The 144179-nt window shown below is 40.0% G+C and overlaps 1 protein-coding gene across 5 annotated transcripts; it reads left to right on the plus strand.

The window, feature by feature from the left end:
• The first annotated feature begins 468 nt into the window (after positions 1-468).
• On the plus strand, positions 469-82958 carry LPIN1 (lipin 1). 5 transcript variants are annotated; one of them, XM_088052718.1, is made up of 22 exons: positions 486-623; positions 7340-7480; positions 21137-21193; positions 41366-41566; positions 42840-42935; positions 44139-44476; positions 44833-44952; positions 51208-51337; positions 53244-53553; positions 54990-55083; positions 56431-56618; positions 57505-57598; positions 59903-59972; positions 62753-62845; positions 64162-64235; positions 66231-66375; positions 69714-69862; positions 71414-71500; positions 74310-74462; positions 76309-76423; positions 78451-78554; positions 79415-82958. In XM_088052718.1, the coding sequence occupies exons 3-22, from the start codon at positions 21146-21148 to the stop codon at positions 79572-79574; spliced, it is 2769 nt and encodes a 922-aa protein (XP_087908844.1). In that variant the 5' UTR covers positions 486-623; positions 7340-7480; positions 21137-21145; the 3' UTR covers positions 79575-82958. The 5 variants fall into 5 exon arrangements, with proteins under 5 accessions (XP_014106894.1, XP_087908844.1, XP_014106896.1 ...); XM_014251421.2 differs by having other exon boundaries at positions 7340-7395; XM_014251419.2 differs by lacking the exon at positions 7340-7480 and having other exon boundaries at positions 469-623.
• Positions 82959-144179: the final 61221 nt, after the last annotated feature.

Below are 144179 nucleotides of genomic sequence, written 5' to 3' on the forward strand. Positions count from 1 at the left end.
AGAGTAACAGGAAAGCTGTGCAGCCTTCTCACTCTTATAGTTAGGTTGTGGAGTTGTGCAGAAAGGCAGAAAGGCAGAATTAGATTTTGGCATTAAGAGCTTGTCTTGAAAAAAAAATAAACTATTAAAATCCATACAAAATATGACTAATAATGGTAATAAAATGTTGGCATTAAAAATCCTTGTATTCTGTTCCTGGAATTTATACCTCAGTAAACTGTACGACCATAAAATCTTATATGAACATTAGGATACCGACTGGAAGTGAATTTGTGTTTTTCAGGCTCTAATTTTCACTGAACCTTTTGACCGAACCAGAGAACTTGAGGAGTCAGTTGCAAGGAAAGTGTGCTCTGGTTTACTGAGCTCAGGTTTCTCTGCTTGCTCTGACTCTGCTTCCAAGAACTTCGGCAGGTAAAATTAGCAAGAACATGATCGCTGCGAAATTATATTCTCAGGAGCTTTGTTGTCTACAGCTAAAATCTGAAGGCAGTGTTTTTGTATATGGCAGAAACCAACAGTGGCTTTAGTGGTGTATGTGAAGAACAGGGAAAAACTAGCAGCTCAGGATGTCTGAGGAGGAAGATCATCCAGAGACCCCCATTGGCTCCCCTTGGTCTTGGGTAAGAAACTGTGCCCTACAGTGGCATAAATAACACTTAAAGCTTTAGAAAAATGTAACAAGCTGTGCTGTGTGACCCTCAATAGTATTGAGTATCAGCAGCATTTTCAGTCTGCTGTTGAAGTCTTTGTTTCATCGATGGTTTGGTTGTCTCTTCTAGTTCAGCCTGTGGACTTTTAAAAAATAATTGAATGGGAAAAACGTTTTGCTTCTCCTGTGTATGCCAGGTTCTACAAGGAAACCTGACCGATCCTGTACTGCCTGCTTTGCTGTCTTACTGGATGTGCAAAGCTACACTGTTGAAAGGTAGCTTTTAGGGATAATAGAGGGAAAAGGATGTAAAGAACAGTGTGTCAACATTTGCTCTGGAGGTATGCATTAAAAAGCCAGTGAAAAACAGAAATGTCCTGCTATTTTTTCTCAGTAAGACTGAAGCTGCCTTAATGAAATAAAATCTGCACTGATGCACCCCTAATAGTGGCTGCATGGTCCTGTGTTTAAGGTCTAGGCTGATGCCTAATGCTGCTGGAGAGGATGTGGGTCAGTACAGGTTTTGTGCAGAAAGGTAGAGGATGAATTCCTTTTGAAGGGACTTTGGGTAGAAATAGGAACAGCTCTGCCTGGCAATTTGCTAAGTTTCAGGAAAAGGATGGGTTATAACCAAGGCTTTTAATTACTTTTTAAAAAGCATTAAAGTGGTTAAAAAACAATATATGTTTGAAATTAATAGATATGGTTTTCATATCTTTTTATAGATTCATGCATCTATGATTTTTCAGGGAATGACAATATTTGAAATGGTTTCTAAATGTGGTCAGGCATGAATGTGTGTGATATGTCAAGAACTGATATATCCTGCAGGTATCCAAGGAATTATCTGAGACTTTTGCTTTTTGAAGGTAGAATGTATAGAATAAATTAATTTAGCTGATGATAGGAACATGGATTTAAAGTAGTCTCATCTTTGGAGGAACATGCAGGGAGGGTGAAAATAAGCACCAGTTGTTCTCACTATCAGGACACAGGTTTCCTGGCATTTGTGCATTGGTAGATGTCTGTTTTTGACAGAGCAGAAGATAGTTCATAGGTGTTTATCTCTAAGTTAAACAAAGGCATCAACTTTCTATTTCCACTGAAAATTCCCTACATATTGAGCAGAATGGAGGCTGGGTGGGGAGACATGGGACTGATGAGTTCACTGATAGTTGGAGCACTAAGGAACATCAAGACTATGTTCAATATAAACTAAACCAAGAAGAAACAAAGAAGTCAGGGATTTTATTTTTTTCTTTAAACATCAAATGCCATTGAGCACCTGCCTTTCACCTTTATTAAAAATTAAGATATCCTACACAATATTTTAACTATTGCATTTTTATGATATGCACTTCAGTTTTAGTTTCCTTCTAGGAATTTCTTTCATATATAAGTCTCTAAATTGCCAAGGAAAGTCATGGATCCCACTGCTCCTTTGAACAATCTGCTTTGCAGTGAATGTGTAAATTTCATTACAAGTAAAATAACAGTGTTATTCAGCATATAAAGAATATCAGATTTCTGATAGAAATAGATGTGCTAAATATCATTTGAAACTGTTGCTATGGGCCTTTAAGAGCTGCTGACTTTGGGCTTCTGCTGAGGACATCAGAAAAGAAGAAACACTTACCTCTATAGATTTACTGAAGTGGTTCTGCCTATCACTATGTTGTAGAGTACAGAAAAAATTTTGGTCCTTGGAAAGGATGACAGAATACATATATTTGAGAACATTAAAATCTCATCTCAGAGAGCTCCTTAATAAAAAGATTCCCTAGGTGTGCAAATAAAAACATATGAGCCACAAGCTTTGAAATGCAGCATGTGATTAAAAACTTATATGCTTTCAGAAGCAAAAATTTGTTTTTGTAAGCATTGACTTCAAACTTCCTCTGATTTATCGTGATGTTGCAAGAGGACCAAACAAATATGGCGTCATACAGACATTTGCTTTCCATAGGGTTATGAATGAGATTGTACACTTATGTCTTTTCCAGAGGAGGAATAAATAAAAATAACAATAAATTAAGCATCTCTGAGAGAAGCTGATACAACATGTGGGGATGATGGTCAAAACTGGGCCTGTCAAAACACAGCAGACATCCAGGAGAACTGTGCAAATTCCTGCATCAACTACAACTTCCCATAGTGCCCTAGGCAAAATTCAGGTTTTATTTGCTAGTGTTTCAAATTATTAGGTAGCTGTGCCCTAAGATCTCTGCTCGAGACCTTCAGGTTCAGAATTTCTACAACTTTCACCTGTACCACAAGGAGCATCTGTAAAAATACTCCCTGAGCCACTTGCACTGGGTACTCAAATTAAACAGGCACACTTGAAAGTTGTAACCTTCATTTTCCGCCTACACAAATAATTTTTAGGTTCATTTAACCTGAATCTTTTATTGTGTTTTGAGATGCTTTGGGAGAAGCCGTCCAGAAATGCAACACCTTGCTGCAGTTGTCGTCTGCTGCCAGTGCTGCTGCTGCAGCTGATGCTGCCGTGGCAGAGGGACTGGTTGGCTCCTCAGGGCCAATTTCCATCATTTTCTTCCCCATCCCAGGCCAAACCACTGGACATGACAAAGCACTGTCATTCCTCTGGGGCTGCAGGCAGTCCTGGATTCACCACATTCCAGAGGGGGTAGCAATGTAAGTACTTACAGCAATGTAAGTAACATGGATTTCTTTGGAGATCTAGGAACTCCTGCATGTTTCTCACCGTGAGACTTTTGCTGCCCTGAGCAGCTGTCCTGGGTGAGTCAGGAGAGCAGGGAGGGCCAGGGCTGCTCTCACACCACCAGGGCTGTGCAGGCTCGGAGCCTGAGGCAGAGCCCTCTCGCCCCGGGGCTGCAGTCCTGCACCCTGCAGCAGGGACAGCACCTCTGCAGGCAGGGCTGTGCCCAGCTGTCCCTGCCCATGGCAGCGCTCTGAGATCTGTGACCGACCCATGCCACGGGCCTTTGCCGGAGGAGGATCTCGCCGTGGGGCCTGATTCCCCCCTGCTTTCTGACCTGCGGCTGATCTGTATCACTTCGGACACAGGGATCAACTACTGCGCTGGGCATAGGGGCCACGGTGTCGGCTGTCCTTCTGTTTTATTTTGGTGGCCTTTTTGCAGCCATCTCCTGAGCAGACTCCAGACTTTTCAGGGGCAGGAGCGTCTTTCCCCCACAGCGGCCTTACCCTGCCGTGCCCGGCAGGTTGGCGGCAGCAGCCAGGGGAGCAGGAGCTGCCTCATTGCAGCTTCTTGCTCCCATTTTGGAGGTCTGACCCTTCAGAGAGTGGAGGATGTATTTTTGCAAGGGTAGATAAGTCTCAAGGGTATTCACTGCAGATCTGCTTTCCTCCAGCATCAAGCACGTGTGCTGCCTTCCCACCTCCTGAAAAACAAACAGTAAGCTGAACCCTGACCCTTTCCTGTGGTTCACTTTTTGGGGAGCTGAGTGCAGGCCAAGTCCTTTTGCATTTTATTTAGGGCAGGTTGCGGGAGGTCAGTGATCATTCTGTATCTGGAGATCATGTCTCAGAGAGCCTGCCCTGTCTTAATATAGATCTGAAAGTTCAGCTTGGTCCACGGGGGTGAAAGGGCCATGAGTAGCTGTCAGCTGCTTCACCCCTTAGCTTCTGTCACCTGCACTGCTTTGCACCATAACCTTAATTTACATGATGAGTAATGCTGTAATTACATTTATTTATTTATCATATGTTCCCATAAATACAAGCAGAGTTTCAACCTCTCTGTTTCTGCCTCTCCTACTCTTTGAGGTGGCCTGTGACAACTCAGCCTCAGCCGGAGTAGGAGTTTGCACCTTGTGAAGGCCACAGTCCAAGGACTGGTCAGCCCAAGGCTGAGCTTCAGCAGCTCCAATTGAGCAGCTAAACAAAACCTGCTGAGGTCTAGGCTGCAAGTGTAAAACACTCTGAAAAGGGGAGCAGATAAGAAAAACCCGATCCAGACAGAAAGCACAAACATATCTCAAAGAACCAGAGCTGTCTTAAAACCTGAGATTTTTGAAACCAGTGATACATATTAGTTTCCTGCCACCGGTTTTCAGATGTCTGCATTTAAAACCTTATCAAGCTGTTACCAGTCATGGCAAAGGTTAAAACTCTTTTCAGTTTAAAGTTCCCTGTCTCTGGGAGGTAAGAAAAAGCTTCCTGAAAAGCAGCATTAGTCTGACACTTCCATTGCATCTTCCCAAAGAGCTTCTGTTCCAAATCAATGAGCAGATAAGGGCTGGGCTGTCATCAGCTGAGCATTTCCCACTGACATTACCCAGGGAGCCGTGAGGCCTTGGATGCCACAAACAGGGTGTGCACATAAAAAAAGGACCATGGTTTTGGCACCTCAGAATGTTTCCCCTCTGTTTTTAATGTGCACAGGCTGGGGAGATCTTTGAAAAGCCTGCATGACAAAAATGGTCCAGAAAATACAGAACTGTCTTCTACTTTGCTTGAAATTATATATTTGGGATGGGGAATATGTTAAGGAAATGGGATCAAGTGAGCTTGGGGATCTCCTTGCTTTTACAGAGCCAGAAATAATTTAGAAATTGCAAATGGAGCTACATATGGTGAAGGCTAGAGTCAGGTGTGAGAGTGAGCATGGGAGCAGAAAGCAAAGCCATGCTTGCCTGTGGAGCAAAGGAGCAATGAGGAATGTTTTACTCAAAGCCTCCTGCATGGCCATCCTATCAGGACACACTGCCTCACACTGCCCCACGCTCCCTGGTCAGATGCACTGTGCATTAAAATGCCACCTGGGATTGCAGTTCCTGGAATGAGAAACTGAAGTGACCCCAAGACCATACTCTGAATCAGTTTTCTCTCTTTGGTACCAGTAGCCACATTCATAGGAAAATCAGCCACTAATTTTATGAGAAATTACCAGTAATATCATATATATTAGTGCAGAGAGAAAAACAAATTCCTGAAACTGTTTCCCCTTTAATCTGTGATCATTATTGTCCCAAATGGAGCTGGTAGTTATTGCTGTAACTTCACCACCATCCCTGAGTTCTTTACACCTGTGCTGCTGCCTGCCACTGCTGTACTAGGATGGTTTCCCTACAAAGCTTAGAGCAAAGGAGAGCCTTCACTCAGCTTTGCAGAGCCTCTTTATGTTCTGTCCTGTAGGGATGAATTTTGTGGGCTTCAGTGTGGGTTTTGTTCAGGTTCAGCTTCCCGTGACCCTGCCACGGTGCTCAGGGGTAGGAGGCAAAAGACTGTTTATCCCTCAGTAGTACCAATTAGAAGTTACAGCTCTTTAAATCTTCAACAAGTACCAAGCTGTGATTTTTATCTTTACAGTCCCTCAGGAAGCTCGTCATCAAAACCACAGACCACAGCACAAAAAGGCAATAATTTACTCAAACACAGCAGATGCTATATTACAGGCAGTGTTACCAGGCAATGGAGGCATGCCCTCTCACAGTAAATTCTTCATCTCCTATTCAGAAAAGCCAAGAAGAAAATAACTGATGGAGGCATTTATGTGTTTTCCATTTTTTCTTGCCCTCTTTTCCTATTTTCACTTCTGGCTTCTGAATTTCACAAAAGCCTCGGTCTGATGTAGTTATGCTGGTTTTGTGGCTTTGCAGAGAAATGCTCTGCTATAATGAATGAGCAAACTGCACTTTGCCCTATAGAAATGGGGAACAAGGAATTGCATGGCTGCTCCCAAGCAAGGGAGACCAGGAAGCAGCCCCCCTTCATGAAGGCCTAAGTCAACGAGGGAAAAAAACGCAAAAGGACAGACTGGACACTGACAGCTGGTCTAATAAATCTCTTTTTTATTCAGGCCCACTCTCCTTCTGAAGTGAACTGTATCAATCATCTAAGGAAGACTGCTGAGAGGATTAAGTTTGCAGGATTAGTCTAGAAATTAATCCAGCACACAGAGAATTGCTACTTTTCTTTGCTCCTTCTTTACTCCTTCAGTAAACTTGGAGCCTTTCCTTCAGGAACTTGTAGCCTTTGAACCAAGTGGCAGATATCTGATCCGTGGATCAGGTGAATAGTTTTAGCATATTCTTCTTTTCAGTGAAGAGCTAGCAATGTGTCTGCATAATAACACAGACAAAAAATATGGTCTTTTTCATTATAAACCAATCTATAATTGTTGTTTCAATTAATTGATTCATTAATGTTATGTGTTCCAGGGCAAAACAGTCGCATTGCGAAAATATGTAATAAGGAAAAAAAAAGTTAGTGAGAATAGATGTTTCATAAAGGTTATTTGCAAGAATTTCCTCAAGCTCTTCTGGGCTACAAAATATCTTATAATGAAATAAATGTTTAACAGTAAATTTACATTAAAAACTGGCAAGCCCTAGTTCTGTTCCCTCCTGCTTTTGCAGGTTGTATTGCTGCCAAAAGGCCTTTAAAGTGAGGGATTTTTAAATCAAAAGTGCCCTCCAGTGGTCCCACATATTATTTTTGGCTGACACCTGATATTTATCTTCCCTTTCTTAGAAACGAGGCCATATGATATTTAACAGCTTGTAGCAAGTAAAACCAATTAAACTGGATGTACCTTTTAAAAAAAAGGTCAGTTAATCTGGATGTATCCTTATATTGAGATATTTTGTTTACCTGATAACCTGCGGGTACCTATAACCTTGCTAACCTGCTAACAGTTTGAAAGCTTTTATTCACTTTTATTTTTTTTTTTAATCTCAGGAGTGTTTTTTCCTGCATTGTGCTGGGGTATTCTCTCTGCTCACCGTCTCCATGAGGTACAGCTTTCACTCTATCACCATCCATATTGCAATCTGCTACAGGACAGAGGTGACCTTTTAAAAGCAAACAATATATCATCAGGCAAGTCAAGGGTAATTTTTACTTACACAAGCAATTAGGAATTCAGCATAGCTTTGCTAATAAAATCATTAATTTTCCTTTAAAATCTGGAAATTATGATGGATTACCTATCTTTTTCTAAGTATTTTATGATCCCATGGAATCATTATTTCTTGGATATTTTAAGTCAGAGAAGGATCACAGATAAATTGAGGCTTTGTGGGATTTCCATCTCAGTAAATAGCTCTGAAAAATCCCTAGAGTTCAAGGATTTTCTTTCATTATAGTTTTCTGAGCCACTCCACTCTGACAGTTTTGCTTAGAGGTTTTTATGAGTCAAAAGCATCTGAGGGGAAGCATTCCTTTGGACAGACACTGGAAATTCAATGGAAATATACTCTTTAATAATTAAATAACTTTCAATAAATGTTTTATTTGAAAACTCTTTTAACAAACCACAGTTTCCATAATCTGTTGTTGCATTATTAAAAAAACCTCAAAAATCCAGATTAAACCTGTAGAAGACTTTTCCCAAAGAGTATTTATATGCCCTCCATCTTTATTTCTTTAGCTAAATTGGATTCACTGCATGAGTCCTGGTGCTTTTGTAAGGTCAGTGGAAATGCAATAGTTATTGCAAGTGAGCTAAATTAAAGCTTACAGATATGACCTTTGATAAAAAAAGTTTGGGTGCTCCTAAATCCCTTCTCCTGGAAATTTAATGTTGTTTGTGCAATAGAGGCCAAAACTTGAATATAAGTCAAGGAAGACTTGACTCTCAGCTAATACTGAGAAATGATCTGTGGCTCTTGTCCTGGTCAGCCAGCGCTGGCCTGAGACAGGATGACACAGCTATTTTCCCTCACACTGCTGGATGAGTTTCAATAACCCTCTGCAACTTTCTCAGCTGCTCCATCTGTTGAAAGGGGATTATATTAATAACACCTTTTGCAATATATTGTGACATCCATCAGGCTGTGCTGTGTGGGAGCAGGGTAATGCAGAAAATAAACAGATTACAAACACAATAAAACTTTTTTCCTCTTCTATGTGAAAAGTAACACTAAGTGATTGGAATTTAAATGAAAGATGTTAGCTCTATTTTTCATCAAATTCTGCTCCTGCTTCCCTCCAGCAGCTGTATTAGACTTGTAAAGGACAAGCCCATGAAGATGGGCACAGACCACAGCAATACTTTTGTAGATAACCCATGCTAGAAAGTTCATGTTTTCCTCAAACTTAATACACTTTCTCTCTTTTTTCCCCCTAGGAGAGCAGGTTGTGGATAGTCAGACCCTAATGGTATAACTGAGTACAAGAAATTTCCTTTAACTCTTATTTATTTGACTAATTCACTAATTTTATCTTCTTCCTCCCTTGATAAGTGCTGCAAAAATCTCATTAGATCAGGAAATAGTACAGAAAAGAGAGCTCTGCCAGGACCTGTGAAACAAAAAGAAGATGGATGGTAGAAGGAATGGCATTTTATCTTGGCATAACTCTGTGACAGACAAAAAGGTGGTTTATTAATAGTGGTTTGGCAGACATACTATACCAGCGCTTCATGACTGCAAGAAGACCAAAGCAGGCGTCTTATTTCCTGCAGGCAGCCTGTGCCTGAGGGGTGGCAGGTTTTTGCAGCAGGAGTGGCAATGGTTAAGTTTCCTCAGTTTTCTTGACAGCTCTGTGCAGCTAGATAGGAGAAGGAAGTTTCTGCAATGGATGCGGAACTATGAAAATGTTCTGGACTGAGAATTAGCCCAGTGCTTACTGTAGGATCCAGATATTTGTCTTTTGCTTGGGCTGGGAACTTTACTTGTAGCCTGTGAGCAGGAAAGGACAAGAAAGCAGGACAGCCTGTGGGGATGGATCCTGGTTTGGCAGAAAGGCTGGGAACAGATGGGGGTCAATGGCAAGAGTGAAGCAGAGATGGAGGGTGAGGGTCAACAGATCCAGAGGCATGGGGACACCAGCTGATGGGGAAAAGGTTTCCCTTCCACACAGCACCCATGTAAGCTGTAGGCAAGAACTGGGCTGCTTCCAGCCCAGCAATGCTTTTCCTTAGCTTTTGGCAGGAGCTGGAAGGAGCCTTTGCCCTCCACTGAGGAGGGCTGCCAAACACCAGGGGTGTCAGAGTCTAGCTCTTCCTCATATGGCATCTGGGGAAGAAACCTCAATCTCAGCCACTCCAGGGATTTCGAGAGGTTCCCTGAGGTTCCCACTTCCCGTTTTCCTGTGGATTCATTTGATCTGCGCCCACACTGGAGAAAAAAAAAGGGAACAAAATAGGATACTGCAGGTTTGTTTCCTCACTTCAGTGGAAAGATAGGTTTTGTTTGAATCCACTGAAGGATTTATTTCTACAGTCCAAAGGCAACAATCCTGTTGGAGTAACTTAGTCCTTGGAATTGTCTTTATTTCTCCACTCACTGCAGAGGGAAGTGTGAGCTCACTTAGGCTTCCTCTAGGGTTTGGGAAGATGCTACTCACTAGGAATCTGCACAACATTTACACTTGGAAGAAGCAGTTCCTCACTTTAACTGGCTTGTCTCAATTCACAGCTATCGAACAGTGGTCTTAATTGCTTGGCAACACCAGTAATTTATTTTCTGCTTTGTAAATCCTCAGACAAGCATTCCTGAAACCAGGCTGGAACACACATACTTCCTGACTACTTGCTGGCCTTGTGGTAACTGCAGCATGTTCCTGACCCTACATGTCAAACAAGCCCTTTAGCTCATCCTAGGCAGCCTACATTAATGATGACTTGTTCCTTATTATATTAATAAAGTTGGTGGCAAGTAGCAGAGAGCAAATGAATGCCTAGACTTTTGAATGATAAGATTTGGGAAAATTTCACATAAGTTAATGAGAATTTCACAGAAGAGGCATCCTGTCACAGCCTTTTCATTTTGTCCCTGTACTGTATGTGACAAAGTGAGCCCCAATTAAAGCTGCAAAGCACTGCTGAAGTCCAATAAACAGCAGTATACAATGTGATTCTTTGTGCATCTTCTTTTTCTTTATAAACCGTAGTTTAAGTTGATACTTGATAAACTCTGGCATAATTTAATGCTGCAACAAAGGAAGTTCTTTTGACTGCTAAACTGATTTTCAGTGTGTATTTGCACTTGTTTTCAATTTTTCATTGACTATGAGACCTTTGCTGAAGAGAAGCTGACCTTCATGGAAGTGGGATGCTCTAGGTGAGATACTAAAGCAGATTTATCCTGTGGGGGAAAAGGACGGAACATTTAATGGGAAAAGAATAGCAGGTAGTTATGAAAATGATCTTTCCAAGATGGGTCAGAGGTACATTTAGAGAAAAAAGTTTGTATTTAAATGCTCTATGTCATGCCATGCTAAGTAAACTTAAACGGATTATGCTCTAACAGTGCAACACTCTGTGGATTAGAAAGGGAATCCAGGTGTAACCATCTTTCTTATGAATATTTAAGGTAAAAGGGGCAGCTCCAGGATCTAATCCCACTTAAAAAAAGGTGGTGTTGAAGTTAAGGGAACTACTCTCTCACATTAAAGTCAGAGAGGTACATCTGGGCTGAATATAGTAGGATTCTTACATTAAATATCTTTCAATTTGATACCATGGAGACTCATTTCAATTCAGCGCTATCTCACAAACACAAGCACTAACAATCCAGCCCAGAGAAAGGATATCTTTCTATTCAACTGATGCCACATAATGAAGACTGTGGCCTGGGTGAAAAAGGCTCTGAAAAGGTAAAATCTTGTGTTGGCACCTCAAGTGAAATAAGAACAGCGGGACTTATGTGCTTGCCCTCTGCAGGAATCCCTTCACAGAGGAGTAATTACATTACAGGCATTGCATAAAGAAATGAAAACAAGGAAATATGCAGGAGCCTGCTACAGTGAACAGATTATTTCTTGCCACCATCTTTCTTTTTGCTGACTACTTAATCTAAGTTAGTTTAAAAATTAATCCCACCAGTCTGGAATATCAGGAGGTGTTAATTTCTCACAGAACAGTTAGAAATCCTTCATCCATTGAAGTCAGGAGTACCTTTAAAGTCCAAACTAGTTGATAAAAGATTTTTCACAACATGGAGCTTTGAATGTTCCCTTGATTTTATTTCTGGGAAAATCATTTCGGTGTAGGTAACAGAAACAGCACTTGGGATCCTCCACTGACACAGGTGGATCTTTGATGGCCTTGGCTGTGTTGCTGGATGCTCGGGGGAGGTTTGGAGGTGAAGGTCTTGTAACCTCTCTCTCCATATTGTTCTTAAACAATAAATGCAAAAACCACAGTCCAAAGCATTCCTGAGGGCAGCTGGTTGTGCTCTATCAATCCAGCGCTGCTTCACCACCAGCCTAGCTGCAGTGGCATCTTCAGGAGTGTAAAACAAACACTTGGGGTTGCTCAACTCTTGAGTCAGACAGCCCTCTGTGGAGTGTCCACTGATGACAAACTTCATTCTCTACAGCCAGGGATCTGTAAATCTTCACCCACAGCACTGCCCTGCCTGGAGAAAAACTATATGACATTTAGCAAAGAGACTGATGGCTGCCAGGCCACTGAGCCTTGTTTAGGCAAAATACTGAAGAAAGTAGGAGAAGCAGAGAACTTCTGAAAGTGTGATATTGCAACATGGTAAAATAATTTCAAAACCAATGCAGTTATTTTAGTATTAATTAAAGGCCAGTTAAGCCCAAGGCAATATTAACATTTAAAAATATTTATAAATACTTTTAAATCTTTCTGCGTGAACATATACTAAATGTGTACCACAGAAAAAATGTTCCTGGCCCACTGCATTCTGAGATGCTTCTTTCCAAGAATTTTATTCAAAGACTTCCTCCTGTTCAGCACATGCTGTTTTTCTTCTAGTCAGTAATGTTGCAGCTTATATTGATTGGATTTTATGACTGCCTTTTCCTAGAAATAGTCCTGAACAATGTGTAGCATTAGCGAGAAAAACAAATCACTTGCAATGAAGAGGCACACTCCCCTCCTCCTTATTTTCTGCCTTTCTGGACAAGAGCCAGTAGGGAGCTGCTTCCAAAGTCTATTTATGAACATGTGTTTACTTTTGCATACACGCAGTCTTTACTCCATGTGAGCCCTGTGTATTGACCCAATGTAGTCAGAAACTGTGAAAACTGAGAAATTCACTTTCATAACAGTAGTCTGAGTTGATAATGTTTCTCTGTTTTATATTAAAAAAAACAGAAGCAGAGTGAGGTTAGCTGGGTTGTGCAGCAGAGCACAGACAGCCTGCAATAGTGCCGGCTGGAATGGAAGTTTCCAAACTTCCTGACCTACCCCTCAGATGTAGGATTGTTTTTCCTCTTCTGTTGTTCCACTGCAGAAATCTGATCTTGGGACACAAGGTCTCTGTTCATATCACAAACATACCTATTTTCCACAAAATGACATAAATGTCTTAAAAAGCTGTGGCTAGCAAATCCCTTAAAAATTCCCCAAAACTACACACAATACAATTTTTTCTGCTGTAAGGAAGGTGCATGTGAGGCTTTAAGATTTGAATGCTTGAAGGGTTTCAAAGAACAGCAAACCTACTTTTATTTTTTTTTTTTTCCTATATGGACAAAGTGGAAAAAAACCCATGTATATTTTAATTCACTCACACTTTAATGAAGGCTAGTTATGGCTCTATCAAGCCTGTCATGAAGCCATACATTAAAACCTGTTGTGCTCATCACTGTTGGTGCCCTTGATGACTCTGGACAGTGACTTATGTGCAAGTACTTGCATATCAATACTGACTTGAAGGAGCTTACCTCTGTGGCAAAATTTAATATTCTTTAAATAAATTGCATTCTGATGGGAGGCTTTCCACAAATCAATGGACAGGGGGATGGGAAGCATCACTGGCAGCCTAAAATAGCTATGATACCCGTAGGGAAGACCTCTGAGTAAGCCAACAAGTAAACAAAGTAAATAAATGGAGAGAATAAAAAGCCCAGCTAGGTTTTGGAGGTCCGCCCCAGATATGGCCATTACCTCCCACTTGCCATGACCTTTATGCCTCTATGGAGGCAGCTGCCATAGGCAAATGGACAAAGGGTTCAATTCATAATGTGAAAGTCTCATGCAGCTTTTCAGTGTACAGCACCAAGTATTTTGCTGTCATCTTCCTAACCCCATCCCCACTCCTAAAATTCATGCCTAAATTTGCACAGAAAATAAATTGGATTAGGGAAATGTCCCTTTCTGAAGGCTCCCCACAAGCTTCTATAAGCTATTTGTACAAGGTATTTGTATGTGACCAATGGCAAAGTTTGCTAGCAGGCAAAAACACAGTCTGATCCTGGTATTATTTGAGGAGCAGGCGCAGCACAGCAGCAGTACCAGCTTTGCTCTGTGTACTGCTGGATGCTGGAGAGCCTGGGGATCCAGTGTGTGGCACAAACCCAGTTTCTCAAGTCTTTAAGCAAGCCTGCAGCCAGTTCAGCTCTGCTGCTGTACCTGCTTGATCAGAATCCCTCTGAACTAAATCAAGAACTTCTTAATAGTTCCTTCCTTTTTTCTCTTTGGAGAGTCCTCTGTTTACATGGCTGAGCACGTATCTTGTGTCTCAGATGGAACTTCAGTGGGCCAGATCAGTTTTGTTTGCTCTGTATCATGAAAAGCCAAAATTTACAGATTTTTCATGGTTGCAGATCCTACATTCGGCCAGATCTAGCTCTGAGCTCTTTTGCCTTGTTCTTAACAATGAGGGTCTGGCTGACCCAAAGCCTCATCAAGCCTAAGCTGATCGGCCGTGTCAGTACTGCAGTCGTGAAGCTCAACCCACCAGCTTTCTGCCCCTGGCTGTGAGGAGGAGCAGCCATTTTCACCCTTCTCTGGTGAAGGGCATGTACTGCCCTCTTCCATGGTCTGGGGAAAGCTGTGGGTAGGAGCTGCCATGTCCACGGCAGATGGAGAAGTTGCTCAGGGACGCCTCTGGGTCTGGAAAGGCTGATGCCATGAGGGAGGGTGGGGTGAGAGCGTCAGGTGATGTGGATACATCACCTCATGAAACACCTTTTGGTAGCCTGGGGTGGTTCCTAAGAGAAACATTCCCAGGTGCAGTGTTAACTGCAGCTGGTGTGGTGGTGGGGCCACCACCTCTGCCAATGGTGGTGGCAGCCAAACATGCCCTGCCCTGCTGAACAGTCTGTGGGAGATGACAAAATAGCCTTTATCAGCATGTGTTGCAAGACGTTAGATAAACAGCTGATAATTCTCTCTGTGAGAGATTAGGGTGAGGTTAAGAAAAGGGAGGAGCTCAGAAGGAAGAATCCAGACCTGGAATGAGGCTCTTTCAGGGTGTATTTCAAAGACCAGAGCCCCCTGTGTTAACCCAGTCCTGGGACATAATTCAGTGAGGTTTCTGGCTAAATGAACACCTTCACAGTGTCTTTCCTTCAGTCCTTAATTCTATCTTTATTTCAAACTCACTTCAAAGTGTGGTGAGCAAATGAACATGCCTGAGCCCAGCTGCAGTTTGCAGCAGCTCCAGGACAGAAATGCCATGGATATTCTCACTTTTTTTACAAAGCATTCAGCTTACATCTGGATTTCAAAATCATTTAGGAACTTGATGTAGTACACTGGGAGATGAGCTCATTGAGAGCAGCCCTGCAGAGAAGGACTTAGGGGTTGTGGTGGATGACGAACTCAACAGGAACTGCTAATGTGCACCCTCAGCCCAGAAAGCCAAATGAATCCTGGGCTCCATCAAAAGGTGCTCTGGTGAGACCCTGCCTGAGTGCTGCATACAGATCTGGGGTCGTCAGTGCGGGAACATGGACCTGTTGGACCAAGTCTAGAGGAGGGACACAAAAATGCTGGAACACCTCTCCTATGAAAACAGGCTGAGAGAGTTGAGATTGTTCATCCTGGAGAAGAGGAGGTTCTGAGGAGACCTTAGATTTGCCCTCCAGTACTTGGACTGCAAAAAAAGAGGGAGAACAACTTTTTACATGAGCAGGAAGTGATCAGATAAGGGGGAACAGTTTTAAACTAAAAGTGGAGAGTTTTATATTATATTTTAGGAAAAAAAAAATCTGTATTGTGAGGAGTGAGGCACTGGTACAGGCTCCTAAAGAAGTTGTGGATGCTCGATCCTTAGAAGCATACAAGGCCAGGTTGGATGGAAATTTGGGCAACCTGGTGTAGTGTGTGGCATCCCTCCCCATGGTGGTGGCAAGTTAAAATTAGTTGGTCCTTAAGGTCCCTTCCAAACTAAGCCATTCTATGATAACAATGCAAGTATCCATATTTTCAGCAAGGAAGGGGCAGGCTCATGCTGCAAGAGCTGCACTGGCACCCATGCTGTCTCCAGAGAAATAGAGGCTTGAGGGCTGGGCAAGCAAGCAGACTCCAAACTGCTGTGATCTTCCCACCCTACCCCTGTTCCTCTGTCTCCATGTGATGCCTTGGGACCCTGGAGCTACCAGAGTGCTTGAGCATAATGGCTTCTTTGACTTTGAGCCAGGTTTGAGTGAGGTGATAAAGCAGAACTGATTCGTTCTTGTGCTTTTTCTGTTTCATATGATAAAACTTGACTCTGTCTTTTATGTTGCAAAGTACTTAAACTGTTCTGTGGTCATATCCGTGGGCAGCAGCTCCCATATTGCCTTCTACAGACCAGTGGCTTTATTTTGGTAGCCTTCTTATAAAACATAAATATAGACAAGTTGGTTTTTTTTTTTTTTGTTTGGAGTGTTAGAAAATCAAGCCCTTTAACTAGGAACTCATTACTGAAGTTTCTGACAGAACTCTTGCTAGTTAAATTTTTTTCCATGTTATTTACTGATGTCCCAAGCTTTGTCTGACTAGTTACAACCTCCCCAGGAAAATTAAAGTTGTCAGTCAAACTTGACTTATTTGAGAAGCTAGGAAATGGTTTTCTTACTTTAGGTCACTTAGAAAGGTAATGTGGTCATGTGGCAATGGGATTGTCCAATCCTACCTTGAAAGTGGCCCTCCTTCCTCTTTCTTGCTTAAAATTACTCTGTAGTGGAGATAGCATCTCCTCACAAATGGTACCTACTCTGGTTCTCTGTGAAGAAACAGACCAGCTGCTTTGCACTAGGCACGCACACTACAGGGAAAATACAACTCACTGGGCATCAGATGCTCCTCAAGGGAAGTAATAGGATGTTTCTATCTGGTATTAGCAGAAATGAAGCACTCAGTGTGTACTTAACTACATTTAGAGGCATGATTACTGTAGGAACTTGATTTAAATTACTTGAGTAATTCACAAATGAATAACTTTGTTTACAACACCTGTTGCATCAGTGTGATGAGCTAAACACCAATCAGGTGATATTGTGAGACTGAGTCAGAAGTTTGAGACAGAAGAGCTGTTTAGGTCACCCTACCCATCCCTTGGCCACTCTGCTGTGCTTCCCTATAACTTGTTTCTGCAGTATTTTTTTAAAATTCAAAGCATTTAATGAAACAGGGTTTTCATCACCAGTTTCTGAATTTTTTCCCACTGTGAGATTTCCTTGTTAGGAAAGAACTCCTGAAAATGGACTGTCATTCTGCCATGTCACTTTATCACAGACTAACAGAATACAAGGCTGGAAGAGACTCAGAAATCACCTGGCCCATGTCTATGCCTAGAGGCAAATTCAACTATAATTAAAACATTTATGTCAAATGTGTGTTCAGCCTGCTCTGAGAGATCTCAGCCTCTTCTGGCAAGCCATACCAGGTGCTCCTACTATTATAAAGTTTTCCTAATGCCTAAATATTTCCTGTTTCATTTCATGCTCACTGCATTTCCATATCTCTCCAAAGGGGGAATGTATTACAGTTATTACTACTATTTTTTGCTTGCAATATTTTTATAATAAGATACATTTTCCCTCTAAGCAAGAGTATGAAATATAGACTATTCTGTTCTTCTGCAGATATCAGGCCATATCTGTTATCCCTGAGTCTTCTGTTTTACTTCACCTTCTGTCAGCTAAAAGAAATATCTTAATTCCATGTATAGTTGGGAAAAGTACAGTTTGGCTTAATGCTTACGGACTGGGCAATATAGGGTCATAAAAACTCTCTTTAGAGGCCAAAAGGCAAAATTTTCTTTGCACCAATAATTAAAGTTTTCTTATAAATATTATTCAATTTCACTTGACAGTTTAGGAGTATATTATTTATTTTAGACATCAGGAAAACTGTTCAATAATGCTTATGATATACCCACACTCCTGGAAGGAAAAAAGCTCAGATAGCTCCAGAGGAGCTCTGGATCTCTTGGCTACACTGGTGGTAGAATACTAAACAGTGACAGTGCCCATTCTCTGCCTTTGTGCAACCTGGTGTGATCCAGTCACCTCCTGCCATTAAGCTCCATCAGCACTCAAAACAAGTTGGCCTCCTTGAGAGGCCTGCTGGAAATGCTCTGTGCTCATTCCCAAGCTGGGAGCTGCCAGCTGGCTGTGGAAGCGCCAAGCCCAACCACAAGTGCTGTTTTTCCAGCATCAAGGGACAGGCCAGAGTGTCCCAGTGCCTCTGCCTGTGCCTCGATTCTGATTGTCTTGTACAGGAATAGCACTTGTGTCCTATTTCACTAGCTTAAGCACAAGGTCATCTTTTCCCCACATTAGCTTGCTCTCTAAGGTCAGCAGGGTGCCTGCTGAGGCTGGCACATCTAAAGGAAAGATTTAATGCATTGTGTCTGCTTTAAAATCATTTTTACTTATGTCAGTTTACATTTCCAAGCTTACTAAATAGGAAAGGCAGTCAGATGATATACAAAAGTCCCTCAAAAAATGGACAAAATATAATTCATTAAATACTAAATTTTTCCATTAATTGCAGGTCTGAATGAAAACTCCTTAGGGCTGTTTTTCAAATGTGAGCAGGAACAGAGATTAGACAACTCAAAAGATCAAATACTTCACTGCAAGAAAACAATTAACTGTACTTTCAAAATGTTGGCAGGGATCCTGTAGAGTCGCGTGGTTGTTGCACCCATACACAAAGAATGTTTTACAGGACTGTCTGTGATCACTGTTTTTCAGAGGAACTGAATGCACAGGCAGCAGCACTTTTTTAAAATTACCATCTCTGTTGCAACACACTGTTGACTTTTCTGCCAGTGAAACATGCTGTTTTCCTGTGGCAGTTCCTATTATGGTGTTATGGAGATTTATTTTTTGGATCATGGAATTTTGATTGTTTTTAAGAAAGAAAGAAAAAGAAAGAATGTATGCTTGTAGCCCTGAAAGCCAACTGTGTCCTGGGCTGCATCAAAAGCAGCGTTTTTGATGGTGAGGGAGGTGATTCTGCCCCTCTGCTCTGCTCTCCTGAGACCTCACATCAAGTGCTGCACCCAGCTCTGAGGCCTTCAGCACAGGAAAGATGTGGAACTGCTGGAGCAAGTGCAGAGGAAGGCACAAAGGTGACCAGAGGGCTGAAGCACCTGTCCTTTGCAGACAGGCTGAGAGAATTGGGGTTGTTCAGCTTGGAGAAGAGAAGGCTCTGGGAAGACCTTATGGCACCTTCCAGTACCAAAAGAGCAACAAGAGAGCTGGAGAGGGACTTTTAATGAGGGCTTGTAGGATAAGGGTGAACATCTTTTAACTGTTCTAAAAGAAGGTAGGCTTAGATTAGCTATTAGGAAGAAATTCTTTACTGTGGGGATGGTGAGGCATTGGAACAGGTTGGCCTGAGAAGTTGTGGGTGCTTCATCCCTGGAAGAGTTCAAGGCCAGAGTGGATGGGGCTTTGAGCACATTAGTCTCATTAAAGGTGCACCTGCCCATGGCAGGGGGGTTGGAACCAGATGGTCTTTCAGGTTCCTTCCAATCCAAACTACTCTATGATACCTCTTAAATATAAGCAGGCACGTGCAACAGGAAAAGGCAATTATACTGAATTCAGTATTTGCATACATCATGCATCTGTATTTCAATTATTAATCTAACCTGCAAGAGTATTACTGATCATTTAATTATTGGTGTAACAGTGCCAGTATTTTTATTCTGCTTCTGAGAAAAAAAAAAGATAGACCACTTGTTAAAACAATGGCCCATGTGGAAAGAGGTGTTTCCTCATTCAGGTGCTAGAATTCCTTTGTAATGCAGAGTAAGTAATTTAATATTTCAATTTCTTAATTTGATAAATGAAACTTATAATATCTTCTGGTCTATAAGGTTGTTGAGAGACTTGGTAAACTCTGTTTAAACACTGTGGTGCAATCCTTAGTGGAATGTTCCAAGTGCAATATTGTTGTGAACAGAGAAGGCCTATGTGCCAGACCTCTCTGTCTTCCTGATTGTGTCACCTCAAACTTACTTGTCACATCCCCAACATGAAATGATATTCTAATTATACATGTACCAGAGTGTGTGAGTGTAATTAACAGTGTAATCAACAGTAATGGAACCCTTAAGAACTGGACCTACCAGAACTAGGTGAATTTGTTTCTGTAGTGTTTGTTTTGCTATTTCGGATTACTCCCTATTTGTAATGGTTTCATGGTCTTTATTCAAATGGAAGAAAGTTCAGAAAAAGGATCATTTCATGCCTTTTCTATTTTCTCAGTAGGATTCCACAGAGTATTCTGGTTGTCATATAACTTGAGAATGATAGAGAGCAGAATGTTTGGTTTTTTTCCTGGTGAGCATTTGTTCTTTGAAATACGTTGAGATTTGAATATGAGGGAATATGGTTGTTTTGAGAACACACCACCAGGAAATCTGACCATAGCTTTTCTAGGCAAGAAAGGGAAATCTTTCAAATTGTTTGTTCACATCATCATCATTATCACCATCATCATCAATCTTTATTAATCCTGTAGAGTTGGTCCTTTCAGTATGAAATTTCACTATGGAATAAGAAGTATTAAAAAATGCAATTCAGAATTTCTCTTCAATAACTTTTCCTTTTATTTATATGTGTCCCTTCATCTCAAACAACACTGAAAACTTACCCTACTTAGTGGGGGTATTAATTAATGTCAATATGTCTTGCAACTGTGGCTTCTTTAAAAATGAAATCACCATTCACTCCTACTTCTGTGCGTTCTTAAAGAGGCTGTCACATTAATTGTCACCTCAGCTGTGGTCTATGTCTCTGGAAGTACAGTCACTCTGCCGAGGCTCCTGTGCTGCCTGTCTGCAGAGGAATTACTCATGGAATATGCTCATGCCTCTGCTATGCAGACCCTGTGCACCAGGTTGCTTCAAAGGGGCTGAAGTGTGTTCTTCTTGTTCTACAGAACTGCTTTTCCTGTCCTACTGGGTACTAGAGGTCTTCCTGTACCGTGAACACATCTAGGGATGATGCCATATGAGAAGATCTTTGGCATCCCCATCCTGCAAAAGAATAAACAGAGACTGTTGTGGTCTATTTTTCTTCAGAGCTCACAGAATTTGCTGGTTTCCAAGTTCTCTCCAGCTGATGATACTTATCCTACTAGCAGGGGACTAAATCCTTCTGCAAAACCCCTAAAAACTGAGGTGGTGGAAAGAGAGAATTGAGAATGTTTCCCAGTCCAGATAAAAAGTGAGGATGACACAAAGGTCATGTGGCTTACAAATCCACATCTTAGGAGAGGTATTCACGGAAGCTGGGTTCAAGGACCATGATTGAGGCCTGTATATATTAACTTCTGTGTATGGTTAATTAACTACATTATTTTTCATTATGTTTTGTTTCTTTCAGATTCCATTGATGAAAGATCCTGGTTGGATTCGAAATGTCTGGACACGCAATCTAAATGTAGGAATTTAATTGTTCATTTGCTTTTTAATTTCAGTGCCTTAGAGCAGGCCCAGCTTGAAGTCCAGTGGTCTTTGGTAAATCAGGATGAGGAGTGGTTAATTCTTGCCCACTTCCTGGTACCCAGTGCAGAGTGTCCAAGTGTCACTCTTTCGACACTGTGTTACTGTGTGTCACCACTAAAATGTGATATTATTATTCCTGTGAAAGGCTGGGTGGCTCTGTGAAACTGGTGGCCTTCATATGTGGCCACTACTAGCAGGATAAGGATGCAAACAACAATAAAATTTGGCAATTTGGCACTTGACTGTGGCACTTGACTGGGACAGTAAGCACAGTGTGAATAAACCTGTGGCAAATGTGAGATGCAAGACATGTCCAAGCCAGGGAAAAAATGCAAGACATCCCTGCTGCTGCTCTCCTAGAAGGCAGAGAGCACATCCGTGAGGTGGTGGTCCTGGGACACAACCATGGATTGACAGAACCACTCAGGAGAAGGAATGAGAGGGGGAGAACAGAGCTTCTCATACCACTTATAGAACTGCCACTGCTGAATGATTGGCGGAGGAGACAAAAGAGGCAGATCCAGGGAAAAACCTGATGCTTGTCTAAGTGACTCGGGACTCTGTTCCTCAGAGTGACCTACTCTTACAGTGATGGTGGGGCAGAATATTTAGAGGCTGATTTGACTGAAATCACAGGTAAGTACACAGCATTTCTACCCAACACCAAGCAGAGCTGTGCAATCACGTCCGCTTAGCTGAGCTGTTGGAGCCACTGTCCAGCTCTGCGTAGGCTTCACAGGTGTATTATCCTGGGTGGAGTGGGATGTTAGCATAACTACACTGCTGTCTCATGTAAATCCCACTCTGGGGGTTCCAGACAAGCTGCACAGTGCAGTGTAGGATATTCTCTATGGTTTCCAGAGGAACCTCCCTGGTCCAGGAGCCTGTGGAGACTTGCTTGTAGTTTGTGGGAGCTGGCTGGCAGAGCCTGTCAGCCTCTCAGTTGGGTCTGGCAGATGTAGGAAGGTATGTCAGCTTCAACAAATTGAGGGTCTAACCTTCATGCTGAGCTTGATATTAGAATGTCACATAAACTGGACACCTAGATAAGCTGAACAGGCAGTGTGAAATGAGGAAGGGGTTGGTTGCTGTTGGCAGGGGTTGCGTTTGGACATGCAATTCAGTAGCTGTGCTTTGCAGACAGAAAAGTATCTGGGAATTCAAAATGCCAGTAAAATAAATAGGGAAGGAACTCCAATTAGGAAAGGACAGCATAAAATGTGAAAACTAAACATATGTGAAGCAATACTACAGATGTGATCTTTTCATTGGAAACTTTGGGAACATTCAGGTCTGCATTCAGGTGAAATTCTGAAATTTACAATGACATCTGCTGGGTAACCAAAACATGCCATGTGAACTTGTGATGTAACTTTGAGAATGGAGGATAATACATACTTACAATAAGATTATACTTTAAGAAGGATCAGGTTATGGGTTATTTGGGCAAAATTTTTATTTTTTAAAAATGGATCAGTACTATGATTTTTGTCTTAAATTTCTCACAAAATAACACAGAAATACATGATGAAGAAAAGGAGGAAGAATTTTGTAATGTGGATGTGCTACATTTAAAATCTGCTCTACAGAAAGAAGATTGTGGGAAACTAGCTAACCACTAATAATAAAAGAAAATCTTAGAGACTGTTCAAATAAAAGAGGTGTTTGCACTAAGCTGTGCCAATATCTGCAGAGAGAAGTTAGCAGTATGAGACAGAAAGTGAAAAAAACATATCAGGCTGAATGTGCCACAGGAAGCAGAATTACACAGAACAAATAACATCTGACCTGGACAAGGTAGATAAGCAATAAGCATGATCCCAACCCCACGCAAGCAACATGAAAAACACACAGGGTGAATGAACTGGGCTGTCATCCAGGGCTGCAGGGGAGTGACATCTGATACCACTGGGATGACTGCACTGGGAGGCTTTTTGTTAGTGCCCGAATTGCAGTGTGGGGGTTGGAATGGGGAAAACGGTGTCTGAAGAGTTCACATCAGAAGCAGACATGTACCTTGACATGACTCTGAACTACCTGTGGGTATGACTTTGTTTTTTATTCTATTAAATAGGATTATTTTCTTTGTTTTCTGACCAGTCCTTTTTCTCTTCTTGTACTATGGCAGAGCTTGATACAAAACATTTCTTTCCTGTTCCTAGTCTTGCTTTAAAAAAGAAAATCTTCACCTGTTTGAAACAACGAGCAAATCCGTTGCTTGTGTAATACAGAGTTCATTGCACTAAAAGGGATTATATTGCTCTGTGTGAACTGAGCACCAGGCCTGATACTTTCAGACTCTAAACTCACTGGAATGGGAATTCTCTTTGTGCATGATACAACCAATACAATGTGGCTGACGTGTGAGTAATACTAAAACAAGCTGATGTTGTGGGCAGAAGCTGCTGGCTTTGAGAGTCTGTGCACGGTATGTAGATTTTTCTGAAGCAGATATGGAATGAGGGTAGAAGCAATGAGGCAAAGTACCTGATGAATTCTCACATTTGCATAATGGAATATGGAAAGAATACAAGCCACCAGGACAAAGGCTTTCTGTTTCAGGATGTGCTGGACCTAATGAAATGGATTTTCCTAATTTCATCAAAGTATATTATTTCCATAGATTTACACAAAGTGCTTGTTTTAACACACACTTCTTCTATATTTATGGAACAAGGATAAATTATTTTCACAGTATGTTAATTTTGGAAGGCATTTATTTTCTCAAAACAGCTTTGAAACATAATGTTTTTAAACAATTCTTTCATGTATGCACAAGTGCTGGTAAGCTTTCTTCAAACAGTGAACAGGAATATATGGAGACAGAATTGGCCCATTAATGTAAAGGCAGGATCTAAAGATCTACATGTAGAGCAGGCAGGGCTGATAATACATTAATTTAGAGTATCTTAACACTGGACTAACTAAAATTATTTCAGCCTTCTCAGTTCAACATTGAATTACATTTCCTTCTTATGGGTCACTGCCTCCTGAGAGCCATTCAAACAATTCATACTTTGTGACCAGATTACACAGTCATAATAAACCCCCCTTTAAGATATGTCTGTTTCACTTGCAAAAACTGTTATGCATTTTAGACTTCAAGACTTTTATACTGAAGTATCCATTAGAGTAAAATTTTAATTTTTGCTCAACTTTCAACACAATGGCAGAAATCAGAGAAAATAAAAATGCTTAATTTCAAACCACAGACTACAGTTCCTCCATTGGTTAATATACCCATTGTCACAGCAAATCTAAATTTAGTTTTCCAAATAATTTTTAGATTGATGGAGATGAAATGCTGTTTAATTATAGTTATAAAACAACATTCACTACTATGTTTATGGATTTTAGTGCTATAACACCTCTGGAGAGTCTACATTCATTTTGACACAGAGTATTTTGAGGGAAGGATTGACTGAATTACCTGTGACACTTCTGCCACTCACAGAAATTTGAACATAAAACTTATATAAAGTACCATTTTCATGATTTTGCAAACTCAATCACACCTATTAATTGTATTAGCACTCCAGTTGTAGAAATCATAAAACTTAAGCTAATTTCTCAGATAATATCACATAGATATGCATGTCCTTACAGAAGATGTAAAGCATGACAGTAACTAAAAAACAGAAATAAATGATAGTGTTCCTGCTTTAACACAGCTGTCTTAGAGGTTCCAGTTAGAATTTTATATAAGTTCTCAGCCTAAATCAGGAGAATTAATTGCTTAGATAAGATAAAGAATGCAGTATTTACTGATTAATTGCCCAGGCTTGATGCAAATAAATAAAGAGAATTAATTGTCTTGTTATGTGAAGGATTTAATTCTGTTCCTCATCCTGTTCCTAGGATTTTCACACAATTTTGATTATTAACTTTATCTATAACAATATATTTTTAAGAACAAAAGAGCTGACAACAATAAGATTGTCAGCTTTTACAGCAACCAGACTGAAAAGACTATTTGCTTAAGCAAAATTGTCGTTGTTCCATTTAGCTCAAATTTTGTGTGATAAAAATTTATCACAAGAATTCAATGGATGATTGTGCTTTGGATTCAAAACAAGCACAGTCCTTGGCTCAAACTGTAATCATCAAAATCCCCAATAATGGAATTAAAAGGAAAATGCTTCTAAGACAGATTATCCCAAAGCAGTGTTTTACTTCTCCCCCCGATTCACCCGATACAGAGCTTTGAGGTTAAAGATCGGAGAGATCTGAAATCTGTGCTGCCAGATTAAAGTGTCTTCAAATTTGACACAGAAGAAGAAATGAGAGGACAATGTGGAAAGATTTTAGGGCCACAGCTCCCTTGTGCCTTGCTGTTACAGAAAGCCCTGAGAAGGGAAACCAGGAGTCCTTCAGGTGCAGGCACAGAACCCACACCTGCTGCAGTGGCTGAACTGGGAAAAGTACCCTTTTAAATGTTACACACAGCTGTTAAAAAAAACAAAAACAAAAACAACCAAAAAAACCTGCTCTTACCTGGTTATATTCTGTCACTTCAAGTATTTAAGAAAATTGAGCATTAGTGGAAGAAGAAAACACTAAGTAGTAAGGGATTGCATTATCTCACTTTTTCTTTACAGCAAAAGTAATAAACCTTTCTTTACTTTGGATGAAGGGTGAAGATGTGAACTTTTGGGTAGTACCTGAAGAAGCCTCCCCCATCAGTTCACTGGCGAGGGAGACAAAAGCCAGAGTCTGCCTCTCCTCCTGACAGGCTGCTCACAATCCTCCATCTGCCTCTTTCTTGAAGGGAGATTAAAACCCTTTTCATCCAGTTTATATGACAGACAGAACTAATTACAGTACCTGGGAGAGTACAGAATTATCTCACTTCAAAGCCAAGCAAACCTGCTTCTTGTAATGCCAAGTCAGGGACAGAGTGCCCTGCATTCACCAGGAGCCACCCACAGCACAGTCCCCCCTCTACCCTGGTCTGCACAGAAGTGAAGAATTTTTCTGTCACAGAGAGAAGTACCAAATATTGCTACTTGTGTTATAAAACACGTTTTAGATACTTCACTCTCTCCATGGAGTTACAGAATTAACTTCAAGCTGACCTATATTAGCAGTTAATTCTTAGCCCAAAAGAAGAAAAAGCTTTACACAAAATATGTATTAATTTTCTTATTATCATAAGTGCAGCTGTAACATTTTTGCTACCTATAGTTTACTTGGTAATAACAGTGAACTAATGAGGATGTTCAGTTTTACAATCCCCAAGCAATAACTTTCAGAACTTATTTGCAAGGATAATTTTATATTGCTAGGCACTCTGATCTGGAAATTTCAGACATACCGGCTGAGAGAAAAGCCACAAATTTCTCAACAGAAGGAGCTGGTTTGCAAATATCCTTTTCCTCTTTGGGACTAAGATTGCCATTTTAGTTTTTAAGTATTGCAGGTACTGTGAAGAAAAGATTGTACCCTGGGAAACAGACCAGCTTTGTTTGAAGTTCTCAAAGCATGTTTTGTACTATTTTGTTCTGAACAAACAATACCAATGATTTTAGTTTGCTGTGCTCTGAAAACAGTATTCTGGGCAGAAGTTTTGCTGGCCATGCACAGATGTGTTAGACTGATGAAAAGCTAGATTTTGGGCTGCAAAGCATTTCTGTCCATGACAGGATTGAAGAGGCGTGTATGATCTCTCATTTCTTGTATGTCTGTGCACTTAGACACCAGTATGTATTTTACCTGAGCAGGATACACGTCTGTGTTTGAACAAGCATACACCGGAATTGTGGTCTTGGCTGAAGAAAGAACATGTTGATGATTTCAATGTTATATCCTTAATCTCACATTGTGATTGCTGTGCTTTATCAGGGCTCAAGCTTTTCTAAGCTTTTTAAGATTATATTTAGAGAGCTCAACTGTGGCTATTTACAGATTTGGAGCCAAATTGCTTTCTGATGAGATTGTCCTGGTACAAGTGTACCTCCAGCAGGGTTGATATATTTAGCCTCTCTTGTTTCTAATTTAAATACTCCTACTCTCTTCTGCATTGATGATATTTGGATGAAAGGAGTCAACAGAAGTCTCTGTTTCTCAGTAGCCAAGTATTTTGTAGCAGAGAAATGACTTTTGTCTGGGGAAAGAGCTGCTAGTATATAAAGGAAGCATTGAGGTTCTCACAGGTTTGCATGGTTGGATGTGGATCTAGAGCAAAAAGAAAGGCTCCTCCGACAACATTCATCATCAAGACTTCTTATATTTTGAGAAGTTAAAAAAGACTTGTCTAGTGGTTCATTTGTTATAGATCCCTTTTTTTCCAGTGAGGACAAGGAAAGGGTGTATCTGTTACAAAACCAAGTACTTGGTTCAAAATCAGGTTTGATTATGCAATGTACACACTGATGCATTGAGAGATGTTACCATTACAGATGAGCATTTTGGTACATGATCAATGCTTTCTGCCATGCCTCTAATTCCAGTTGCAACAGTTCCTGGAAAACTGTAGTCCCACATTTGATCATTTGACAAAATAATCCTCTCAGTTTTGCTTTGCCCTGGTCACTGCCACGTCTCATTGTTGACTGAAACTTTTACTACTTCTGATGACATCACAGTCTTCCTGTCATCATCTCACATCTTAACATAGAGGTTGAAGAAGAAAGATAATGATGTCAAGTATATTGGCTGGCATGTGCAACTGTCAGCAAATGGTTACAACACTCAGGAACTGTGATGATACAAAAAGTAAAATCCCTAAGCTAAAGCTGTCAAACTGCAAGGATCTCAGGGGGACAGATTCAAAGCAAAAGCAACAGCACAGTCAAAACTGGCAAGAAGTTAAAGTTAAAGTGGGGGGGAAGGGAATGTTTTAGAAATCTCTGCAACTAAATAACATCTACTTATACTCGTAAAAAATGGTCACCAATCAAGCACTTAGAGGCAGATTAAATACCAGTATTTACATGCCACAAAACCCTGCACTACAGTGCCTTCAAATGAAGGATGAAATGAAGTCCTAAATAATTGTTTGAAGGAAAAAGGAAGATAAAAAGAAAGGGGAAAAAAAAGTGAACCAGACAGAGAATCCAGTAGATTATCAGAGGCAGCTGTAGGTACTGTATAAAAATATCTACTTATGTTAGAAGAGTAATTCCTTTGTTAGGATGGTGGAATGTTTAATCAGTTAATTAGAGAGTCAGTCAAACTGCTTTTTGATTTTTACACTGGAATAAAACTAGATCAACTCTTAATTTACACTGTGTGAGCTACTCTGAGTTTATTACTTATATAAAGAATGTCAGCATGACTCCAGAGCCATATTTGCTTATGAGTTAATTATAAATTAAAAGATAAAAGCTCATCTTTTCTATTTACTGAATGTTTTTTTACAAGTACATTGGGCATGCATTAACAATTGCAGTCATTCATAATCCAGGTCCTGTGTGCCTGAACATCAACCCCAGTTTTATTGGGGGGAAAAGCCACACATTACTGCTAATGCACAATGGTTTGAATGGCAGCATCTTTGCTACAATAAACTAGAGTCCTAAGATAAAATTGAAGGATTTTTTTCCTCCTTGCATGGACTTCTGTAATTTTTTTTTAGGAATCTGTTCTTTGATTTTATTAAACTTTTCTGTGCTTGTCAACTCTTCTTAAACCCAGTTTTATCAGTTTACAAAAGACTACACAACTCAACTTTCTTTTTAAGTGTATTTTCACAGTAACTATGAGCCCAGATCATAGGCTAGAACTTTGCTGTGCCAGAACTGTATGAACACAGAGTGAAAACATAACTTATAAGGTCTTTGAAACAAGAATCAGAGTTAGGTAATAATGAATTAATGTAAATTGACCATCATAGGAATGGAAAGAAAAACTTCCGTGAGCAGGTCCTTCAAAATTTTGTGGACAGTTTTAGATCAAACCTTGGTAAACAAATATCTGTTGACGAATACAATTCCTCCAGAAAGAAACTTGTTAAAGGGGAAACCTTTCAGGAAGAAAACAATAATACTTCAGAACTTCATAATTCCTGAGTGTGTTTTGGAAATGCCACCGTTAGGGCCTTTCCTCTTGCTAGGGCCGTACTCCCTTTGCCAGCTAGTCTGTGGGTAACTCCAGATTATTTTTTAGGAACTATCCCTGACCGTACCATCCTCCAAACTCTGCACTGGTCTGAGTCAAATCTACAGACATGACCATGCTAAGGCTTGGACAATATCAAAGTACTGGTTATGTACTAGTCCTTGGTCCTCGAGACAGAACTAACTGAGAACAGTTATGAGCTGAAGTGCAGCACAAGAAGGATTTCTTGAGTTGGCAGAGGTTGTTCCAGGGAAGTAATCTGAGTGTCATTGTCAGACACGAAATGATTCACATGGATGCAGCTTGAAGTGTGGTGAATAAAGAAGTTTATTTGTTCTTTCAGTATTTATAGGTTTTCGACAACAACCAGGGATTGGGTAGTCAGGTTACCACCTTCCCAACCACACTGGCCGTGAGAGACGTCCATCAAAAGGCATATCTTTAATGGAATGTATAAACACCTATGCTTACAGTTACTTTCCTGGGAAAATGGCTAGAAATTATGAAAACAATATCGAAAGGCCTGATTCTCAGGGCGACATCTGAGGAAGACCACTCTGCACGCTGGTCACATCATCAATAAGAATAGAGTGAAAAAGCACAGAAGGATGGTGCCCTGTTATTAAGGGAAGCTCACTGATGCTGTGCAAGCATTTGGCACATCCCACAGCATCTTGTGTGCATTGTGGCTGTATTTACTCTGCTCTGTAGGAAAAGAAAATGTGACCTTGGAGATGGAATCATTTAAAATGTAGAGCATTATTCTGTGGGCTATTTTACATCAAGCAGCAGATGGCTGGACATGATAAGCAGCTAAACACAATATCGTACTTCCAAAAATGAGAACCTAATGTCTGGATTTCTGAAAGGAGCATGAAAGGGTGGGTGTTGTTGAGCCTGTGGAAAGACAGTGTTTTTGATTCAGTATGTTATGATCATGTTTTGACTTCAGCATAGTAGTAGAAGACCATAATGGAGCAGTATGTTAGAGGAGTCCTCCCACCTAACAGAGACAGTGATGGCTGAAGGTTACCACTCTCTCAGAGGGAGCACAATATAGGATTGTCTTCCACACAAATGTGGTGGGCAGAACACTGGTAGGATCCACAGTCAACACTGATAAAGCTTCTTTTATTAACAGGCATGGGATTATTTACCAACATTTCTCACTGCCTACTGACTACTACTGGCAAGAGATTAGATATGAAATGCCTGGGAAATGAAACTGCAGTTGTGTATTACTTTCTCTTCGGGACTAAGTATACACCCTTGTTTGTCGTGCCTGGGCAGAAACTGTCTTCTCTGACTTTTCTGTTCTAAAACTGAAGTGTACTCAGTTGTACAAGTAACCAGGAAGGGAGGAGAGAACAAGAGGTAGAGGTTGGAGTCTGTGAGCTTGCACTGGGTCCTATCACCTAGTGTCTCTGTCTTAGCTCTGAGCTGTACAAAGACTGGCCAACTTAGAAACCTAAGAGAGCTATAGGAGGAAGACATGTCACAGAAAAACTACTCAAAGGGTTACAATCAGGTGATGACCTAGAGAAGATTCTACTAAGATTGTTTTGGTGTGTAACCATTAATTTAACAGAAATGGAAGGCTTAAGCACTAATTACTCAGCAAGGTACTCTTTCTGGGCTTCAGCTGCATGTACATTTTGGGGGCTACAACACAGATACAGCTCTCAAAAATTTGTTGTCAGGCCTAAAACTAGCAGAGTGCTTCAATAATGACCTCTGATCCTTTTTTTTTTTTTTTTTTTTTTTTTAATGTGAGTGTGTGTGTGTATAATTTTTGTCATCTTTTTTTCCCCCCTTGTTACTCGTTTCCTGTTCATTTGTTTTGTGCATAGCACCACCCTCTCCTGAGTTCTGTAAACAAGACTTCAAAAAGGCTTGGAAGATTCCTTCAACACGAATATCCACTTCCCTTTTTAGCTGTCTAAGGCGCTCAGAGCAAAGCGAGGTTACAACACGGCTTACATACAAAGAAACAGCTGGAAAAGCTTTATTTCATCGCATTTATTTAAATGCTATAAAGCGTCTGATGCTAAAAGACGTGTTCCCGTCGGCGATGAATGCTAGGCTCCGGCAGCCCAAGCGACGCCTATCATAGACCTGCCTTTGGTCAGCCTGGGCTGAGCGATTCTCATTTCCACCCCATTTATCCCAGCCAGGAACCTGACTCGCCCTCGGCCGCGGGATCACCCCACACCAGCGCGCCCCGGCCCCGCCCCGGCCCGCGGCGGCTGCGGCAGCTCCGGGCCCGGCGGGCGGACGAGGCTGGCCGGGCCCAGCGCCGAGCCCCCGTCCATCCGCACCTTCCCCGGGCCCAGCGCTGACCCCCGCCGAGCCCCTGTCCATCCGCACCTTCCCCGGGCCCCGCGCTGAGCCCCCGCCGAGCCCCTGTCCATCCGCACCTTCCCCGGGCCCCGCGCTGAGCCCCCGCCGAGCCCCTGTCCATCCGCACCTTCCCCGGGCCCAGCGCTGAACCCCCGCCCCGCCGCGCCTTTCCCGGGCCCCGCGCTGCTCCTCCGGCCCCTCCTCCGGGGCGGCACCGTCAGCCGGCCCCAGCGGCCCCGCGGCCGCGGCGCGCACAGAGGCAGCGGCGAGCGGAGCTGCGGGAGCCGGCCCGAGACAGAGGTGGGTGCCGGGGCTCTGGCGGCCGCTGCGGGAGGAGGGAGGCCCTTCCTCCTCCGGCTGCCCGCGGGTAGGGAAGGCAAGGCCAGGAGCCGCTGAAGGCAGCGGGTCCCTCCGGCCTGGGCATCCTGGTGGGGCTTCGGGCGGCTGTCCGCATCCCTTGCCCACTTTTCCTTGCGGAGCTGCCTGACTCCGGGCAGTGACAGCTGCGCCCGGGTTGCCGGGCCATCGTGGCTGAACGCTGCTTTGTGCACGGGATTAGAGGGAAGATGTGATGTCCCTCAGAGGGAGGCACCCTGCGTGGGGATCTCGGTGTGGGGTCGGTCCCGCGCCCAGCTGTGTGAGCTGGTGGTGCCCAGTGCCCCTCTGTGTGCCGCTGCTGCTTCCCCTTTGGCTTTAGGAATTTTCCTTCCCTTTGCCTGGCAGCTGCTGATGCAAATCACTGCGTTATGCCACAGCTTCAGTAATACTTTGCCTGAGCTGAAATAATGACAGCCGTAACAGGACAGAGGGATTTGATGACATAGCAGAGCCTGGCTAGCAGCAATACAATGGCTATACAGGAAACTAAACTTTCGGATATTTTGTATTTCTTTTATGTTTCCCTCCCCGCTCCCCAGTTACTACTTTTCTGTTGATTAGTCTATCTTCTCTACCTTCAAGAAGCAAAACTAAAAGCAAGTATGTATTGAGGGGAGGAGACAAAACACTGCAATATGGTTATCCCTGTCAAATAGAGGAATTTCATAGAGGTTGTATCCCAGCCTTGATGTTGCAGATCATCAGATCATTTTTCTTTTCCCATGTAAAGTCATCAGCCTTGATAGATCTTCTGAATTCTAATTTGGCTCCTAGTCTGGAGGGTGTTTTGAAATGGTTTATTTTTTGGATAACTTTATCTGTGTCCCTGCCTCTACTGTCTCCGGAAGCAAACACTGGTAAATGCCTAGCTTACATACATAAGGTTTTGTTGTCATCAGTGCAGTTAGATAGGTGAACTCCTGTTATTAAAGTAAGATGAGCCTGCTTCCATGAAAACTGGAGAAAAACTGCAGGGACAGTGAAGGAAATCAGATGGAAAATGCTCAACATAAATATATTACAATTTAAGGCATAAAGCCATGGAAATAGCTTCTAATGGTTTTAGATACTTTCTGCCTTTCTTATAGCTTCAGGCCACTAAGGCACATATAGACTAGCTGATAATATCTGCTTACCTGATGCAGTGGGGCCTGTTTCTAAGGGAGTTGGGCAAGTTTTAGTCTTTGACCCTTTTCCATACCTGAGCATGTGCAGATGTACAGATTTGTTAATCTGTGAACATATATAGACACAGCAGTCATCAAAACCAGTTGAAATACAGTAAAAGCTTACTTTAAACTCTAAAAATGCAGAATATACAGAGTCTAATGAACAGATTTGTTTTCCAGTTCTGCTGAGAGAAAGCATGCCAAGTCATGTGAGGTGTCTGTATAGAGCAGAACTACTGGTGTTTTGCCACTCTGATTTCAATGTTCCCTCACTGACATCAGAACAGTAGCACAGGGCAGCACAGTACATGACTTACCACAAATTCTTCAGCTACTGCAAAGACTCTTGGTTTTAGGCATCAGTTTGTGCTTTTCAGTTAGGTGTAAAGTTTGAACTCCTTTATGCAGAGTCAGTCCAAAGGGGTCTCAGTCCTTCTGTACATTCCCTCAAAGTGTCTCCATGAGGTGGGAGCCACTGTACAGTTGGGAAAGTACAATGAGACCAAGGAAAATGTGGAAGGTCTCCCAAGAAATCTCTGGGAAAGGAGTCTTGAGATGTGATTTCAGGACTGCCTGGAATTTCACTAGAAGTGTCCCTTGTACTGAGTACTGCTGACTCATAGTTTCTCTCTTTGGTAGTAGCAATTGTACAGGTATGTGGTGAGTCACATCACCCCACTGATCTAACTGGATATTATTTTTTCTGACTTTAGTGGTGTTACTTTTCAGTGCTGACACAAGGGCAAGATTTAAGAGAGTGGGGAATGTGCAGCTGGGAGGTTGGTATGGGGACTGTGGTTGTACCCTTCAGCTGGCTTTGAAATAATTCTCCTGGACTCTTGGGTGCCAGTTTGATACCATGACTGTGGGGCTATGGGCCAGTTGTCCCTTTGTTTTGAACATGGGGATTCATTGCAGGCAAGTTTTGAGTCTTCAGTTTGAATTTTTGATTTTATCTGCTCTCAGCAAAATATTCTGTCCTTTACAGGGACTTCATGAAGTATTTCACCAAGTAAAGTTTTAACTATTTGAAATACAGTGCAATATCAGAACCAGAGGAATAGTCATCTGTTATTCAAATCCATGACTTAGAGTGGGTAGGTTATTGCAGGGACAGGCAGCTTGGAAGATAAGTTCAACATTTGATCCATTTGACTCTCTGCTGTTGTAAGAAGTCACAATTTTTGGCACAGGCCTTGGGTAACTTGGAATAGAAGTCAAATAGTTCGTAATAGAATTAAGCCCAGAATAATACCAACCCTGAAATGTTTCTGGGAGTTTGACTGGCAGGAAGCACAATGCTGTTACTCTGGTTTAGAGCCAGCCACAGGCTGAATTTTCCTTTCTGATGAGGGACATAGAAGTGAACTGCACCTGTCTCCCAACTGACCAGATGTATTGTCAGATCACCTGCAGGAATGTGGTCTGTCACATGCAGCTGTGACTATAGGGAAGGCTGTAACAAATTTGAGTATAATCAGACGTGGGCAGAGATTGTTCTCCTGTTTATAGAACAACCAAACTCACACTGCTCGGCAGAGTGATCTGGAGTTCTCCCACAGCACCTTGTCCAAATTGGGCTCATGGCTGCTTATGCTCCCTTTCAGGTCATGTGTCCAGGTTTCCTTTCCTGGAAAAAAGAATATGCAAGGAGACTGCTTGTTTATGTCTCACTTGGGTGAGTTTGGCCTGCTGCAGCTGGCATAAGGCCACAGTGGTAGACCCTGCTTGAAACCAATGGGAGTTACACTCTCTGAGATAAAAGCTTCAGTAACTTGCCCAAAATTAGATGTGGATCTTGTAGGAGAGCTCTCAAACTCACCAAAATCCCATGCAATATCTTCATGGTTCCTATAGAGGAAGTAAACCCAGGCTCTGATTTTGCTCTGAAAAATGCACAACTTTGGGGTTCTGCCTAGGCATGTACTCAAAAAGTTAGGGTGGGAATTTGTGCCAGTGACTTTAGGTTGGATTGATGTAGGAACTCACAGATAGAAAAAGGCTTTTGAAAGCTCTTAATAATTTTCAGTTTCCTACTGAAATGGCATAAAATACTAAGAGATTTGAATGTGATGATCAAACAGCATTAGCGACTTTACAGTGTGTTAACAACTTACTAATAAACAAAAATACATATTTTAAAAATCATAGAATGATTGTTATTAAGAGCTTTAATAGTTAAGTCAACATTACTATGGTCGTCACACAGACATGAAGGGCTAAGCTTAATTTTGAAAATATTCATCTAGAAAATCTTAATCTGAAATATTTTCTTATCTCCCCTACCTTTTTATCACAAATCTTTTTTTAGAATGTAACCTCTGAAACTGTTTTTCATGGTAAAGAATATGTCAATAGTAAAATTCCGTTAGTTGAAGTATAAGGACTAAGTGTTCAGTACTGCAGACAAAACTGAATTGTTTCAGTCAAGAAAAGAAGTATTTGATATGCAGTAAAAGAGTGCTAATAAGCACTGACTTTGAAGTATTATCATTTACTTATTATTTTTTGTAAATGAGGCATAATTTTCTTGAAGGGACCACAGTCTGGTTCCCAAACATAGTCTGGTCTCTCTCAAGCTTTACATTTTCAAAACAAAAAACAAAGGCACATCAGGGGACCAGATGGACCAGATTTGTGAAATTGTCATAGTTTCAGTGTCAGCAGCAGAGCTGCAGTGATGTATTTTAATTGAACACTAGCCCATCAGTTTTTATCTTCCCTTCACCATTTTCCCACTTGTATGGAAGCTCTTAGGAGGAGAGTTGATTTGTTTTGTGCTTATGCCCATCGCTTCAGCCATGGACCTCATCATCATATCAGGTATTGAAAGTGTAGCTGAAATATGGGGGTTTTTTGTTTTGTTTTTTGTTTGTGTTATGTTTACCATTGCTGCAAATCTTCCTCTTCTGGCCTACAAAGCCAGTGTACAATCATAACCATAGAGACTTAGAAAGGGGCTGAAAGAGACCTAAATGTTGTCCAAGCTCATTCTTGGTGACCAGACCAGCTAGCACCATCTGTTCTATGAAGCTGTGTAAAGCTTTAAAAGAAGGTAACTGCTTCTAAACTGGTCGTGGGAGTAGTGCCCAGTCCATCTTAGCTCCTTGGCTGTGCCTTGGGATTGTTGGGAGAGTGCTTATTGGCCTGTGCCTAAAAGGAGCAGATTTTGAAAATTACCAGAAGCAGATTTTGAAATTTAAGTGGATTCAATAGAGATGTCCAGATTGTAATGGTTGGGTCTGTGATGGTGTATGGGTTGATTTACTGTCTAGGGCACAGGCACAGCAGCAATGTCTTTCCCAAAGGCTGCAGTTGCCTCTTCTTAAACCATTCCCAGCAAATGTTTATCCTGTTTTCAAAATGTTCTGCACTGGAAATTTCATATCTTCCAGAGGAAGTGTGTTTCATATTTTAATTACCCTTACAGCATGCCACCTAAATCAACTGTCTGTTTTTAGAGCGTGTTGAATAGCACTTGCATCCCTCAGTAATTTGGGTATGTGTGGATATCTGATCTATTATTCATTAATGCCGTGGCACCTGATGAGGCAACAGGAAAAAAGGCCCTTAGTTCCTATGATTTTCAGTATTTTATTTTGAAAAATGCAGTAAAGGAGGATGAAATGGTAAGGGGAAGAGCTGAGCTGTAAAAAAATCTCCAGAAAAACAACCAAAACCATGCCACAAGGTTGGAAAAGCCACAATTACTGGCTTTTCCAGTGGAATTAGGACATAGTCTGGTGTACCTGTATGAAAGAAGTGGATTATCTAGATGACAGTGTGTTTGATCTTACTGTGGCATCCAGCAGAGTGGGACTTGAAAGAACTAATTTTGTTAGGTCAATCTTTGCTAAGTGAATAAATCAGTTAAGTAATAAGAGAGATCACCTAGCTATTTATTTTTGACTTATTTTTTCAGATGATGATGAATTCTGAAAAATGGCTGCTGTCTTTTAGTGATCAAGAGTTAGAATTTTTCTTGGCTTTCTGGAGGGTGATGCTAGTTAGATTTACATTAAAAATTATACTAGAAAATACCTTTAGTTTTGTAATAGATTCAAAACTTAGAGCTGTGAAATGTCTTCTGGCAAAGAACAAAACTCAAACCATTTGAGAATCCTGACAGAAGCAGTACAGACTGTTCTCACTTGCAAGCTTAGATCAAAGGATTCTGAATTTTCCCAGCATGTAAAAATATTCTATGCTGTGTCCAGTAGCATGGTATGAGAACAGGAGTTTTACTAAACTGAGTATAATGAACAGGCAGGCACTTGGGGTTTAACCCATGATGAAAACTCGTGTTTACTGCTGAAGTTGCTGCTGCCTGGTCAGTAAGTGAAAGACTTCTTGGAGTGGCCAGAGTGAAGTGTTTTTCCAAAACCACATCCAGTCCCTGTGGGGTTTGAGGAGTGTTGGTTTCCTGGAGTGCTGACATGGCATGGACCAACTTTAGGTTCAGAGTACAAACTTAGAAACCTCAGACTCCAAACAATCTCAGCTTTGGTTGGCATGTATAAAAGGTAGGATAGAGGGCCTACAACCACAAGGGTCTAATTTCTGAACTGTTCCCCATCTTAACTACAGCATCTTTTGTTCTATACATTTGAAAAATAAGCTCATTTTTTGCCAGTTTCTTAGGGAAGTGGGGTTTATGTGATCAGTCTCCCAGTCTGTCTTTTAATCCCACAATGACTTTTTTGCACATGCCCAGCTTGACAGGAGTGTCCATCACCAGCCCACAATTTGAATGTGGCACTTTTTAAGGGATAAGAGATTTCCACCCTATGGAAGCAAACTGCTGAGCCATTTGGCCTCAGAGCTTGAGGATGGTGTCCAACTTTTTTAATTTGTGGGTATAAAAATAATCTTTGTGTCCAAAGACAGGACAGGCAGAGTAGCTTTGTTGAATTGCAAGAATAGTTGCAAAATTTTGGACTGTTTAGGACTTTAGGAGCCCAGCTGTTGTAACTTGTAACGAGGGTGTGTCAGTCCTCATATTTGCATTGTCTGCGTGGAACTCCCCCAAACAGTGGGGTTTACATACTGATCCAGCAGCTCATTCTCCACCAAGGAAGTCAAGGCTGTTTTGCACCTAGAAATTTTGTTACTTAAGCAGACCAAGCATTAACTGGGGTGAACTATACTGTGTAATTTTGACGCTAACTGTAGCTGTTTTTGCATTTAATTTAGCTCAAGAAGAAATGTGTTTGTTTTTGTGCATTAGGTTGGAAATCCCCAGTATTTTTCCAAGGCAAAGGGGTAATTTAAAAAGTTTGCTTATATCTGCCACCCTCGAGGCTGACTTCTGAACTTAGATTTGTGCATGTGCCGTGGCAACTTTTTTAAGAGTTTAGATGATGGCCCCCAAGATAAGGCTTCTATGACTTAGAAGCAGAGGCCAAGAAAACTAGTTTTACTTATAATACTCAGTTAGTTTTTGGGGGGTATGGAGGCAAAAGCTGGGATATTAGAACTGCACAATTGTAGGACAAGAGGCAGTGTCACAAACTGCAATAAGGGAAACTCAGATTAGGTATGGTGAAGAAAATTTCCTCTATGAGGACAAGGATACATAGGATCAGGAGAGCAGAAAGGCTGAGAAATCTCCATCCTGAGGACACTGAGTACTCTGCAGGGCCAAGGTTGTGGGCAGCCTTGGGCAGGTGTTTGGACCAGGTGACCTTTGGAGGTCTCCAACCTGTTCTGTGACACAGCATAGGGTGAGGCGTGAGTTCCAAGTGCTCTTCCCTATGGAGCAGCTTGCCACTGGATTTACATTCAGGAAAGCAATGTTTCTAGTGTGCAGTAGGAGCCCAAAAGTGCTGATACCAGTTCAGTGCTGCAGAAAGGAATATAATTGCCATGAAGTTTTTGTTTGTTGGTTTTTCAGTAGGTGGCACTTTCTGGATGCCTGAATTGAGGGCTGTGCAGAAAGGCTCTCCAAATGCTATTCAGGGATTATTCTTCCATTAGTTAACATCTGTCCTAGTTCTGGCTGATGTAGAGGTTTCTTCCTAGTAGCTGGTTTAGTGTTCTGTTTGGGGTTTAGGATGAGAATAATGCTGGTAACACACTGCTGGTTTAGGTGTTGCTGAGCTGTGCTGACATTATGGCAAGGATTTTTGGTGGCTTATGCCCTGCCAGTGACAGGGCTGGAGGAGCATAAGAAGTTGTGAGGGGACACAGACAGGGCAGCTGATCCCAACTGACCAAAGTGATATTCCATACTGTAGACCCAGACCTGTATGCACAGAATATAAACTGGGGGAGGAAATAAGGGCTGCTGCTTGTGGAATGGCTGTTTTGTATGTTGAAATTCTTCTATTCTTCATATTTTGATTTATTATAATTTTTATTACTTTCTCCCCTTTCTGTCCCATTAAACTGTCTTTATTTCAGCCCATGAGGTTCATCACTTTCACTTTTCTGATTTTCTCACCCATTTTATGATTCCTGCTTAGGATAGGGAGATGGTTGTGAGCAAGGGACTGTGCAGTGCTTTGTTTCTGGCTGGGATTAAACCATGACAACATCTTGTATACTGATTATCACTGCAAATCAAACAGAATTTTTTTTTAAGTTAGTGCCTAGTTTTAGTCTTAATCTTTCTGTGATTCCTCTCCCTAGTTGTCGGATGGGAAAACCATGATTACTTTTCAGGGACAGGGTAGTGATAACTGCCATAAATAATTCTTCCTTCCGAGCAGAGTTTGTGTTCTGACCCATGTATTGCAACAGAAACAGAGAAGAAAGCAAAATGTGGAGGGACTTTTGAAAAAACCACAGGTGAACATTAATTAATTAGAACAGCAATGCATGGAAGAAAACAGCCTAATTATAGCATTTCCTAACTTTCTGATTTTTTTACTCTAGTGCTTTCATGGTATTCTTTAAATAGTCTTTTGTTTATAACTGTAAATCACAGTTTAAATTTGGAGCCATTTTACAGCATCTCATACATCTTTTTGTTGTTTATGAAAGAACACAGCTGAAAGAGTCTCTATTGTAGCAGATGCTGCTGCTGTGCAGTGACTGTCTCAGGCTCTGAGCTCAGTTCTGTTCTCATCACCATCAGTGGGAGTTTCAGCATTGCCTACCCTGCAGCTGTCACTTTTATTGATGTCCAGGTGGTGTGGTACAGCCTAGGAAAGAACTTGTATGTGGGTCTTATGCTCTATCCTGCATGCATAAGGACTTTGATGAAACCAGTATCCTGAAATCTGCAAGAGGTGCTGGAAAAATACTGAAAACAATAGACATTGGAAGGCTTTGAAACCTATACTTACAGGAAGGTATCTGCTTAAATTCACTCATACTTTGAAAGCCATTGAAAGACTCATATTTTAAGCATGTATAGATATGGATGCTAGTCATTTCTGGGGGACTAAATATTTTAAACAGGATGTGTATTAATAATTGTAAGCAGCAAACTAAATTCTAAATGCTAAATACAAAATAAATTCAGGAGCAGGGGACATAAAGCAAATCACTTCAACCATCCAAATAGGTATAATTTTTAATAAAACTACAGATACTGTTTTAAAAGGCTGTTTGAAACAGGAACAGCGAAGTTGCATTAGGAAACAACATTCGAATGCTCTGGGTTGAAGGTTGCTTTTCCAACCTTAATACATATCTATTGTCTGAATGCATTATAATAATCTTTTAAAGGGAGAAATTGCTGTAAGATGGGAAAATATTTTTTGCCTTTAGTGTGGTGTAAAATTAGATATGTTCAAAGCTATTCGCTTGTCCTGCCCTTAAAAGCCTGTGGAAATACACAAGAAAGGTATTTCTGGTGTTGAGGGGACAGTAAATGATATGAGGAGATGTTATTCTGGAAGTAATGCTTTTCTCTTCAGAGATAATTGAGACATTTATGAGCTTCAGAGTCTCAAAGTCTGACAGTGGTTTTGAATTCAACTGTTTTTAATGAACTTTTGAAAGTTGTTACCATTTTCTGAATTACAAGGTCCCTTTTGTCTTTTAATAGCTCTCCACAAACATACTGTAAATAAATTAGGTGGGAAATCCTTTTTTTTGTGCATAATTGTTAATTTGTGAAACAGCAGAATACTCCAGGATTCTGCATTGCTCAGATGTCTCTAAAATACAAAGCAGGGATCAAAATCTAATTTGTTCCACCTTTTACCTTTCAGGTCCAAACCATGAATTACGTTGGACAATTAGCAGGACAAGTGTTTGTAACTGTGAAGGAGCTCTATAAGGGTCTAAACCCAGCCACATTGTCAGGATGCATAGATATAATTGTTGTACGTCAGCCAGATGGAAATCTTCAGTGTTCCCCTTTCCATGTTCGCTTTGGGAAAATGGGAGTTCTGCGTTCCAGGGAGAAAGTGGTAAGGAAATGTGACAATTTTTATATGTCCTGTCTGTGAGTTAACTGAAATAGCATGGAAGTTACTGAATGTTCTTTGGTCTGCTAGTTGAAGTTTCCTTTAGACACCCTTTATAAAGAGGCTGAATTAAGCTTCAGTTAAAATGGTTGTTACTGATTCTTGCAGTTCAGAGCATAATTTTAAGACATTGACTATAATAAAAAACAAAACTGGCCATGAAATTTGTAACATTTATATTCAATAAAGCAAACTTTCTAATGTGCTAATTCGAACCTATACTAGATTTCATTAGTGACTCATTAAAACGCCTTTCTCTGACATATTCAATGATCCTTGCAAAAAGGGAAGTATTAGTGAAGTAATATTTTCAGATAATAGAACCTTGAGGTTAATTGAAGCTAGAAAAAACAGTGAGGACCTTGAAATAACTGTAACTAGGCTGAGTGATCTGGCAGTATATCAGATGTGAAGTTACCAGTGTGACAGATTATTTTAGGAAGTAATTTGTAACGGCATATAGTCTAGGTTCTAATGTAGGTAGAATTTTCAGCAGAAAGATCCTAAAATCAGCATGGACATTGTTCAATTCTTACTTAGATCAGAAAGAAATTCCAATATTTAGAATCTGTAAAAGTTGAAAAATATTACTGTACCAATGGTGTACTGTGTCCTGAAATATAACATAAATGTAGACTTGTGCAAGTCTCCAAAAAATTTACAGTGAAAAAGGAGTTGGTGGCAAGCATGGTTATAGTCAAAAAGAGAGAGATCTTCCTGAGAAGAAAGTAGATAGTTAGGGCTGTACAGTGATATGATAAATGTGTGGAAGGAGTAGACACAGGAATTGAATTTAAAATTATTTTTCCCATTTGTGCTTCTCATAGTGTAAAAAGAATTTTCTTTAATGAATTTGAAAGACAACGTCTTAAGAATTTGCATTTGGAAGTGCTTCTAGAACAATTAAAAAATAGGCTGTGAATTAAAAGAGCAAATAGATTTGTGTGGCAAGGGAAGCATATAATATTTTAAAATATTCAGAACTTTATGTAATAACTATAAACTTTTCTGAGTAGAGGAGCAAGGTATCAATGAGCTGAACAAGTCAGAAAAACATTTTTGTTATTGATTGCTTTGTGAAGGGGCACTGAAAGAAACAGAGTAGGTCACTATTTCCTATTTAGTATAAGGTTTTCTACACTTCCCTGAGAAGCATTTGCCCAGTGCTAGCAGCAGGACTTTCTTTTCATATGAGAATATATTTATTTCCTTACAGGTTGACATAGAAATTAATGGAGAGGCTGTAGATTTGCATATGAAACTAGGAGACAATGGGGAAGCCTTTTTTGTGCAGGAGATGGATAATGATCAGGTAAGAGCAAAAACTACTTTTAATTCTTTAAAAATCCTATGCCTGCTCTTCAAAGTCAGTTTTGAGTTTAGGAATCTTGTTTTTTTATCCATTTTATAGTTTTGAAAGTTTCTGGACCATTTTGTGCTATGGAAATCTAATGCTATGCTGTTACTTCGGGTTTTCTTTTGAATTGCTGAGATTTGGAAAAGCTAAAGATAATCACATGAGAGAAAAATAAATCATGTGCATGCCAGTGTGTGAACAGAAATGGCAACTACAGAGTTCACATGCTTCAAAGTTGTGTATAAGAGATTAATGTCCAGGGGCCTGTTTATTAAAGAAATCTTTAATTTGAACATATGCACCTGACTGCCAGTAAAGGTGCACATGCTCTGTAAACATCTGTGCATGCATTTATTCTGGTGATCCTCATAAACATGATCTCACAACTATTACTCATGTGAGGCTGCATTTAAATGAGAGTGTCTGCTGTTGAGCTGTGGTTGAATATTGGTCTGAATAAATTATGGGCACAGTAACTTTGAGTAATCCACATTTTAATGTAATACAAGAAAATTTTTGCAGGCATTTCTCTTCAGATATCCCCAGTAATTTTTGTCACTGTCCAGAATAGGATGAGTGCTCAAATTCCTATGTTGAGTATGATTACCAGTTTCACATGAGAGTTTTGTGAATGTGCATCTCTGTATCTTAATTTTTAATTTTTTTTGTGTGGCAACAGTTATTTTCTGACTGAAAACTGCTGGAAATACTTCTATGAATGTCTAGAGATGTATATATATGATTGAATAGTAGGGTATTCGTGTGACCTAATTATAAACCACTGACCTATCTGACTACTGTCATCTGTGTTGGGGAGGGGAATTGTATTTTAGAAAATGTTCAGGTTCTAAACTAAGATTTTGTTTCTGCTCTGTGTCTTTCATGAGGTGGACAGAGACTAATCCCATAACCTGGCCAATATTAGATGCTAGAGGATGCTGTATAAGAGTACTGTCACTGGTTTGTCTAAGGAGATGCAGCTATGGAAAAATTTCCATATGCTGTAGGAGTATAATAAGCATCCAGATGTCTAATCCTTGTTATTTTTCTGAGGAGTAAATAACTTAGATTTTGATAATTTGTGCATAGGCCATAGAACCAATTGTATGACTGGTGAGAGAGCTAACATGTTTTATGGTTTGGATTTTTTGTTTTCAGGAGGTAATTCCTTATCATCTCTCCACATCTCCCATTCTGTCTGAGGGGACTGCCTTAATGGAATCCCAGCTGAAGAGGAATTCCATAGACAGGATACGAAGCCTGGACACCAATGCATCCTCACAAGTCCTGTCCCAAGCCCACGGATCCCAGCCTTCTACTGAAACATCTCCAGTCTGTAACTCTGTCAAAAAAAGGAGGAAGAAGAGGAGGAAGTCAACTCATAAAATAGACAGTTTAAAAAGAGAAGACACACATGGAGACACATCAGAAGATGAAGACATGTTTCCCATAGAGATTAGCTCAGAGGAAGAAAAGGAGCCGTTGGACAATTCAAGGTGTCATAGTGGAACTGAGATATGTCATGAGAACCTGGGTTAATGTTCCAGTCCATGCCTTCTAGCAGTGATTTTTAAGTCAGAACATATGGCTGATGAAGGTGTTACTTTGAAAACAAAGCTTTAGGCTAGAAAGCTATTGGGAATGTTAGTAATGAAAGTAATGAAAATGACATTAAAAGCATAAGATTCCTCTGTGGTGTTGTGAACTAGATGGCTTGAATCAGATAACATTTCTTTATCTCCTTTTAGTTCAGGTTATAGTAATTCTCTGCGATAGGGTTTGTTAGCTGAGGTATATGAAAATTCAGTAATCAAGTATATTTTTTAAATGTCACTTCTTCCCCGCTGCTTAGGATCCCTGTTCCAGATGTGCTTGTTGATGATGTATCTGACATAAAGGCTCCTGCAGTTTCTGTGCTTTCTCAGTCTGCACCTTATCCTCATTCAGATGGAGAATGGTCACCTCTTCAAAGGTATTTTTCCTGATACTGCAATTTAAGATAGTACCCTAATTTTAATTTCTCCATTAATGTCTTCCATGTGAGTACTATATGAAGTCTTACTAAAGGTTTTGATATCAAACACAGTCAGTGACCATTATTAGATGAATGCTTTTATATTTACAATAAGATAGTGTACCAGAAACATTAGGTTGGCTTTTTCCTTGATGCAGCAAATGGATACATAAAAATGCAGGTCCACAAATTCTGAAGAATATTTTTATCTGTTAATGTCACTGTTTGCACATAAATACTGTAGAAAAGATGAATGTTTTGTGAAATCTGAATATTTGCCTGATGCAGACACTCTGGGCTGCAGTCAATGTAGGTTTATAAGTCTTCAGTATTTTGAGTGTAATCATTTTAAGAATTTCCCAGATACGAATTAATATATAAAAATAAGATTTTTTTTAACAAATATGAGCTTTTCATGTTGCTTTTAATATAGATATGATATATTTACTGTGTAAAAAGAACACCTACAGTAATTTGCTTACTTTTTTCTGTATGTGTATTTGTGTGCATATGTATATGTGCTTTCATGTCAAAGCACAGCAGTTTGGACCTCCCTTGTAACTTCTCTCTCCTTGCCTCCTTTGGGCTGAATTCTCTGCGGATATAACTTTTCCCTAGTCTCTCAGCCTCCTTTGGGCTGAATTCCCTTGGGATCCTCTCTCTTGAGGAGTCCCACTTATCTCAGTCCTTATTATTCAAAGAAAACTCCCGGGCTCATTAGATTCTAGTTTCTTGTGTTTATTGAAGGATCCTTACAAAACTTGGCAGGTCTATCCAGACTAGCTGCACAAGCTTAAATCACCACAGCCTGGCTCATCTCGTACTAATGATACAAAATGGCCCTGAACCACGCGGTCTTTTCACCTTTATACTAATTTTTATCCTATTAACTACAGACACGTGTATTGTTATTATATCTCAACAAATAAGTTTTCTGTATCTTCTCACGTAATTAAAAGTGTGGCTAACTTTAAACCAATCATATTTTGTGCTTCTATAAACTGCAGAAGCATGGAGAAGAAGGAAGAAGTAGGATTAAAAACTACACCCTTTTTCCTCCATCTTTACTCCACGTGTGGAACCCTCCTAAAATCTATACTTTCACCTCTGTGTTAAAAGAAACATTTTCCTTCTTTCTATTTAATTTCTTACAAACTCTGGCTTGCTCAGGGATATTTGGAAGCCTTTCTGTCAATATTATATTTGATTGATGTATTTTTTAAAGAATTGTATAGACAGAGAAATGTCCCTGCATTTCTAGACTCCTACATCCCTTTTGCGTCTGTCAGAAAGGGATAATTTTTTGCTTAATGTATTGCACTATATTCCAGTTAGATCTGTGTGTGTGTGCCCCATGCATGTGTGTTCCATGTCCCCTACGCTGACTGCTGCAGTGCAGCAGTATTCACAAGACCTTGTCCTAAGAAGTCTAATCTCAATATTCTGCCCCTGTAGTGGAGGGGCAGAGGAAGGAAGCATGAGGAGATTATTTCAGGGCAGTGGCTAAATTGAGCTGTTTTGAATTGCATTCTGGAAGAAACGTTCTCCAGTGCCTGTAAAGCTTAATGCGATTGGCTTCACCAGGCTGCTGATAGCATTTGTCAATACCCTGCCCTTTCGATGGCTTTTGGAACTGTGTGTTCTGTTTGTTTCTTGATTGCAGTATCCTGGAGTTTGAAAACTCTCAATGTAAATTCAGCTTTTGTGTAACTAATGCACAAAGAGTTTATGGTAATCTGCACTTGTGAATATGATACCCTGTCTTTCTTTCTCCCAACATGCTCTGCTGCCCAGTAAGGCTATAGATTGTACAGGGCAAACCACTCTCCTCACTGTTCCATCAGATGGAGGCCTATCTAACTCTTGTCCTCAACAATCTTCTCACTTTTCTCTTCCAGACAGATAGAACAGTTGTCTGCCCTCTCTTCTGGACTGTTTATTAATCCTTTTAACACTTTAATACACCTTTAACACAGTAAGACTATGTGAACTGCTGTTGAGTTTATAACTGTACTGTACTTACTGCTAACCTAGACACTTTGAAAGTGACATTGGAAACCACTTTCACTGCTTGCTTCTTTGTGTGCATTGAGTAGAGGTAAGTTGCCTTGATGAATCATCCATTGAAAGAGGATGGCTGATACAAAATCATGTCAGTAAAAGCCTGGGTTAAAAATCAAGTTCATGAAGATGATAAAAACCCTAAAAAGGAGGAACTTAGCTAGTGAATGCATTCCTCTGAAGACTAACATTTCCACATAGATTTTTACAATCAGTGTGCATTTTAATGATATTTTTATCCCATGGTTTTCCTGAGTTCTTTGCTTGTGCATAGATTGCTAAAGTAAAAGCAAAACAAAAACCTCAGAGATTAAATGAGCAATAAAAAATGCAAATCTTGTAATAGGAGAAGTCCAGTGCCAAAAGAACACTTCTCTTCTTTGTTCCATGGTTTGGGAGGGGGAAAGAATTTCTGTATGTTGGATTGCAACAAGGGGGAAAACCTTGCAGAGTAAAGGTGGCACAGTAGATAAGGCATCTTGGTTCAGAAGACTGAGACTAAGCCTTTGCAGTAGTGTAGGATTCCTCTTTTCCACAGACTGGATACAGACACTCTCAGAGTTACCTTAAATTCAAGAAGTCTCAAGATTCTGCAGTCAAGCTGTTTCACTCCATTAAGTCAGTGGAGAGAGGTCACAGCAACATTAAAAATTTTAAAGTAGTAGAATATGGCCTCTATAATTCTCCATTAATGCTGGCTAAATTACTCATTGTTTATATCAACACAGTTGTCATACGAGGTGCCTAAAGCCATATCAAAAGTGATAATCTTGAGGTTTTCCCATCTTCTAGGTCTGCCCTCTTTAACCTGACCATGTTGCAGCACCAAGTCAAAGTGAGATCCTGGGATATTCAGAACTGCTGTCCTGCATGTTCTGATGGCAAGGAAGGGCAGGAGCAGAGGTTGGGATGGAGCAGTGATGTGCTCTGGGTGGCTCCATGAGCTTTGCTCTGGTGTTCACCTGCTTTACAGACTAGATAGACATTTAAAGTGCTATAGCAACTTGTCTGAGTGAGGCTTTGTGTTTGCAGCTGTTGAAATAAGAAATGCTTGGTGGGTCTTTCAGCATTTTTTTCCCCCTCTGTGAAATAAGGAATGCTATTATGGCTACTTAAGAGGAGGTTCAGAGGCTCTCAGCTGTGGCATGTGCATGATGTAGGCCTCTTTCCTTCTGATCTACTTTATCACAGGTATTTTTCATTCTACACAAGACAGGACTTTTTCTCAGGTCACATTGCTGCTTTTTCAGGGATCTCTTTGCTTCCAGTGGAAAACACTGCAAAGATCATTGTAGTCTGTTAGGCAGAACTGCCAGCTACAGGTCAGGTTCTTTGTTCATTGTTATTAGGTTAGATTAAGTGCAGTCATAGCTGCTAAGGAATACACAGGACTGTGACACAAATATTCAGCATCTATGGGATATGAATCAGAGATGCTGATCTAAATATTTGAAGTTTCCCTTCCTTCTTGTGAACTGTTGACAGGATGGGTGGTTCTGGTTTGATCTGCAGTATCTTAGCAATCTCTGCAAGGCAAGGAAATTTCAGCTGGGCTGAGTCAGGGCATAACTTGAGGACATAGGAACTGCCACACATAGTTCAGCCCAAGGCAAACTGGATCATTGGGCAGCAGTTGCAGTGAGAACCTTCAGAGTAGAACTCTGCCTGCTTTAGCATACACACATATGTGAGTGCTGTATTTCCAGACCTTCCATTGTGTCACTGAGAATATAAATCAGGTGCTGAGTAACAGCTCAGGCTCTTCTCCACTCAGCTCTGTGTACCAGGGAGATGTATTTTCAGGGAAAATTATAGAGAAGACTAGGTTCCCCTCCACCCCAGATCTGTTTTCCTACTGCAAAATGCAGAGGTTCTACCCAAGCTGAAGCAATACCTCTGTTCTCTCAGGGTGTCTGAGTAAGTGAACTTGGGCTCAACAAAGACAGTTTGGAGATTTTTCTAAGTAAACAGTAAGTATCTTGGAGGTTAAAATGTCTATAGTGCACACAGTAAGACATGAAGTGACAAGGCTTCCTTATATCTAGGTATTTTAGGCTTAAAGCAGCAGTAGGAGCATTATTGCCTACTGAGATTTTCTGAAGTGCTAAGGCTACTGAATTCCAAGGTTTCAATGGCCTCTAAGTATGAAATATTCTGCAAATCCTACAAACTTTTCAGTGGGAGATTTAGAAGTTGCTGAAAAACCTAGTAAGCATTTCTTGCATCCTTAGAGCTTGGAAATACTTCTAAAATTGCACTGTATTGATTCCTTCATCTGTCAAATTATAGGTTATACCCTATGGGCTGATAAAAAATTGGAATTCTTAGGCCCAAAAAGATGGGTTATAAATTTTATAATTTAATTAGGTAACATAAATATCTGTAGCTGAAAGGTCCTAGTGTTTGTCCATATTCAAATTGTATTTTACTGCATAGATGAAAACAGTGAATAGTGTGATAATTAGGTTGCTGTTATTTCAGATGTGAATGTGAAGTAATTATTTTGCTGTGACCAGTGAATTCCCTACCAGCTGGCTCTACAGAACATTGAAAACAGAGACTTTACAACACCTTCCGGTAGCTAAAAGGGAGAGGGACTTTTCATAGGGGCATGTAGTGACAGGACAGGGAGCAATGGCTTTGAACTGAAAGCTTGGACTTTTGGCAAGAAATTCTTCACTGTGAAGGTGTTGAGGCACTGGAACAGGTTGCAATGAAAATTTGTGGATACCCCATCCCTGGAAGTGTTCAAGACCAGGCTGGATGGGGCTTTGAGCAAACTTGTCTCATGGCAGGGTGGTTGGACGAGATGATCCCTTCCAACCCAAACTATTCTATGATTCTATCTTTATATAAATTCTTCATGCTTGATTTATTCTTTATCTTTTTATGAATAAACTGAATATCCAAACCAGTTTACTCTTTCACAGAATTGTAGAATCACAGAATTATTTAGGTTGGAAGGGTCCTTAAAGATTATCTTGTTCCAACCCTCCTGCTATGGGCAGGGACATCTTCCACTAGACCAGGTTATTCAGAGCCCCATTCAGTCTGGTCCTCAGGGATGGGAAGTTCACAACTTCTTTGGGCAACCTTTGCCAGTTCCTCAGCTTTTTGTCCACAAGCACCCTCAAGAAATTCTTCCCAGGGCTGCTCTCAGTTCATTCTCTGCCCAGCCTGTATTGGGATTGCCTCAACTCAGGCATAGCACTGGCCCTGTTGAACTTCATTGCATTAGGCACTTCATGAGATGTAAGCCTTTTGTTTTTGAGAATGAAAGTAACTCAGTTTGGACCTTTGATTTAGAATGTTATAGATTCTTTTACTGCTTTTAGTTTTTAAATCAGGATTGGATGAGTATACCAAGACATGTTGTGTCTCAGTTAAAAAATGCAGGCTTTCTTCAGGAGGTTCTGGGGGAAATTCTATGACCTGTGTTATGCAGAAAGGCTGAGCAGATAATCTGAATTTTTCCTTCTGTCCTTAAAATCAATGATTCATTATTTATTAGTGACTGACTTGACATCACATTCTTGACTTCACCACACTAAAAATACGCTAAAAGCTGATAATTTACTAATTAATTTATAAATATTTATTATCAAGTAATTATCAAAACAAACAGTTAAAGATGTTTCAACTCTCAAGTTCTTTGTGTAGCTCTCCTGATGTTTTCCTTACAAACTTCCATCCAATGGTTGAATTGAACAAGTTAGAAAGGAGTCAACTGGATTTCTTAAAGTATTACTTAGTCAGGTTAAGGTGTCTTGTGAGTAATTTCTGCACTTTACATACATTATAACAGTACTAACTTCTATTCATCTGATGCTGCTGGTATCATCCACATTCTTTTTTCCATGCAGCAAACCAAAAATCCTCCTGAAATGTTCATGTCCAGTGTTCTTGTTCTATCTCTTTCAGCTCCTCAAATACTACTTCTCTGACAGCACTTACTGAAAAAGGGATAAGATCTCTGAATGCCAGTGAAAGAGGATCCTGAGCAGTTTAAACTATTTTTCTATGCTTTCATACCTTCAGTTGGCTCTTGATTATTTCAGTCTTCAGTTCCTTGTATTGGTGGACATCAGTTTGGAAAGCACTAAGTGCACTGTGGTTACATTTGCTTTTGTAATATTTTCTGTTTTTCTTTAGCCCATCAGATTCACGTCCTCCTACTCCTCAGAGTGACTCAGAATTAGTCAGTAAACCTACAGACAGAAGTGGACTGAAGGATAATCCCCACATGCACTGGGCATGGGGAGAGCTACCCCAGGCTGCAAAGGTATACAACCTAAGTTCTTTAATTCCGGCTAGCATCTCTCGTGCTTTAGTAGGGCACATGTGCTTAGTCTACTGCAGACTGATGAAGAGGAAATGGATCCTGGTTTTACAAAAAATTTATAGTGTTTTATGTAAGACAATTGAATCTTACTCTGTAGGAGGTATAGGAAAGTACCTTATGGCATGGATATTCTCAATACTGATGATATACAGTAGAAAATTAAGAAGTGCCTGAGACCCAGTCTTGTAAAAGTTAGAAGATTAAAACCAGAAAAAATCAAACCTGAAGTCCTTTGGTAAATCACTGAAATTCATAAATGATCTTAAATGGAAATTAAGTGCTTGGTATTAGCAGTGATTCATGAAAATGGGCTGCTTCAGTACAAAAGCATCCAGAGATACCTGCAGCTCTGTATCTGTGGATGTGCAGACGTGCTGTTTTCTTGGATGATAGGACTGGCTTGGTGCCTGTCTCCTCCTGGAGCTGTTTGTCCCAGTTAGGTGTGGGATCTACAGCCGGCAGCATTGTTTCCAGTGCTGCACAGAAACCGTGGGCAGCTGCCCATGCTGCAGGCTGGCCAGGTGCTGGCTGGCTCCTTGTGATAACTACTGTGGAGTCACAGCATTCACTCTGAAAGGGGAGCCTTAGGGTTTACACATGCACCAGGGTATGAGAAGTAGAGGTCAGGTTTCAGTGGAATACTGCAACTATGGGGGCTGGGATGGTGCAGAGTTTGGCACCTCTTGCTGAAGGCTGGCTTCTCTGCAGAAAGAACTGCAGGAGAGATGGGCTCACACACAGTATAAAGAGGAAAAATTGCTGCTTTGCAGGCCAGGGAAGTGGGCATCCTGTTCAGAAAGACTTCTGTGTTCTGGTGATGGCGCCAGAATTATAGTGGCACTATTGTAATTTATTGTAGTTAATTCCCTGTTGGTAATTAGTGAAAAAATAAGGGGTGGGAATCCAGAATTCTTAATTTCTTTGGAGGAGCTCTGGCCTCTTTAATGTGCCAGTGGTGAGCTGTCTCATTAGCTCTGCACTATTCTCCTATCTGTGTGTATTACAAGAAATTTGGGAGCTATTTTCTGCTCAAAGAGAAGTGATTTGGGTGCACAGGTCCATGCAGGAGTTCCAAATTGTCATTTGCAGTCTATAATGGAGGGTTTCCTGCTTGGAAATTTAGGGATTTTTTTTTTTATCCTAGTCACACACCCTGGTGTGTGTTGCAAATATTACTCTCAGAGGCTTTTCTCTCTGCAGTCCCTATGTCCCTAGCCAAGCTAATCTGATCTCGCCAGACTTGAACTGGGAGTCATACTTTGGCTGCTGTTGAACTTCATGTAAGAGTTGTTTGTTTGCTATGACATGAAGGTTGTAGCAGCTGTGCGGCTGCTGCTGTAGTTCAGTTCCTCTCTGTCCCTCTGTAAGAACACTTTCTGTCTCACACTCAGAGAAGATCTGGAATTGTTCCTATAAAGTGATTTAAATTCTAAATCTGGGGATTAGATGGTGTTCTGGTGCCTGAGATCATCTTGACTGTGCAAGGAGTCCAGTCTGCACCACCTTCTTTTGTTTGTCAGGGCTACCTTCTGAGGGAAAGCCAGGATTTTCACACGAAGAGAGGAAGACAGGGTGGGAGGTGGGATGTGCAGGTGAATGGAAAATAAAGACCGTAAAGCACATTGCAGAACAAATTTTTCCTTGCCCCAAGATGCAAATGAATTTTTCAGAAACACACAGCAGAGAGGTCTTGCATATTGTAGTCTCTATCTCAGTGGTGGCTTTCTGCTGTAGTTGGTCATCTTGACAGTCTGATCTCATTGGAGTGAACAGAACAGGTTAAACTCTGGCTGTTGTATTTTTAAAGAGCTTTTCTTTGTACTAATCTGTTTAATTTTCCTCACAGGCCAGTTCTCTGCTCAAAGCAAAGGAACCCAGCGTGGCAGATATAAATCCTTCTGAGAGCACTCACTTTCGGGTCATCCAAAGTTCTCCTGTAGAGGAGCTTAACACAGTGTCTCCTCTGCCTGCCCTTGGACAAGCAGATGCAGCAGCTGCTGATGAAAGTGAGCCCTTACCAGCTGAGACAAATAAGGCAGAGTCAGAGCTGCCAGGAACAGCTGAACCCCCATTACCTGAAAATGAAGAAATAAAGCAAGCTGCAGCTTGCTCGGCCCAACCAACTGGCAAGACGGATTCCCCTTCCAGAAAGAAAGGTAGAGCTGTTGATCCTGCGCTTTTATATGCATGATTTTATTTTCAAATTTCATGGTGATAAAGCATCTTATTGCCATATAAATTAATCTCTGCCCTGAAGGCACTTTCAGATCAGGAAAGGAGTAAGCTTGGGAATGAGCCTTCAAAGCCTGAATTGTGCATCAGGCTGTTCACATGAGATATATATTAGAAGATTCTTCTTGGTCTGCAGTTTTTGCCAACAACTAGCATGTGAGCAAGACTACAAAACTTGCTCCATTTGACAGATTCAGGGATTTCACTTTTATGTATAAGTAGACTGTAGATCTGCTGGTTCACCTGAATGATGTGTTGCTGGTAATTCTGGAAACTCTCTGTTCTAGTACAAAGTTGTAGTATGTCTTTTGCACAATGAACATATTTGCCATAAAATAAGGTGCTTTTGTTTTACATGCTTTTCAGTTCTGTGGGGTACATGTCCTGTCCTGAATATGTGAAATTTAACCTCATCTGCTTTTCTATCCTAATTTCTGGGCTCTATTTCCATGGTATTTTATAACAAATGAACAAGTGGTACAGTTTTCACATGAAATTTATTTGCTTACTAATGTTCTGTTTTAGAGCACTGATTATTCGATAATTATGTAAGCTCTATATAAGCCTCGTTTGTGCAGCTGCTTTTTAATCAGTAAATGTACAAGTTTCTTGCCCTCCTCCCCATGCATTCCACTGTCTTTGAAAACAAAAAAAAATATGTTTCTCTGCTTACTATTCAGTCCTTGTATAGATTTTCTGATTGCTTTTGTGATGCTTGGTGTTGGAAATTGGGACAGTGAGAAGTTGTGGGCTTGAGAATGAATTCCCAGTTAGGTTTTTGCCTTACAGTGGTTATTTGTCTAGGTGTAATGGCCAGTGGTGCCTCTGTGTTGGTCCTAGTGACAGGCCTAGAAGGGGTGTGTTGTCCCCTACAGTGGTGCATGTGCACACACAACACATCAGCTGTAGATACTTATAAGTGACTTGTCTCCATAACAAGTCAGTTATAGTGTGTTAATGACTGTATTTTAGTCTGTTATTTCTCTTTTACAAGGAGGGATGAAAGATTAAATGTTTTGACTGTGATAACACGCCTATGCTAATACTTAAAATGTTTTCCTTTGCTGTTTGGCTCTGATGCCCACTAACTTCTGATTCACAGTGATTTTGTCTGGGAGTCTTTGGCATGTCTCAAAACTAGTCCTCTGCTGTCCCATTTTATTAATTCATAGTTTGAACAATGTATATAAACTATTTGTTTTGAAGTTTTTTGGCAGTATCATTTTGTACAAATACAGTTCACAAACTATTATAACTTTATTTTCTCAGTCTTAAAATGAATAGCTAAACAGTAATAACAGCTCTGGATTGTTACTTAGAATATATTAATTAATAAGCTTATTTGTTCTGTCCCTTACAGACAAAAGGAGCCGACATCTTGGTGCTGATGGTGTCTATTTAGATGACCTCACTGACATGGATCCAGAAGTTGCTGCACTTTATTTCCCCAAAAAGTATAAGTCCTTTGCTTATATTTTTACTTTTTAAAGAGCTCTTTTCACCTTCCATATTTAGATCAAACTCTTCATTGCCAGCCAGATAAGACGTCTTTTTCAGTGTTCAAGCAGAGATGAAGGCAGAAGGAAAGAAAAATTTTGGAGAGAGAAATACTAGAACTTTTGGAAGGTGCTGCATTTGGGCCTGAGAAAAGTGCTTGCAGCTGGTTTTCTGTTTTGGTCAATTAAGCATCATGTATTGATTGTGGATGGTTATGTAATATACACTGATGTTTGTGAGTGTTACTCACATGTCCTGGGAGAGCAGTTGGCCTTGGGATATATTTATCCCCGTGTCCTGGCTTATTACTGTAAAAAGCATATGTTACTGTTAACAATATTAGCAGAAAATTATTGCTCTAATGTTGCTTTACTGTGGTTGATTCACCTATAAACATGAATGTGATAAATAATGTTTGGAAGATGCACGACAGAGTTATATATGAAAATACTGCACCCTGTACATACAATTTCCAGCTAGTTCTGATCTTCATTGGAGCCTCTTGCAACATTTATAGTTCTCTTTCAACATATACTCTAGTCACTTGATGAAAGTCATTGAGTAACAACTAAAGTAGCTTGTGTACTTTGTTTTTCTTTTTTAGCTTGCTTAAACTCAGCTGCTGTAATATTAGCATTTCAATAAAACTGAGAAGGATTAGTTATATGAGGAAAATGTTAGATCGAAAATTTCTTTCTCAAATGCATGCATATAAATCTGGAGTGGAAAGCAGTTTGATGAACTTGCAGTTTGTAATAATGATCTCATCAGATTTTAAGTGAGTGTAATGGTTTATTTCTGAAAATTTGAATCCTAGTAGTTTACATGTAGAGTGTTTTATTTATATATACATGACACATAAATGCACAAACATACACATTATTTGTTTGGGTTTAGCTATCAGTTTATTTATATTAATTTTATTAATATAAATTAAGTAATAAACTTATATGCTTATTCTTGTTCCTGCATGGAAATAGTTCTGCTAGTTTAAACTTTGCTTATTGTACTATTATTTTGTCTACTAAAATTATACAGTTTATTGTCTTATTTTCCTAGCTCTTATAAGTAAGTGAAGCTGTAATTATGCATGCCTAGTTAGGCAAGTAAGTAGAAGCAATCTAGTATTGGAGAGCACATGAGGCCTATAGTAGTTTGTTTTGTTTTGTTTTGCTATAAAATTTAAACAAAGGTTTTTCTTTTTTTTTTTTTTATTTTTGTTTTTTCCTAATCATGTGTCACAGTGCTTGTTGAAGGGAGTGAATTTGGGAATGAAGAGTGAATTCCTGATGTTTCTTTTCCAGTGGGGATAATGCCCAAAGCAAGAACACAGCCGACGTGGGGCCACGGCCAGCCAGCCACTCTCCGCAGTCTGTTGGGAGCTCAGGTGTTGACAGTGGGGCTGAAAGCACCTCGGATGGAATTCGGGATTTGCCCTCCATCGCCATTTCTCTCTGCGGAGGCCTTACTGAGAACAAAGAGATAACCAAAGGTACAGGATGACTCTGAGTTGCAGACGTGCTGGCAGCTGGGTTTGAGCTTCCCAGCCTGAGGCTGCAGAGCCCTCCTGTGGCTGTGCTCAGCACTGAGTTGAGAAGATAAATTCTGGCTATGTAATGATAAACTTCCTAGAACTTCTCATGATTTTTAACACATTTGATCAATCCACTGTATGTGAAAATTTGTGGAAGTATTTTATTGGCACTTTTTTTTCCTGATAATGCTATGTTTTGTATCACAGTAGTGTTAATGATACTTTTGCCACTTAGTACAGTATATAGCTAGGAAATTCACAGCTGTTGGAGTGAAACAGGTGGCCTATAAACAGGGACATGAGGAGAAGGGGTTGAAAAGTTTAACCTGATTCCTGCCCTACCTCCAGTTTCTTGTGTACCTTTTAGATAAATCACAATACTTTGTGCCTTAAACTTACAGTGGCATAATGTAAAAATAAATGTGTTAAGACTTGCACTTTCTGCAGTAATGTGCATCATAAAATCATATGAGCCTGACTTTGCTCAAAAGCTACTTATTAAAACATTTCAAATATATGGTGATTTATTTGAGTCATACTGTCATCTGAATCACTTGTAAATTATGTAGTTTTTCTAAAAGGAGATTTTCCTCCCTCACAGTTCCATCCCTGAGCTTACACTTTAGGTTGTATTTTGAAAGGAAAGACACCCAGAAACAAAGAAACCCTCATCTTCTGATATTGAAAGTCTCTGAACAACTTGCTTCCATATTGCAATTATATCTCAGGACCCTTGTAATGAATGTGATACCAGTGTGTCTGAGAGGTGCTGAGAAGTTTAGGTTGGCCCATCTCAGGCATCTATAAATGCATGCTTTACAAATGTAACTTCTTTCCCCCACAGAAGAATTCTTAGAACATGCAGTAACATATCAGCAGTTTGTGGACAATCCTGCTATCATTGATGACCCTAACCTTGTGGTTAAGATTGGAAATAAGTAAGTATTTCAGAAAAAAAAATACTGTTGTAACAAAGACACTTCTTTGTCACTTCAGTGCATTACATCAGTATAACTGTAGCTGAAAACCAGGTTTTGAATGTCTGTAGCTTGGATTCACCCAGAAACAGTTAACTCCCTAGTGAATTCAGGTCCTTCTGCTTACCTTTCTTCCTTTGCATTGGAAGTAATGAGCAGTTTCAGATGACCTATTACAGCTAACTGACATGGTTTGAATTTCAAGAAGCTGTTACTAAATGCTAATAGTATTCACATTCAATTGACAGAGTAAAAATATAATATGATGTGAACTTGCTAAGGCTTGCCCTGAGCCAGTTTGAATAATTAATATTTACAGGGATATGTCAGTCTGCTTGCAGTCACTCAGTTCCAAGCAGTTTTTTGTATATACTGAATATTTTGCTAATATGCCTCTATGGAGTCATTGCTTTTCAAGACTTGTCAAACTTTATCCACTGAGTATGGGGCTTCCATTTCTGTAAAGCTGAGACATTATTATTTTGTATGTTTATATTGTTGGCAGCAGGGCAGTGCTGTGGTCTAAGCCAGATGCAACTTTTTGGGAGGTCTTCCTTAACTTGAGAGTTCCTTGCACCTTGCAAACAGTGGTAGAGGAGAGATCACAGCTTTGTTCTGCACTTAGAGAGGTTTGACTACCCTTAGTTACAGACATGGCTCACTCAAGGCTGATGTACCAGGTGATAGCTTGTATAGTGTATGCTGCAGCCTCACACTTGACCCCCTCTGTGGTCTGAGGTGAACCACTCACTGCTTCCTGACACTGTTCTCTGAATCTGATGGTAGTATCTGCCTACTGAATGTATTGGGAAGAGAAGGAGACCTTAGTGAGGATCTTAATGTCATAGTCTCTTAATGTTGTGTGAGCTTCATCTTCCCTAGACAGCGGATACAGTAATTGTGCTACTGTGTGCAACAAGAGTTGAGCCATGTTCAGCACACAATAGGAGGAGCTTGACATCCAACTGACTACAGCCCCTAAGTTTTAAGTAGTTCCTTAATGGAAAAACAATGGCTTATGCTGTGATAAAGAGGAATATAATAAGGAGTAATAAATAATAATATTATAATAACTAATAATAGCTGCATGGAAGCAGCCAGAGAGTTGTGGTCAACAGCTCTGTCCGGATGGAAGCTGGTGGTGAGTGGTGTCCCTGAGGGCTCTGTCATGGGACTGGTGCTCTTCAGTATCTTTGTCAGTGACACAGATGGTGGGACTGAGTACACCCTCAGCACATTTTGCAGGTGACACAAACCTGAGTGGTGCAGTGGAGCCAACAGAAGGAAGTGATACTATCCAGAGGGACCTGGATGAACATGAGAAAAGGGCCTATAAGAAACTCATGAAATTAAACAAGTTAAAATGCAAGGTGCTGCAGCTGGTTTGGGGCAATTCCAGATATGAGTACAGGCTGGGAGATGAACTCACAGAGAGCAGTCCTGTAGAGAAGGATTTGGGGGTTCTGGTGAATGAAAATCAGGACATGAGCCAAGAGTGTGTGTTTGCAGCCCAGAAAGGCAAATGTGTCCTGGGCTGCACCCAAAGCAGCGTCTAGGGAGGGATTCTGCCCCTCTGCTCTGGTGAGACCCCACCTGCAGTGCTGCATCCAGCCCTGGGGTCCCCAGCTCAGGAAGGATGTGGATATGTTGGAGTAAGTCCAGAGGAGGGACATAAGGGTGATCAGAGGGCTGGAGTGCCTCTCCTATGAAGACAGGCTGAGAGGGTTGGGATTCAACCTGGAAAAGAGTAGGCTCTGGGGAGATTTTATTGCAGCTCTTTAGTACTTAAAGGGGACTTAGAAAAAAAAGGGAGAGCAACTTTTTAATAGTGATAAGATACAGGGGAACAGTTTTACATGAAAAAAGGAGAGGTCTAGATTAGATGTACGGAGGAATTCTTTATTTCTGTAAGGATGGTGAGTTATTGGAACAGGTTGCCCAGAGAAATGGTGGATGTGCCATCCCTGGAAGTGCTTAAGGCCAGGTTGGATGGGGCCCTGAGCAACCTGATCTAGTGGAAGGTGTTCCTGCACCAGGCGGGTGAGGGGGAATTAGGTGATCTTTAAGGTCCCTTCCAACCCAGTCATTCTGTGCTAAATATCTGTGAGCATTCTTTGGAATAAAATGGGTCTGTTATTACTAGTGCAGGCCAGAGTTTGACCTGTGCTTCATGGCTTTGATCTGCCAGGTGGTGAATACCAGGTAGATTGTGAACTGGGACTTTGGGATAACAAAACAATGTAATTGTCTCCCTTGCATACCCAGGTACTACAACTGGACGACAGCTGGTCCCCTTCTGCTGGCAATGCAGGCATTCCAGAAACCTTTGCCAAAGGTGAGATTGAACATGAAGGCTGGTAAGAGAAGGAGTTTTGAAATTATGCTACTGATTAAGGGAGGGTAGATTCTCTTGTTGTACAAGAGAATCTACACATCAGTAAAATCTACTCACACATAAACATTTGTCTATCCTACGTTATGGCCTAAATAAGGACTAAGTTGGGTCTGTGAATAGTGTTTGTTTGCTAGGCTAAAGTTATGACAACTATTTTGAAGTAAGAAAACTTATTTTTTACTTCGTTAATATGGATTATAAACATAAATGATATTGACCCATGTTAGTGTTTGCTGTAGCTGAATACTTGGTGTTTATTTTCTGTTTTTTATGTATACATCATGCTAAATAAATATAACTAACCTCAGTGAATAAGCTTTAAGTACTAGATGAGGAAGGCCTGAAACTTGCTAGCTCTTTGTTTCTCTGTTGGTTGTTCATAATCTAGGTAGGTAGTGCCAGATAGCTTTGAGTGTGATGTGTGTGTTGGCTTATATAACTGTGCTGAAGAAGTTCAGTGCCACATGACCTGGTGGCACGTAGGTGCTCGTGACAAAAATACTGTAAATGTATATAAAGAAGTAGTATCACCACTATCACTATTTTGTGTCCTGTTTAATGGATTTAATGAATTTTTGAACCTAAACTTTCCTCCTGCCATTTGCAGCACTTTACATATCTTTGGAATTGTTCTGTGTGTATTCAAATGCTATCTCTGTTGCCATCACTGTGGACTAAAATTTTCTTAAAAGCCCAGAATACTCTCTGCTAATGTTTCTTAGTGCCACATTACCTCCGTATGCAGTCATGTGCAGCTGCATGGTACCACCCCAGTATAAAAAAAAATGAGCCTAAAAATCCCACGTGTCTGGTAAACATGGCTTGAATTTCAGAGATGTCACAGAGCCAGATGTTTTGTGCATTACTGCAAATGTTCTAGTAATCATAAAAGGTGGGATTCATCCCATGGAGCTCAAATGCCCACAGAAGGTACATAGTTATCCTACTCTGTATTTGTTGGGTGCTCACAAAGTGTGGTTCAGACTTTGATAGGTGCCTTTTGGGCCTTCAGTGGCAATAAAAATAATGTAAGGTAACTTCATTTTAAATTAAGCACTTTGAAGCCTGAGCCAGATGTCTTGGGTTTTGCCTAGGATGGATAAATGGAAAGTAGTGTCATAAATTATTTTCCCATAATATTACAGGAGATGACAATTCTTCAGCTTTATACTTAAGTCATTATTCATACAGCTTATCAGTTGAGAAAAATCTTCTATGAGGGTGCAATTCAATGTACTTGAGTTTTTTAATGGCTAATTTATATTCTGAATGCTGATAACTTTCTAGAGAGTTCAGTTTTAATTTAGTGGAGAAGACAGTATTTATAGTTGGAACAATCTGTATGATTGGAAAGGTTTTACTTGTTTTATGGAACTTCTGAAACTAAAATGACTCATTTATGTTATCAGTCATCCTACTGGTTTTCTTCCTGACTTGTTACCTAGAGTTTTAATTTGCTGTAGTAATGAAGCTAAGGAATTGAAATACTAAGATACTTTATAAATAAACAGTTTATGAAGTGTTTGAAAATGGAAGTTTTTGCAAAATGGATTCACTGATATTCTATAAAATACATTAAATGCACATCTAATTATAAGCATGTGAATTCCCTCCCCAGTAGTCTATAGGACATCTGCTTGAAGTTGTTGACGTGTTAGAGAATCTCCTTAGATTGTAGCCGTTGTTCTCAATGGTGTAACTCCATTCTCTCTAACTCCGTCTACTCCCTGTTTTTTGTCTTTTGTTTGAAAAAACTCAACTTTATTCCTCTGTCATTTCTTTTTTTTCCTCATATACTTTAGATAATATAGTGAAGAAAACCTATGGAAAAACTGAGGAATCCATTGTGCCACACATTATCTGAACACAGCCCACTCTTAATTGCCAAGAGTTCTTCGAATTTTTTTGTAAAATTTTTAAAAATCGTTAATCACAATCACAGCTTTCTTCTGGTGACCTTACTTGCAGTGGAAGCTATCAGCTCAGAAATAGTGGCCAAGCTGTTCTAGGGTACCAAAACCTGTGGCCACTTTTAACGTAATATTTTCCTGTTCCGTCTGTTGCTTGTCTCTGAGTGAAAGAATTTAGCTCCCCTTGTTATAATGCATAAGGCTCCAGTCATTATGGATATTCAAAGAAACTTTTCTACTGGTGTTTAGTGTGTAGAACCAATGAAAGGTAGAAAAGGTTTATAAAAAGAAACAGTTCTAACATTTTCAGTCAAATTCATAGCATGATAATTCATAAACTCATAATTCATAAACTCATAAAAGCTGGTAACTTGTTTGCTTTTTTCTAAGCTGGTGATTAAATACAAACTTTGTAAAAAACTCTCTTGCATGTCAGTTTGTTACTGTTTTGCATGATGCCTCCTTCCAGAAATAATTTTATTTTATGTATAATTTGTACTAAATAACTTAGAAACAGCAGGTTTTCCATTCTAGATATTATACTAACATCTCTTTATGCTTTTTTTCTTCTTTGATTTCTTTTTCATTTTCCTTTTAAAAATACCATAAGTATTCATGCTTAAGTTACTTCAGAGCAGCTCTGGATACCATTAGATTTTGCTTTAGTAGTATTTATGGTCCACAGACAGTATGTTTACTTTTATTCTATTTATTATCAGTTAAAATTGTGTGTTTGACACTTTTTCATTTACGTATGTCAGGTTGTCCTTTATTTTGGGCCTTTTTTATGTTACCATCCATTTGTCACAGGCAACTGTGGAATCTATAATGAGGGACAAGATGCCCAAGAAAGGTGGAAGATGGTGGTTTTCATGGCGAGGGAGGAACAGCACTATTAAAGAGGTAAGTTGAAGAAGCAAGCAGAGTTTCCTTCTAGTTGCAGTGGGAAGGCTGGGCATCTGTATATTCATCTGTCAGAACTTTACTTCAGAGAGTAAGTTGGTACTCAGTTTGACTGAGGATATATACATTAAACATGGTCTGAAGTCTGGTTTGTTTTGACTTCAGGAAGCTTTGGATCGGACCCTATCTGAAGCTTTTGCCTGGAGAGTTTTGGTTGTGCATTAGTTTTCGTTACGTAGATCTGAGGCAGTAGTATCTAAGGTTTTAAATCTCTGTTTGGAAGCCTAGAATCAGAGAGTTGCGCCACTAATTTAAAGTTTTCACGCAGATTACCTACCTTTCTGCAGCTTTCTTTTGATGGTTGAAGAGCAGACAAATTTATGAGTAGTGTGAGCTGTAAAACTCAGCAAAATCTAAGATGGCAAACTGATTATATCTATTGGTTTGAAAGTATTTTTGAGTTTCTTTTCAGAGCATTAGAAGTTGGTGATAACAATCTTAAAGTAATTAGAACATTAGAAAAGTGAAAAAAATAAAGCTTTATATGAAATATTGTTGTAAAACCTCTTCATATTAATTTATGTTACTGAAGCATTAGTACTTGAGGGGAGAAAGTGACTTCTAATACAATTATATGGTTGTGCCTCAGTCAAGAACTTCTTTAACTTTGCATGAAATAGCCATTGTACTGATGTGTGGATACGGGTTTCAGAGCATGAGATTTTTAGTTTTTCCATTTTACAGTTGTTTGAAGTTCTTAGGATTTTCTCTGGAAGCATTTGGTTATCTCTTGAGCTGTGGCAACTTTATGGAACTACATTAAGCAGTTTCACTGTTTAAAAATCTCGTAGAATGACTTTGATAGTGTTCAGCATCTACTCAAGGTTAAAGCAATTTAGAAAATTTTACTGGATTAATGATCTTAATGATTTTATGAAAAGTAATTTGTGGGGTTTTTTTTTCCTTCTCCTGAGTCATACTTTGTTTCTCAGGTGAAATTTAGCTATTTGAGGTGTATGAACTGAGTAACTATGGAGCTGATCCCAGAACTTTGAGTACTAGATGTTAAACCTGGTATTTCTGTATTTTTTCCTTGCAAAACTAAATCTTAATTACTCTTCTGAGTTTTATAGTTGCAGTTTTTAGTTCTTTGTACTGCCTTTATTCTTTAAGGTTTTTATTTTGCCTACAAACAAAGGAGACAAACAGGTTGTTGATTTTTACCAAATCTGTACAAGGCAGGATTTGATTTTCTAAAAGCATCTGCTTTCTGCTCAAGAGGAGATGCACAACTACGCATACTTGTATTTTTACAGGAAACAAAGCCAGAGCAAGGTATGAGTGAGAGTGGACTTACAGAAGACTCTTCACAGATGAGCAGGGCAAACAGGTACCCCCAAAATCATCTGTACCTGAAACAAGCAAGAGTTACCATTTAAAAAAATGAAAGTGAATTACCTCAACTATTTGAACAAAGAAATATTGTGCCAGTGAAATACTTTTAATTTGTTACTCCTTGCACGATGTAAATGGAAATAGGAGGTCCCTACCCATGGCAGGGCTGCAGACCTTGTGAGTGCACTTGGGCATTTCTGTGGTTTGGCTAGCAGCTCTGGGACACACATTCCAGCCCCTTGGAAACAAACTGTAATTGGAGCAATTCTCCAAAGATACATGCATTTCTCTAGTTTTTAAGGGAACATCATAGATGAATCCAAGCTGTTGTCAGATCCCAGTGCTTATTTTTTTTTAAATTTAGATTTATGGCCTGACAAATTAATTGGTTCCTGCATATTTTGGAAAGTTAAGGGACTTTCCAGAGTGTTTTTCACAGGCAATAGTAATAGTTTTCTGTTAGTTCTTTCCAGGATTGCAGAAGTCTCTTCCTTCTTGTTCTCCTAACGAATCACACTGTGTAGCCAGAATCTCAACTTGGAAGGATCCATAACATGAGTTGTAGCTTGCTTTGGAGTGATGAATTTGCCTTGTCCCTTTTCTATGCATATAGATCCTAATGTAAAGACATCTTGTTTGTGCTGGCTGCAGTTACAGCTGAAAAGGGCCAGATTCAAATATGCTTTATGCTCACTAAGTGAGATTCAGGGGTCACCCTTCTGAAACAAAGAGCTCTCATTCTTTCTGGTGGTCAGCAGTTTCAGTCCAGGAAAATCTGATGGAAGGAGGATTCCTCGTTCTGTAGGAGATTAGCTGTTGTCTCTGTTGCCTCTCTGAGACTGAGAACGAGAGTAAATTGGAAAGGCTGATTTTCTTTTTAAGGGTGACAAGTGGCATATAGGTCTGCTTCTTACATGGTTGTTTAAAGATAAGCTTTAAAGTGGGATTAAGAATTCAAGCAGACTAGATTCTGAAATTGGAGTTCTTTGTTTAAATTTTAACTGGCCGTAGAAATCTCGCATTAAAAATTTATTGTTTGCAAGCAAAATGCGGCAAGTGGGATGTTGAGTAAAGCTTTTGAGACATGTCACAAAGGATAAGATAGGCTTTTAAATGTTCGTAGTCATGACACGCAGTACCTTGATATTGGGTCAAGACTTCCTAACATCAAACAAAATACAGATGTGATTGAAATAAAAGACCAAATACTGATTGTTTTAAAGATTAGATTTGTAGGATCTGAAAGAGTTTTAACTTACACCTAGAGTGATAGATTTTTTTTACTGTAGGAAAACTTCCTTCCTGAGAAAGAATACCTTTAACAAATTTCTAACAAATGGTTGTAACAGAACAAAAGTAATTATTCCAATGTGTATTTAAACAGAATACTATGAGGGAGCTCAGGTTTTATGACTTTTCATCATTGTATTCTGAACAGGGTAATCCTGAAAGTCCTGGAAAAGAATAATTCAGTTATCTGAAATTGCTCATTGAAAGAAAAGGAGTTATTTTGTATAATAAAACTTCCACAACCTGCATTTTTTTAAAATTCATTTTTAAATTCTTTGGGAGAGGAGAGAAGAGGGAAAGAGAAAGCCAGTATTGCAAGTGTCTTCCCTCTTTTGAGAACAGAAGATTTTTTTTTTTGTAGTTATAGTATCTAATGGGTATTATTTTTTATTGTATGAGATTTTTTGAGTTAATATAGTAGACTAATTTATATTCATTACATTTAAATAATGAAAACTGTTGTTATAGCCATTCACTTGCCTATAGCAATCCAAGTTTGAATAATGGGGAATGTGTGAATGAAAATTCGTTTTTTCATTGATATATTAAAACTCATGATATGAATGACCTCCTGTGAGACAGTACTTGGTAGCAGAGAATCAATGACTTATTTGTGACTCACTGTTAATGCATTTTTAATGGATACTGAGATGCATTTACAGAGACGATAACATCATTTTCTCTGTGTGCAATGTTCCAGAATAAAAGATGAATCTTCTTCAAGCGATGAAGACCCTAGAGCTGCCAAACAAAACCTCGGGTCATTACAAACCAACTCCAGTCATCTCTCATTATTGTCTGGAATCAGTTACAAAAAATCACTTCGACTCACTTCTGACCAGCTTGTGAGTTAATTTTACATCCTTGTCCTGAAATGTCATTTCTAATAAAACAGGAACCTCTACTGTTATTCAGGCTTCAAAGCTTAATTAGCTCTTATATTTTGCATTTAATTCTGTCTCGTTATATTTTTCAAAGACGCCTTTTCCCTTCTCTTTTCTGTATTAAACATGAATGTTGTTCCTTGCAGCAAGTGCTGGGGTTTGGAGATGGGATCTCGTTTAGAAAAATATCAAAATTAAATTACCAAGTGTGTATTTGTCTCCTGAGTAAGTGTATTGGAACTACAGCCTTTCTTGTAGTATGTGAAATGTGTGTGTATTAACAGGCCTCTCTTCTTTCTCCTTCCTCTCTTTTCCTTTTCTCTCATTTATAGGCAGATAATCACATTTTGCATAAATGCAGTTTTCTGTTAGTAACTTCTGAAAGAGCTGCTTGTGAATTTATAATGAAGCCTGGCTATTGATTTTTTTGGAACTTACTAATTTATTTGAAGCCAGTTCTCTTCGTCTGTAACAGAGGTGTTTTGACTAATGATGACAAAACTGTTGCAGTTTTGTGTTCTGTACATTTCATTTTGATCCGGAAAAATGGGCTACAAGAAGAAATACTTGTCATCTTAGGTACAGATAATTAATTTTCTGAAGGAAACGCACATGAGGCATACAGCATTTAACAACCCATCACTCACTGCCTGGATAATTTGTAAGAAATACAGAGTTTTTCCTAAAAGACAGATGAGATGTGTTGGTTATTTTCTGTTGCAAAGAGAAAGCAGGGATTATACAAATAAATTGGGACTTTTCAGTTTCAGAAACCTTGCAGAAATTAACTGAAGTTAAAACTGCTCTTAAATTGGTTTCTTGATGAAGCAGTGGGTGAGATTCATCAGTTATCTATGAGTTCTGTATTCTCACCTCCTTTTCACTTTTTAGCTGATTGAAGAGTTGCAATGAAAGATAATGAAGAAAAAGATATACTAAGAGTATTAAATTCCTGCAGGTCTTGGGAAAATGAACAGCTAGGTTCTCAAATAGAATCAAATCAGTAGCCTCTTGTCCCACATGTCACAAAGTGGCACAGGAGACAGTGAAGGGCAGCACTCCCAGAAAGTGGGAGAGTTAAGGATAGTTAGTGTAGGCTGAAGGATAATAGTTCATGTGGTGTGAGAGGTTGATTATTGTACAAAGGAGGTGTAAAACTGTAGAACACAAATCCCCCTAGAAAAGGTCTTGATTAGAGTTGATGGAACTTTTTCTTACTCACATTTCTCTGCATATGTATCTGGCTTTCAGAATGGGGAGTGCCCATAGATGGTGCCTATTCCATCATCTGTTACTGTTTATGTGAACGTTTGGGGATTTTTTTTTTTAAATTTATCTCATTGTGAAACAGAACTTTTTTGTTTATTTGTTTTGTTCTTTTCTGTAAATCAATGCCTAATATACACCACACGGGGTAAGCCTATGCTGTTATTAAGAATACCTCTACTGAAAGCAATAAAATTCAGTGTGACCAAATTGGGTTGACTGGTTGGATGCCAGGTGCCCAGCCAAGGCACTCTGTCACTCCCCTTCTCAGTGGGATGGGGGAGAGAACATAAGGTGGATAAGCAAAGAGAAAAACAAGTGTATTCTCTACTTCCCACTAGTGAGGGATGCTCAGCCACTTCCCAGAAAGCAGGGCTTCAGCTCCCTCCGGTTGGCAAACATTGTAAAATAACAAATTCCCCCCTTCCTTGTCCTTTCCTTAACTTTTATATCCGAGCTGATGTCGTATGTATTACTGTCATGTACAGTTAATAATTGTATTTGTCCTGGTTTAGGGCAAATTTGGGAGAAAACCTCTGAATGGGGTCCCTCCAGAAAGCAAATTCAAGAGGCCCCTCCCCCAACTCGTTTGAGAAAAAGATTTCCTTGGAGAAAAGTGGAAAAAAAATGTTTATTTAACAGAAATTGAATACTATTAAACAATAAAATCCCTTGCTCTTTGAAGGGATGGCAAATACAGAAAAGTCCTTTTCATGTGGTGTAGCTCAGCTCACTCAGGTTCTTATCAGTCCCTCAGGTGCTGGAAAGTGCCAAGGCCCAGGTCCTGGTAGGCCACAGGCGTGAGCTCCCAGGGGTTTTCAGCCCAGAGCAGGTTTGAACAGATCCAAGGAAAGAAAAAGCAGTCCAGGGAACTTCTCTGCCTCAGCTGGCTAAAAACTAACTAAAAGCAAAGGAGAGCTCTGTCCCGCTGTCTGTCCATGCTGCAGATAGCACAGTCTGGAGAAACATGCAGGAGAGTGAGTGCTGTTTCTGCAAACAAACTGCAGCTTCTTTCCCTCTTCACTCTTGGAACCAGTCTTAAAGGTGCAGAACTTAATATGTAACATAAACAGAACAGATGACTGGGGATACAAGCATCATAAAGTCACCCCAGAACCATATGGAATATCCCTTGGTTAATTTGGATTATCTGGCCTGGTTGTGTCCCCTCCCAGGATCCTGCCCCTTGATGGGGGAGGAATGTTGGAGAGGCAGACCTGGTGCTGTGCCAGTGCTGCTCAGCAGCACCCAAAACTCCAATGTGTTACCAACACCTTTCCAGCTACCAGTGCAAAGCACAGCACTGCGAAGGCTGCTGTGGGGAAATGAACTCCAGACCTAATATAATTTCCACCCCTTATTCCATACCGTTTGTATCATACTCAATTTCCACATAATTGATATATCTTCTAACTGTTCGTTGTATTTATTTCTCATTACTGAAATCCCTCTTTACCCACAGATACCACTTAACTGCATTCTTAAACCACCTCTATACCAAACATACATTTTATGAACTACTCACCCATCCTTCCATAGATAAATATTACATATTACTTTCCCATTTCTTGGGCTTCCTCCACCCCTCCAGATTTGTGACTTGGGCTGTGTTGCATCAGGATGGGTGGTCAGGACAGGAAAGCAGCATACCTGATTGTTGGGCACCGACACTGGCCTGGCTGGGGTCATCATCCATCATCGCATTTCCCTTGCTCCTTGCAAAATTCATTCTTCATCAGTTCATGTCGTTCCTGCTACTTTGCTTCCTGCAGCATACAATTTACACCACAGTTTATTTTTTCCCTAAGGTTAAATCTCTCTGAGGCACATACTGGGTCTCCCTTGTGCATTACCCCCCAAACACACCCTGGTCTTTGGGCAAAAACAATCCTACAACTGGGTTTGCCTTTATGGGAGGAGAAATCCCATCAGCTTCTTTATAACACACCAAGGCAATGATCATGTGCAACTTTTATACTCTGTCCATTTCACATGCTCAGTTTGTTGACCGTTGTGCTGATAATGTCTTTCAGAAAAGCTTAAAGCTCAAGAATGGCCCCAATGATGTGACCTTTAGTGTTACAACCCAGTACCAAGGCACTTGCCGCTGTGAGGGCACCATTTACCTATGGAATTGGGATGATAAAGTTGTTATTTCTGATATTGATGGAACAATCACACGGTGAGTTCATGAACAGGCAAAGACACTATATGCAAGGATTTTCCCCTTTAGTTTAAAGAAAAACATAACAGGGAATGTTAATCACAGAATCTTCATATACCAGTGTTCTGGGAGGTTTTGTTTCTTGTTTTTGGTGTTTTGTTTTTATTTTAAATTTGGCTTTCAAACAATACAATGTTTAGCTGAATTTTTAATTTAATAGACATATGCCATATGTGCCCATTATTTGTCACCTGTTGGTGTTTTGTGGTAGTATTTACAGTAGTATTGGAGGATCTTCTGCAAAATCCTAACCTTTGTGTTGCATCACACTTATGAAATAAGGAGCAATTAAAAGGAGTAATTAAATATGAAGGAATAATTAAAAAGAAGAAGCTGGTGAAATTTGCTTTAAATGGCATTTCTGGGCATTCTAGTGATAGGCATTATTACTTGGAAGACTAGATTCCAAAATCAATGTCAGAACTAGAATCTGGTGGAAAGTTTCAGATTAGCACTTTGGGTAAAACTCATGGTTTTGGTGTGACCAAAATGATTCACCGACTTGCTGGTTTCTATTTATTTAGTGTATTTAATGCTGGGAAAAATATTTGTGCGTGGAACAGGGAAAGCATGAAATAAAAATACAAGCTTTGTCTTTTGAAGTGAGATGTTTAATTTGTTTTAAAAATTACTTTCTTTGAAAATCAAACTTAGCTATAGAAAAAGAACAAGGAAAAATAATTTTCAAGAGCACTCTGAGGGAAATTAAAATACTTGAAATAAACTGAAACTCTCTTCTTTCTTGTGATTTATCCATTGTATGTCAAACTTCTCATTTGGTGCCAATGTAAATTAACATCTCTCTCCACTTTGCTTTCTTAAGCTTCAATAAAGTGTGTAGGATCTTTTCTCTCTGCTATTGATCTGCCCAGAGATACTGAATCACTTCACCTTACAATGCCAATGAAATCCATTCTAAGCCACTGCACAATATTTCTTCCTCTAAGATGGAAGTTATTCAGGGTCTGGGACTTCTTGCTGTGTATCTTTACAATGCTTAGTCAAGCAAGATGCTCATTTGCACTATTCATTATTATAGCGTAAATAATTTTCTCTCGTATAAAGCAGGAAATACATTGAAGCCAGAATGAATATTTCTTGTTAGTTTATACCTGACCAACTCCAGGCTTAATGTGGAGAAACTAGTTGGAAGTAAGCTAGAATGTGACTCGCTTCATAATTTCAATTTCCCATAAACTTCAGTTATGGGTAGGTTTGGTTTATTTAGAAAACATTTAACATAAACCTCAAAAAATATGCTTGGCACTGGCGGTCTTGGCACCAGAGGCCCCATTGATGACCTGTGTGCTGTGACTCCCATATTACCTTTTGGGGCACAAGCTTATCCATGTTGGGACACAGCAGTAATTTAAACAACAGTCCCTTACAGAATACATTATTTTCATTTGCAGCTACCCAAGTAAGTTAGTGGAATTTGTATTAGACTTGACTGTTACTATAACTATGGGTTTTTTTTCAGTTCAGTTATATTGTTTTTCCTTTATTCAGGTCAGATACTTTAGGTCATATTTTGCCAACTCTTGGCAAAGACTGGACACACCAAGGGATTGCGAAGTTGTACCATAAAGTGAGCCAGTGAGTATTCAGTAAATCTGTTTATGCATCTGTGACTTCTTTGTGTTTATTCATTTGTGTGTAAAAATTTAAATTTCTCCAGGCTTCCCTTAACCTATAAGGGTGACAATTTCATCAATATCTTGTCGCTTCAGTGATGCTTACAGAGTGTAAACATCTCCTGCACGATATCCAGAGCAAAAGCTGCTTTGTGATAACAAAAGCAAAAGCCCCCTATTTGTGAGTGGTGATTGCTCTACCAACCATCCCAAACAGATACAGACAGTTCCCAAGACTGCAGTAATTTGAATGAGTTATGCAGTTGCAGGAAGTGGAGCTTTCTTGAAAACTGGGAATTGCAGGAGTGTTAATTCCTAAGATGGTAATTCACCTTCCTTTCACTCCTTGTTGAGGAGACTGTGAAATGCATGAAGACACTGTCCCAGAGTGGTCACTGTAGTTGGAATTCTTCTTGCTGAACTTGTCTTACTTGGAGTTGTGCAGGGTTGGAACCTAAGACATATGGAATGAATCCATTTGGGGGGGTTTCCCTTTCTTTCCAGTGAGTAGAAAGGTATTTCAGTGAAACAGCTTTGATTTAAACTGTCTAAACATCAGGCTTCTAGTCAAGCAAGATAAATCTCATCCTTAAAGCACAGCATAATGTCTTGATCTTGACTAGAAATCTATCCATTTTGGATACTCACTGCTAATATTATTGTTGTTTTATTTGTTGTATAAATAATGAGCTTCAAAGACATTGATGATGATCTTCTGCTGATTGTATAATATTTATTTTATTTCTGTATGTAAGTGTTGCTAATCTGTTGTTAAATTGCAAGGTTAGGAAGGATCAGTTTTAAAATATTTGTCATTGGTTAATTTTGAGAGCAGGTGATAAGTAAAAGTTGCTTAAAATGCAATTTAAGGTTATTGGAAGTTAGTAAGGACCATGCTGTGAAGGGCTTAAGGAAAAGGCTTTAACCTGGTAACATCAGTGCTTTAGCTGCTGTATTATAGCCCAATAATGGACCTGCACTCATGTCTGCTGGTCCAAGGTAATAAATATCTTCCATGCCACTGGAGCAGATAAAGGACTTGGATTCATCATGTTTACTTGTGGCTTTTGCATCCTATGTAATTCTTGGAGAAAGATGGGCATCTTCAGAGCATAGCTCAATATACCTGGTATCTAAGCATGTTCAGAAAAAAATATTTTTTCCCCATTAGCTCTTGAAGAAGTATCAGGAAACAGTATATCAGCTATGCTTTAGGTCAGTTAATGTTGTTAATATTATATCCAGGTATGACCTAGAGCAATTTATTCCAAAACAATGGGGATGTTTCCTCTGATGAATATGAGCAGGAGAGGAGCAATTAGACTGTACCAGCTCATGTGTGGTGATGTGTGGAAATGCCTCTAGGTGAGCAAGGCTAGTGCAAAAGTACAGGTGTACTGTTGGTTCCCTGCATACATTTTGTAATGTAGTCAAGCCATTTTGTACACCAGAAGATCAGAGGCAGTGTATGGGGATTTTTGTATTTACCCATTGAGAGAAGAAAATGAAATGAGGAAAAATTAATTGATGTCTGAACGGGATCAGATGAAGTATCCGATTTTGAATTTTTACAAGGAGGATTAGTGATTTCTGTTTTCTTCTGCTGCAAGAATGTCAGCTTTTCTTACATATTTAAATTACCATAAATGTTTGAAGAGCCTCTGGTACACATCACAACTCTCCTCTTAGTTAATCTGGTTTGTTCTGTGTACTAGAGTTATGCTAAGGTTCATTTATTGCTTTTTGTTTTACATGGGTGATGAATTTTAAATTATGGATGTTGGAATCTAAATTATGCCAGAGACGCTTGTCTGTGCATTAGACATAGTCCTGTTCACAGAAAGGACTGGACAGCTTGGGAATTCACATGCCGAGTTCTGTGTATAACCTCTGCATTACATTTGGTGAAAATGTTAATTAATTTTTTTAATTGCAGTTGTTATTTCTGTGCCTGCCAGCATTATCAGTTGTTAGGGCTTTGATGATCATAAACATAGGGGAAAAAATAGATTTGACTCATGTTGGTTTTCAAATTACTGAGTTAATTATGTCGTGGCTAGATATTACAGCTGAACACCATATAAATGCTTAATAGTTAGAGCTAATGACCATGCATGCACTGAATACAGTATTTATTTTACAAAAAGTAATTTTTTAACAGGAATTGGAAAGTAAGCTGCTGTTAAGCTGAACTAATATCAGATAGGATTCTGTTCTATCATTAACAGAATCAAAGGCAACCTGTGACGTATGCCAAAACTTTCATTTCAGTGTCAAGTTAAAGATTACTTCTCATACTGTGTTTTGAAGCTCAAGTTGTTCCAGCTTGAGGAAATATGTTACTGCTGCACATTTTTTTTGCAGAGGCTCGAGAGGCTGGAATGAAACACTGTTAATACAACAAAGGCCAATATACCATTGTCTGCTTTATGCCAAGTGTTTTCCTCTTCGCAGATGTCTTTTTTAGTTAATTTTAAGGACAGTGGTTCCACCACACAGGGGAAAGGTAACCACAAGGACTCCGTGTCCTGGGAGGAGGAGAGAAAAATGATTACTCTTTCAGTGTAATCACTAAATGCACCAGGGCTAGGTGGGTTTCAATTATCCAGTTCCTGGTATAAATGTTTTTACTCCTTTTAAATTAAGACTGGGTTAAACATAAGACTTTAACAGCCATGATTTGATTCATGTAAAAGTAACCCCTAAAATTATTAATATCTAAACACCTGCTTTATTTTTACAGTAGTTTCTTCTTTTATATTTGCTCACAGAAATGGATATAAATTTTTGTACTGCTCAGCACGAGCTATCGGAATGGCAGGCATGACCAGAGGATACTTGCACTGGGTCAATGAAAGAGGAACTGTGCTGCCTCAGGGGCCAGTTTTGCTGAGTCCAAGCAGCCTATTCTCAGCTCTTCACAGGTAATGCAATTTTTTTTGTAATTGCTTTTACAGAGAAGGAAACTCTGAGGTTGGTGGAGGCTGAATTATAAGCTTTTTAAAAATACTTGAAATAATTCCTAATTTAATATTTTTTTTACATATTGGTGCAAAATTTAATTAAGAAGAAATTTTGTTAAAAAAAGACCAAAATTCAGTAGTTACTCAATATCTGTTTTTTACCTAGTTTATATCTTAGATGTATATTAAGTCATAGCTGTGTTCACTGTTTACTAGTAGTTACTGCTTGGTGGCTTCATGTGTTTAACATTGTGTGTTCATATTTAGCTATGGGAGAAATGTGGATGTTTTCATAGCAATTCCTCTTGTCTTTACCTGTAACGTGTTCCACTTGGCATAAGTATATTTTTGTGAAAGGCTATTTCTTGGTGGGTTTTGAAGAAATTCACATGAAAATGGAATGAACTTTTTGTATGCCTGACTGCACTGTGGGATTCTGTGAAGACAATGTTATCTTTTCTATGTGATGAACTGTGGTGAGTGAATAATAACAGCACAGAATATGAATATCTTACTTTCTGCCTAATTCAGCAAAGCATGTCAAGTGATTACTGAAAATATTTTAAGCTGTTAAAAGCTGCTGTGACAGGATATATTTCCTTAGAATTTTTAATAGAAGGTTGTTCAGATGTTCTCCTGATTGAGTGACATGCTACAGGCTGTCTTAGCAGTCATGTTCTGAATATAAGAAACCATGGAAGTATTACAGTGCGCTTCTCAGACTTACTAAGTAATAGATGCAATGAAAGGTAGCTACTGTTATTTTACACTCCTTGTATCTAGAAATACATTTAAATGATACTCCTTTCGGTGTCTTGTTTAGACTAAGTAATGCCCATCTTTCAGTGTAGACTATTGTAACTGCTGAGGTGTGCAGGCAATAAATGACTTCACTCTTTTATCCATAGATTTAATCCTTGTAGTTTTGAGATCAGATGTGTGTGAGACTGAGGAAAGGTGGTTTTATTAATCTTTTGCACATTCTCAGACATGGATTTATACATGGATCTGCTGTTCCAAAGGGCTGCTGTACTCCTATGAAGCTGCTGTACTATTCACATCTTCCTTGACATATGTGTTGGTGCTAGGATCTTGGATTCTGAGCTTCTTAAGTGCTTTTGTGTCAAGCTGGCATCTTCCTATGTTGTGGGAACTCCAGACTCTGCCACCTGTTCAGTCCTCTTGCCAAGAGAAGCTGTTGTGAAAGGGCTTTTGCCCAGAGATGAGAACTCCTCTGTTCATTAATGATTTCTCTATTCTGTAAGGAGCAGCTGAAGAGAAATAGAAGATTCCTTTATTCCTTAACTTTTGCTAATCAGCAGTAGTGGAGAACCTGACTGTAATTCTGTCTTAACAGGCTGAGGTGCTTCTAGCACATATGGTGATTGCAATCCTTTTAAAAATAATTTTTTTTAAAAAGCACCATAAACAGTGAGGGCTAATATAATCTATGAATCATTCTGCAGTTCTCAGGAGGCACTTTACTTGATAAGAGTTTATGCCTCATAAGGATTGATTTAGCAGCTGCTGCTCCCTGTAATCCGCTATCTTTGCTCAGTAGCCATCATTGTAATGTAGGTTTCAATAGAAATTACCTTGTTTTGGAGGATTTATTTACTGTGCCCATTATGTAAGCTTGGGAATTCTGATTTGTCTTTATGAGCAATCTGAGTTCTAAATAATTTATTGGAGAAGGGTGAATGCTATGCAGTAGTATCTAGCTAGGTGAAAATGTTAAATAAAGAATATCAAATGGTTTGTGGTTATTTCATGTGTATTTATTGAGATCCCCTCTTTATCATTTCAGGGAGGTCATTGAAAAGAAGCCAGAAAAATTTAAAGTTCAGTGTTTGACTGATATCAAAAATTTGTTTTATCCTAACACAGAACCCTTTTATGCTGCTTTTGGAAACAGACCTGCTGTAAGTAATAGCTGAATTCATTTCTATTGCAGAGAACAGAAATGTTGCTGTTATTTCATGGTTCTGTTGTATTAGAACCTAGAAGCTTTAAATGAGAGTTAGGAACATTTTATTAGGCCCTGTACAAAAGAGGTTATTAAGGTTCTTCCTCAAAAATGTCGTGATGTAAGATTCAGAAATGGAAGAGCAGCAAAGCAACTATGTTATATCTGCATAAATTATCAGTTAAGCTTGTGTAGAAACAGTGGTCTCATTTTAATCCACATAAATACAGTGTTAGTGAGATACCTGTGGTCAGACAGAAAATATTTCAGATTAATATTGGTAGGACTTATACTTCAAACTCTAAGTAAACTCAAAGGACCTTGAATGTCCTATTGAAGTCAAAAGATTCTACTTTGTATCCAAAGTGATACATTGGACATAGAAAAGGAAAGACAGATCTCTGAAATGCATTGGAAGACTGGATATTTGGGCTATAGAAGGCTTCTTCTCTTGCCTTGGACCAAAGAGTGCTGTTATCTCAGCAAAGGAAACTGTCTCATGGGCTTGGGCTGAGAGGGATCCCTGGCAATCCCTTCTTTAAAAGCATTATGAGGTCCTCACTATCCCACTGCTGTATTGAATTGTTACTTTATAGGCAGCTTAGTTTTTATTACCAGGGCAGCTTTAAACATGTGATTATGAAATAACATTGAAAAAACTTCTGTGATGCTGTATTATGGATAATAACTACCTCTAGTTCCATTTTTTTGAACCTCAGGGAAACATGTATTAAAATAATTATTTTATTTCAGTAAAAGTTCAAGTAAAACAGTAAGTTACTGTATCTAAAGTAATTACTGGTAGCTCATTCCCATGCTTGGTGCCAGAGTGCAGGCTTCAGGTGTGTGAAGTGCCATGGACTTTGTATAGCTCAGGATCACAGCTTTCTCAATTTTCTACTGTGGGTTTTCTGTTCTTTTTCTGGTGGTGTTTCTTTTTCTGTTTGTTTTGGGTTTGTTTTGTTTTTTATGGTTTTTTGTTTGTTTTTTGTTGATTGATTAGGTTTTTTGTTTGATTTGGTTTTTTCAAGAACAAACTCAGGGAAATTTCTGTACACATGGGTGTTACAGGTATAGACAGTGCATGAACTGCCATGATGCTAAATTCCTGAAGTGACTGCTCCTCCCTTTTGTTTAGTTACTTTATTTTTTTTTTTTAAATAAAAATAAACTTTTTGTTTCATTAGCATTCCAATTTTTCAACATCTTGGCTTTTAAAACCATGATTTATATTAGCAAAATTGAAATTGTTTTTGCTCTGATCTTTTGAGAGATATTTTCAACTTCGGTTTTGTCAAACTTTTCTTCAGAACAGGTCAAAATTTCTTTATTATTTCCCTTAACAATCTGAATTTCTTAGAATTCTTAATTCTGACTTCTAATTGTACTTCCCATAACCGTATCTGCATTACCTGCTAGGGCTCACTGCTGCTGTTTTGGCATGTGTTTCTTACTTTCCCTTCTTTTCCACTTGCTCTGACATGGAGTATGGCATATGAATATGCCACAAATCTGAACTCAGGAGCTAAGTGGTTCCTTTACAATCACAATTGTGTTACAAATTTTGTGACCTTGTCCTTAAGAAAAGTAATTCCTGTTTATGTGTCAGTTACCTTTTAACCTCTGTACAGTCTTGTGACATACTTGGTACAACGCACACAGGACATCAAATATTCTCTGAAAGAAGAATGAAGTTACTGAAAAAATGAACATGATTTTGATTAACAGTTTAAACTGAAGTGGCAAACTTCTTACCTAGCAGCAAATTGTCTGTTTCATGAGCATTTCATTAGATTGACCTCATTTGTAACATAATGGAGAATTTCAGGCACACAGTAACTAGGAAAATTTAGTATTGGTTCTGTGTAAATATGTTCTTTTGTTCTGTGTAAATATGTTCTTTTGTGTAATATATTACAGAAAGATTGCACATGATTTTGCAAAGGCAGAAACATGATTTTTCTTCTTTTATATTCTTTTTAGGATGTTTATTCATACAAACAAGTGGGGGTTTCTTTAAACAGAATATTTACAGTTAACCCCAAAGGAGAACTTATACAAGAGCATGCAAAGACAAACATCTCATCGTAAGTAATCTCTTATTCCTAACACTTTATGTACTAAATTAATTTGCTGTGCTAACTTATGACTCAAGTTGCCCAAAGAACCATTCAGTTTTAGTAATTAAAGATTCCTTAGAATACTTGAAACAAAACAAGAAAGATTTAGAATAAAATACAGACTTTCCACTTCCCTTCAGTTATACTGACAAAAAGAAATTCTTTGTATTTAGTATAATATATTCCATCTACCTTAATCATGTAAAAGATTTAGAAGTGGATGATTTAGTCTGCGTAAAAATGAGACTCACTAGTTTTCTGATGCCACCTGCCTTTCCCATGCCTTTTCAAAGTTTCCTTTTCCTGGATCTCCTATCTAGAAGATCCAGAAAACAAAATCTGAAGAGAGCGTCAAGTGCTCCCAGCAAGATGCTTAGGCACTGGTAACCCCTAACACTGGAATGGCTTTTAGTAATGTTAAGTGTTTGTGCCCTTAATTGAAAGGGAGCCATATATGTATAAAATACAAATAATCAGTTGAGAAGGGAGCTGGTTGAGCCAAGCTGGACAGAAATGGAGAAGCAGAATGTGGTGCTTGAATATTTTAATAGACGATCTGGGTGTAAAATGGCACCTGTTTCTCACTAGGTAAGTATCATTTGTTAGAATGAACAGATTAGAATGAATTTCTTATCTTAACTGTGAATCCTTTCTGGAAGCTGGGAACCAAAATGAAATTGAGTTTTATTCCTTTGAGGAGGGTGACTTTTCCATCTTGTCCAATTGTAAATGCAGTCATGCTTTAGTGGTTGTGAACTTAAAAAAAGTTCAAAATAAGATGATCTGAAATGGTTCAGCATTCTTTAATTTTTTTTTTTATTTTCCAGCTATGTCAGACTCTGTGAAGTCGTAGATCACATTTTCCCTTTGCTGAAAAGAAGTCATTCTTCAGACTTCCCTTGTTCTGATACCTACAGCCAGTTCACCTACTGGAGAGAGCCTTTGCCACCATTTGAAACTCAGGATGTACATCCAGCATCATCTTAACCCCATCTCCAAATTGTTGGTCTCACCTCAAAGAATGGGTTGCCTTGTGTTGAAAGGACACTGGATTTTGCTGTTGACAGTTCAGTTGGAATCTGTGAAGTTGTGAGCATTTGTATTCTGTTGTGAGCAAACTTAGGAATGCTTTTTCATACTTAGTATGTTTCCAGACAAGAGGAGTCTTTCTAGGAATAGGAGCTGTGTTTCTAAGTCCTCAAATATTTCCAGCTCCTCAAATTTTGCCATGCACTTTCATTATATAAGGTCAATTAAAAGTGCAGTGATGTTGGAATTGCAGTTAAACACGCTGTAAGGTTGTGAAGTGATCCCATGTCTGTTCTGCCTCACTGAAGCCGTCTTCTATCCTGTCAGAACCCCTTGCCAGTAAAGGAGCTGAAGGTGCTCACCATTCCTGTTATTTGGTGACACAGACAGGGATTGCAATCTGTATATCAACATTCTTCTCTCTGAAGGAGCAAATGAATTCTTCCCATCTCCCCTTGCTTAACCAACAACTGTTTGTTTAAGAGTTAATTACTGGTCTAGATCCTCAGCAGATGTAAATCAGTGTAGGTGTCAAAACCAATTGAGCTGTGTTTGATTTATTCAGTTTTGACATGGGACATTTCTGAGGAAATAAATTATGTGTAATCTAAATAGAAAGTAAATTAAATAGGATGGCCAGATTATTCCAGTCTTTCTCAGTTTGAGAACTATCATGTTTCAAGAGTATCTTTTTGGATCATGGTAAGTGTGCAAGTGGAAGATACAGGCCACTGTGGATAGTGCCCACCTTACTGAAGGGGGTGATTTTCAGTAAACACATTTTTCCCACACACAGTGTGCTGATGTTGAAGATTTGTTACTGAGCCAGAAATAGTAAGGATTTTATCAAAATGGAATAGTTTTTTTTTAAATATTATTTTGGTTAAAATGTGAATTTTGATGCTGGTGAATGATGCATCTCAGGTTTTTACTATATGTATTTTTTTGCTTTGTTTTGTATCATAAAGGATGGATACTTCTAGTGCAATTTATTCTCCTTTAAGGTAATGAAGTCTCCTCCTTTTTCTTTCTTTTTTTCCTTATTTATCCAGACACAAGCTGTAGATACTGTTTTTGACAGCCTTAAGATTGAACTGTGTGCAATAAAAGCAACACTGTGGATCAGTTGATAACATTTTCTAAATGGTCTGCCTTTACACAATGTGGTACTTAAAATATGGACTCCAGGTGCCCCCATGCCAAATAATTTGAAATGTTTTGTAGTTAGGAAAGAAACTTTATTTTTCCTTTTGAAATATATTGAAAAGTTTAATTGCTTTCTGAAATGCCGAAAGGGGCATCATGGGCTTCTATTTACATTGTATTTCAGTATGAGTACACTGGTGGTTCACAAGCTGTGGTCTCTGCCAGCTTGTGAACAGAGGCTATGGGTACGTGTTTTGCAGCTGTTTTTTAGTGTTTTCACTTAAGAGTTTAATAACGGGAAGGCAGAGTAGTCCAGGAGAAATTTTAAGATGCGGTTATGATTGGTTATCACCCAGAAACTTGGAAATGGCTGCTCTGTATCACATTTGTTCCATCTTAACAAATTCTGGTTTTGCATGTCAAGAGTGATAGCTATGTAGATAGGACGGTAACTTTCTGGTAGGGATTTTCTAAGTTTTACTACGGAAGACTTTATCTGGGATGTTGGTGGGCCAATTTTTGATTTCTCTGTGCCTTCAAAAGTAATGAAAACAAGTGTAATGCTTTACATACCTGCAGCGTGCAGTGGAGAGCCCTCCCCAAGTCTTCCTTTCTCACAAATATTGCTACTTCAGGCAATGTAAATGTCCACTTTGGACATACCAGGATTAGACACAAAGAAGAAGAAATGACTGTTTGACAACCCAGAAGTGATTGTGTTCTCTTGAAAATTTAAAGGAAATGCAAATATCTTTTTACTCCAAGGTGTAAGAAATATGGGGTGGATTTTCTGAAAGACAATCAGTGGGAATTGCAGATTGCCAAACTGAGATGGTTGCATCTCTAGATATAGTCACACTTTAATTATCTATTAATATTTGTCAACAATGATTGAATATATGGGTGAATGTACTAGCTGCATCCTGTTTAAATTCAGTTTTGGTAAAGGCCTATTTCAAGCCATTTGTTATGTAAAATATATAAAATAAAACCAACCCTTCTCTTCAATGAGAGGCTGTCAGTTTTGTGGTTTTTAGTAATAGTTAAAATCTGTTTTCCCAAGATACTACACACAGCAACTCCCATTAGAAAAGATGGACCCTGAAAGCTCTCCACAAAGCCTGTGATATATTTATTTATAACTTAATAAGTAGGGAATCCAGGGTAGTTTGTTGCCTTTAGTATTTAAAACCAAATGGTGGTGTGAATAAGGAACTGTTAGAATTCTGTGAGATTGTGGCCACAGTGCACAGGTAACCCTGAGGTGCTGCAGAATCTGTCCCAGAGTTTTTAAGATTTGTTTAAACAGGGTTATGGCTGACTTGATCTAGTGTTGGTAACCATCTGCCTCAAGGCTGAAGTTGGACTGCATGACCTCCAGGGGTCCCTTCTGACCAACTTTTCTGTGATTCTGTGACATTGAGCACTTCACTTCTGGCTTGCTGCATCCCCTTTTGTATCCAAAATTGAAATATAGCTGAACAGTGTCAGGAATGTGTGTTGCTGTAACTTTTATCAAAATTAATGACAAAAAAGAGACTTACATGAAAATCAAGGGTTTGACCTTCTAGAAACATAACCATACATTTCCAGAAAGTATAAGACATTTTGATTTGGTAGCTGAATAATTTTAACACTTTTAAACTGCGTATATATTCTTAATTCACATAGAAGAAAAAAAAGGTATGGTTTAAAAAATTGCTACTCTTTCTGTGAAAGAAAAAAATCAACTTTGCTTGCAGTGTAATGCTGGTTTTTGTTACAGAAAGACTATGTTAACATAAGTATGCAGACATATTAAATCACAGTATATTCTATTCATACAATACACAGAAACTAGAATATGCAGCAGTGAGGAGTGACTAATGTTTATTTTCTTGATGCTGATGACCACACCACTCTAGCTGTGTCATGGGAGGGAAAGAATGTTGCACTTGTGACATTAGTTATGCTGAAGATAAAATGTTACTGCTTTAATTTGGGGAAGGAGGAGAAAGAGGTATTGGGTATTTTTTATTTGTAGATACGGTTTGTTATTATTTCAAAGCCTATTTATATACAGTATTTGCTCTGTATATGTATGTGCTACTGCAGTTATGGAAATAGTTTTAACACTTAATTTTGATTTGCTGAATGCAACAAGGGTAGAAATATATATTGTAATAAAGGTGGAAATAAATTTTTTCCTGACTTTTCTATTTTTCTGTATTATTTGATGGCCGATTGGTTTTGCAGAACTGCTGAACCTGTAAAGCATTGTATCTCCTGTCTCCATTGCCAGTTTCTTACTGGAGCTGTCCAGTGTAACTTACATTATTTTTGCTGTTCAGCTCTGGTGTTTTGCCCAAAGCCTTTTAAAACTGAAAGAGTTTACTGAGGGAGATGGGGCCAAAATCTGGGCTCTGGCTGTTTTGGGACATGGGAACAGCGCCTTGGAGCCAAGAGCAACCAGGTGGAAACTGGAGCAAATTGGAGCAGTCAGGAATCCTACCCCACCCCAGAATTTCTTGAATCTTCCTCTTGTCTAATTCCTAGTGTGACCTAAGCAAAAACAGTCCGTCTGTTTTGAATGGGGGTGTTGTCACCCATGGCAGTGAGACCAGATTAGCCTGGTTTTTGGGGCTTTTCTTCTTTGACATAGGCCATCCTGCTGTGCAAAAGCCAATAACCCTTTTTCCCTCCTGTCCCTGAGAACACAGTGCTGCCTTTTGCTTCCACTGCCAGGTTTGCTGAGCAGGCTCACTGCAGTGTAGTGATACTGCCAGGCTTGTGCGTGCTGGTATGAAAACAAAGATGTTTGGGGCTGATAAGGCTCTGCAGCATCTCAAGTTCTCTGTTAAAAATACAAAAGTAGCTGTATTTGGGCAGCCTGCAGTCACTGCTTCTTCAGTCTTCTCTATTTTCTGTATGTCTCTGCCTTGTATAAACATTTACCCTGGAGCTCTGGAGACAGAGTTTGAAATGAAGGTGCCCTTTTAATTAAAAGTCAGAGAAATGGTGCTTTTGCATCAGCAAACCAAACTTTATAAGGAGACAGTCATTACTCCTAAAATATCCCATTGACACTAGAGATACAAGTCTGAGGGAGGAAGCTCCTTAGGAGCAAAGACCATAAAGTTGTTGTTGTTGTTGGGGGTGGGGGGGAGAGGGGTGTCTTTTGATGCCATGGGGAAGGTAGGGAATACTTTCTGAATACTGAATACTACATTTTCATGCTTATAAATAGCCTTAATTCGATATGCATTGCATATACCATGAAGAACCTCAGGATAGTTCATTGTAAGAGACAGAAGATGGTTGATGTTAAGAGCTAGTGCCTAAAAATATAACTAGTATAACTTTCAGCTCTTTCATGAATGTATGAAAAGGTGAAGTATGAAGGTTGTTCTTAGTATGTTTTTCTTTCTTTCATGATTATTTATTTTTTTTTTCTTTTCATAAAAGTCCAGCAAAGTGTGGTGGTGAAGGGAATATACTCACGGTGACATGACCTTAGTGGTAGTCTCACTCTTGTGCTCGCAGTAAAATACAGCCACTCATTGTGTTCAGTAGCATTTTGGAAATATGCAATCAAAGGGCTACTTATAAATGGGAGCCAAGAGACGGTGCTGAGGAATTGCAGCTGTTGGATGCTTTGGGAAGAGACCTTCATCGAGACCTTTCCAGCCATTGGGAAGTGAGGGAGGAAAATAAAGATAGAACGAGAATTTTTTTTCTAGGGGGAGCTAGAGAAAGGGAACAAAAACACAAGTGGCTAAAAAGGAAAAAGCACCTTCTTGTCCCTACCCTTGTGCTGACCCTGGGTGCTGCTGGGTCAGTCACCGAGCTCTGCCTTGTGCCCCCTAAGCAGCACATTCTGTGTGTCTGTGCTGCACAGAAGACATCAGAAGGCCATTTTGGCTTCATTTGCCAGACAGCAGAGAATAACATTGAACAAAAGGAATTCTATGCTCAAGTGTCAAAGGAGTACTGCTAACAGCAAAACAAAGTTGCAATTACAGCTAAATTTTAAGCTTAGGTAAGGACTAAGGCTTCTTTTATTATTATTATTTCATGAACTTGGGAAACAAAGGTTTCACCTGCAATGTCTGTACCTCAGTGGTACCATGCGTGCATCCTCTTAATACAACTTGCTTCAGTGAATAAATACAAACATCATCATTTTTCAGCCTGTTTTAGCAAGTGTTTAACTCATCCCTCCCTGAGCTGAAATTTAGGTATATTCTTAAACACTTTTCTGGATTAAGCCAACTAATTCCAAGAAAACTGTGTACTGAGGAGATACAGTTTCTGAGCTGAAGAATTGATCTGACTTTACTAATGGTTATCCTTGGACTGGTTTTTAGCCTCCAGCACTGTCAGGTGTTCTGCCTACTGCCAGCAATCTATTTATTGATACAGGAAATCCATTTTGCCTTGCCTTGCTTTTAATGAGTTTTGCAAGCAAGTGGCCCCTTCCTGTGACTCATTCTGTGTTTTCTGAGCAGGAGATTGTGGTTTTAAGTTTCACATTGGAAAGTAACCGCTGTGTCTGCTTTCCTTGTCTACTGGAATCTCAACAAGAGGAATACATTTTGGAACAAAGAAATGTAAATGGAGTAGAACAGTTCATGTTTCTTTGCAAAATTGTATAAACATCCTTCTTTTCAGGACAGTTAAAAACACTAGTGAAAATAAGTCGTCTTTTAAAATAACAGCTTTATCTTAGAACATTACTGTTAACACAGGCAAAAAAAGGTATTTCCCCTGGTATCTCAATATCTATTGGCCCTTTGATTATAGGCAATTTTTATAATCCAAAAATTGAACAGTGGAGTCCTTTCTCTAATCTTACTGACACAGGATCAGCTCCATTAGCATCTAGCTGCTCAGATATGCACAGCTATTATTGCAGTGTGAATAGCGAGTGCTACAGATTTCTGTCCAATTCATGATCCCTTTCTTCCCTTCATAATACTGGAGACAAAGAGGTGGAAGGTGTGAATGTATTTGTTTCTGACTTTTGCCAAAATATGGTGCCAGGAGAGAATCCTCAGCAGTGTTGGACCGTTAGCACTGAAAACTTAGATTTACGTTAAAAACAGCCATAAATACATCAAAACCAATGACCAGGACAGTTTCCATTCCCCATTGCTAGATAAAACTATTTATATTTCAAGCTTGTGGCTATGTCTGTGCAGATAAATTGCTGCCCAGTAAAGGGTAGGGATTGTTTTAGGCACCCACACCAACGGGCTCGCTTGGCCAGTGTCCAGGTGCCTGCCTGCACACAGGGGCGCTGCTGGCCTCTGCTGACCTTGCACTGGGCCCAGACCTTGCCTGGGTGGATGTTTGGTGCCCTGGCTGAGCTCACAGGAGACTGGACAGGCGGCTGTGTGCCAGGGCTGGGGCTCGTGCTCTGATGCTTTGCTGGCAAGTCTGCGCTGTACCTGGGAAGAGCCAGGTCTGTGGCTTGGGTCTGGCAGTGGTTCCTTGTCCCACGTGTGTCCCAGCTGACTGGTAATGAGAGACTGGGACCTCTCTTTCCAGAGGCTTTGAGGTGAGCTGAGCTCTTCCTATGGCTTAAGGTGGTGCTTCATCTGTAGCTAAGTGCGATTTCGGGTGCAGGCACTCTGGTTCTGAACTGCTTTCACCTCTGTCTCCTGGAGCCTGTGCAATATTAACGTGTTAGAGAAGCTGCAGTTCTGCAACAAGGCCAGAAAAACCTAAAAGCTTTGCTAGCGTAGGCTTCTTGGAGATGAAGTGTGGAAAACAAAGTGCATACAAAAAACATACCTGAGAGCAAATAATTACATTGGGAAAGCAGAAATTCAACTGGTCATGCTTAAAATGGGACCTTCCAGTTACTCCTCTCAATTGTCAAGTACAAGGTGGCAGACACAACAGCTGGAAGGAAAAATTGTGAGGCTCAGAAAGTGAAACAGCTTTATTGGGAATGTACTGAGAGGAAAGAAAGAAGAGGACTCAATATTATCCTACTCCTCTCCTGTTGGGATCCAGATATTATGTAAAAATGCAGTGACCTGCATATTGTGGACTTTTTTTCTGATCCATATATTGTATGAATGGAAATAGCAAGACACTTCTATTTCTCAAAGTATGATGGGGCGGGGTAGTTTTTGGAAACATTGTTTTGTGTCAGTAACAGATTTTATGGAGTTCCATTGAGTTGGAGAGCAGTTCAGCTGTTCACACACACATTGCGTTCTGGTGCACTCTGCACATCCTGAGAGCCTGCATAGGTATTGCACCTCTCTGCATAGCTCATTTCTTCTCTTGCTTTGCTCTGCTTTTCTGCACATCACTGGCATGGAATCACTTCCATTTCTTTTGACCTAGTATATTTGTGTAAATCAGGGCTGTGGTTTTATGGGTAGCTGATCTGATCTACTGGGAAAAAGTCACTTTCCCTGTTTGTTCCTCCTGATTCTCCACCCCCACCCCCTCTCTGTACTCCTGGGATTATTTTGTTCTGCATTAGGGAGTTAAAAGGTCTCAGAGGGAAGCAGAACCTTATGCTTCTGTCTAAGTCTCATGAAACTGTAACCTCAGTTTTACTATGTCCATCCCAATGCTATACTTGACCTCTTTATTCTTATAGTAATCATCATGTAATTGTGGGCAGACCTTATGAAGTGACATGCCTGATGTCCATCGGTGAACTTGAGAGCATGGGATAACCACATTCAGATATGAATCTGAATAGTAACATAGCACATGTAAAGAAATTGCAAGATCAAAACCACCTGCCTGAAAGGGAGGGACTAATGCAAATGGAAAAACCTGGTTGCAAGTAAGGAACTGGATCCAGTCTACACTCTGGCACAGAAATCTTGTGTTGACTGAGTGAATCCTTGACTGTGCTTTCTGCCTTATGTCTCCATGCAGAAAAAGGGGATGATGGCAGTTCCTTAGTCCCAGACATGCCCTGAAAGCAAGATGCTTTTAATGCCTAGAAATGCTGCAATATGAAACTGAGGGATCATGCAAGAAAGATATTTGAACCACCAGCTCAGCTTCTGAACACCTGACAGTCAAGTTTTATCCTTGCTGAGCAAGAGAGATGGAAGAATACTGTCTCCATTTAATGTCAGGAAACAGAACATCGTGGGAGCCTCAGTAACATCAGCTTTCATTTCCTGAGTCTGTTGTCAGGGTCCCAGGTGTCAGCCTTCAGATTGTTAAGAACAAGGATTGAGAGGAAGCAGGGGGCTTGGGGCAGATGCTAATTTTTCAAGTAAAAGCTTCTGGCCTTCAAACTCATGAAGGCTAATGCTTTCTGGTACTGTGGTAGCCTGTAGGATGCCTCATCATCCCTGTAGTAAGAGACCACCAACTAGAGGAAGAGAACCATCTACCAGAAAAATCCAGAAAAAAAGGTATTGTAAGTATAAGGCTATTTGGATTCGCTGGAAAGGAGCAGTGGGTTAGGCTGGTGCAGGGAAGCACCAAATTAGCATTAGTCCCTGTAACAGAGAGCAGTACATAACAGGGCATCCTGGCATGTGTGAGCTAACATTTGCTCCTGGAGTCACTGCCTGATGTCTGTTTGCTTGCTGGTTATGTCCCAGCTAATTTTGCAGTGCCAGTCTAAATCCTTCAAACCGCACATCCAGTTTGTGATTTAAGCCTGCATAATTTTATCTCTCCTTGCTTACACCCACTGTCTCCTGGTTTATACAGGCCATTGCTGGTTTCTGTAAGAATTACTGCATTGATTGATACGTGAAACAGGAAGGTAGGATGTTTTAGTGTGGAACGGTATTTAGAGAGATGCAGCATCTGTGTCTAAAGCGAGAGATAGTTACAGGGTTAGACAAGTAGGCCATCAATTACCGGAGACTGAGGTTAGGACCATCTGGCTGTTTGAAACAACACCAGGTGTTAGCAGCAGCAAATTTCCTGTGTTGCAACATAGGAGCGGCAGGCAAGAAGCAGCCCTCCAGAGTGAATCTCAGCCACAAAAGAGGCCGCTTCTCATTTCCTTCTTTAGTGCTGTCTTGTGGGAAAGAAATCACTCCAAGAGCATGACACACCTGTGTCTCCTGCTCGGTGCCTCCCAGGGCCGCTCCGGGGGCAGCTCTCAGCCAGGGCTGGGGATCCCTCCTCTGAGGAGGCTGGAGCAGGACTGGTACCTCACAGCTGCACAGTCAAAACTGCAATGTGACCCTTGCTGATGAACCCGAGCCCCAAAGGCCCGGTTTGTATACCCAAGACCCAAGGTCCCCTCCAGGCACCCCTTGCTGCCACAGCAAGGTATCTCCACCCACGTGCATCCCTGCCTCAGTGTCCCTCCCCGCCCTGAACTGTCTCCATCAGCCAAGGAGGAAGCAGCCAAGGGTGGGCAGATTGCTGGTGCAGTGCCAGGGGGTGCAAAGAGATGACTGTCACCCACAATCTGCTCAGCAGATGAGCTATTTCCAGCCATTCAGGGCTACTGGGCTGTATATTTTTAAATAGTCAGTGGCTTCGTATATGCAAAAAATATTGCTGCATAGTCCAATTGTATGTTGTTAAACCTGAAGGAGTTTCTCATGTGGTTGTACTGCTCAAAATTTTCTCATGTATACTTGAGAATATTATTATTTATCTTAAAAGGGGGAATAAACCATAATGCTAAAATTAATCCAACCTAAAAGTTACATAAGCAATCTCCCACTACAGTTGTTCTTAATGTACTTAACTTTAAGTGTATTGAAGACTTGATGGAGGCTGTGTAAAGGGACAATATCCAAGGCAATTGTTCCCAGGAGGAACAACTCAACCATGTCCTCTGGCAACAAGCAGGCAAAAGGTTAAAATCTAGGTAAATGCAATCTCAGTAACTCACAGCAGAACTTCAGATCATTTTTTCCTTATTTCTATTTCTGTCACAAAGAAAAAACCCTCACAGGTTTATTTGAAACTTTAATTATTTTACTTTAATTCTCTGGTGACAGAGGGAAAGACCCTCTGATTTGGTTATAAACACCAAACTTACATTCCTTGATAAAACACTTCATTTAGGGACCATGGCAAAGGTCTCTAAGTGACAGCCGTGCAGTTCTGTAGCAGAGCATTTCCAAACCCCTGTAACTGAGGAGAAAATTAAATAGCTGGAGACAGCGGCATGTAGGCAGGGTGGGAGGCTAAAGGGCTCTGGCTTATAAGCAGCCCATGCCTATGTATTTTTAGCTACCTATTAAATGCAGGCTGGTTTTCAGAAGCTCTGAGCACTTGTGACATCCACTGAATAATGGCAACAGTGAGGTGTCCAGGTCACTGCTACCCAGGTACTCTCATGAAAGGGGATAATAAGGTGTTAGCTCCAGCAGGATTTGAAACCATCGGCTATTATGCAAATCAGAAGGGCTCACACTGTTCATTAAAATGCAACAAGATGAGTGTTGACCTAGGGATAACATTTCCAAAATGTCCCTGTGACAAACAAGAAGGTAGAATTTTGGCTAAGAATTTCTAAACATTGCCCTCAAAGACAGAGCATTTGGTGGGAAATACTGCAGATAACAGCAATAACTGTTCCTGAAAATAATGATATGATTGCAATTCATACTTGAAAAACTATGGAAAATTTTGGATGTCTGGTAAAATTAGTTTCTTAGCGATTTACCTGTGAAACTGATTGTTATGTATGAGCAATAACCTCATGCACAACCTTCCATATGGGTAAGCAAAGACTTATTAAATTCAAGAGGTGTAAGCACATAAGTCACATAAAACCTGCCTATTTTCAGGAGCAGAGTAATAATTTTTGTGTTTCTTTCTTTGGTGAAATATTTTGTTGTATATGACTATTTCATATTTTGCACTTAGGGATAAAAAAGTAGAATTTATTTTATATGTTGTGCACTACAAATAAATATTTTAGCCCTTAACTCTTTAAAATGCTTTATAAAGTTTTTATGTGACAATTTGCCAGTTGTTGACTGGTCTGGAATAATTTTATTTTAGAAGGAAATCTTATTTGCAAATCAAATAAAATGCTAACTTCTAAAACTAGGTAAAAATGGTTTGACTGCTAAATGAATGTATAAAATTAACACACAACCACAGGTTTCTAAGATGGGCTAGAAAGCAAAATATCCAGAAAATTGTATTGACTGCATCTATCCAGGACATTTACCTTTGAGTGTTTTGGGTGGCTAGGTACCTATTATGTATTTTCTGCTTTTTTGCATCCTTCTCTTTAGCATTTCAAATTTTGCTCTCTTCCTTATGAGCTGCCCATTTTGTGTGCAAGTACCAGGACCTGTTTCTATTTCTGAAGGACATGAGATGGGGATGTGTTGGGCTGGAGCCCTGCTGTGTGCTCATCTGCTTGTTTGTTGTTGGGAGGCTGTGCTGTGGGGTTGTGACAGGAACCAAAGAGCTTCTTGTGGTCCCAAGGCTGACTGTGAAGATTTCACAAGGTCTTCATTTGTTTATTAACCCCTTGAAAACTGATGGGGCTGCCCCACCTAAACCAACCCTCAGCCTGTCCAACAACCAGTGTTAGCTGAGCAATGATGCACTGGGTTTGTGCAGAAACATGGCACAGCATCGCTTTACAACAACACATATAAAGTGACCTTTACAAGGCCCTCATACAGGAGCCAGGTGACTGGCTCTGTTTGCAGCTCCAGCCTGGCTTCACACCTACTTTGAACCCCGTGCAAAAGCATTCAGAAAATTTGGCCCCAGACAGCAAAGATGTCCTGGTAAGAGAAGAGAAGCTCAGTCTAGCTTAGGCTCAGTTTGAGTTTTGTCTAAGCTGCAGGGTGATGGGATTGGCACAGACCTATTGTGCTGGATGAAATGTGGGTGCTTGGGCAACCACCACCTCTGTGGCTTCTCTTGTCACTGCCCAGCACTTGTGCTGATGGTGCAAGGCTGAAGCTCCTAAGTTTGAAAGAGCAAGGCCCACCTGCCAAGCAGCTCCTCTGCTTGGTCAGGTCCATGCAGGCAGGTGATAGCTGGGCTGGCCATGGGTTGCTCCAAACGTCTGGCCAGCAGGGACATCATGTTGTCACGCCCTTAATGAGCTCCTGCAGTCAAACTACTGGTGCCCCAGGAAGTACCCTGGGATATTTAAATGCCCCAGGCTGAGGGCAGTGCTGAGGATGATTTTGGCTCCTCACGTGTTGGGCCAGTTGCTGGGGCTTATGGTCCAGGGGACTGTTTCAGGTGCAGCTTTGGGCTGATGCCTGAACAGCTGCTCTGCAAGCAGCCCTCTCTGTGCAATTCTTGTGCACCTCCTGCCTCTCTCTGTCTGCAGGACAGGATAGAAAACTTGAAGCTGGGATCTTTGATACAGCATCCATGGTAGGAGGAGCCAAAAGGAACCAGAGAAAGGAATATTAACACAACTGTCTTTGATCTGGCTGAAAAATGTGTTCTCAAGAATAATATGTGAGAAAGGCATCGGAATTTTTGCCTGCTTAAAATTTCCCATTGTCTTCTAAGGAGCAAATACTTTGGTGTATATTTTGTTTAGCTGGATTCTTTTGCTATGATGGTCTGTCTACACTGACTAAATTCTTGTGCTAATGGCTCCATGATGCTGCATTTCAAGATTATAATACATTTTTAGCCCACAGATAAAAAAAATAAAAAAATAGAAGCAAGCAGCTGTACAAAAGCCAGGTATTAGCTGTTATTAAATAAAAATAATTTACAGCTTACCACAGTCAAAATGAATGAGATTGACTCACTCATGGGCTTTAGGACATTTTTTTCTAGTTTTTGTTTTACGAGTCTGTACATGAAGGATGTTAGCTCAGTTGGAGATTTTCTCTTTTACCCTATGCCAAGGTTTTCAGAAGTGACTAATGACTTTGGGTGCTTAACTGGAAACATTGTAATAACGCCTGAATTTCAGAATGGCTGAGCACCCATCATCTGAAATTTAAGTCCTTTTATGGTCGTTTAAAACCAGCTCTCAGGATTGAGATCCTCTAATTCATCAGGAGCTCTTGAAAAGCTTAGAAGTTATGGAAATATATTAAAAAAATTTAAGATGCAATTTCCTCCTTAAAAGCCTCCCCATGCCAAATTTTCCATGTCCCAATATGTGTGGAATTAGAAGAAAGAAATTGGCAATTATTGAATGCAATATGCTTTGAGTTTATGATAAAGAAAACATTATGTTCATTTCCTTACCACAGTGTGGTAGCCCTGCTTTTCTGATAAATTGTGATAACCATGACTTTGTTGTTAAAGACTGTTGTGTCAGTTCTCTAGATTTTCAGCATAAATCAGTGAAGTGGTTGAGGGAATCCAGCCCTTTTTTTTTTGGCAAAGGTGGACACAGCTCTGTTGTCTTTATATAGGGAGGAATGATTCACGGGACACAGAAAGCACAACAGGCTTGGGATACCCAGGAATGAACGTCACACACAAGATGACAACACTCTTTATTTCACAGACCTTCTGGTGCTTTGCTGCCAGAAACCCACATAACCCACAATTATATAGTGGGCACATATTACCTTTATTAACATTGCCTTTGCAGGCACCAAGTCAGATCTGTCTTTGATATCCACTGGTGCAAATTACCACCAGTTAAATTATGGTGTCTGACACCGGGTGGGCTTCGCATTTCATTGCTCACTGGGAGGTGGAGCCTTCCCTCATATAACGGGAGAACTCTGGCTGAACATCTCATAAAAAACAGCTATTGCATCAGGCACAGAATAGAAGGAAGTGAATCTCTTAAAGGAATTGTAACTGTAAGCTTTTACTCTGTTTAGTCAGACTGTTACCCACAGTTTAGATTAGATCCCATCTTTTTATGCTTCCCTACAGGTTTGCTCTGATTGTCTCCCTATCTTCCAATAAAGACTCTCAGAGACCACTGAGCAATTACTGAGGAAGTCCCTGGGAACTTTTCCCAGCATGTCTGACCTGTGGCAAGCATGGTCTACAGGACTTGCCCAGGATCACATGCTCCCAGATACACAGGGTACATGGATAGCTGTTCCCAGAAGTGGATGTCAAGAGGCAAACTAGTGAGGGGCATGGGAACAACCTTGTGACTGCAGCCCGTGGCAGCAGTGGGAGATTGAGGGCTACAGCTGGACTGTGAGAAATGAAGCAGCATGTTTGGTCGTGAAGTGAGAAACCCAAATGTATGTCTAAAACATACTGGACATCAATGAGCACCCAGCTTTGCAGTGACAGTGCTGCACAGAGGTGCTGCAAATCCTTTATCTCTGCCTGACTGATCTTTCATCGCCTGGATGGTTCTGAAAGTTTAGCTCCAGGCAAGGACAGAAGAGTGAGTTCTTCTTGGCATCTTCTACTCTATTTTTATTAAAGGGTTGTAACAACTATGATTTCCTCCAAATGCTTTTCCACATCCTACCTCTCTGACCCTGTTCTGTAATCCTACACTCACTCCTGCACTGGCTTGTTACCTTTCCAGTCTCTGTCTTCATATCATTTGAGCGAGTTCTCTCCCTGGCTTCAGCCAGGTGACCCACTGCTTTTGTGGAGGACACACTGGAGAGAGCAGCTTCTTGTACCTTTTTTTGTAAGTTTGTTTTATTTATTCTCATTCAGATGACCCTGCTCCCCAGTCTGTTTTACTGAAATCCAGCATGACACATGGAAATCTCCCAGTGTGCAACCCCAGTTGTGACCAGGGTCTCCAGCACCTTGCTGCCCACATCAGTTGCTCTTGTTGGGTAGGCTCCACTCTTCCTGACTATGCCAGATCCTCTCAGGTACAAGGTGTGGCCAGCCAGGCCTGTTGTACAGCTGAGGCTTCACTGTCTTTAGTGGCAGCACAAAATCATAGAATCAAAGAATATCCTGAGCTGGAAGGGACCCACATCAAAGTTTAACTCCTGACCCTGCACAAGACAGTCTCAAGAGTCATATCGTGTATGTTTCAACTCTTTTCTCTGTCCCAAGGATCACATAAAGGGTGATTATTTTTTTATTATTTTTTTTTCTTTCCTGCTGTTCTGCATCCTCTGAATTACCAGTCTGGTATTTGATGCCCTCAATGAGGCAGACACCACAATGCCAAGGGCAGCCTAATGCCACGTGTCCCTGCATTATTCCTCCTTCTCTCTCTCCCCCTTCTCATGTTGTGATGTGCTGGAATGGTTGCAGGAAACATAACAGAAAAGGAGGGTTTGTGAAACCTTCTGGCTGGCCAGCTACCCTTTAACTGAGGATGAGCAGCATGTGCTCCTAGACATACCCAGATGCCCAGAAACTTCTGTTCATGGTACCTGTCTTTCAGCTAAAATATGTGATGTCTATTTTAATAAGAGCAGACTAGCAAGAGATGTATGTCAGACATCATGAGTTTTGGGACTTAAGAGATTTTCAGGTGTAAAATGAAGCCAATTTTTTATTTTTCAAATTAAATTACTCTATGAATTTGGACAACAGTATTGCACATGGGAGAATAAAATTGACTCTACTTGTACTCAAGCAAAAGTACGTTGTACTGAGTTAGCATCCAGACTGGGTAGAAAATGTAGGGCAATAAGCTCTGCAAGGAGGGTCTGAGAGACAATGCCGGAGGTATAACCAAACCAGCAACCCATTGCCTAGCTCATCACCAGGGAATAAGCTTTACTCACTTACAAGAAAGGAAACAGGATCCTGAAGGTATTTCAGAGGAATGTGACACCATCATCTGTACTCAGCATGGCTTGATATGACCTCTAAACCTCCAAGGCCACATCTTCTGCTGCTAAGGAAACAGAAGCTGCACTGGCAGCACGGGCTCTGTGAACACCGTGTTTCTACAGCCCTGCTGTCTGTACCTGGCACAGTGAGGTCCCCAGGAGAGTCACAGCTGCAGGGAAAGCCTCTGACACCCCAATCACATCGCACCTTGTTCCACTTCTGCTGCCAGAGTGATTTTGGTAGCTAACTAGATGATTTTGTAGGTCCTTTCCAACACAAACCATTCTATGATTCCATGAGAACATTTTTTTTTTCTCTTTTCTGTCTGTCCATTGATGGCTGTCCTGTGCCAATAAACAGCACAAAGGTGTCTGCCTGCCAGCTCTGACAATACGGCATTTTTGGGACGTCTTCCCCAGCTCCATCCCATCCTAGCACAGCACCACCCCCACTTCCACCATCCCTCCCAGGCACTCAGGCGCCTGTGCCTAATTGAGGCAGCGGCTGGTTTTAATATGAGCTCGGAACACTGTTTTGGGGTTTTTTTTAGGTCCTGAATGGCTTTCAATGGGACGGTGCATCATTCCCCCCTCAGCCCGGCCCGCAGTACCCCGGGAGTGGCGGGACAGCCTGTGCAGCCTCCAGAAGATGGTGCCCTGCTGTTAGGAACAATGCTGCGAGCGCAGTCATTCCAGTTCACTGGCACAATGTCACACAGAACGCTTTGTGTCTGTCAGCACATTCCTGGAAGGTCACAGTGAATGATGAATGCTCCTGTGTAGGAGCTGAGGAGGGTTTGGTATTTTTTTTCTTCCTTTATTTTTTTTTTCCCCCTTTTCCCCATGAATTGCATCACTTGGCAGTCTCTTGGCTTCATTAATTTGACTCCTGTGGTTACAAACCTTTCCCAATTGTTGTGAGCCTGCTTCCTCCACAACCCCTCTGTGGCCAAAGCAGGATATTCATGACTGACTGCCCTGGAGAAGCTGGATGACTTCCAGCTATTTTCCACAGCAGAGTTGCTCACTTCCCTCCCCCTGAGGGCTGAAATATCCTGTGGTTCTGGTTAGCTTTCTCTCCGGATGCACATCAGCTAAAGCATATGCATCATCATGTGATATCCAAGGTTGTTTCAGCACAGCTAATTGTGACAGAGGCTTTATTTAGATGCCATGTATAAAAAGATGTGCATAGCACTCCAGCATGAAGTCAGAAGGATATTTGACTTGATCCTGAATGAGAAGCTAATTTTAACTGGCATGTAGCATTGGAGTTCTCCATTGAGCTTTGCACATATGTCTGAGATGTTTAAATGATTCCAATAAACTATGATGTCATCTTTGTAGCTCTGCTGCCATTTCCTATGATTTGGTTCATGATTTCTTTCCACTCTGAGTTACTAATTGCTCATGAAGCTTATGCAATTGAATGGAGCTCTTCTATTTTTTCACACCCCTTTCCCCCATAGAGAAAGCACACAGACCTGCTAGTTTTAATTGGGGAGAAACACCTAGAGCTAAATTCAGCAGTACTTCTCGATGGGAATTGACCAACACCTGAGTAGCAGTAGTCACTTGGCACAGTTCAGCCAACCCCACTGAGGGGCATTTTGTTGGCATGGGGAATGTCTGGATGGGGTGGAGGGTTTGGAAGAACCCATGCCAAAGTGAAATTGAATGAGGAACAACACCTGCAAATGGCATTCACAGGCCTGTTCGTAGGCTCATGTGGACACATTCTTTTGATGGATGGAGGTGGATTCAATGGTCAGGACATTTAGCAGCCTCCAGTACCCCTGCTTTTGTATGAACGAACACAGCAGATTGGGAAGGCACCAGTAGTTCTCCAAGAGTACATCTGTTGAGGACTCATTGTTTCTGAAGCCATCTGGCAATTTCTGTACTCTTAAACTCCCTTTGCCTCCAAAACAGGGTGCCTGCATCCAACCTGGCCAGTAAACAGTCCCTGGTCTAATGCCTTAGCTGTGTCTAGGACCTGGTTGGATGATGCTGGCAGCCCATGTTCAGAAGTGGTCCTGGCACTGCTGTGACCATTCTCTGGTGCAGATGGCTGTGATCTCTCCTTGTGTCCTGGCGCTACTGAATTGGCAGGTTGGACAGATTCCTCTGGGCTGTACCGGGTTCACCTGGAGAACAGGGAATCTTCATTTTGGAAATAAGAAAAACACCCTTGAGCAGGAAAAACTAGATAGGACCAAGATAGAAAGTTAGTTCTGGGTGAGGAAAAGTATCTGGTCTTCAATAAAAAAAAACTAAATAAAGCCAGAGATTAAAAAAAAATCAGGGACCAAATGAATTATTGGGAGTCAAGGTTTGTGAACTAGGGCAGGATATTATATTTTCCAGAAAACTGCAAAAAAGTACACGTTGCTGCAAGTTCATTGGCATGTAGGGAGAAACTAATCAAAACATTAAGGGGCTTTTTCATCAGCAACAAATAAGGACATTTTGCAAAAGCTTTGAAGACAATCAAATAGCAAAATGCTAACCAATAATGGCTACATGGTGCAAAATGTGGGATGAAAGGAAAAGAATCCTGAGGATGTTTCACATTTTATATATTTCCATATATATATATGTATATATATGTATATATTTGAGAATTTGCCTGAACTTTCAAGTTGTTGAAGAAATGTCAGGAAATAGAGAATCCAAGGTTTTGCAAAACCTATGAGTAATTAAAAAAAAAAAAAAAGAAGAAAAAAAGTACTCCAGTCAGAAAAAGAAATTAAAACTTGTTTAATTTGATTTTTGTTTCATGAAATCCCTTGGTTATTATTTCCCAGGTCTGAATTTACAGGATCAGGTTTCTTTTTCACTTCTCTGTGCAGACCAAGAGTTGTTCCATATACAGGAACACAAACAGCATCAAAAACCTCTGGGCAAAGGTCACTTCAGGTCCAGTGAGCTCTGTCAGTGTCTCTAACAACCTGACATAATAAGTGGAAGCAGGTTGGCCAAGAAACATAAGAGGGTTGAAACCACCTTTTTCTTTCCTCTTCTGCATTTCTTGATGTCACTAAAGGACGTTGCTAGCCAGACCCTTATCCCTGTATTGCTGTATCAAGCCATGGTGGGCTGCCCTGTGTGCCACTTGTGATAAACACAAGGAAGTACTGTTGTCTGCAGGGCTTTGGATGAAGAGCTGGAGGCACTTTATGATGTGAAACCACACCTGCAGCACATTCCAGAGATGTGGCATAGGTCCATGCTGACATGACATAACCAGCTGGAGCAGCCCAGCTTCACCAGAGGCTGTGCATGCTCATGCAGGATGCTGGGTTTGCAGTTGGTAGCTGTAAGTCCACTGTGCCTGCTTTTCATGGGTTGCCTATATCTCTCTCCATTGGGTCTTCCTGAGGGTGGGAGATCCTCAGGTCTCCTTGCCACACAGGAATTATACACCCAGTTCCTCTGATGGGGAGATCACAGAGCAACAGAATGGAGAAGGTTGGAAGGGGCCACAGCGGGTCACCTGGTCCAACCTGCCTGGTCTAGCAGGGTTATCCCAGAGCACATGGCACAGAATTGTGTCCAAATGGCTCATAAATACTCTCCAGTAAGGGCGACTCCACACTGGGCAATCTCAGTCACTTGCACAGTAAAGTTGTTCTTCCTTATATTCAGGTGAAACTTCCTGTGCAAATGTATATGTGTATGATGCCAAGCATACAAGAAGCAGTTAGAAGGGCAAAGGTGCTGTCTGCACCTGTCTTCCAGGGCTGTCACAGGGATATTTGTATAATTACTCAGTGATAAGGACTACAGCTCCGACTGCACATGAGAAGAAACCCTGCCAAATCTGCCTTTTCCATCTGTCCAAGAGCAAACCTCAGTGTGCCCTGATGCAGCCAGAAGAGCCTGTAGCAGAGAAGATAAGGAAAAGCAGTCTGCTTTCGTTCTCGGTGCAACATGGCTTGAGTACTCATGAGTCACAATTTGCTCTCACCCCTGACTGAAGGAAAATGCCTCCTGATGTGTCAGGAACTTGAGAAAAATATGGACTCTAAGGGTCTTCTCAAGGTATTTTGACATGCACACCACACCCTTTGAACCTGAATAACAGCAAAACTGTTACCAGCATTTGCAGGGTGACACCAAAATGCACTCATCACTGGGATGAGGGAAGGAAGGATTTAGTACATGCCCACAAGTGTATGAGATAAAAAGGGTTAGAACTTCTGGACTTCTTCAAAGTAAGTGGTTTGCTCTGTGTGCTGGTGTTTGACCCATGCAAGTAAAAACTTCCTGTGTATTTTGGCCTTTGCAAATGGCACCTACATACCATAATATGTTCTGAGCACTTATTTGGGAGTGAGATCTCCTCTACCACAGACAGTGCACCTGGAGGTTCCCTGGCTGTCTTGATCAGCAGTGCCAGCAGAGCTACCTTGGAAAGACAAGAAGACTTTCTCTGCTCTGGTCCATAACCAGCACTGGCAGAGGAAGGCAGCTTGGCAGTTGTTTCCTCAGCTTCTCTCACTGCTGTCCCGATGAGGATCCAGGTGGGCAAGGACAAACATTGTCCACATGGGCTATGTCTTGCTCTTGGGTGCTGTGGGACTCCTATGTCCTGACTTGTCATAGTGTTTGTCATAGATAAAACCCACACTTGGTTTCAGTTTTGTTCTTCTGAGGGGCCTGGGAGGGAAAGGCCAGGACACTGTGGCATGGATGTGAAAGCTATCAAACGTGATTTTCAATTACCAGTACAGTAAGTCCAGGCAAATCCACCATTGAAGTCAACAGGGGTCTTTTTAATGGCTTCATCTGGGCTTGGATTCTTACTCTAATTGCATGCCTATGCAAGGTTTGAAGACTAGGATTCATCCACCTAAATGTAGGTATTTGATGAAGATGTCTGAGGTAGAAGAGTACAAAGACAGATGTAGTCAGGCAGCAGGTCAGACTCTTTGATTGAATTCATCCCATGCTGTTAACTGTGAAAATCAATAAAGAAGCTTAATCTTCTAATTTGGTACCTTGAAAAGTGCCCAAACCTAGTGGGAAGAACAAGTTGAAGCATCTCAGTACCTAACGGAAGCAGTGGGAAAATTATTGCACAATTTTTCTGTGCCAAACTTACTAAGATGAGGATGGAAATGTGCAGGTGTTGCTGGGTCTGACTGAGGGACAAAAAAGGAATAGAATAAATAAGAAAAATTAAAATTAAAATAAATTTTATTTTTACGCTTTATACTAATGTAGCTAGAATGTTAAGAATTTATCACCTGACATAAAAGACTTAATCATTACTAAACCCTTTGGCAATTGTTTTAATAACATTAATCAAGATGAGCTCATTTACTGCTAATAGGGATGTTTTAAGTACTTTTATAGGATTTTCACTGAAATTCAGAATTAAATAATTGGGCCATTATTCTAAAGTGTTTTCGTCATCCCTCAGGGAAGTCTCAGTATCCTGGATTTCATCTGCTTGGTTTTATTTCCTCTCAAGCATTAATTCTGATTGCACTTGACAATTTTGAAGCACCTCCTCCCAGTTATAATTTGACCCTCTTCTGGGTACTCTGAGGTTGGTTGCCCCGATAATCTATTTTGTCAATGCAGTCATGGACAAGAAAGATTTAAAATACCATGTAATTAATGTGGTGATGGATGATGAGACAGGAAGGGTGTTGATTGCCATTGGCTAAAGGTTCTGATGAGCTGAGTTTTTCCCAACACCCAGCCTGGATGAGCAATTGACTAATTAATTGCCCAATTCTACCCAATGTTTCCTTAAGTGAGCTTACCTTTTATTAGGGGCTGTAGCCTTTGCAATCTGCAGCAAATCAGCAGTTGCTGAAGGCATTATGGAAGAAGGCAAAGAGTTATGGACGTGGGTCACCTGCCTGAATTTATACCTTTAGTGCCAGCTGGTACACCCAAATGTATCTGGAGCATCCACATGATGGCAGGTGTTATGTAGGATGTAGAATAACCTTTGCCTTCCCTGACAAGCAGTTAGATGCCATGAGTGCTGTGAAACAACACTAAGTGTTGTGGGCAGCTCTATTGAGCTCTACAGCTGTGACTCCATTTGAGATTAGGACTCCATTTATACATTAACTAGTTCTCTGGGCTGTCACAGTTGTTGGAGATCTAGTTAATGCAGTCACTCAGCTGGTCACTTGGCTGCTTAGCCGCTATCTCTCTGCAGTCAGGCTCTGGTGACCGTATCAAGCAGATCTCTGCTAACACTCTCTGAACTTGGGTGCCTCAGGCTCTGTTCAGCTGACTGAAACTAGATGCCTAGTGCCATGGTAGGTGCTCCAGACTACCCTGGCTGGCCTCCAGCTCGTCCTTCAGATAGAGGAACGTTGTCCCTGCCAGCCCAATGAGGACATCTCAGACATTCTATGACACCTAAAAAAAGTACAAAATGGCTATATATATATGGGCACCAAAGTGCTGCCTTTTGTCACACAGCACAGGATGCAATACTCAAAGCCATTTCAATACAAATGCTAAAACTCTGAGTCATTTGTATAATGATTTGTCCATTTAAATTATAGCCATATTGGAAGGTTTTGTTTGACCTGGTCAGAAAGTCTGTTTCAGCCATTCCTGATTTTGATAATTGTAAGACATGCTGCCATCTCAATCTTACTCAGCAAATTTTCAGGTCATATTCTACCAGCATATTTGCTAATTCACATACCTAGGCCTCAAGAATGACAGTAGAGGTTAACTGTAATGCATTTAAACATGACATAGGGCATATTTTTTAAAATTCTTGGACTTTTCATAATTTTATGACTGCTGTTTTCTATTTTTTCTCAGAATAACCAAAAATTTCTTACTCCATTTCTCCTACTGATTCAAAATAGTACAGGCTGGTAGATATATGAGGGGATAAAAAGTGTAAGGAAGCATTCTTACTTTATATCTTCTCTGGAAAATAAACTCTGAAATTTCTTTGAGGAGATTATCCTCAGTGTAAAGATCTTTGCTCTGATCATTGTTTCAAGCACAATAAACAACCTACATTACAGCTGAACTTCAGTTCCATAAATCCCATTTTCCAACATGTTATGTGATAAGAAAGATCAAATTTTGTAACCAAAATGTGTATATCTTGTATAACATACATTTTGTTTGGTTTCAGCATAATACAACTGTACATTTAAGATAGACAGATTTAACAACTTCTAATTTTTCACTCACAGAGAGAAGCTGAAAAACTACACCAAACAATATGACTGGGAATAATTATTTTCAGGGTAGTTTAATCATTGTGTAGGATCATTAAGATGATGTATTTTTACTGGGTAGAACATCTTTATTTTTGTCTGCTTTGTGATCCTACAAATAGGTCTTGGGTTTTGCAGCACACATTGGACGTAGCTTGTGACCACAAATGGCAAATATATAAGGAAGTCAGAGTCCAGGTAAATATATGTGACGTGAATACTTTTTACACTAATATAACAGTTCAATCCTTTACAAAAAATTGATGGACTAAGTTTTTATTTTAGGAGGTTACACTCTCTGCACATGGGTGACATATTGCAGGCTGCAGCTGACATTTATGTGTCTCCACTACAGCTGCATGTTACTGGCTTAACAACACCTACTGCATCCAGTCCTTGAAATTACCTGGTATTCCAAACATCTAACTTGATTCAAACTTTAGCTAAGCCAGAATTGACTAAGGATTTCAGGATTTCAGCTGCAGCAGGCAACTGATGTAAAAATTAATCTGAAAAATGGACACCTCCTGTGCCTGTAATTCATGGCAGTGTTGCACCAAACAACAGTGAATGGCTATGCCTGGAGATGCTAGATGGTCATAATCTGGTGGGCAGAGGAAAAGCAGCTTGACTATTTGTAACATTTGTTTTCATTTGATAGCCTCAGAGATTCCAAGGCCAAAAGGGAGCACTCTGATTATCTAGTCTGACCTCATGTGGAACAGAGGCTTTACCAGCTGATTCCAGCACAATCTGAAAGGTTCTTCCCTGGGCCATAAGGAAACTCTCCAAACAGCTATTTGGGCCAGCATTACCTCATGCAATATATTGGGCTGTATCCTGAGTTCATTTTACCATCTTGTAAATCCTGAGAAGTTTCACTTGGCATGACATGAATGAAAGAGAAATCAGAATTTGGTTCACCCTTCCTCACAATATGGTACCCAGCGAAAACTTTTCTTTACTCTCCTGAATAAAAAGTGTAAGATACATATTTAGGTACTTGTGCATTTCTTTATTCTGAAGTGCAATGTTTCAATGGAGACAGTGATGCTGAGATAACTGGCCCCTTGGTCCAATCATAGATTTTGGTGCTGTTTAGATGACAAGGAAGAATTTTCAATATTTTATTGCAGTTTATAGATGTGTCTGACTTTCTGCGTTGTACATGTTTACATTTCGTCTCTAGTATTAGCACCGAATCCATCACTTCTCATGTATTCAGAGAAAAACCTCCAAAAGACTTAATTTAAGAATATACCCTATCACTAAGCAGCTATTTTCAAGCACTTTCAGAAGCTATGTGCCTACCTCCAGAGAGGAAAAAAGTGAAAAGAATGACATTACAGACTGAAAATCCTTAATTGTAGTTAGATTACAAATTTATCCTTCCTCCTAAAAGCAAAACCAGCATATTTTAAATGCAGCTAAATTGAATGTGACAAGAAACAAAACAATTCAAGTGTAGTCACTATTCTAGATAGCATTCTGATGCTTAGAAAAACTCTGCATCAGTGCATTTAATTATAACCAAATTACAGAAAAATGCTCTTATATTGTAGTCAGCAGGGAAAAGAGGTGCTAGGACAGCTAATGTCAATCAGGTTACTGGCTAGCTAAATCTGGGTTTCTGCCAGGCAAAACTTTTGGGGCCTATATTTGGCTGAGATCACCTGTTTTCTCTGACACATGTATTTGCATATCTGTATCCTCTGCATTATGTTGCAGTTCTTTTCAAAATAAAAGGAGGTAGTTCCTTTAAGGCCTGACTCTAAAGTGGATATATGAAAATGATCCATGATGCTATTATCCCAACCACACTTCCAGAATGATACTTTCTAATATCAGAAAAATTTGTTGCCATGGTGACTGGCCTGACCTGAAACAGTTCAGTTGATGCTGAGCTTCCTTTCCCTTCCCCAAAAAAGGGATCTAAATATAATCTTTTGGAAAGGCAATTTTTCTTTTGATTAGTTAGCAGCAATCTCTCTTGACCTGTTGTTCATGCCATATTGGCTTATTAACACTTTCAGTCAGAACAAATAGAGAATTTAAAGAAAAGTAAGCTTGAAAGCAGGCTATAGTTTTAACTGAAAATAATCCTTGTGAAAGGATGCTGTGCCCACCCCTCTCAGGTCACCATCTAATTTAGCTTCTTCTGAATGGAAATGGAAAGTTCAAATGTGCCCTTAAAATGCAAGAATTCCAGTACTGGGTGAATTCAGCATCACCTGCCCACAGATAAAGTGGACAGTGGCATCTTAAACGTTTCCTTTGATCCTTAGTAACTTAGTTAACTTGTCCCATCATTAGAATGCATCTTACTTTAATCCACTACTGGATTAAAAGGTGACCTTTGCATGACTCTCAAGTGAAGAAATTTTTTGTTGAAATTTTTTTCTTTGAATGGGACGCTGAGAAGGCAGAAAAATTGGGGGTGGCAGCCTTCTGCAGCTCCAGTAGCAGCTGGGACATGTTCCATGAATGGTGAAACAAGGCTGAAACATCCACAAAAGGCCACAGGTGCTAACAAAGGATATCTTAACAGTTTTTAAAGGCTAAGAATGAAAATCACAGGCCCATAATCAGCATCAGCTATGATTTCACTAGTTAAGTTTTCTAGGTACCTGGGGAAAGGCTGCAACTGTTTAGTGTTGCCCAGCTTGCCTAAGGGGCATACCTGGGGCTCCTAAGGGCAGTAGGTTGGAGAAGTTTATGTATATAACCTGGAGGTGAGGGCATTCTGTCTTTAGCATGTAGACCAGACTTCTTCCCAGGTACCTCAGACTTCCTGTATTTCTCAGATTTTATTTTTTTAATAACCTCAGTTATTAAATGTTATTAAATATTTAGTAACTTCTGTTCAGGGATATCAGCTGCAGTCCAGGAGTGGAGTTTGGGGAAAGGATCTTGGGACCTTTTTTGCCAGCTACTTCAGAATGAAGCAGCATTGCCCACTGTAAAAGGGTATTTGGCCTCTTTTTCCTCACCTCTCCAGTTATCTGTCATAGGTTCATTCTTCCCACACTGGCATCCTCCTCCTCCTGACTTAGTGCTTTCACCATCATCTTCCAGACTTAGCCTGCGTCTTCCTTTTTGTTTTTGGCTCAAGGCTTTTGCAATTCTGGTGCAAATGATGTTCTTACTTTCTGACAGGATTTCAAACTGTGAATTTTACCCTGTGCCTTGAAGGCAAGCTTACTGGCATTTACTAGTGTGCCTTTTAGGAATCAATTCACCCAGTGTGTGGGCCTCCAGGTCTGAACAGGGAAATGAGGGCCTGAATGCAGCATAGTGAGTTCAAAGAAACATGGGAAGTGTCCCCAGGTCTCCCTGTGGGATATGGTGGATGCTAATGTGGGGAGAAGCAACTAACTCACTCTGTGTTCTTGGCACATCATTTCACCTTTCCAAAGTCTCTTTCACAAACAACAAAAGGGGGCTCATTAACTGCTGCTTGGAATATGTCCACTGGAACAATGCCTGAATAGAAAATAAGGTTCTTAGCTGAAAGATTTTGATGAAGAACTTCTGCATTACTCTAAATTTTCCCCTTTTGCTTGGAAAAATTCTAAAGCAGAATTGTTTGGCTTTCAGCCATGTTTAGCTTACAAGATTTTTGCTTTGCTAGATCTTTTTTCAGGGAAAGATCATTCTGAGCACCAATATTTATATAAGACATTTCAGAAACTAGCAATGAAAAATGATCTTGAAATGCAAGAATCGGTAGAGTTATAACTGGGGATACCAGCAAGAGATTTTTAGGGAAAATAAAGTTTTTTAGTATATCATTTTGTACAACTGGGGGAAAAATGGGGATGTAAACCCCTCTTCAGGCCTCACTAACTTACAGAAAGGTCCTAGCTAGTAATAAAGGGCAAAGAAGTATGCCTTCAACTTCTCCAGAATTGCTCTCCTGAGTCTCTAATTGCTCTCTTTCACACACATAAACATACACAAACAAGTTTTAAAACCACTTATCTTGAACAGGTCTGCAATCTGCCAAATACCATGTTCTCTGAAAGGTTACAAAGGAACATGGGATTCCTTTTACCCCAACAAACTAACTGACTTTGACAGCTAAATTTCCCTTTAAATATGTTTAGAACTTCCTTTATATAGAAGTGTGAGTCATTCTGACAGACCTAATTTGTACTGAAAAATGAATGTGTTAAACTTATTAGCCATTCAGGTTAGAAAGAGTGTAAACAGTAGACTGATGACATTTGTACTTGGTGTACTACACCCTGTGTGCCTAAAAGTGAAATTATAAGAATCAGTGAAAGACATGCTGAAGATTTGCTAGAAATTTTATCATAATCCTTTTCTTCTCTTGATTTGATGTTTCCTTGATATTTCATTTTCTATAATGAGGAGAATATGTATGAAAAAATGGCCCTTTTAAAGCAGCATTCTATTTATGGCAATTTATTCATTTTTCCATCAGAACTAAATAACAGTATATAGGAGTTTGTTGAGGTTGATAAAACACTGCATGATAGACCAAAAGATCTGTTTGAGTCTGAAGACCCATCCAGTGATACTTAAGGAGATGTTGAAGTTCCAACCTTTGTTTAGAGTCCTTGACTGTGTCTGGAACTGCCTTGGTTTCTGTACTAGAAGCTTTCCTGACTTGTAAATAACGGTGAGTGGAAAGGATGTGATATTCACAAAGTCAAGTGCCAATTACTTGGGAAATCTCTCAATCTCTCTTTGTTCTCTGGTAAGAAAAGCTCTCCAGAAGGTAATTTGAAGGTGAAGCCTACCTCAGGTGCTCACACGCGATGTTTAGTATTGTTGGATGAGCTCGGGGTGTGAGAGGACTCCTCAGTCCAGCCTGCACGTGCCTCTGTGTTGGCTTGTCTGGGGAGAGCTGCCAGGTCCTCCAGGCAGGGAAGCTCAGGCAGGAGTGCTCCCGAGCTTTCTCCAAGCTCTGAGTCTACTGGCTCAGGCACTTGGGACTCGAGCATTGCTGTGAGGGAGGATAGGGATCTTCCTCAAACTGTGTGAGTCAGCTTTTGGCTTTGAGTGGTGTTCTAGATTGCTAATAGGGACATATAAAACTGGAAAATTAGGTCTAAAAATGCTAGGATCTACTCCTCTGTGCCCTTCATAATCAAAGTGTGGACAAGATTGTACAGTGTGAAAAGATGTGTTCATTGTGCTGTGATTTTAGATGTCTTTGGAAACTGGTTGATAGCACTTTGGATCCAAATCAGCCATTGTTTCAGTAGTCAGGCACAGTGTGGGAGCCACTAGCTAAAGCTGAGGCTGATCTTGTCAGTATAGACCTTTCCCTGTCTCCTTTCCTCAGCAACCAGCAGTTCAAGAAGCTTTAAGAAGCCTAAGCGTATAATGTAAGGCACAATACCTCAATTCCCTTAATTTTTATTTTATGAAAGATTCTCTATTGCCAAACAATTGAAGTATGGGGAGATATCTGTAAATAAGAGACGTTTTATGGGTTTGCTTAAAAATCATAGTCTTGTCACTGATATTTGAAAAAAATCTTCATGGCTCATCATCAAATCTAGCAAATATATCTATAGTCAGGAAGGAAATGTCTGCTGAGATTATTTTCTAGTGCTATGCAGGCCCTCTTCATTTCTCTGGATTGTGTCAGGAGTGTGAAAGAGAAGATAATGAGAATGAAAATTCACTGTCAAATAATAGCACACTAGAACAAAAGAGGATTAGGAATGTATGAAAATGAACACTCATCTGATCTGAGTGTGCTAATTCTGTGAACTCTTGTATGGCTGACAGCTTTGGTGTGATGTACTCTGCAGAGGACTTTGTTTTTCTTCCTTTGCTGACAAGTTTCTCGTGGGAATCTAATGCATTATTATATTCCATGGCAAATGTTTGAAGCCCATGGAATGGATAGTGAAAATATGTGACTCATTTGGAGCATTTCATCCTCTTCATGTGTGTGTGTGTGTGTACTTTCAGAGCAGTTCCATGTGTTGTGCATCGCATTTGCCATCAGGCCAGACTGCAGATCTCCAAAGGCCTCAAGGATTAGGACTCCTGTAAAACCATATATCAGAAAAAGATACAATTTTATACACAGAAACAGCACAAGCACACCAAGCTCATGTAGATGTAAAAAAGAATCTAGGTATTTTGAATATCTTTTCGTTTGGATATGACTATCTTTTTGGATAGAACTACAATAAATGTTTAGTTTCATATTTTTACTATTGTGAATCAGAAAAGATAAATCTAAGTGAATCTCTGTGCTCTTGTTGCCCTGGGAATATAAAACTGATTTCATGTGGTGCAGCCTAAGATAGATTTTACCAGAAAACAAAATGAACCCAAATATTCCACTCAATATCTAACAACCCTTAAAAGAACATTTCTAGGGTTGCAGACGCAGAGATTTAAAAAATAACAACATACCAGAATTAATGTCATCTGTGGTTTTCCATTCACTTTCTTAGGTTACAATATTGAATTAAATAGTTACATATGATTTTTCCCACTTTGCCAGGGGGGTGAATCAGACTTGTGCTGTGAAGGCATCTGTTGTCTGTTAAATCCCCTGACTCATTTGTTGCACAAGTTGGAAGATGTGAGATGAATGAGGTGGGGAGAGTAGGGAGAAAGAGGATTGTCTGGTGGCTGAGGTAGGTGGATGTCACTCAGGAGAACTGGATTTCATCGCTGCCTCTGACACAAAGATCATATGAGGAACCGCAAATCTTTTAAGCCAGGGTTGTTATTTTCAGCCATGAAGAAGAAGATTGATCTTCCCATTGCAAAGATATAGATTTCAATTTCTTCATGGACTTCCCTATTACAACCAAGATTTTTCTGGCCCTTCTGATTTATCCTTGCTCTAGAGAGCATTTTAGAAAGTTGAGTCCCCTCAATTCCATGCCAGTGCCTTGGCCTTTACCTTACAGGGTCTTTGGCACTTCCAAAGCTCAGGACAGGGCAGATGTTTCCTGGAGAGATGAGGGTACAGACTGAACACTGCAAGCAGTGGAGGACCATCTAGATCACCAGTCTCATGATCTTTTCCTCAAGTTTTGGGAAGAAGATCAGATTTTGTTTACATTAAGGAGATTGGAGCAGATGTCCTCTTCCCAGCAATTCCTTTGTGCTATCCCATGGGGGAGCTCAATACTTACCAGCATTACTACACGGGAATGATCTTGGCTGCTGGATATAATAGGGATGCTGCAAATTCCACACATGTACACTAGCAGGAATGGGATGTAGTCAGGGAAGGGGCTGAACTGAAAGATTTTGAGCTTAGTTTGCAGATCTGATGATAGTTGTGTTCACCTTTTTTGCTCCTTAAGCAGAACTCTTGTGCCTTGTTTTTTAGTCCTATTCCAGTCCTGTTACAGTCCCATGCCTAGCTCTTCACTTAACATGGAAATTTCAGAGAATTCAGGTATGCCCTATTTGGGGATTTGTATCACAGTCTCAGTCTTTCCCTTTCCCAAAAGTTTTCTCTCACCAAATATTCAGTCAGTGTCAGTCAGTCCTCAAACTTCTTTCTGTGACCTTCATTTCCTCTGCGCTGGCATCCAGTTCCTGCAGTGGGGCTCTCCTCCCACCCCTGTGCACCCCTGAGCACAGTTCCTTTGCTCACAAACAGTCCCAGCTCTTTCTTCAGTGTGACTGTGGCCACTGCTTGGACCTATGGCACACCTTACTGTTCCTAGGCTCTAGTCCCTGTTCCTCTTCCAGGCTTCCCAGTGTGCTGGATTCTTCCCAGAACAGACTTGAAGACAGGGGGCATGCAGCAATAGCACAAGGGGTAATGATTTCAAACTAAAAGAGGTCAGATTCAGACTACATACATGGGAGTGATTTTTATTTTTTTTATGAAATGCCCAGAGAAGTTGTAGATGGCTCATCCATGGAAACATTCAAGGTCTGGTTGGACAGGGCTCTGAGCAACCCACTCTAGCTGAAGATGTTCCTGCTCATTGCAAGGGGGCAGGACAGGATGGCCTGTAAAGGTCCTGTCCAACCCAAACTATTTTGTGATTCTATATTTCCATGGATTGTTCCCGGTCTCTGTTCTTTGATAACACTTAAGAAATAGAATTCTCCTTCAGAAAAGTTCACATTTTTCAGCATTGTTCCTTTTCCTGACAGCCCTTGCTCTGCTCTTGTTCCAACAGGAGGTGGGTATCTGTCTTCTCTGTGATGCTCTGTTTCAGCAGTGGATGGAGTGAGAGTACAAGAGATATCAGTTCCCTGGGGCCACATCCATTTCCCAGGACTACTCAAGCTTCAGACACATGGGGACAGCCACTACAGAGGAAAACTGATTTAATTCCTCTAACCAATTCTGCGCAATACTATTATTTCTAAAAATTTTCTTTTTCCAGTGACTGTGAAGCACGTATGATCAGCACATACAGAACTTGTAAGGAGCTGGGACATGCTCAGTGAAGACAGACTGCCTGAGGATTCTGGCTGTTAAATTCTCGCAAGTCTTTATGAAGTATGTGGAAACTACTACTTGTCAAAGACCTGTACATTTTTAGGGTGTGTATGTATTTCACAGAGAATAAAAATGAGTAAATGAGGTTTATCCTTAACAAAAGCCACACTATTCCACCACACAGGGTTCTTGCAGAAACAGAATTCCAAAGCTTTTCAGCAACATTTTAAAAAATGTTTTTCAGCACTTATTTTTCTTTTTTCTTTGTTTTTCTTTTTTTTTAAGTCTTAGCAATTTTTAAAAAAATAAGGTAGCATGAAGGAAGTGTGAAATCTCAAAAGGTTTTTCCAAGCTTTGAATGAAAACCTGGTTATACAAAATAAAATGTTAGACAATCTCAGCTGGGATGAAAGGATAGATATGGAGCTGAAGCACAAACGGGCCTGTTATGTATGTTCATGCCCATTATTGAGCCAAAAACTGTCTTGGAAGTCAGTTAGACTCTCTCTAACTCGAGTTTGTGCTCAAGTAATCTGACTAAGACTATATAGGTGTGCAGACACAAAGCAAATGCCATCCCCATACTTCAGTGTCTCCTTTAGGAGTCAGATCCTTATTCCCTTGTTCACACTGAGGAGTAAAACACCTTAAAAGGAATGGAAAAAGTGAATACATGGTATCCTGCTGCATTCACCAAACTGCAGTGGTGGTTGAGAGCCTCTCAATGGCAGCGCCTGGCTGTGTGCAGCCTCGTGGAGGAGTGGCACCCCCACTTTGGCATGTGCAGCTCAGTTCTGGGAAGCCACAAATGGGGCTGTTCACATCTGTCTGGCTGTGAAGCTCATCTGAGAGGAAGAGGAGAGGGAGATCTCATAGCTCTACCACTAAGTAATTTTTGTTATGGAAGCTTATTTTTAATTTGTTCCATACGAATCTTGGGAAAATGAAACATTTGAGAAGTTTATCATAATTCTAGTCTAGATAAACAGCTCAATAAAGAATGGAAAATATGTATTTTGTCAGAAGGCACCACTAAAAATATTCACATATGGCATTGATTTCCTCAGGATTCAACAAAGGGTTGGCTCAGGAGCCTTCTCCTGTAGATACAGATCAGATTTATCACTGTGGTAATGTCACCTGACTTGTATGATGTTTAAGCTATGAGTCAGCAGAGCAGAAAGACTTAGATCTCCAGCATGTACAGTATTTATCCTCTCCTTTTCCACTCACTGGCACTGGTTATGTTTTTAGCATTATTAACGAGTGATTCTTCATAGCTAAGGTTACAAATGAGTTTGTCTTAAAAGTTTGTTTTGGCTTCTTCCTATGGTGTACCCTGCCACTCCAAAGCTAGAGGACCTAGGAGACCATAATCCAAACTGAGAACAAGATAATCTATCATTTCAAAATGTGAATCAAATAGAAGGCTTGCTGAATTCCATTTCTCAGAAAATGAAAGTGCTCCCACACCAGAAAGAGAAGTCCTCTTTGTTTTGATGCTTTGTCAATCTCCAAGAAATTAGCAGAGTCTTGCTTTATTACTCTGTGGGATGTTCTGGATGTTTCCCCATCATCCTGAAAAGAGATCTGCTTTACTCATCACAATTTAAAGACAGACATTGGCTAGAATAAACAGTTAAAAAATGTGTCAGTGTTAGTTCTTTGTAATGGATGGGCTGAAAAGACTGTGGATTTGAGCTCTTAAAACCTTCAGGGCAGTGATGTAGAGATAGATCCACGATTTTTAAGATCTGTGTGAAGAAGATGATAAGCCTAATAAAAAAATAGGACTAACTAAACCAAGACTTCCAACCTGAGGCCACTGAAGCTGCAGACTCCTCTGCTGAGGCAGTGTGGCTCTGTGCATGTTTGCAGCTCTGTGCCCTGAATGGTTCCTGCTGGCAGCAGCTGGGAGCTGGAGGAGGGACAGGGCAGAGCAGCAGCCAGATCCTGCATGGTCCACATCTGCCAGTCAGGGACCCCTAACCCCCTGTCAGCTCCTGCCTGCTCCTGACACATACCCATGGCAGCATCCTTCTACTTTCTCCACTGAAACAGACTGCCAAGTGTGAGGATAGCCTTCCTCCACCCCATCTTCCCACACAGAATCAAAAACTTCTCCTGTCTAAGACTACAGTGCCTCAGTGCTGAGGAAGGTCTGGAATTTAAAGACTTTAAATCTCTCTCTTTTGTTGTTGTGTTTCTTTTCACCTAGCACTGCCTGTAACATGCAGTTTGAGAGGGCAATTATTTTCTGATGTAGCAGCTTTTATTCAAAAATTTGGTAGAAATTGTGGGAGCTTAATACACATACATCCTCTTTGTCATGTACATAAAAATTGGCTATTGTGGCAGATGACACATAAGTAGCTTTTTACCGGATTGGTTTCCCTGAACAACAATGGAGAACATCCAAATTCAGTTTAATGTTTAAATATTTTGGTGTAGTTTAGTGTATTACTCTTCCAAGCTGCAGAGATCTCAGTCTAGGCTTGCAAAGAGTAGGGTTTTTGTATCTGAGGGTTGTTCAATCAGCATAACCTTCACATGCATCCCGAGCACTTCCACTGGCAGACTGGCATACCAGGGGCATGCCCCACTTACCAGGTGCAGTTCACAGGCAGCCTGTGCATAAAGTCATAGAGAATTAGGGCAGAAAGTATTTCAGGAAATTGTATATTCCAGCCTCCCAACCCTAGATCACCAACATGTTTGACTTTTGTGAGCTATTAAGGTGACCTGTTTCTAAAGATGCCTCACAACATTCCCAGGCAGTCCATTACACAAGGCTCATAATTTTTTTCTTGCTTCTTCTTTGCACTGTAATTTAAGCTCATTATGTTGCTTTCTTTCCTGTCCCTAGACACAGAGAAAAGAATACTCCTTCCTCTTTGCAGCTGCTTTTCTGTGTTTGAACACTGTTGTTCTGAGGCTACTCACCCTCCTTTCCAGTCTATGCAACTACTTTTTTTTTCATTCTTTCCTGGTAAGCCTAGAAGGCAAGGTCTGACACACAGCTTCTGCTAAAGGTTGTAGATCTTGAAGTATTTTAAAACCCTTGGACATTAGTTAAAAATAAAATAACATGGCACCACGATGGTGATGGGGTCAGCTGGACACTGCTCGACCAGAAAACAACTTCGATTGGCTAATTCAGATGTAACAGATTAATTGATGTCAAATGAGACAGCACTGCAGATTTTTAGCCCAGAAAAATGGGGTGGAGGTATGGTAGGAGGGTTCCCTTTGCAGAAGTGGGAAATGGACACTAACATCAACATTAGAGTTGAAACCAGTATAGCTGAACAATATCACAAGATAGACCAAGGCTTGTGACTGTCTTAAAATAGCAAGCTTTAGAAATGAAGAAGCATTATTAACTACTCTTCCTTGCCTTTGGTTTGAGAGCCTGCAGGAATAACATAACATTTCCAAGATATCTCCTGGAAGCCTCTGCGAAAGAGACTGAAAACCGAGATACTTGTCTAATCACTTGGCTCTAGAAATAGAGTCCTTGGGAGAACACCAAATGTTGTAATTACATTACTAGTATAGGTGTCATAACATTTTGTTTCTTTCTGTGTGGAAAATGAGAAATTTGCAGTTGTTGATGAGTTCTTGGATAGGAAAAAGGTGATTCACACAGGAGCCTGAACAGTCTTTTCTCAAGCATCAAGGCTGAATCATCCCTACTCATTACTCTGATGGATTTCAGATTGTTGAAACTATTGTTTGACATGAAGCCAATTCACATTTCAACGCTCTGTGCCATACACAGCAGGCCCAGGGGCACCTTAAGATTTGTCTAGGCATGGAATCAGCAGAATCTAAGCTGAGCTGAAACATCAGATGGAAACAAATTCTCTGAGGGATGTTCTGGCTTATCATTAACTTCCACCAAGTTCACTGTGAGATGTCAGAACCATCAATAGTTAATATGAGAAATATCAGATAACCATTAGTGAGAATTTGTGGGCATTTACACTGGCATATCAGATTGCTGCAGCACTAACTTGAAAAGATGTTTTGCTTGCTATTGATTAGAATTTGGAGGAGAGAAAAATACTCAAGACAGAGCTACAATTATGTGTGATGGATCTCAAAGTAGCTCAAATATTTACTTAATACATGATAATTTAAATGAATTAGACATTAGTTTATAATTGCAATCAAAATGTGTTTTCCCTAAGACTTTAGCTGTTCTAATGATTCTTTAAGTGTAAAGAAAAGCCTGCTGCTTGATTGAAACATGTCCAAAAGACATCACAGCTGACAGGAACTTGAATTGGTCTTCTGCATTCATTGCTGATAGCAGAGGCAACATAATCTGAGAGCAGATGTTAAGCAGGCAGCATTTCTCTTTTGCTCCTAGGAGCAGCTGACAAGAATCTGTAGCCTAACTTAAAACAAATAAACAAACAAAACTACCACCACCAAAGTGGTTCAATTAAAACTGGCTTACTTCTTTGTAGAAAAATATAATTTAAAAACTCAGCAGGAGCAATTAACTTGTCCTGATAATTTCTAGAAGTGAGTCTTTAGATATTTTGTATTGCTTGACTAATTTAAATATTTCTGCTCTCTGTACTCTATTATTCTTGCTTGACCATTCTGTTTAACTGTGCCAGAATGATCTACTGTTCCTGAAGCTAAGGACTCCTGATGATGTTTTTTCCTTTTAGGCAGGAATATATGATTCTTTTTTACCTCAAGAGCCTCCTGAACCACTCTTTGAGCTCAAGTACAAATCTTTATTTCTCTCTCAATTGTACACTGATATATTTATAATTTATTTCGTGTAAAATGAGTTTGCTTCTGAAGGGGGGATTAAAACCTCTTGTTCCAATCCTGGCTTACCCCAATAACCTGTCCAGTTACCCTGTTTTACCTGGTTTACCCCAATAACCAGAGCAGCCTATGACTTAATGGTTAGTGTTTTTAGAGACCCAGAATGTAGCTCTTCAGTCCTAGGAAGAAGAGTTTAACACACATCCCTCTCACCATGTCCTACAGAGCTTTTAGCAGAGGCTCCCATCGAGGGCCAGCTTTGCGTGGAGCCTTTTCTTAAGCATGATTTATCATCATCTGCTCTGTGGAGCACACAGAGGCATCCAGGCTTGGTGCTCTTTTTACTCTGAGATTCATGTTAGGCTTTTTTGTTTATTTGCTTATTTATTTACTGTTTGGGTGTAGCTTGATCTTTCTGGTGTCCCAAGCACAGGCACAGAATTACTGCATTAATACAGCCACAGTTAATCATTATGAATAGGGGAAACTGGTACATGAGCAACAATGAGCTTGTACATGGAACAGAGCACACTTCTAGGATCAGGAGATCAAACCAAATTTTTGAGTCCGTACCAGAAGTGGTGCTGATTTAATTTACAGTAGATTAAACATCTGACTTTGGTTAATATTTTGATATTAGAAAGACCTGTTCCCAGAATCCTGGATATCTTTTAATTGCTGAATAGTGTTAATTAGCAATTAGTTCATTAATCAAGACCAGAGTAACAGTTACTATAGGCTACAGGAAGGCTTTTTAATGTTTTTCTCAGCTAAGATGGCAGAGACAGAGCCTTTGTACCTGTGTCATTGTCCCTTACTTTTTAGGCTTGGTTCAACACCTTCAGAATATGAGTTTTGTCTTGCATCTAAAACCAGTCTATTCCTCATCTAAAAATATTTGAAAGAATGCAATTGGATTTTGGTTACAATTGCAGCAAAACATTTTTATTTATGAAAATTCAAACATAACAAATGATCCAAAACAGGTTTCCATTTTCACGTTAAAATTTAAAATCAAATAAAAGAAAAAACCTGGCAAATATATAAAAATCTTGAAATCATTTACACTCTTCCTCCAGGTCCTACAGAAAAGAAAAATCCAGCTTTTTCTTGGCTCTCTTTTAGTGTTTTCAAGATGTCAGCACTTCCTCTGCCCTTCACTTGCAGTGAAAGGCTTTGAGCCTCTGAGCAGCATTGAGCCCAGGAGAGGGTCATTAATGATGCTGCCCTTGCTAGAAATCTCCGTCCTCTGTGCACTGGATAATGTCAGAGCACAGAGTAGCCAGGGGGAGCACATGCTGCAGTTGGCAAAATCCTTCAGTTACGGGTTTGTGCTTCTGTCCTGGGTGATGCCTTAAGGTACATCACCCTTACTAGTTCTTGCAGGAACACCAGATCATTACTTTTTCTCTTGGCTCACCCGCTGCCCTGGAGCCACAATTTACAGCCCATAATGCCTGCACTTTGCTAATGGAATGACCCAGGCACATTAAATAATATTATTATTACTGTAGAGCATGACCATATGAATAAACTCAGAAAACACCCTCTTCATTCTACAGTGACAGGTCATGCATTTTGGGTGATTTCTGCATCCCAAAATCACTGTGTGTAAAAAAATGATGATGGCCGTGATGACCAATAGCCATACAGTGAGCTATTCATTAAAATGCCTTGCTTCATTACTCCACTACATACCTTCATGTAATTCCACTTGAAAAAAACTCAGACAACCCCCTAAACAAGAGTTGCACCCAAACCAGCAAAGCCTGTTTAAAATCTGTGGCTCACAGTACATCCTCAGAGCAATTTTGAGATGGTATTCATGCTTCATTTAGCTTTGCATTTTGTTCTCCAAGAGATTCTAATGAACCAACTCAGGATTTAACAGTTTCCTTTCCAGGAAGGAGTGATGTCAAGGTAAGAACATGTTAATATTCACAAAGAAACAATGTCCAGGCTGGCCTCTTTAAGCAGCAAGCCTGCTTTCATGACAATAATGTTGATCTTAATTTAAGGGATCAATTTAAAATATTTAAACTTTGTCTGTAAGTTGGATAAAAATGTCATTGTTTCCCAAATCTGTTCTAAGATAGCAGCACATTATCACAACTGAAAGTTGTAATTATGAAATTTTGATTAGGATGCTGGTCTGAAAAAGCAGGCGGTTTGCATTTTTCTACATCCCTGTAGTGATTTATTCCCCTAAACCCATCTGAGGCATTATTGTTTAGAAATGATAAATTTGTAGACATTGTACTCTAGCATGCTGAGCATACACACAACCTAGAATATTTCCCACTACCTATATTAGTATTGCTCATCAAATGAGCAGTGAGTGTTCTAAATTCTCATTCACTCAGAATGTCGTCATGAATGAAATAAAGCCCTTCCTATCTTGAGAGTGAGTTCAAACAAATTTGTACAGGTGTATGCAAAAAACCAATCCTCTGCTTCTAATAGTAGTCCCATAAGGAAAGTGTTTATGTTCATCATCAGCAACAAGAAATACTTTACTGTAACTATCATCATGGATTTTTCATGCAGAAGCCTAATCCATTGTGCTTTCAGGGAAGAATATTTGTAGTGAAATGTCATAAAAGTAGCTAAACACCACTCCTTTCATTCCTTTCTTCTTCAGATGTACATCTAGAAATTTCTATGGCTAGGTCTTCATATGAATTTTGAGTAAGAGTACAGCCAAAACCTTTGATAAAAAATACAAATAGGTCTTCAGTGACTTTGTTCAAATTAATTTAGTGGAAATCTGGTTTAGGGCATATCAGACCACTGTGGGGATACATGAGAGTCATGGGGAAAAAAATTCCAATAATTAAAAGCCTGATTTAAGGAAAATTCTTAATCTAAATATCAGTAGTAAGAATTTTGAGCCTAAGGTTACACATAAGTTCATGTGTCTGGTTGAATCGGGACTTTGGGTTTATATTTATAGGAATGAATTTCAGTTATTTTTCCCATCTTTCTGTAGAGTAATAAATAACTGCTTGAACTGATATTGTCTCCAGTCTCCATATAAATGTCAAAACATTTTTTTCTGGCAGACTATAGAAAACTCATGAATATTCTCCTAAATGATACACAAACCAAATACCAGTGAAACCACCAGTGGTCAGACACCTAATTGGTTGTGTTGTTATGGTCCATGCAGTCTGCCTTTGTGGCATATCACTTACATGGATGATTTTGTAAGAACTAGCCTCTGTGAATCAAAATGAGATGACCACCTATTCATTTTTGTTCAGTTTAGCTAAGGTGATCTCACATACTCCAATTCCATCGCTGTAAGTATAGATGATAAAAAAACCAGTGCGGATAGTGACAGAGAGGCATTTTCAAAATGTTCTCCTTTGGAAAGGCAGAAACTTATTGTTTTGTTTTTTATTCTGTTCACATCTGTCATCTCAGTAGAGATGATGCAGCAAAACAAATATTCCTACTCATTTGATTTCTGTGGTCGAATATTTGGCCATGACTCCCTGGCTAACTCCTACAGCATGGGATTCCCAGCTGGTCTCTCAGTGAAGCACAACATTATTTAGTTGTAGTGTGATCAGACTGGGTGCATTCAGTCTGACATAGCTAAAGATAAAACAATATGAAGGTGAAGAGAATATGAACAAAGGTTTGGAAAACAAAAAAATCACGTGAACTCTTGGACAGTCAAAATTGTCAGGATTCCATGATTCAGCACATTTTAAATAATGCTCAAGCTTTCATACTACTGATTTACTTTATTTTTCTGACAAGAGCTTCCAGCACATAATCTACTGGGTTAAATAGCTCTTGGTTTTCTTAGTGGTTCAATCATTTGGATTTTTTAATGTCTGAAAGATGGAAACTGCAGAAAATCACCAACTTCAGCCTCAATTTCCCACCTCTGTTTCTCCAGGTGGACGGAATTTTTTGACAACTGAAATCTTGTAATTGTTTGAAAGATCCTCTAATTTCCATTTAGGTGTACTCCTGGCTAGCATATACATGCTGTTAACCCACTGCTTGAGAGGAGTAACTTCTAGCAGTAACAATATAAACCCTAAACATCAGAGGTGTGTTAGGGTTCCAGAAGCTGGGACCTATGCTCCTTGCAGTGCTGTAGCTCCTTTGATGTTCTCAAATGACTTGCACCAACCTCAGCATTGCCATCCAGTACTCAGATCATCACTGCCCAGGAAAACCAAAATGGGCTTATGACCTGGCTGAAATCCAAATTACTTGTTATCAAGCCTCATAAAATGTCTCACTGAGATCTCAGGAAAACATTTTCACATCACAATCCAGTGAAAGTGCTGCCCTTCCTAGCAGACAGGCAGAGGACTGGATGGACATTGGCTTGAATTGCTCCTTGTTGATACTAGTTTGCCAGTCAATAAGGCCTTCTTTCAATAGAGTACCAGAAGTCAGGAGTGAATAAGATTGTCAGGGCATCCCTGTCTCTTCCTCTGATAAATTACATTTTTGAATTAAACTGTATGGTGAAGAAAACTACTAATTCAAGATGTCACTGAACCAACATTAAAGAAATATTCTTTTTGTGCAGAATAGCTTGATCTGATGTCTGACTGCAGGAATGCACTTCAAAATCCCCTCTGGGAGAGAGAGCCCTTACAGCCAGGGTCTCACAGCCTCCTGTGGCACCCACAGCCTGCAGCCTCGGGGCACAGCTAGCTTGGTTCACACAGCTCTTCTCCTCAGGGCTTTTCTTTGGAGGCTTCTTCATCGAGTAGAGACCAGAATGACCACAAATGCATCAAAATCAGAACATAATTTAGCTCTACTTTTTAAATCCAGCTTCCTGTTCATAATTTGACAAAACAACATTTTAAAGAAAAAGAGCCCAGCAGCACCCAAGCTGTAAGAACAGATATTTGCTTTTTAATTATTTTCTAAAGTGCCAAAATACTTGCAAAGCGATGGGCATAGTTTCATACTTTAAAAATAGAGAATAAACCATGTAGGCAGTTTAGCAGAACAGGAGCATGGTATGAGGGAGAGATGATAGAGAGAAATGTACTGATCATGATGCATCTTTCTTGTTGATAGAATCTGGCTAGTGATACCAAGTAGACATATGTCTGGATAAATGGTTAACATCGACATATTTCACTAGTACTTAATTGACATATCATTATCTCTAGGCTTCTTTTTATATTCCTTTGCTGTTAGGCATAGTACCTCTTGGAAAGAATTTCTATTTTTCTTAGTGCTACGTATTACAGTTGGGGAAAGACGAGTCATTTGGCACCTTAACCTTTTCCAAATACATGAACAGCTCAGCCTTCCCATTCAGCCAGAGAGCGAGGAGGGGCAAGAGAAGGAAAAGTTATGAGGCAGTAGGTGGAAAGTTGGTAAGGGGTGGAAAAAATGACTTAGCTTAACAGATGTGGTAGAAAAGAGAAAGAAAATGGTTTCTCTAAGAAAAGAGAGAAAAAAAAAGGTTTGAAATGATTTAATGTTAGAGTTTTCTATTGTAATTTCAGTAAGGTATTCAGATGCCATGATGAGTACAGCTGAAATATCTAAGCACTCTGGGATAGAATATATTCAAACAAAAAGAATAATTAAAATAGCGCTTATTTAGAAGAGGGATAATGTCTCAGTTCCAATGCAAATGAGCATAGTTAAAGGATCACTTGCCTTTTTATGAAAATGAATATTGAAAGTTTGATGAGAAACTTGGGAGAGAAACATTCTGGAAGTCAAAGCAAATGCAATCTCTATATGCAAATGAAATCAATTAATTTTAGCAGCCATGTATGAGGGTAAATGAGAAAATCAATGATTTTCAAAATCTAGTAATTTGATAGCCATTAGTCTCATTAGACTTCCTTTTTAAAGCTTAATTATTCAAAAATACAACCCGATTGAAGTGTGGCTTTAAAAGGACACATTCTTAAATTAATTACAGTAGTGGTTTTCCCTGCAACATGAGGATACAGTGCCCGTACACAGCTTTGTAGATAGAAATATGGTTTCTTTTGCTGTATTTTGATGAAGAGTCCACCAAATCTCTACACATCACCTAAACACCTATGAAGAGGCATGTGAGTCAACCCACTGAAGGCCATGGAAGACAAATAATTTGTACCTTACATGGATCAAGTCCTTGATTTCAGGGAGAGTTTTGATGCAGAGTCCAAGCTGAGCAGAGAGGTGACCCTGTGCAGAGAGCTGGCCAAGTAGCACAGCCCCTGAGCACTGTGAATCCAGGCACTGGCTTGGGGGGCTCACCTCTCCTCAGCTGTCTGGGGCAGGAATTTCTGCCCATCATCTCCTGGCAGCAGCACTTACCCAGGAAATGCTGCTGTGACATTAGTGCTATTTGTCAATCTGGAGAAGAATTAACCAGGTTATGACTGTAAATTTGGTGGGTTTGAGAATTGTCTGTGCACTTGATGAGCTGTAAAGACATCTTTAGTCCTAAACAGCAGTGTACATTCCCCCCACTTTTTTAAGCATTCAAGATAGGATTTACTGTTTGCATACTTTCATCTGTAAAGAGAATGCCTCTTTTCTGAGCGTGAGGTGCTGGTTTGGTTTAGCTGAGCTCCTCCCATTGTACTCAGGCACAGGCTAAAACAGATGGCTGCATCCAGACTGCCAGTCAGCCATGGGCCTTGGCCTCTGCTAACTCCAGAACTGTGCCAGTGCCCAACTGGGAGCTGTTTGGATGAATTCTGCTCAGCTCAGGATAAAATTATGCTAAGGCATTTTAAAAATTTGTCAGCATTTACAATGAAGTTCATATTCTCAGGACACACCTTGGCACCCTTTCATTTGCCAGTGGCGATGAACTTTATGAAATGAATTATTCCCAAACTTTTAAAATCCATTTCTCAGAGGAAGAAGTGTGTTTATCCAGATTCCTAGCTACATTTCTTCACCCTGTGTGAAGATATGCCCTAAGGCATTTCTGAGGACCATGTTATGATAACTCACTCCACTGCTGCAGCACTTGCCTAATACCCCTCCTCTGTCCACTTCCAGTCCTTGCAGGTCTCCCCTGACTTCCCTCCTCCGCTCTCACCTCCTACTCAAAATAATCAAGATACAAGGAAGATGTACTTTTAGAGGCCAATTAAACACAGCAGGGCACCAGCTGAGATGAGGAGCTGCAGTGGGTGAATTTAAATCAAGCTGTAGTTTCTGAGAGATGATCTCTGTACCACTGCTGGAATATTTGTTAACAGTGGCAAAGGTTTCAGACAGATCTGCACACCACCAGGGAGGCTAAGCCTTACTCAGATCATTGTGTGACCCAGAAGTGTGAGTTTAAAAAAAATAAAGGAAAAAATGTTTAAGTTATAGCTTGCAAATTGCAAACATGTCTGCAAAATTTTGTACTGAAATCTTCCATGTGACAGGCAAATGAGGAGCAAAAGAGAAAGAGGCACAGTTGGCTAAATCACAGTGTTCACATTTATATAACATGTGATTGTAACAGCCCAGGATTGCAGGGGATTTAAAAAATAATTATCTTTTATGTAAGGCATCTACTTTCCCGTAGTGGCATTACCATCCCATGGCTGTACTATCTGCTTGGCAGAGACACCTCTCCACTGAAGAGATACTTTAAAAATGAAGGAATCAGGAAAACCCAATGGATTTATTCTGGTCACAATTTTGAAGATAACCCAAATTTCAGCCTTTGCCATAGAACAGCTCCCCCAGCTCCACTTTCCCATTCTTGCACTGCAAAACCCTTGATCTCCCGTGGTGTGAGGCAGACCAGGAGAGCTGCGTGCCCACCTGTGCCACTGCTGCCTGCACTGCCCCTGACCCTGGCTTGAACCCCTGCTGCTGCCTGGCCACTGGCCAAGGGGCCAGCTCTCATCTGCCCCTGGCCTTTGGGGTCAGAGCTGCATTTGTGTGCAGCAGAGCTGTCGGGTGGCTTAGGAGAGAAAGTAAATAATTCATCTGCTGTCTCTGCAGCACAGAGCTAGGAAATAAAATATCTTCTTTTCCCTAATATCATCAGGTCAGCTGGCCAGAAGAACACCCTTCAGAGTTGTTCATCATGCCTTATGGCATTGAATACAGTGGGAATTTTCCTCTTGTTTTCCGTGCCAGCAAGCTGAGAGACTGAACAGACAGGGGATTCTCCAAATCAGTGTCTCAGTTTGCAGTTTGCTTGATTCTGTCTCGTGGTGAAGGATGTTTCATGGATGTTGCATGTCCTGGATTGTCCATACAGAGACACAGTTACTGTAAGCTGCAGATGAGACAGTGGTTTTCTCAGACAAACAAGAGAAAATGAAATTTTAGTGGCATCTCTTTTCCTGTCTCCTGTGATGTTTGCAGGGGTCATGGCAAGGGAATGTATTTCCAGAGCATGGACTGTCCCAGAGCTCTATATACAGATGCTACCAGGAGGCTCTCCCAGTGCAGGAGAAATCACAGAAAAATTTTAATCAGCCACAGAAGAGCAACAGAGCACTTTGCAAAATGTCCTAATGACTGAGCATGTGTCCCTGTTAGTGCCCTACCTAGCAGTAATAGCGGAAGGATTTCAAGGTTCTGCCTCTTTCCACAACTCTGTCCTTAATAAATGATTAAAGTCTGCACTTACTATTAAGTGCTGGTGGAATTTAAATGGGTTGCAGCACCCAAGCTTGGCTTCTCCTCCTTTTTGGAAGGGGGGCTTAAGACAAGCCTATAAAACCTGAAGAAATGCAGCTGTGACTAATTCTTGGCTGCAGCTGGAAGGAAGAGAGAGGGGAGGCATAAAGGGCAAAAAGGGTTTTCTTGAGCACTCACGCTAGCTTGGCTTCTGTCTGCTTATCCTGTTGAAACTAGACAAAGTGACTGCATGGCCCGTTCCACCAAGGTCTACAGAGAACCTCAGGTACATGGCCTAAGGGTTATATGAACTAATAATATAAATCCTAAAATACTATGATTTCATTCTGCAAATGATTTGGAGACATAGTTTAAAGGAAAGACAGAAAACAAAGAAAAATGGTATTGCATGGAATAATTCTTTATGAGCTTTTTGTACTTTAATATGATATAAAATTCATATTAATAGGTGCCATTTTTATGAAGAAATTTATAGCCAAAATATGGCAACTTCTTTGCTGTAAGAAAGTTAAATTTGATTATTTCTTTTTTTTTTTTTTTTTATGTGCATGGATATTTTGGTGTGAAGCACTGAATTTTTTAAACTTGAGACCTTTTATAACATATACTCTTTTATTAGCCACTTTGTTCATGATCAGTTTTTCTATGGCATTAGTGAAAATATGTGGTATCTGTCCATGGGCCAAAATGACATCTGTACTTTTTCACTTGCATCAGCTGAAGAATGTGTAGCCTAAAGACACAATTAATGCTGGACTGGCCTCTTCCCCAGATTAGTGGTCTCCTGTGCATAGCTTTATATACCATATGTGAAGGGCCAAATTAGTCCCACTTGGGTCACGTTTTCCTTGATCACTTCAAAAACTAACTCCACAACAGTGGGTGTTTATAGAGATGTAATTTTCCATGACTGAACTTCTATTTACCTGCAGAGGGATTTTTCCATTAAACATTCTGTGTGAGATGTTGGAACATAAAACACACCAAGATATATTTTTTAGTAAAAATATATCAAGATTTAATATCTCTTCCAAGACAAAAAAAATCAAAGTGTAAAGACTGCTGCTATTTTCCTTCTTTGGCCAGGGCTTTTTTTGTGAAAGAATACCCTAAACTCTATTTCCTACAGATATGGGAAGTTACCAGCTTTCTTCTTTGTGGCTTCAGCAGGGTTCCTCAAGGGCAAGACCACAAGTCTGCTACCTGGCCTAAAGGAACACTGCCAGGACATAATAATGAAATGCAGTTAGGTGTACAGACATTACTGGGGATGTGGCAAATCCTGATGTCTTTCTGGGTAAGTGATTTTTTTCACTCTTATTATTTCTATCCCTGGCAATTCTGCTATGGGACTGGGAATTAGAAAGTAAGGAACATACTGGGTTGTTAGCTAGGTCTACAAGTGTGTAGGAATGTTACTATACATCAGCAAAACAGAAAAAAAAAAAGCACAGTGTAATCATTTAGACTGGGAAAAGGCTTCTAAGACAAAGCCCAGCAGTCAACTTAGCACTGCCAAGCCCACCACTAAACCGTGTCCCCAAGTGCCACATCTACACATCTTCAGGGATGATGATTCCACCACTTTCCTGGGCAACCTTTCCAGTGCTTGACAGCTCTTTCAGTGATGAAGTCTTTGCAAATATCTAATATAAACCTCCCCTGGTGCAATTTGAGATTATTTCCTCTTGTCCTATCTCTCATTACTTGGGAGAAATACCTGGTCCCCAGCTGGCTACAGCCTCCTTCCAGGCAGTTGTAGAGAGTGATAAGGTCTCCCCTGAACCTCGATTTCTCCAGGCTAAACACTCCCAGCTCCCTCATCTGGTCCTCATTGGGCTTGTGCTCCAGACCCTTCACCAGCCTTGTTACCCTTCCCTGGTCTTGTTGTGGGGCCCAGATCTGAACACAGGGTTTGAGGTGTGTCCTCACCAGTGCCAAGTACAAGCACTGCTCTGGTCCTGCTGGCTCCACTATTTTTAATACAAGATGGAACACCACAGGCCCTCTTGACCACCTGGGCACACCCTGGATCAAATTTAGTAAGGATGATAGGCCATGAAAGAAGACAGGAGTTGGGAGTTTCCAAATTTGTGCATTAGAACTTAATTTGTGCTTTCCTTCTCGTCCACTTTGCCTTTGAACTGGAATACATGGCTGCTTGTGATGCGCTTTGGTTGAAGGTGAATGAAGAGATTATACTAGAAAGAACTGTTACATATTTGGGTTATGTTATTTTGCTTATGTGCTAAGATGCATGGGCTTTCCTGGTGTTCACATAAGAATCTCAGCATAATATTTTGATGAAACCTTAGGTACAGTATTTACATCACATATTTTGGAAGATAATTTAGAAAACATTTAGGAAAAAGCCCACAGATGAATCAAGATATGTTTCAATTTTCGTTTTCTGGCTTTAAAATTTGAAGTCAGAAAAATTTATAAAATGTACTATACATAGAATTAAAATATTACTATTGTACTGAAGAATAAAAATATTTAAAAGAATGAATCTTTGAAATGGTTTAAAGAAGCATCATAAATATTAAAAATCCTGTATAATATTGATATTTGGTTATTACTTTATATTATTATAGGGTGTGGGTAGTGGGGGTATTGTTTCATATCTTTACAGTACAATTTAATATCTTAAAGTCTGGATTGTTCTCCAGGAGAATTTCTGACTCCTTATTTTTTGATGACTTGGCAATGGGATAATTGCAACATATGAGGAACACTTCAATCTTAAGTATTTTATGTAGCTCTAATGTAGATTTTTGACTTGATGTGTATGTGCATATTTTTATATATGAATTTATAACTCTTCTGGTTATTATTAAAAAATTATGATGAAGGAACAGTTATTGAAGACCACTGTCCTGTGTCAAAACACTATCATTTTCTCAAGCACTAAAAAGCAGTGCACACTGGTGGAGCGTTGTATTCACACTGGGACATAAGCTGATATTCTCATCAGAGGCAACTGGAAATCTACTTTGAGGCAGAATCATGAGGATGGTAGAAAATGAGAAACAGTAAGAGGAAAACCATGGAAAAAGTTATTTATTTAAGGTCCATCATTTAGAACAGGTCCTGTAATGTTAGAGGTTAAACAAGAGAAACCTTCCTTCCAAAATTCAAAGGAAGACATGAACTTCTTTCTTATTTTGCACCATCCATGTCCTTAATGATTAACATTAAATAGCTTTGTCTCTTGAGGGGGAAAGATAGCTACATGACCAAATCACTGCCTTATGCTCTTTGTTTTTTTCTATGATCGGTTCAATCATGTATTTATTCACCAAAGTCATTAGAACTGCAGTGGTAATCAGAAAGAGGAAATGGTCTCCATCTATCATCCAGTTTCTAACAAGAAGAGGTAACAGACCATTTTAGTTACAGTGCATTAATGCTTATTACTGCCCTAATGAAGATTTGTGTTGCTTTCCCAAGAACCTTGAAGCTAATCTTCGATTTCCTCTCAGCTTTCAAAGAAACACCAGTTTTCACATGACTTCAGCCTGTTGGAGCAGACAAAGAAATATTACTCTGACCATTGTAAACCGTAGTTTCATCAGGGAAATGAATATGAAAAACACAAGGTGAAATCTAGTTATTACTGTGGCTAAATCCTGTGAGTTTGGCAAACACTGACTGACTGGATCCCTTTGATTGTGCCCAGACCTTTCTCCTAGCGGCTGTATCTATACAGCTAACACATGGCTAGTATTAAACCATTGCCTATGAAACTATTATCACATATTCAAGTCTATATTAATGTGATATATTATAATAACCATATGGCCATTGCACATCTTGCCTAAGCTAGATTTCTACATAACCAGACTCGGTATTATTTCAAGTACCTTCATTCTTAGAGTGTGACACTCAGGCTGCAATGGGAAATCCCAAATGATCTTTGCTGATGCCTTTTTGTGATGTGTCATGCCATTACAACTCACAGATCTCCTAGTGAATGCTGTTTGGGAACTGGCTCTCCTTTCAACAGTGTTTGCTGTGTTTATCCTGTCCTGCTGAGATTAAGCCCCAAAGGAGCAGCGTGCAGGGCTGATTTCATGTCCCAGAAAGAAAGATATGCCACAAAACCTGCTTTTCTGGTGTTCCATGTGACTGCTGTCTTAGGGCTGGACACAGTTAACATGCAGGCAAGGGACTGAACTTTTGCTTACTAATGTGGGTGTTAGTTCACCTGCGCTCTCTAAATCATGGGTTCAGGTTTTCTCTCTGGTTTTGCCTGCAATAGAACCGGGTGTTGGCTCAAACTGAACACCTGTTCAAATATCATGCTCTATCAGACAGCTTCAAATGACTGAGGCTCCCAACACAGGAGGAGTTACTTTCCTGAGTTTTGCTTAAATATCTTTTGGAGCACGTTCATCCTTGGTAATTACTTGACATTTGGACACAAAGAATTCTAAAGAAAGGAAGTACCTTAGTAGACTTAGGAACATTTAAATGCATCCGAAGGAAAGACCAACTTGAGTGTTATTTGAGGAGCTTTAATTTTGTTGGCAAGGCTACCGGGAACTAAGAAAGCCCTTTACACTTGGAAACAAGCTTGCCAGACCATTTCCTTTACGTATCTTGTTCTGCAGAAGTAACAGAATATTCCATTCCTGCATATTTTAATAATGCCAAGGGAAAAGGTGTATGCAGAGTTAAGGAAAGCAGCTTTCTGATCAGCCTGTTTCTTCCTGTTCCCATGGTTTATATGTAACAGTGGTGACACACAATTCCTCCTTCCTGGGGAAAGGATATCTGTCTCAAAGAGGAATTCTGCTGCTCTCTCTGAAAGATTGACCTCTTTTACGGGTAGCAGCTTGGCAGGTGTTTGTTTTAATTTTTAGATATGTGACTTGCAAAAATTAACATGAGCTGTAGGGATTTGACCATCATTCTATTTTACATCTGCTTTCATCAGCATTGCTCCATGACCTTGATTCATGTTGGCGTGCATGAGAAGAGAGTTAAGCTCTAAGTTTCCATTTTACTATGCAGAAAAACTAACATTATTGTAAAGAGAAGCAGTTTAAGAATACTGTGGAGTATGTCTATATGGAGATATAGATCAGTGACTTGGATTAACATATGGCAGTCAATTCAGTGCCCAGTAGTAGGTATTTGAAGAATAAGAAACTTAATTGTGAACAGCTGTTTCCACACACTTAATAAAGTGTGCACGGCCAGTTCAAGCTCTATAAAGTGTAAAACATAGTTTTATAAAACAAATACTGGGACCATGCACATTTTTCAGAGAGTGCATCAGCCATTCTGACTCTTAAGTCCTGTCTATATTTTGATTTAAGTGGCAGATCTCTGTAAATATTTTTCTTTCTTTCTTTTTTTTTCCCCCCATAGTGTAGCAGGCTTGGATGATCCCCTAATGTTTGTAAAAAAAATGGCTATTTTTATGCAAAAGGAACACTAAATTATTATTACCATAGGTGTCCTTCCACCTCAACTAATCTGTTTTGTGATGTTAAAAGGGGGAAAGGATAGTGCCTTTAGGAGTGGTTTTATTTTAGTTTGGATTATGGCTTCAGAACTATGAAGAATGTCAGTATCTCAGGGGAGCTGGGAGGGATCAGAAATTAATAGTACCTAGTTAATCTGCAATTTATCAGCAGGAACTGAGACTCCTGGGCACTAGAAATGACCCACAGATTCATGCACTCAGCTGTCAATCCCATGCTTTGCTTTGTGCTAATGATGATTAACAAACACTGAAGTGTGTGGCCAGCCAGGGAGGTTTGAAGGGTCTTGGGGCTGTGAGTTACTAATGTCTTTTCATTCCTGTTTTGAGTGCAGGAGTCAAGGAGCCAAACTAAAGCCCATTTCCACCACTGTCTGTGCCCTAGAATTGTGTCTCTGCCTCCAGTGGGTCTGAGCTCCGGTCCTGCAGAGTGGTCACATACACTTCTTGCTTCCAGATGAATCCCTCCAATGTAGTATGCCAAATCTGCAAGCTGATACACATTTTTGAATCACTTCTTGATTGCAAAGAGTAGAAATTATACTAACAATTCCTTCAGAGGCCAAGGACCTTCAGATCTGACTTTAAGCTGGTTCAGGGCAAAAGTGGAGAAACTCTGCAATGGATTAAGCAATCAGAGTAAGCTGGGTGAGAGGAGGCAGCTTTATGGTTAGGTTGTGCTACAAGTTTTAAAAGCATTTTGAGAATCAATGTGATTTAGCAGAGGTTTGACAAATTAGACTAAACCCAAATCTCAGAGATAGGTTTCATTGCAGGGATTTCCACCCATTGAAATAAATCCCATATAGAGAGGACCTTCCTTAAAGTTTCCACACCACTACCTGAAATGCATAAACATTAGTTTATATGAATGAATGCACAGTGTTCTGCCAGTCAGCATCAAGTTCATACAAGAAAAATTAAATAATAAAATCAATAAAGCATGGACAAATGAAGATCAAAAGGATTTTAAGCAGTCTATAAATCTCATCCATTCACTGACCAGTATCCATGCTACTATTTCTTCATTTGGCCTTTAAGCCCAGAAGAATAAGCTTGTATATCCAATATAAATAAACGAATAAACAAAGTGGGAATTTTTTTTTCCTGTTATTTTAGTTCAGCTCTCATATACATCTTGTTCAATGTCTAAGCAAATAATGCTAAATGAATATGAATATTAGCAAGTACAAAGTAAAGCAAGGTCAGCAACACTGAAGGACAATTACTTGGTGACATTTCTTAGTTAAATGGTCACTTGCATGGCTCTTTGAGCTAAATTATCTTTTACTTTAGACTTTAGGATGCAATTTATTGTGTTTATTTTTAATAACAGATGAGAAAACTCTCCCAGTTTCCTGCTCTTGATCTCTTTATGCAGATTTTCAAGAAGCCTGAGCTCTTCAGACCCGCTTTCTGGAGTGGCCAAGGGCTCCCAGCTGCCGCACGTCTCCAGAGGGGACCTGGCACTAGAGGGCGATGCAGACGCGCACTTTTGTCAGCGTGTCTCCGCTTGCTGGAAAGCAAAACTAGGAGTAACAGATTAATTAGAAAGTTCTTGAAAGAAGGCTGTGCTACTGCTCTGTCATCCCTTGCCTTCTGCTCTTATACCTTCTCTCTGGATTCTGCTTATTAAATTTTTTGTACCTTAGGTCCTGTAGTAGTTCTCCATTTTCATCCCTTCCTGTGATTATCACTTTTTGCCCTTCAGCCTTCAAGTGATCTGAAACCTGTTCCCAACTCCTGATCAACAGTATTCATTTCAGTAGTCTTCCTTCTCTGTTCAGTCCTTGCTTTCTGATTTGGCTTTTCCCTGATCTTATTCATTCTTCATCCATCTTTCTGTCTTGTCCATCCTGCCCCTTCTTTGAGGATTTGCTCCCATTGCTCATCCTGCCCCAGCCTGTACTGAAAAAATGCAAAAGCCATGAGGATGAGCAAATAAGAATAGGAGGTACATCATCATATGTGCTAGTGATTAAGACAGGGGAAAGAAGAGGATCTTGGCCTTTGTGCCTAAAATATCCATCCATGGTGTAGTACACAAATAATTCATGAGTAGGTACTGTTGTTAGGCTTTCATCTAACCTGGGTAAGTGTTGCAATCACTAAACTCCAGTGTCATGTAGCAAAGCTCCTTCGGGAGGAGTGGAGTGTCCTTAAACTGGTCCAGTGATGATCTGAGGAGCAGGTAAAAACAGCTTGACCTCTTTCTGAGGGAGGCTGAATCCTGGACTGCTCACTGCCTAGCTGCTAAGGTTGCTGTGTGAAATCGGATGGGGTCATAGGAGACCATGGATAAGCCTGTCAGCTCCTGAACTGGCAGTGAACTGAGGATCCTGAACTCCAGAGAAGATACCAGAATACCCTGCATGGACTATCTCCATCCATCAGCTCAGGGCTGCTGTGTTCACTGCCGTGTGTCAAGGGCAGATGGGATGGAGGAAATTGTTTTCTCTGCTGTGTGCAGGCAGCCACCAGAGGTGCACCAGTGGTTGGGAGGCAGGAGTGGTTTGTGCCTGCGACTGGCAATGGGAAGCTGTGCCCCTGGCTCTGCATGGCGTGCTCTGGCACTAGCAGCTTTCTCCTTTTGAGGTTGCCAGCTGTCCTTGTTTTGCAAGCACCACATCCCATGAGAAATGTTGTAAACTGCTGATTAGGGCATGTGGGATTAGTTGTGGGTTAGGCTGCTCTCAAGGAAAATTCTGGTGATGCATATAGGCAGAAAGAGAGCTGTCACTCAGTCATCTGCTTCAGTCCACACAGTTTTTATTATTCTCCTGTGGCTTCTCAAACCTAGAACTCTAACGACTCGGAAAAACATTCTGTACTTGTTACTTGAGAACCTTTTCCTCTTTACAGGAGATTCAGGATTATTCCAGGGAAAAGGCAGTCTGTTTGTAGATCTGTCATCTCACCTGCAGTATTCTTTCTCTAGAAAGGGACATGCCACACATCCACCAGAGGTGACTCCAGGCTAGACATTGCCTCTATACTCATAATTTTGTAAAGCCACTTGAAAGAATGTGTGAGGGAAAAATAAAGTAATGAGAAGGGTGGGGAAATACACCCCTCTAAGCCACCATAATTTTTTAAGATCATGCTGAAAATTGCATCAATGGACACCATTATCCTGCAAATGGATGATTCATCTTGCATTAAGTTTTTATGGCTGCATACCACCAAATGTCCCCACTCGCTCATGTCGTGCTGCCCTTTCAGAGCCTTATGAACATGTTCTCAGTTGCCATGAAGAAAACACTAGGCAAATGACACAATGCTCCCAAACTCAACAAGACTGTAATGTGGACAGTTCTCAAAACCATAAATTTTTAAGTTATTAAGGGGACAAATATTTCCTTCTCCTCCTCCTCCAGGAAAAACAATCTCCCACCTCAACACTGCAGGATGTGATTCCAAGTGTATTTCCCTGGAAATGACATGATGACAGGAGGGTATGTGATGGAGAATGAGAAGGTATTATACAGTCTCATATTCAAATTCATTATCAGACAGTGAGACTGATGACTCAGAGTTAGAGAAAATGAAACTACCAAAGCTCATGTCTCAGTCAGTGCTCATAACAAACTTGAATTCCCATTTGCACAGCTCATATACATGGGAATTACACTGCATGCGTAGAATCAATTTGCATATGCTGTTTCTACTCAGTCACACAACAAATAATGTATTAGGAGTGAATTTTAATGCACTGTATTATCATACAGCTGTCTTCTGTTAATGTGCCTTTCGAAGGCTGTGTGCATGTATGTTCTCACTTGCTCCCCTTCACTGTTCCTGTTAGCATACGGAGGTCTTCTACCTGAGAGACCAGATTAAAAAGAATTTGGGAACCAAGGAGTTTGGTGGAAGTAACAGGTAAATATGCATATTTCAAGCTGAAGGTTTGCATTGGAGAATTATCTAATATACAAGCAGATTTTAGAATCTGGGCCTGAGGCCCTGCCAAGACAGGATCACATGGTCTCCATTTGGCCTTATTCTCCAAAGAGATCCAGACCCTTCACTAACTGCAGAGCAGTGATCTCAGAACTGACCAGCCCAACCAGACCTGCTTTGACAGTATAGTGCTTTTGCTGTGACAATTCACTAGTTCTGCACTTGCTAAGTACCAAAGAACTCCAGAATGTGCTGCATCATTAGCTGATTTTTTTGATCACCAATGGTAAAAACAAAACATGACAAATATATCTGCACTGTGTTTTCAGTGACTGTAAAAGTAAAAACCAACCATGTCCCCAGCTATGCATCAATTCATCAGGTTGAGCCAAACAAGACTATTTTGAAGTCAGCCTTTCTCTGCCATAATTCCTGGTGGAAAACCTAGGATTCATGGGGGGTTACCTTACTTTCTATTCAGCTATTTTCAACAGCCATTCTTCCTCTCCTTCCCACAAAGTGCTTGGAACAAATATTGCTTCATGTGCCTAAAGAGATGTTGAGAGCCACAGAGGCCTTTTGACCTGTGAGAAGCTGAATGGATGGAGCTCACTCCCATGTCATTCTGTGCAAGTGCTCCTCATGCTGTCCCTGCAGGGTCTCTTTCCCCAGGACTGTGCTGTTATCTTGTGTATCTGAACAGCTTGGGCCATGATGTGCTCCAGACAAATCGTATCTAGTTTGTTATCAGACCCTCTAGAATTTCTCAAGATTACTAAGACACAAACTGTTCTAAAAATAAAAAAAAAAAAAAAAAAAGAAGAAGCTAAAAAACAAGAAAGCAAAACCACAAAAGGCCAAATAACAGGGGGTGGTTAAACACCCGGCCTGTAACCAATCCTATGCCGTAAAGGGTGCGCGCAGAGCACGCGGACAGGATAAGAGCACCAATAAAAAAATGCATGTTCATGTGAACAGTAATTTTAAAATATATCAATAAGTGTGTAATATAAACAATAAATAACTTTCTGTGAAATCATATTAGTTCGTTGTTCAGAAGTTCTGAACTCCTACAGTCTTGTTCCCTTTCCTTTCCTCCTCTTCCTGGGAATGATGGATGAATTTACACAGACATTTGCACATCATGTCTGTGCACTGTATTCTCTTCTTATTACTGTGCATCAGAATTTCCAAATGGCTCAGAGGTAAATTAAAGACCATTTCAGAGATACAAACTAAACTGTGCCAGGATGTCTTTTCTAGCTGAAAAGTCAATAGGCTTGTCTTGTGAGTTTGAACAGTTTGGAGTCTGAATATATGTTCATCTTCTCTGGCTGTTAAATAGCTTGGCTGTTACATTCGGCTTGGTATGGATTTTATTATTCCATCATCCATGAGTTATCAACAGTCAAAAGAGATATGCTAAAAGAAGTGGTGGCTTCCATTAAGATTGTGCTATACTAGTGATTACAAGGCACAAGTTTGAGATAACTGTTTTTCTTTTTGGATTTGTTTGAATGTTTTTGATGACTTGGACTAAGTTTATATACTTGATACATGCTAGAAAAATAGCAAGGAGAACCACCTCAAAGGAGAAAACTTGGTTGTTCCAAAGATTACAGTAGACATTGGTGTCTTTGAACATCTAGCAGGCACCTTAACAAAGCACCTGACTGTAGAAATTTTAATAATAATTCTATTGCATCCTCTAAAATCTGTAAATCAAGAAAACTTTTGCAAAACAAACATGACATGGTTCTACTGAGAACATTGATGTCACAGTTTAAATTCCCAAACATTCTTTTCCATATTATTTAAATAATTTATATTAGCCTGGGTCCTCCCAGGGCATACAGAAATACTAGTTATTCTAGACAGAGTGGAATGACAACTTTATTGTAAAGTCTCTCTGCAATCAAGGTCTCACCCTAGAATAAAACTGGATTTCTGCAATTCCTAAATTGTTATTTAAGCAGATCATCTTTCAAAAAAGTAATTCATCATGAAGTGACCTGAGCAGAGCACAGTCAACTTATTGTGTATGTCAACCAGTTTCCTAATGTAGTGCTCTCTCACTATTTATGTTCTTTTTATAAGAAGAATGCTAGTCTATGTCTGCATAGATTCTGGAATAATAAAGAATTAGTCTTAAACTTTATTCCAGCAGTAAAGGACTGCAAAATTAATTTATATAATCTACTACCTGAGTGCACTAAATTCCACAATATACAATATCAGAATATCCTCCAGCAGAAGGCCATGCACAGGTAGCACTGAAAACCAGATGACATGTGCTGACTGTAGACACTATATTCTCCTCATTTCCTCTTGTGTACTGGTTTTTATTTATGTGGATATCATATCATGGTGGCACATACTGCCCTGACCTTTAGGAAATAAATAAATAAATAAATGAATATTAAAATAAATATTAAATAAATATTAAATAAATATTAAAGAAATATTAAAGAAATATTTAAAAATATATAAATAAATACATTTCAAACATGGTTGCAGAATTTACTTGAATAAGTCAAGAATAGTGAATATTGACTATTACTGTGAAATTCATTTTAATGCATTGAAGAAAAACTTCCATGAAAGATAGCCTTTTGACTGTATATAATATTTTCTTTCCCACAGGCTGAAACATATGGGGTTTAACTGCTACACTAGGAACAACACATCCATACTGCACATATGGCACGATGATGTGAGCAACACTGAGCTAGGACACCATCAAGGAAGATGTAGAGTGGTTTCATTTAAACATGAGCACACAGAGATGTGAACAGCAGGGCTAAAATATCAGATGTTTGGATAGAAGCTGCTATGAGAAGGCAATGTCTTTGCTGGCTCTCCTTGTATTAAATACAAGATGAAAGGCACGAGCTGTGATGGGCCTCACGTTGGTGCTGACCAGGGCAGATCCTATTCCTGAGTGACTGGAGAAAAAAACATAAAAGAGGATGCAAAGCAAGACCCACTCTGGGAATTGCTGCAGTTACTGCCTTAACAAGTTGCTGAATTCAGGCCTGTGATTCCAGCAAAGATGGCATAGGCAATTTGCTCTCCTGCAGTACCATATTCAAGCAAGAGATCTTGATGGCCATTAATTGGAGGGAGACTGTCTTTGAGTGAATGAATGTTTCTGAATGGGGAGCAGGAAAGAAAATTCCTCTAACTTAAAAAAAAATGATTCAGAAAAAGGTAAGAGAGACTTTTCTGCAGAAACTGAAAAGTGTGTTGCAGAATGAGAGCACCTGTTCTCCAGAACTGCTGCTGATCTGTTGAACAAGCTTAGGGAAGTCGTGTAGGGTGGCATTTCATCTACCTCTGCTCTCTTGTCTGTGAAAGAACAGGGCCATCAAATGAAGCCACACAAGGAAAGGTTCAGAAGAGGCAAAAAAAGGTGGCTCATTAAGGTATTTGGGAAAGTTCTGGTTGTTTAAAATGGGTGTAAGGGAGGACTGAGCAAATTAATAGAAAAGATTGCTTCAAAATACTTATAAATGCTTGTGAAAATGTTTACTGAAAGCAGCAAATGGTTTTGCATTTGCATGAACAACAGAAGGATGTTTTCAGGTATGTCTGATGAATGAGAGAGGGGATGAAATGGGGCAAAGAAGACTCCTGTATCCCTGGGAGGGCCTGGGAATCCCAAGACCTCTATTCAGTTGAGCACAATGGACCTCATGGACACTTTAATTGTTTGTGGAAATGGTTGAAAAGAGGTCTAAAAGATGACCTCAGGAGTTGGCCAGTGCATATAATCATTCTCCACATCTCCCACATACTTCTCCTTGAGTATGTATGGTTTTACTAACACTTTGGGAATTCTGCTAAATTTACCAGTGGATCATATAATGTAGAATTACATTACAAATCTGCTGCAGAATTCATATAATAGGTAAGTCTTATGATGCCTGATTTAGAGTAGGACTCTGATTTTCCCTCCCTTAGGCTATAATTCTGTGAACTTAATTACACATCCCCTGTCTTTAAGAAGTGAATGCACAGGAGAGCTGAACACTGTATTTTTGATCTAATAGATTTGATTACAAGAAGAAAGATTTAGGGACAAGTGATTGATTTTTCAAAGATGCAGGTTCATCTGACCTGAAACTGTTAATGAATTTTAATTGAGATAAAGCAGTTACATCTTACTGGTGGTTTTTATTTTGGATTCTATTTTTTTTTAATATGCACAAAATAGAGAAATGCTACAAATATCCAGTTTTTTATTTTAACATTAAAAAACACAAAGAAAAAAAAACAACTCTACCAGATCCCTTATGTCCCTCTCCTTAAAAAACGAAATAAAGTGCCATTTTTTTTCCTCTAAAAACTCATTCTGCCAATATCTCCTTTGCACCCATAAAGGTGATGGACTATAATGTGCTGAATATCCTTAGGTAGTGTTAACTTCAGTATCTAGAGTGACATGAAAGGCACCTGCAACATGAAAGGCAACTTTAATATTTTTACCCAGGACTTGCATGTGCAAAGGGATAAAAGGTGATTTATTTAACCTGGAAAAGAATTTTTCTTGAAAGACTGATAATTTTTAACAGAAAGCTTAAGATCACTCAGATTTTGCCTCTCATAATTGTGGCTTGTCAGTGTAAAGGTAGTTAAGGTCAAAGTTTAATGACCATACTGATTCATCACCAAATGTTTGTTTACCGTCCTTAGAAGATTTTTTCTGCTGTTCTTGGCAAGTCATGCCACTTTAATACACACTTCTCTTTCCTCCCAGAAATTTACCCCACCCACTAATGAGCTATTAATCAGAAATCAGTGCACTACTATAAGTCTGTGGGAGATGAGTTGAAGATCTCTGGAGACACCTTTCATCCCATTTTACTTCTTTTATGGGGCCTCAGCTTCTTTTATAACAGCTCACTATTTAATAGCCACTGCCATTTTAGCCTGGGAGTTCAAAAGACCTATAAATTGCTTGACACAGCTTATCTGTCTCAGAACAGGAAGGCTAAAATAAAATATGATAATAAATTAATAATCAATAATAGCTGACAAGGTTTCTTCTTGCTCTCCCCTGTGATACAGCTTGTGCATTTGGACCATTGGAGGGTTTGTGTGTCACATCAGAGGACTGCAAGGCAGATCTGGAGTTTTGGGGTTTTCTCCTAAAATGACCTGTAAGGACATTTTTCTTGTCAGCTCAACAGCTCAGACTGTTATTTCATAGCTTTAACCTCTCTGTGGTTAGGTTCAAATGAGAAGACCAGAAAGGAAAGAAGTCCTCTCTCTTTTTCCAACAGCCTGTTAACTTGGGAACCTGCTTACAACTGCTTGAACATCAGAGGTATTATTACTGTAATTGACATAACTTTTAGCCAATCTGCAGACAATGAATAGCTTTTAGTATGTGAGGGGGTATTTTTCCTCAGGAGGCAATGAAAAGACATCTCAACACATTCTCTTTTTCAACACATTCTCTTTTAATCTCACCCAAATGTAGAATAGGTTAAAGATTCCTGGTTACTGTCCTGCTTACAGCTACCTTCTATTTTTTGTCTGAATACAGGAAATGTCCTCTCTTGATTGTGGTTTTAGATTCTAATGACGATACAGAAGTGAATTGAGGGCTTTTTCTGTGGGCTCAAGAAGGAGCAGCTGGAATTACTTTGTGCCTATCCCTTGCTATCCCAAAGCAGTCTCGAGGTCAGCCTGGGAGTCTGGTCAAGGTTGGCAGATCAGTATTCCCCAAAGAGCACGAATGCACAGCACTTCCTTGGATATGTGAGTTAAAATAAATTTCTCTTTATCACTGAAGTGTCTAGCACTATATTAAGTAGCTTGACAAATATCTGTCACATAGACTTCATTTCCTCTCTCTGATTTGTTTTGCACTCATATGTGCCTAAAGTGCACTAACTAAACAGCCTCAGAAGATTTCCTATTCTGCTTTCTTTTTTCAGAGAGCTGTAGGCTGTATGCTGGGTACTGCATACCTACCTGCCACTGCTGCCACTGTCATGCCTTGGAACGATAAGCACTGCTGTTTCCCAGCAGGTGTAGGGACAGCAGTTAAGGACAATGACTTATGAAGCATCAAGATGCAAACAGAGATCTTCAGCAGTGTCTCTGCCTCTTTCAAGCTCCCATGGCTGCTTTATACCAAAGAAGTGGCACAAGACCTTTCCTTGGCTTTAGTGTCGTGTTCCACAAGGTGTGACTGATTCCCATGTGTGAATTTGAGCATATCACTGGAAGAACACAGAATGGTCACAGAATGGCTCTGTGGAAATATTTTCCTGTAAGATTGGAAATATCTTATTTACTGCCTTACAAACAAGGATCAACATGGTTCCTCAGATTCCAGTGAAATCATTGAAAGCCTTCTGTATAGGGGGGTTCTATATGGTTTCCATATGGGGAGGAATACTTCATCTAATGGTTTGATCAAGAGGACTGCTGTTGCTAGGAAAGGTGTCTAAGCCAGATGAATTCAGTTACTGCTGCTAATAAATGGGGCTGCAAACCCACTGAAAGTGATGGTAATGGCTACAAGTGGATTAAAGCTGAGAAAGCTCAGAGGTGTGTTTTTTGCCAAGACAAGTTTATGGTGGGTGGTAGAACATGGAGATTTATTTTTTTAAAAAGGACTGTTGTCTGCATATGTGCCTTCTATATTAAAACCAGAAATTCTTCAATCTTATGATAAATTTTTTGAAAAGCCAAAAACAGAGTACAGAATATACTAGAAATGAGTTTGACTCTGAAACAATGGCACCACAGTTCTCTAAATGTAAGCACTGCTGTTCTTCTCTGTTTTGAATTACTTAATCAATTAAAATGTTAGTCTGCATGATACAGTTTGTTCAAGTAATTTGTGCTGAGTTAAGAAAATCTTCAGCTTTATTGTAATAATTAATTCAAAGAAGAGACTTATTTTGTTGAACATTTCCTTCTATGCTGGGAATACTTAATAAGTCATTAAATAATATCACTGCTATTAAGAGCACATTGATGTTATTTGATCATCATAGGTGGGTTTCTGCTGGAAGCACTGCATGCTTGTAGAGAGGTGGAAGGAATTGCAGGCACCCTGAGGTGCTCCTCAGCTCAAGCAAACCAAGGTGTGGAGTTATCCAAATGGGTGCTCAGTCAAATTCTGAACTCCCATTTACAACTGCGCTGAACACTCCACATTCCCCCCATTTACAGATATGGATACTTTGGGTGCTTCTAGAGAGAGCTGGAACCTCTGTGTTTCTCTAAGCACCTAAGACAAGACCCAAGATAATAAACTGAGCTGAGCAAAACCCTGTTCTCTGGCTCCAAGGCCACATAGTACAAGGTAGCCATGCCCACGCCATTAAAGACTCTCACTCCTTTTCCTCTCACAACTGAAATAACAGCTCAGCTACTGGAAAGGTTTCAGGTGCATGATAGTGCCTTAAACAAGGCTGAAAGACCACTAAGTGTCTGAAAATTTGCCAGAGTCATGCCAACAAACAGCAAGGATAGATTTCTGGATTCCCTAGCCCATGCCCTAGCACTGTTTCCTTTACAGCCATAACAAATTAGGAGGACTACATCCCACCTGATTATATACAACGAGCCTCACCTCTCCAAAGTCACTGTGCAATAGATTATGAGTCACAGTGTGCTACATTTGCTTGTAACTTCAGAAAGCTAAAGCTTCAGAAAATCGTATAAACTGCAGCTGCACTGGTAGCTGAGCACAATGACCTGAAGGAAGTGGAAGTTTTAGGATGCTGCTGCTCCTACAGGTCAGGAAGACAACACTTTTACACTTTCTTTGGCTCTTGATTTTACCCACAAATGACTCTGAGACTTATCACATGTTGTTTCTCTGCTCGATTTAAACTTTACTATGACTTATGAGGAATTATGAAGCCTCATTCTGCTCTTTTTAATTCTACCTGATGCATTTCTTCTTCCAGCTGCCTTTCTAATAAAATCCCTCAATAATCCCCCTGACATTTATAAAAAAAGAAATAAATGAAATGTTCTGGCTTATTTATGATCATTCACTCTGTGCTGGTCCATTGCCATTCCTTGCAGGGTTGTGTGTGAATTAAACTGTACTCAAGACCAGTGTATTTAGACAGCTACTCACCCTGTGCTGAACTTACAACTGCAATGTTAGAGTCTGGGTTGCAGCCACACAGAAAATTTGGCCCTTAACACTGTTTTAGAGTGAAAGATTATGTTTAGAGAGCAATGCTGAGACATTGGACTGCCTTCTATATATCCAAAACCCAGTTTTACAAACTACAGAAACTTTTATTATTTGAAATTACTCCAGCCAAGAGTTACATTATTGATGACATAACTTCGACACAGACAGTGGCTTGAACATTCCCAGCTGGAATTCCTACTCCCAGCAGTCAGACGTGAGACTTATGTAAAGATGATAATCACCTCCTGAATGCTGACTTTTCCTGTCCACTTAGTAAAGTATGTTCTTGCAGGGCCTGAGTTAAAACCCATGTGAAGCTTATGGGACACCCTGTACTGATGCTTTTGAATGTTGCATGACTTTTTTTTTTATCCCAGGCCATCTTAAGGTGTATTTTTAAACAAATCACCAAGAGCCTTTACCAAGAGCTACAGCTGGAGTGACAGAAGCAGCCAAATAGCCACAATGACATATTTTGTACCACTGACTACAAGTACTACTTTGGCCATAGGTCATGACTCACTGGAGTCATGTGAAGCCTGCCAGAGTGTGTAAAGTTTACCACAAGTAAGAGGACTTCAGGTTTTAATTTCTTTGGCTAGCAGGCTGCAGCCACTCCCACAGTGAGTTCCACAGCATTCAGTGGAACCTTTGGAAATCTCAGCATCCAAATCAGCTCTTCCAGGAATCAAACAAATTGTTCCAGGGAGTCTAAGTATTTGACCATGAAACGAGTCCCACTCTTAACTGAGGCTAGACGCTCAGAATGTTTGTACCTTTTGACTGTGTTCCACATAATAGGCCATATTAAGCAGCCAATTTACTGCTTTGAAAAAATTTCCTTCTGAAGTCTGCCTGTGCTCTGGGATGCTCTTTATGCAGTCCCTTTATGGCAAAGCAGTAATGGGGGAATACGACCCTGCAAAGTACAAGTCAAATGAATTGCATCCAGATTGCCCAATGCCTTTGAGAAGTCACCATAGAGGAAATCATATATTTTAGGCTAGTGTGAAAGACTGTAAAGGAAAACACATTGCTTACATTGCTTTTATATGCTGTCTGTCATACTGCATGACAATCTTTAATGCAAGAATGGATATGAAAGTTTTCCTTTAGTCACAGCAGCCTTCATTCTTCTTGCCTAAATTCCAGTGACTGTGTGAAGTCCTCAAGAAAATGTCTTAATCACAGCATGCCTGTTTATGCATCATGGTGTTACATCTGGTATGCACCATGGCGTACTTGTTTTAGGCTGAAATTGTTTATCAGTACTGGACATCATGAAAGAATGAATAGACAAAGATTTCAAATGTGATCCCCAGTACAAGAAAGACATGAACCTCTTAGAGTAGATACAGAGGAGGGCAAGGAGAATGGTCAGAGGGCTGGAGTACCTCTTCTGTGAGGAAAGGCTGAGAGAGCTGGGATTGTTCAGTCTGGAGAAGAGAGGGTTCTGTGGAGACATTATTGTGACCTTTTAATATTAAAGAGAGTTTAAAAGAAAGATGAAGAGAGACTTTTTATTGAGACCAGAACAAAAGGGAGTGGTTTTAAATTGAAAGACAGAAAATTTAGATTGAAGGCAAGGAAGAAATTTTTTCCTGTGAAGTGGTGAGACACAGGAAAAGGTTGCCCAGAGAAACTGTGGATGCTCCATTCCTGAAAGTATTTGAGGTCAAGTTGGCTGGGGGTTTGAGTGGCTTAGTCTAGTGGAAGATGTCCCTGCCCACCACTAGATCAGGAGATTGACTAGATAATCTTAAAGGTCCTTTCAAACCCACACCATTCTGTAAACTGTACACTGCTTAACTGAAATGACAATACTGCTGCTGATCAAACCATATCAGTTTACAACCCATTATTCCTCTTACCTTTTCATGTTCTTTGTTTCATTCAGAGTATTTGAGATGTTTTGTATTAGGCTGTGTTTGTATAACAGTTGGTGCAATGGGGCCAATTCTAGGTAAGACTAAAAAACATTATTAATAGTCATTTTAGTGTCAGACAAGATTTCGAAGTGGTTACCCTTGGCTCTATTTGGAAATGCAGGAACAAAGTTCTTGTCCTTAGTAGAATGTCTAAAGTCACTGGCCAGCTATGAACATTTCAGTCACACTGTATGGGATTCATCTCACCTAGTCTAGAGCCATGCTGCAATTAAAAGTACATCGTACAAGCTGGTTATGTAAGCTACATCTATTCCA

Source organism: Pseudopodoces humilis, chromosome 3 (assembly GCF_049639895.1).
Source record: "Pseudopodoces humilis isolate 2021_Gansu_Grassland_sample_001 chromosome 3, ASM4963989v1, whole genome shotgun sequence".
NCBI lineage: Eukaryota > Metazoa > Chordata > Aves > Passeriformes > Paridae > Pseudopodoces > Pseudopodoces humilis.

What these genes read in the sequence shown, in the direction of transcription:
- LPIN1 (XM_014251419.2), top strand. Translation starts at nt 570, where the DNA reads ATGTCTGAGGAGGAAGATCATCCAGAGACCCCCATTGGCTCCCCTTGG. An exon ending in GCACTTTATTTCCCCAAAAA is followed by an intron (nt 55,084 to 56,430) that starts GTATAAGTCCTT and finishes TTTCTTTTCCAG; the next exon opens with TGGGGATAATGCCCAAAGCA. An exon ending in GTGGTTAAGATTGGAAATAA is followed by an intron (nt 57,599 to 59,902) that starts GTAAGTATTTCA and finishes TTGCATACCCAG; the next exon opens with GTACTACAACTGGACGACAG.